This window comes from Budorcas taxicolor, chromosome 17, assembly GCF_023091745.1.
Source record: "Budorcas taxicolor isolate Tak-1 chromosome 17, Takin1.1, whole genome shotgun sequence".
NCBI lineage: Eukaryota > Metazoa > Chordata > Mammalia > Artiodactyla > Bovidae > Budorcas > Budorcas taxicolor.
The window spans coordinates 24,676,545-24,820,723 of NC_068926.1; the positions used below are offsets into that span (position 1 = coordinate 24,676,545).

A 144,179-nucleotide genomic window follows, 5' to 3' on the forward strand; every position below is an offset into this window, starting at 1 on the left:
GTTTACCATATCCATGTTTTTACATTTTATGAATTAATCATATTATTTATTCATTATATTTTTACTTTAAATTTGGAAAATTAACAAGTAATGAAATTTTTCTGCCCAACAATTCTCTAGTATTTTCTCAAAAATGAACATTATAAGAAGAGAATGCAGTTCATAACATTAAAACACTTGTATAGGTTCACTAAGGAAAGAACTTTACACAGGAAAAAGTTTAATTTACATATAATTTGGTTTGGCCAAAGAAAAGCTTACATAAAAATCACAACTTTAAAACCTCTTTATATCATATCATTTTATTTTGGAATTATGTATCATGTATGACATACTAGCTTTGAAATAATATATTTTATTATTCAAGTTCTTATACAACAAGTTACTGTTTGCAACTGTCCTTTATGTTAGAATCAATTTGTCTTAATGTTTTCAAAATCAAACAATTCTTAATATCTTTTATTGGGAAAGTAATGCTAAACTACAGGCTTCAACTGTAGAGAATGAGATTTTTTTTTAAATTTTTTATTTTTACTTTATTTTACTTTACAGTACTGTATTGGTTTTGCCATACATTGACATGAATCCACCACGGGTGTACATGCGTTCCCAAACATGAACTCCCCTCCCACCTCCCTCCCCATAACATTTCTCTGGGTCATCCCCGTGCACCAGCCCTAAGCATCCTGTATCCTGCATTGTACATAGACTGGCGATTCGTTTCTTACATGATAGTATACATGTTTCAGTGTCATTCTCCCAAATCATCCCACCCTCTCCCTCTCCCTCTGAGTCCAAAAGTCCACTCTACACATCTGTGTCTCTTTTGCTGTCTTGCATAGATTTAAACTCACGCTGTTCCTTAGATACTTATTATTAAAATCAGATGCCTATAAGAAAAAAAAAATCTCTCTTTTAATATGTGAAAACTCTTATAAATTGACTTCTATATTAAAATTTTTAATAATTTTTAATTGTTAAAATTATTTATCAAATATGTATAATGATTCAAATAGGCAAAGCAGTTTTATTCTTTCAGAATAGTATTTATGTGAAAAATTGAGAATAACATTTCATTTTCATTAACAAACACATAGTTTTTTTTAAAAATTCACTTTGACAGTCTTAATAAAAGTACAAACAATAATTACACTGAGATCTCTGAATTATCAATGACCAGGGCCCCAAACCCCATCGTCAACCTTGGTTGAGGAGGCCTTCAGGGTCTGTAACTACCAAGATGATGGAGGAGGCCAATAAGAATAAGAGACTAATAAAGAAAATGCAACTCTTGGCTGTTCTGATTCAGCCACCACCTCGAGGGGACCTTAAAGGACTGAGAAAGCTGGACAGACCCCCAAGAAGCCTCCTGGGCCCGAACCAATATGCTTTTGTCAGAAAGGGAGACACTGGAAGGGGGAATGTCCTGAGCGCCTTCCCAGGGGATGCACAAAGACAACCATGACCAGCTTCAGTTCTTTGTGAATAAGCTGGATGAAAGAGCCCACACACTGACTGATGGGGCCCAAGTGCCTGCCTAGATCTAGATCCCACTTGATCCATTTTCATTACCCTAGTGGAGCCTTAGGTCACCCTTGATGTAGCAGGTAAAACGGAATTTCTTGTAGACACTGGAGCTGCCTGTTCTGCTTTGACTTGGCCAGCTGGTCCCCTCTCCATTTATGGTCTATACTGTGACAGGAGTTGGTGGACAGCCAAATGGAGGGCGACTTAATCTCTCCTTGCCTTCCCAGGTGGCACAGTGGTAAAGAATCTGCCTGCAATGCAGGAGACTCGGGTTCAAACCCTGGGTCAGGAAGATCCCCTGGAGAAAGAAATGACAACCCACTCCAGTATTCTTGCCTGGAAAACCTTGGACAGAGGAACCTGGTGGACTACAGTCCATTGGGTAGCAAAGAGTCAGCCACGATGGAGCACATCAGCACAATCCCAGCAAAAAGAAAGTCTAAAAATTTTAAGGGGAAAAACGCACTGCAATTTGGAATTCTCATATGAAAGTAAACAGAGGTATCATTGGTATGATCAGAAATTCAGTAAAACATCTAAATGCATCTGCCTTGAAATCTGTTTAATCTGACAGAAAACAGTATTAAATTTTGAGAAGGACAGCAATTTTTAGTGTCATATAGAGATACAGACCATTAATCTGGTAGTAAAGAATCATGACATATTCAAAAGGACTGTGATTCGTGAGACTGTCAACTCTACCAGCTGAAGTGAAGAGCTAAAATCCATACTTTGCAGAACCTGACATTAGTACTTAGGCTGTGAGACCCACTGGTCATAGGTAGGAAATAGATGTGGAGGCTCAAGTTGGAGTCTTATTTGAGGCCTGGGATCTTACCTGAATTTAACGCCCAAACCAACTTCATTTTAGGAAAATTATTTTAGTATTTACTTTGAATAACTTGTTATCCATGGGAAAAGGTTGTGCTTGCATGATATGGGGCTGAAAATTTGTGATTGTCATATTGTTTTGTCTTTCTCTCCCTCTCTATTCTGTCTCTGTGTGTGATTTAATGTTATAATTAAACATTTTTTAGATGAATGATTTCATCATTTGTCTGTTAATTTTAAATTCTATGATTTTTTATTTTGGGGAAGCAATATCCAAGATTGACTTATTAAAGTATATTTTAAAAACATATTTTGGACATGACTAGCAGAAGTTAGCAATGATATTATATGTATATATATATGTACTAATTTTCAAAATGGCATCTATATTTGAATTTTAATAAAAACATTTTGGTTGCTGATATATCAACATCATTCTTGAATTTTTTTTTTTTTTACTTCACATAATAATGACCTCTTATTTTTCATTCTTTATGCTGCATGACATATGGAATCCCTAACCAGGGATCAAACCTATGTCCCCTGTAGTGGAAGCACAGAATCTTAACCACTAAAATGATAGGGAAATCCCTAATAACAGCCTCTTAAATTGTTCAACCATAGCCACAAATTACCATAGCCATGTATAGTAACTGAAGTCAGGCCACCAGTTTATAACAATAATGCACATCCAATAATTTTGGATATAAATGTCAATAAAAAATATAATTCACGCTTCCCTTTATGAGGAAGATAATGTTAATTTTCAAAGGAAAAATATGTAGCAGGCTAACAGCCACACAAAATCAGAGTGAGTAACCAGGTTCAAATATAAAACTGTATTTTTCTATCAAGGTTTTATTTTTATTAACTGTTCTCCATTTTTGCAGAGAAAACATGCATTCCGACTCTATCTGTGAATATATTATGATTGTGCAATATTTTTTTCAAAACCCTTGTTTCTATGCTCAGGAATATACTTTAACACTTTAGGGTTAATGGGTCATGTTCTTTCATCTTTATACTACCATTTCCTATATGCACAAAAAAGAAATGACTTGTCTGATTTTCAACAACAAAAATTAGATTAAAACAGAGGTGATACAATATGGGTTATTTGAAATGTTTTAATACTTTGTGCCCCTGGGAAAAATAAAAGTAGCCCTTCACCTTCAGCAGCTACTGTAGCACAATCAGTTAGATGTTGGTGTTGTGAGGAGACAGTTAGGTCTCATGGGTAGGTCTTGCTATTCACTTCAGATAAGTGAATTATACAAAATAACAGGATCATGCAAGGCCATTCTGTGAATATGCTGGATTGAGGCACAGTAAGATCACTCTGTAACTATGACTGAATTTAGACAAAAGAACATTGTCTAAACTTCAAATATAACCAAAAATCTCTTTTTCTTGGATGAGTGACTGCTGCCTCTGCACTTATTACAGCTTCAGCTTCACTACATGCCTTACATTCGATAAGGTTTATTAAAATAGGCTCCTGTAGAATTCCCTTTGCTCCCTGACTGCATGAAATCCAGGGCAAAGCATCACCTCTTTGAAATATCTCCCCAAATCACCTAATGTAAGGTTGAATCATTCACTTCTTTTTAAATACTTTCATACTGAGACATTACATGATTCTCATCTGTGCACTCTCTTCTGCATTGCAACAAGTCAAAAAGCTCAACATTTGTCAATTACAGGTGTGTTTATGGTAGTGTAGCTGGAGGCCACTGACACCTCTTCTGGAATTTTTTTTTTTAAGAACTATCAAATATCAAGTATGGTTACATCTGATATTTTTTCAATGTCTTTCTCTTAAGCTTTCTAGAAAATTGAAATTTTGTATTTCAACTAAATTAAACATTTACATCGTTTTGGTCAGGCCTTCTCCATAAGTCAAAAGATATCAGTATAAATTCTCTTTCTCTCTGGGCAGTGTGTGGCTTTTTAATACAGACATATATAACAGGAATTTGTATACCGCTTTTCTTCATTACTCATGAATTCCATATTTTTTAATTTGTCTACTATAAATTTTTTTTTCAATTCTCAGACCATACTTGTGGCATTCTATGGACATATGTGGACAGGTGCAGAGTGGTAAAACATTTGAGTTGCTTCACAGGCATGTACCCACTTTAGAACAAATTATTATTGTTTCAACTGTACTGTAAAGAAATGTCTTTTTGGTGGACTATTTTGTGCCATATTTTGTGTGTGTGTGTGTGTTTTGTTTGTGACTTTGCTATTTGTAATGATATCCAAGCATATTGTTGAAGTACTGTATTCTGTTCTTAAGTCAAAGATGACTATGATGCACCTTATGGAAAAAATATGTGTGTTGGATAATCTTTGTTCAGGCATGAATTACAGTGCTGTGAACTCTACAGTTTAATGACAGTATATCAACAATCTGTATTAAATAAGATATTTTTACAAAGAAACGTTAACTGGAGAAAATATATGAAAAGGAGTATAAGGCCTATCCTGGAGAATAGGTCCTGAAAGCAACTCAGACATTTAATTAAAACCCTTTAGAAACTATGTCTGAAGAAAATCATAACTGTAAATAGACCAATATTTACACAGTTTTAAACTTAGCTTTGAATGATCTCAGTCTCTGGATCAATATGATCTCCTACTGTAAGTACAGATATGGAAAAAAAATTTTACTATGGAGAAAGATAAAATGATTCAGTTTCTGAAGTTCATCATTAAAATGTTTGGACTCTATGCGAGAGGGAGAGGGTGGAATGATTTGGGAGAATGACATTGAAACAGGTATAATATCATATATGAAACGACTCGCCAGTCCAGGTTCGAGGCATGATACTGGATGCTCGGGGCTGGTGCACTGGGATGACCCAGAGGGATGGTACGGGGAGGGAGGAAGGAGGGGGGTTCAGAATGGGGAACACATGTATACTTGTGGCGGATTCATGTTGATGTATGGCAAAACCAATATAATATTGTAAAGTAATTAACCTCCAATTAAAATAAATAAATTTATATTAAAAATAAAATTAAAATTAAAAATGGAAAAAAATAAAAAAATAAAATGTTCATCATTCAATAAAAAAATTACAAATAATGACAAAGGTATGAATTGAGGGAAAAAGGAAGTTGAGGGAAAAATAAAATCAGATAGTACAAACAGTGTCGCAGGTGATCCAGATATTAGTTATCAGACACGGACTGACTAATGATACAGAGTACATATTAATTATGAATAACTTCAAGAAACCAATGATACAAGTGAGAATTAATTAAAGAATTGAAGTTTATAAAGAATTGTCATATAGGATGCTAGAAATTATTGAGATAAAATGGTTGGAAGCAGGGCTATAGAAAATATAAAGAATAAAACACAGAGAAAAGTCATTGGAATAAAGTGCAAAAAAAGAATATGAAACATCAGAATTGATTAAAAAAAAAACGAACTTCAAAATAAATGTAAGTGGGGTCCTTGAAGGAGAGAGGAGACAAATATTTTGAACAAAATCTTCCCAAAATTAAAATGATGAAATGTATCTATGCCCAGATTCTTGAAGCCCTACTGATTATAAAAAGAATAAATACAAAGAGATCACACCTAAGCACATTACTGTAAAGCAGTTCAAAAGCAATGTTAGAGAGAAACATTCAGAGTAGCCCAAAGGAAATAAAAAAGACATATGACTTCAAAGATACAAACACTAGACTGATAACTGATTTGACTATAGAAATGATAGAGGAAAGAAAACAATAAAAGGACATGTTTAACATTCTGGAAGAAAATATGTGCCAACATAGAAGTCTATCACTGTAAAAGCATCCTTGAAAAATGAAAAAGATACTTTCAAACAAACAAAAAGCAACAACAACAAAAATTTCTCACCAGTAGCCCTGAATTAAATCATTTACTTTGTAAGGCATGAATAAAATGATTTCTGATGAACACACTACAAAAGGAAATAATAAAGACCACTAGAAAGAATAAATAAACTATTAAATCCAAATGAATATTAACTGTTTATAATATTAATAATAACTTAAACATAGTATTAAGATAGATACAAAAAATCATGGATGTTGGATACAAATTCAAATTAAAGCCATAATGAAATACCACCGCAGCTCATTACAATGGCTGAAATGAAAGAAGAAAGAAAGAGAGAGAGAGGTGAAGGAAGAAAAGAAAAAAGGAAGGAAAGAAAAAAGCAATAGTAAGTGTCACCAAGAATGTGGTGAAGTGGATTTGGCACATAATGTTGCTTGAATATAAACTGATAATTGGCTATCATGCTTGTACTCAGTCACTAAGTCATGTTTTACTCTTTTGCTACCCCATGGACTGTAGTCCACTAGGCTCCTCTTCCATGGGATTTCATCAGAAAGAATACTGGCGTGGGTTGTCGTTTCCTTCTCCTGGGCATATTCCTGACCCAGGGGTTGAATCTGTGTTTCCTGTTCTCCTGCATTGGCAGGCAGGTTCTTTACCACTGAGTCACTTTGGAAGCCCCAGTTGGTGATACTACTTTGGAAAAATGTTTGTCAGTATTAATTGATATTGGAGCTTACAAATACCCTATGTTGTAGGAATCCTATTCCAAGATATAATAATGAGAGAAATGCATAAGCAACAATGAACACTTACTTACATAATACTTCTTTAAAACTAGATTAATGTACCTCCCAAATATAATGAATATTGAAAGAATTGAACCACAAGAGTATGCTGTATGACATTCTTTAAATGATATTTTAAAGTACATAAAAGGAAATCTAATCTCTGGTGATATTAATTAGAATAGTGTATATATTTGGGGGTGCATAATGAGAGGGAGCAAACATATGGGTAGTTTCTAGTATATAGCGATGTCTGTTATTTTGATTGGGATGATGCTTCCTGGGTGTTTTTACAAGATATAAGTCACTGATCTATAAATGCAAGATTTGTTTTGTAATGTCTTTTCTTCATTATACTTTGACATAAAAATGTTTGATATAATTAAACTAGTGTAATATTTTGAGTAAATCACCTATCCTGTATACCTGTTAAATCTTCTATTAAAAATAAACATTATTATCTTTTCCTTCTTGTAACCTTCCTTCCCATAGTCCAAAGGCCGTTATTCTTTTGCTGGGAGAGAAATAACCAGGAATAATTATACAAAGCCACTGTAAAAAGAATGCAGGAAAAATAACATATCTTTCTATTAATACTAAAAAATCATTAAAAATTATATTAATTTGTTTTCAGGAAACTCATGTTTTAAATGTATTCTTCCTTAAACAATAGGATTTACTGTATAGCACAGGGAACTATATTCACTATCTTAATGACAAACTATAATGGAAAAGAATAAGCAAAGAATATAGATACATACAATATACATACAACTGAGTCACTTTGCTGTATACCTGAAACTATCACAATATTGCAAATCAACTATACTTCAATAAAAAATAAAACAAAATTTGTCTTTAATTTGCTGTATAATATTGAGAAAATAATCAGTGTCACTTAAATTTAATTTGTAAAATACACTATGGTATTATAAAATTGAGCTTCCCTGGTAACTCAGCTGGTAAAGAATCTGCCTGCAATGCAGGAGACCCAGGTTCGATTCCTGGATTAGAAAGATCCCCTGGAGAATGAATGGATAGGCTACCTATTCCAGTATTCTTTCTTGGGCTTCCCTGGTGGCTCAGACAGTAAAGAATCTGCCTGCAATGTGGGAAACCTGGGTTCAGTCCCTGGGTTGGGAAGATCCCCTGGCGGGGAGGGCATGGCAACCCACTCCAGTATTCTTGCCTGGAGAATCCCATGGCAGAGGAGCCTCGTGGGCTATAGTCCATGGAGTTGCAAAGAGTCAAACATGACTGAGTGACTAAGCAGAGCAGAGCATTATAAAATGACTCAGTTCTCCTGTTTTGGAATACATCAATATCTTGCATGTGATTACATGATAATATTTATTTATGAAAATATGTCAAATGTTGTAACTATATATTTGAAAATCTGAGCATTTACTTCAAAGAAAAAAATTAGTCATCACATAGATTAATAATAGGATTTTCCTGGTGACTCAAGTGGTTAACAATCTGCCTGCAACACAGGAGACCCAGGTTTGATCCCTGGATCAGGAAGATCCCCTGGAGAAGGAAAGGGAAAGTGAAAATTGTTAAGTCATGTCCAACTCTTTGCAAACCCATGGACTATACAGTCAATGGAATTCTCCAGGCCAGAATACTGGAGTGGGTTGCCATTTTCTACTCCAGGAGATCTTCCCAGCCCAGGGATCAAACCCAGGTCTCCTGCATTGCAGGTGGATTCTTTACCAGCTGAGCCACAAGGGAAGCCCAAGAATACTGGAGTGGTAGCCTATCCTTCTCCAGCAGATCTTCCTGACCCAGGAATCAAACTGGGATCTCCTGCATTGCATGTGGATTCTTTACCAACTGAGCTATGAGGGAATGGCAACCCAAATCATTATTCTTACCTGGAGAATGCCATGGACAGAGGGGCCTAGTAGACTACAGTCCATGAGGTCATGAAGAGTCAGACATGACTGAGCAACTAACCCTTTCACCCCTTCTTTCACATAGATTAATAATGTTAAGACTCATTATTGATAATGGTAGATGCATTTATATCTAGTACCTCAATGGGAGGAATTTATAACATTTTAGAAAAAGATGCTGTAAAACAAGTTACTATTTTAATATTATTCTTGAGATACAAGCAGTTTTATGTTTTTTAATTTTTTTAATTGAAAGATAATTGCTTTACAGAATTTTGTTGTTTTTTGTCAAATCTCAACATGAATCAGCCATAGGTATACATATATCCCCTCCCTTTTGAATCTCTCTCCCATCTCCCTCCCCATCTCACCCCTCTAGGTTGATACAGAGCCCCTGTTTGAGTTTCCTGAGCCATACAGCAAATTCCTGTTGTCTATCTAATTTACATATGGTAATGTAAGTTTCCATATTGCTCTTTCCATACATCTCACCCTCTGCTCCTCTCTCCCCAAGTCCATAAGTCTATTTTTTATGTCTGTTTCTCCATTGCTGCCCTGTAAATAAATTTTTCAGTACCATTTTCCTAGATTCCTTATATGTGCATTAGAATACAATATTTATCTTTCTCTTTCTGACTCACTTTGCTCTGTATAATAGGTTCTAGGTTTATCCATCTCATTAGAACTGACTCAAATGTGTTCCTGTTTATGGCTGAGAAATATTCCCTTGTGTATATGTATAGAACTGTCTTTAACCATTTTGCCCCAGTCTACATTTAAACTGATGAATTATAGTATGACACACAAAAGACAGTCACATTTTTTAAAAAGCAGATGAAATGAAATGAAATGTTAGTCTATCAGTCTTTTCCAACTTTGTGCGACCCCTTGGACTGTAACCCACCAGTATCCTCTGTCCATGGGATTTTCCAGCAAGAATACTGGAGTGGGTTGCTGTTTCCTTCTCTGGGGGATCTTCCCGACTCAGGTCTCCCATATTGCAGGCAGATTCTTTGCTGTCTGAGCTACCAGATGGTAATTGTCAATTACTAATTGAAAACTTGTCACTCTGTTGATGCAAACTAGGGAATACACTTTTCAAATGGAAGGTAGAAATGAAGGAAATAAAGAACAAAGAGAAAGCCCTCTGTGAATTCTTAACACCTACAGATGGTATCAAGCTGCAGATAAACAAAATTTTGAAAGTATCAGCAACGAGGGAAAGTTGATTTTTTCGCATGCTTGTTTGAAACTCTTGTTCAACGAAATAAAGTCAAAATTTTATCTGGCAATCAAAGTTTTCTCCTCAGTTCAGTTCAGTTCAGTTCAGTCACTCAGTCGTGTCTGACTCTTTACGACCCCATGAATCGCGGCATGCCAGGCCTCCCTGTCCATCACCATCTCCTGGAGTTCACTCAGACTCACGTCCATTGAGTCAGTGATGTCATCCAGCCATCTCATCCTCTACCATCCCCTTCTCCCCCTGCCCTCAATCCCTCCCAACATCAGAATCTTTAACAATGAGTCAACTCTTCACATGAGATGGCCAAACTCCTGGAATTTCAGCTTTAGCATCATTCCTTGCAAAGAAAACCCAGGGCTGATCTCCTTTAGAATGGACTGGTTGGATCTCCTTGAAGTCCAAAGGACTCTCAAGAGTATTCTCCAACACCACAGTTCAAAAGCATCAATTATTCGACACTCAGCTTTCTTCACAGTCCAAATCTCATATACATACATGACCACAGGAAAAACCATAGCCTTGACTAGACGGACCTTAGTCGGCAAAGTAATGTCTCTGCTTTTGAATACGCTATCTAGGTAGGTTGGTCATAACTTTTCTTCCAAGGAGTAAGCATCTTTTAATTTCAGGCTGCAGTCACCATCTGCAGTGATTTTGGAGCCCCCCAAAATAAAAGTCTGACACTGTTTCCACTGTTTCCCCATCTATTTGCCATGAAGTGATGGGACCAGATGCCATGATCTTCGTTTTCTGAATGTAGAGCTTTAAGCCAACTTTTTCACTCTCCTCTTTCACTCTCATCAAGAGGCTTTTTAGTTCCTCTTCACTTTCTGCCATAAGGGTGGTATCATCTGCATATCTGAGGTTATTGATATTTCTTCCGGCAATCTTGTTTCCAGCTGTGCTTCTTCCAGCCCAGCGTTTCTCATGATTTACTCTGCATAGAAGTTAAATAAGCTGGGTGACAATATACAGCCTAAATGCACTCCTTTTCCTATTTGGAACCAGTGTGTTGTTCCACGTCCAGTTCTAACTGTTGCTTCCTGGCCTGCATACAGGTTTATCAAGAGGCAGGTGATGTGGTCTGGTATTTCCATCTCTTTCAGAATTTTCCACAGTTTATTGTGATCTACACAGTCAAAGGCTTTGGCATAGTCAATAAAGCAGAAATAGGTGTTTTTCTGGAACTTTCTTGCTTTTTCCATGATCCAGAGGATGTTGGCAATTTGATCTCTGGTTCTTCTGCCTTTTCTAAAACCAGCTTGAACATCAGGAATTTCACGGTTCATGTATTGCTGAAGCCTGGCTTGGAGAATTTTGAGCATTACTTTACCAGCGTGTGAGATGAGTGCAATTGTGTGGTAGTTTGAGCATTGTTTGGCATTGCCTTTCTTTGAGGTTGGAATGAAAACTGACGTTTACCAGTCCTGTGGCCACTGCTGAGTTTTCCAAATTTGCTGTCATATTGAGTGCAGCACTTTCACAGCATCATCTTTCAGGATGTGAAATAGCTCAACTGGAATTCCATCACCTCCACTAGCTTTGTTTATAGTGATGCTTTCTAAGGCCCACTTGACTTCACATTCCAAGATGTCTGGCTCTAGGTGAGTGATCATACCATCATGATTATCTTGATCATGAAGATCTTTTTTGTACAGTTCATCTGTGTATTCTTGCCAACTCTTAATATCTTCTCCTTCTGTTAGGTCCATACAATTTCTGTTCTTTTTCGAGCCCATCTTTGCATGAAATGTTCCCTTGGTAGCTATAATTTTCTTGAAGAGATCTCTAGTCTTTCCCATTCTGTGGTTTTCCTGTTTCTTTGCATTGATCCTTGAGGAAGGCTTTCTTATCTCTTCTTTCTATTCTTTGGAATTCTGCATTCAGATGCTTATACCTTTCCTTTTCTCCCTTGCTTTCACTTCTCTTGTTTTCACAGCTATTTGTAAGGCTTCCCCAGACAGCCATTTTGCTTTTTTGCACTTCTTTTCCATGGGGATGGTCTTAATCCCTGTCTCCTGTACAATGTCATGAACCTCCATCCATAGTTCATCAGGCACTCTATCTATCAGATCTAGTCCCTTAAATCTATTTCTCATTTCCACTGTATAATCATCAGGGATTTGATTTAGGTCATACCTGAATGGTCTAGTGGTTTTCCCTAGTTTCTTCAGTTTCAGTCTGAAGGAGCTCATGATCTGAGCCACAATCGGCTCCCAGTCTTGTTTTTGCTGACTGTATAGAGCTTGTCCATCTTTGGCTGCAAAGAATATAATCAATCTGATTTCGGTGTTGACCATCTGGTGATGTCCACGTGTAGAGTCTTCTCTTGTGTTGGAAGAGAGTGTTTGTTATGACCAGTGCGTTTTCTTGGCAAAATTCTATTAGCATTTGCCCTGCTTCATTCCGTATTCTAAGGCCAAATTTGCTTGTTACTCCAGGTGTTCTTGACTTTCTACTTTTGCATTCCAGTCCCCTATAATGAAAAGGACATCTTTTTTGGGTGTTAGTTCTAGAAGGTCTTGTAGGTCTTCATAGAGCTGTTCAACTTCAGCTTCTTAAGCATTGCTGGTTGGAGCATAGACTTGGATTACTGTGATATTGAATGGTTTGCCTTGGAAACGAACAGAGATCATTCTGTCCTTTTTGAAACTGCATCCAAGTACTGCATTTCAGACTCTTTTGTTGACCCTGATGGCTACTCTATTTCTTCTAAGGGATTCCTGCCCGCAGTTTTAGATATAACAGTCATCTGAGTTAAATTTCCCCATTCCAGTCCATTTTCATTCGCTGATACCTAGAATGTCGACTTTCACTCTTGCTATCTCCTGTTTGACTACGTTTGACTACTTCCAATATTGCTTGATTCATGGACCTAACATTTGAGGTTCTTATGCAATAAGTTTTGTCCTAGACTGTTTCTAATTCCAGTCATGGTTTTTCAGTCTCATTGAAAATATCACGTAGGGAATTGTATTTTAAGGCAGTTAAGTTTTAATTTCTCCTTAGTCAAATAGATAGCCTATACAATCATGAAAATAGAGTGTGCTATCCTACATGGGTCCCAGAAGATATGAAAAGTTCAACTGTGATTACTGACAAATTGTTCTTTAATCTGCTTACAAACTAATGAGCCTGACTGTCACCGTTTGATGGTTACTGGCAGAAGACAGGACACTATGACACTACTGATATAGAGACAGAGAACTTTATCACTCATGACACAGTAAGCAGCAATCACATCATGTTGGTGCTACAAACACAACCCTGGAACAGGTATTCCTGCTGTACCCTGGAAAGAATGTTCAGGAATGCTCAGAGGCCATAGCCTCCCAACAGTCCTCTGAAATTCCTAAACGTCATACATTTAACTCTGTGGTTGTACTGTTTGCAATGTATTCTTATTTTAAATATTTTCTTTCTACTAGACTGTGAAAACAAGAGAACAGTGCACTCCTTTTGTGACCTTAGCATCTATAGACATCAACATAAACTTAGTGTTTCCTCCGCTTCTCTACTGCTGCAAAATGAATCACCTCAGATAGCTTAAAACAGCAATAATTTCATTTACTCCCATGGTTTCTGCTTGTCTTGGGGTTTCTGACTTGGGACCATCACAAGGTTTCAAACAGATGGCTGTTACAGCTGGAGCTCTGGGAGCTGGAAGAAGATTGGGGGTTATCTGAGTTGCTTTTGTTTTGTTTTTTATTGCATGGGGCATTGGGGTTTTTTCCTGTGGCTTCTCCTCAGGTGATTTTGAGGTTTTTCAGAGCATGGTTGTTTCGAGGTAGGCAAACTCAGTGCTTCCAAAGGGGAATTTTCCTGAAAGTAATGCAGAGATATCTTTTCTCTCTGTTACAAGTCTTTTCCTCCAAGGTCAGCTGCCTACTAAGATATGTGGTGGAGAACATAGGATCCCCACCAATGGCTGAAGATTACATTTTCAGAAGACAAAATTAGATGAGAGAGTATTGTGGTCATCCTTGACATATACAAATGACCCTATTGTTTTACACATAATTGTTTAAGGAAGGAAAAGTAGAACATAGGAAAGGTGTCATATTGTGATTTATATTTGGTCTTTGTCACTATTTGGGGGATAAGATCCCTAAAACCCTTGGAATTTAAGTGAAAAAAGTGACAAAAGTGCCTAAATATTCATAAAAATCTTTCTCAGCTGCACCCGAGTATATATTAATCAGGTGACTTGGAAAACACCTAAGGATGGCTGGTTGCCAGGGGAACCAGACTTGTGATTAAAAGGTCAGAGCTTTCATTACTACCCCCTGGAGGTTGAATTGACCACCAATATCCAATGATTTAATCAATGGTACCTATGTAATAAAGCCTCCTTATAAATCCTAAAGGATAGAGTTTGAAGAACTTTCAGTTTTGTGAACCAGAACACTTCCACATGCTACCATGCTGGGCTAAAATTCCACAGGGACAGAAGTTCCTTTGTTTGGAAACTCACCCTATGGATCTCTTCATCTGACTGCAGGTTTGTAACTTTTAATATCCTATACAAACCAGTAATCTAGTGAGAAAATGGCATTTCTGAGTTTTGAGCCACACTGGCCACCTCATGCGAAGAGTTGACTCATTGGAAAAGACTCTCATGCTGGAAGGGGTTGGGGGCAGGAGGCGAAGGGGACGACAGAGGATGAGATGGCTGGATGGCATCACTGACTCGATGGACGTGAGTCTGAGTGAACTCCGGGAGTTGGTGATGGACAAGGAGGCCTGGTGTGCTGCAATTCATGGGGTGGCAAAGAGTCAGACACGATTGAGTGACAGAACTGAAAAGCAAGTTAACAGAACTCAAGGAGGAGGTTGTGAAAACCTGGTGCTTAAATCCCTTTTGTCAAGGCACAAGTGACAACTGAACTTGCAACTGATAAGTGGAGGGTAGTCTTATAGGACTGAGCCCTCACCCTTGGAATCTGATGCTATCCCTGGGTTGATAGTGTCAGAACAGAGTTGAATTGTAGGACACCCAGCAGGTGTTGGAGAACCGGTTTGCCCCACCTGTGCACATTGGAATAATCTGGTATAGAATCTTTAGAAAGAAAGGAGAGACAACAGAGAGAGGGAAGAAAACTCCACTTAGAACAATAGCAGCAATCTAAAGATTACAGAAATATAATTACAGTAACAATGTGAAATTATAAAACACAGATTTTTTTTTAGATGCACATACTTATTCATATTAAAAGTGCAATTGTCAGTTAAGTTTATATCAAATGAAAGAACTACTAGAAGAATTAAAGACACAAAATAATATTGAAATCTGGATGATTTAAATACAGGAGAAAAGGTGAATCTTCTAATTCTAAAATAAGTTCATACATCTTAACACCATTTTATGTTTTCTTTTAACCATTAGTAGCATAGTATTATTCTGTTCTGATTGAACTCTAATTGACATAATCTAGTAGTTTGAATAACTTAAAACAGCTGTTTCATAATGAGTACAGATATAATGATTGAAAGAAAATGAATACATAAATGAATAATTTAGATGGGTCCACACAATCTTGAATTTTGGTTGGTCAACAGAGATTTTTCTCCTTCACTAGAATGGATTTTAGTGATTCCAATTGCCTATTTCTGGAAGAAGAAGTTTGTGAATTTTCTAATATAGTTTTTGAGTCCTTGAAAAACATCAAAGTATTATAACTTAAAATAGGCACTGTCTATGTCTTATAGCATTGTTGATCAGGAGCTTTTTATTACTTTCCTTTTGACCTTTGCATCGTTTCTTGAAAAGTTGCTACTGTGGCAGGCTGATAGGCAATTTACTTACATGTAATGCAACTCTTCCACTTGGCCCTCTAATCCTGAACTTCTTTGAATGCTACCAGGAACTTCCCCAGTGGGTGTGAGTGACAGGTCTGCTGATAATGGAGGTCATGCCATGTAGAGATGATGTGTTTCTTTCTGCTTTGCAGTCCTTGGTGCAGCTTCTGCTTATTGATTGTTCTTTCTGTCTTTATTTCTGAGTGGGGGACCCTCTGCAAATGAGGAGATAATAGTATCTTAGAGGTTTTTATGGCATTAAATTATGCTACAATTATGTCTGTTTTCGAAGTATATTTATTTTCTTGTGCAAGCAATTTCAAATCATTTAATCAGTTTCCCAAATGTACATTACATTTAAAAATCTAATCAGAGGATGGTATGATTTTATAGAAATATTTATTTACTTCTATAAAATATCAGTTTTCTCCTTTATCTTCAAGTCAATTTCATAGTCCCTGTATTCCCTGATGTGATAATACTTAGAAATATTCTGATTCAGATGTTCTTTCTTAGATGGAGTTTTGCTTTAAAGTACATCTTGGTATCACTATGTGATTCTTAAGGCAGCACTCTTCATGTAGTCACATGATATTCATCCTGACATTCTTGATAGTATTGACTCTTTGATATATCTATCTTCACCACCTGTTTTCCAGGCCAACTGAATATCCTTGTTTCTGAAAGTTATAGTGCTATCCTCTGCATCAGGGAATTCAAGGAGGTCCTTCCCTTGTTCCGGGAGAATTCTTTTTTTTTTTTTTTTAAGGGAGTTAATTATTTTTTCCTATTTTATTTTTTGGGTGTGGTGGGCCTTTGTTGCTGCATGTGGGTTTCTTCTAGTTGCGGTGAGCAGGAGCTACACCTCTGTTGTGGTGTGCGAGATTCTCATTGTACTGGCTTCTCTAGTCACATGAGCTTCAGTAGCTGCAGCACCGGGCTCAGTAGTTGCAGCTTGCAGGCTCTAGAGCTCAGGCTCAGTAGTCGTATCACAGGAGCTTAGCTGCTCCGAGGCATGTGAGACCTTCCCGAACCAGGGTCAAACCTATGTCCCCTGTATTGCAAGGCAGATTCTCAACCACCAGGCCACTAGGAACAGTTCTTATTCATATGATGCCCAGCAGCACCCAAATAACCTTTCTTCACATGCTAGTTCTCCTCCTAAACATTATTTCTCCTGTGAAGACTGATATTTTTAGCTGTATATTAGGTTCCTGCTCTATAACTCCACAGAACCTCAAAGCCTTTCACTCTTGCTCTCTCTACAAACACCCAGACCCGCCCCCCATCCCACACACACACCCCTTAACATTTCTTCAGTTGACAATCTTTCCTGGTAGACTATATGCTTAGTGAGGACAGTGACCAATTCTTCTTCATCACCAGTTCCAGGCCCATAATACATGATATACTTGAACTCAGTGTCAATCCCTATTCCTTGCTTATATTAATATTTTGAAAAAGTGCTCTCTGTGAAACAAGAGAAAGAAAGGAGTTGAGGAAATACAAAGAGACAATGAAAAAAGAAAGGAGATGAGACAAGTGGAAGAGAGAGTAGAAAAGAAAAATGATCTGAAGATGAAAGTTAGGATGAGTGTACAATGGTCATTTTCATATGTAAAAGCCATCAGCTATAACTGGAGGGACCAAAAGGGTTGTTTAGTTTCTAATAATACATCTGAGCATAATAAGACTAATGATAAAAATATGTGTGTATATATATATATATATATTAAATTTTGCAAGGTTTTCTATATCTTGTCTAATTTGTCCTCACATAGTGTGACTGAGATTCACATTTTTATCTGAGTGATAAGTGAGAAAAGAGCTTCTGACTGTGTCCTCAACCTGTGCTCATGGAAGACCACTCTTAGTTATTTCCTGGGTCCTTCCTCTCCAACATTTTACCATTTTCCTCTGCCTAACTCAACTACTTACCTTATTTCAAATATGTTTTGAATAGTTTCTACATATCTCTTCCCTTCCTTTCTTGGCCACTCTATACCTTCCAAAGTTCTTCCAGAGTGTTCTTCTAAAATTGAAAATTTATCATTTCACCCAGCTTTAAATCTTTCTGTGGCTTCCCATCACACTCAGGAAAAGGTTGAGTGTAATTTGTTGCCTGTCTTATTTATATTCCTTTTCCATTATGCCTCCCTCTTCTCCTTACACTTTTGGTTATTTATAGATGCTTGAAAATGACCTTCTCTCCTACTCCTCTGGGACTTTATGCAGGTTTCTGCTGTCTAGCATGATTTTCTCCTTATATTTTGCACTTGGTTAAATGCCACTTATGCTCAAACACGCTGTTTAAGTGACAGCTCAGTAGTATTTCGTAATCCCTTTAACTGAATGAATTACTTCTCTTCTTTAATTTTCAAAAATATGTCCTCTATATCCTGCATTATAATATTTTTGATTCTTATTATTCCACTCCTACATGCATTTTCTGAGAACAAATACATTTCTCTGACTGTCTACATATTCTAAGTACTTAAATCTGATGTAGTCTATACATTAAAGGATATAGTCTGGATGCTATGGTTTAAACTCAGGGTCTCTAAGTTGCAACTTATAGAAATTCATTACAACTTCGCTTAAGCAAAACACAACTTTTTAAGAAGTGAATTAAAATATCCAATAGAATCCAATTGAAGACTGAATATATAGGAACTGGAATGCCATTTAATTTTTTTTTTCTGTTCCTTTTTCCCTTATGCCATTTTCCTCTTTACTTCTGGGGGTTTTAGTGCTTCTGAGGGCATACAGCCACTGCAGAGCTCCTAGTTTACACACCTTCATTAGTATTGACAGCAATTTATATCCTTTCCTGAGTTTCCAGTTCCAAATATCTATAGAAAGAATTACTATGAAAATTTATAGAGTTTAAACCATGTGTCACATGGCACACTTTGGTTAATCACTGATGTTCACATTAATAAAAATAGTAATCAGATGGAATCATTCCTGTTTGCAACAGCAACAACAAAATTATAACCTGTTGATAACTTCACATGGCCCCTAAATTTCCCTCTAGTACCTAAAATCAGAAAAAAACTTAGTAGAATGAAAACATGTGGAGTACAGAAGTGAAAAAAGAGTCAAGTGATCAGCAAGCTATGTTACTGTTCAATAGAAAGCAAAACTATTATGAGAAAAAAATGCTAGCCAGACTTTAACTAGTATTTCTCTAAAACAAGATTTTTAATCTGTGAATACTTTGCACCTTTATTTCTATGTATTCTATTTATTTTTAGCTTTTATATTTCTATATTTTTAGCTTAGTTACCTTTGAATTTCTTTCTAAACTTTATAACTTGTAAAACTATTTTGTCTTCTTTACCAATGAATATATTTTAATTCTTACATTTTCTTCTAACTACATGTCTGCTGTATTGCCATTTCATATGAATTGGTAATTTTCATTGCTTCCTGAATAATTTGATATTTGATTTTCTTTTCTCCTTTTTCCTAAGTTTCCAAGCTATTAAGATATTTTGTTTACCTTTTCTGAATTATCTAAAATATTATGGAGATTTCTATCGTAAAGTATTTGATTTAAAATTTTTTCAAGATTTTTATTTGTAGCAATGTCTAAGTGTTTTCAAGAGAAACAGATTAATAAGTTGTAAGTACAGAATATATATATACATATACATAAATATATATATAAAGTAATATAATTAACACACTCAAAATAATATACATGTAAATAAAGAAAACCTTATGTCTCATATATAAGCATTTATATACATCTATAAACATCAATTGAACATTTGACTGTGATGGTTAATTTTATGTGTCAGCTTGACATGGTACCCAGTTTTTGGTCGTATGTGGTCTAGATATTGCTGTAAATGTTGATGTTATTGCCATTTAAATATGTAGGTTTTGAGTAAAATAGACTAACCTCTAGAAGGTCTTACCAATCAGTTGAAGGCTTTAAGAAAAAAGACTAAGTTCCACAAGGAAGAAAGAACTCTGACTCCAGACTGCTTTAGAACTAGACATCAACTCTTTCCTAGGTCTCCAGCTTGCCAGCCAGCCCTGGTGATCCTCTCCCATACCCAACAACCAGTTGCACAAGATAATTCCTTAAAATAAATTTCTCTCTCTCAAATTAAATGTCATCTCTCAAATAAAATATTTTTAAATATTTTTATTTAAATAGCCTCTATTGTTTATGACTTTGTACATTTTTTTAAAATAGGCTCTTGTTTACTCTATTTTGTACTTGTATTCTTAAAGTTTACCTTTCTAATATTTGTATTATGCATATGGTACTCATTACTTTGTTTTCTATTTTTCTTTATTACTGACTGGGCTGTATTTCTTATTCCAGTTAGTAAAGCTGAAATCTGTCTTCATGGGATCAATCAATCAATTCATATTTAGAATAAAAAATGGATACATACAGTTTTCTTCTGTTTTTATTATTTAAATTTTACTTTTTTCTTCTTACCCTTATTTTATGTTTTGATCAAGTTACTTTACATTGACTTTATCTTATTAATTTATGAGATTAATTATACTTTTCCATTTCATTAATGGATACTTCTATTTCTCTTTCCTTGCATATGTATATACTATATGTGCATATAGTATAAATTGTATATATAGCATATATACAATATAAATAAATATTTATTTATCCATTTATACTAGGTATGAATACTAGGATACTATGTTCCCTACTGCTTTTCCTTACTAAAATTATAAAGAATCTTTAAAAAAATCTCATTTCCTTAAAACAAACTTTACCCTTTCAAAGTTTCCTACATTTTCTTTAGTTATAGTATCATTTAGTTAACAGCTTTTATTCTTTCTTTAGTAGCAAGAATTTGCTTTTCTAAGAATACTTATTCTGGACTTATAGTTCATACTCTATTAATTTGGACTTAATTTTTTATTGCTCACCACTGTTTTATTTCCTCTGCATTTTCCCCGTTTTTGAAGTTCTGTTTCTGCTTCTTTTATTGGTTTATTAGATTCCTTTTCAGTATTTTCTTCAGATAGTAGAGTAAGTGATATTTTCCTTGTATAAAAAAATCAACTTCTTTCACTTTGTCTAATGAATGACATTTATTGATGTATGTAGGAGTTGCCCTTATATTTCACTAGCTATAAATATTATTTGCTGTTTTTTGGTTCTAGTGTTGGTGAAGAAAAATCTAATTTATTAAGTTGCTTGTTTTTCTGAGTGGGAGTCTTTATGATAGTCTTTTAGTTTTTTAATTTCTCAAAATTTTGTGCCTTTTTGTCATCAGTTGCACCCAGCAAAATGACATCCACATATATATTCAGATCAGTATTCATTTTAGGAATGTTATTTTCCTTTTAATAGAATAATTATTCTCTGACTTTTATTCACTTCTAATTCTCCTCCTGTTGTTTGTATATTACATTCCCTAGGTTCATCTGTCATTTCTTATTTTTTCTCTGAATTTCATATTTTTGATTTTTTTCCCCTCAGAAAACAAGAGTCTATGAACATCAAAAATCATACACAGGAGGCAGGATTAAAATCCCAAGCCATTCATAATCAAGATCTCACAAGAGAAAAGGGCAGATTTACTTAATGCCTCAGTTTGTTTCTTGAAAGGAATTACTAGATATGTTTATAGGAGTCATTTGTGGATTTTCCCTTTTTCATTCCTAAAGTGGTGCAATGCCAGCATTGCTAAGACTAGTGCAATTAATGCTAGACCATTTGTAAAAATAATTTTGTGGGTTGGAAGATAAATTTACATTTTGCATTGAATTAAATTAATGATCATATACATTCCAGTTTTTGACCACCAAGACTGCATTGATGTATTTGCACACATGATTGCTTTCTGATGTCAGGTGTTTATAATTCTGTGTTTTCATTTAACATAATTTGGTTTTATTCAATCTCAGTTTTCAAGCAGTGACTATGACTATAAGTATGATATCAATAGTTGTGTTTCATAATTGAAAATCACCCAAGGAGAATTATAGGTATTTTTGCTTGTGGATATTGAAGTGACTGAAAATGACATTCCCTGATAAAAGAGGGAATACCTATGACCCACAGGTCAAATCTTCCTGACTGCCTATTTTCAATATATACTTCTGGCTAAGATTCTTTCTTTAAAAGCAGAGACATTACTTTGCCAACAAAAGTCCGTCTAGTCAAAGCTATGGCTTTTCTAGTAGTCATGTATGGATGTGAGAATTGGACTATAAAGAAAGCTGACCACTGAATAATTGATGCTTTTGAACTGTGTATTGGAGAAGAGAGCCTCTTGGACTGCAAGGAGATTAAGCCAGTCAATCCTAAAGGAAATCAGTCCTGAATATTCATTAGGAGGACTGCTGCTAAAGCTGAAACTCCGTTACTTTGGCACCTGATGGGAAGAACTGACTCACTGGAAAAGACCCTGATGCTGGGAAACATTGAAATCAGGAGGTCAAGAGGATGACAGAGGATGAGATGATTGGATGGCATCATTGACTCAATGAAAATAAGTTTGAGCAAGCTCTGGGAATTGGTGATGGACAGGGAAGCCTAGTGTGCTGCAGTCCATGGGGTCACAAAGAGTTGACATGACTGAGCAACTGAACTGAAGATATTTTCACAAGTGTAAGTGGTTAAAAATAGTGAAAGGGAGAATATTATTTCATGAAACATGAAAATTTTATAAAATATAAATTTCAGTTTCAAGCAATATGTGAACTGTGAACTTCCAGATTTTCAAGCTGGTTTTAGAAAATGCAGAGGAACCAGAGATCAAATTGCCAACATCTGCTGGATCATGGAAAAAGCAAGGCAGTTCCAGAAAAACATCTATTTCTGCTTTATTGACTATGCCAAAGCCTTTGACTGTGTGAATCACAATAAACTATGCAAAATTCTTAAAGAGATGGGACTATAAGACCACCTGACCTGCCTCTTGAAAAACCTGTATGCAGGTCAGGAAGCAACAATTAGAACTGGACATGGAACAACAGACTGGTTCCAAATACGAAAAGGAGTACATCTAGGCTATATATTGTCACCCTGCTTATTTAACTTATATACAATGTACATCATGAGAAACACTGGGCTGGAAGAGTCACAAGCTGGAATCAAGATTGCCAGCAGAAATATCAATAACCTCAGATATGCAGATGACACCACACTAATGGAAGAAAGTGAAGAACTAAATAGCCTCCTGATGAAAGTGAAAGAGGAGAGTGAAAAAGTTGGCTTAAAGCTCAGCATCCAGAAAATTAAGATCATGGTATCCAGTCCCATTGCTTCATGGCAAATAGATGGGGAAACAATGAAAACAGTGAGAAACTTTATTTTGGGGGGGCTGAAAAATCACTGCAGATGGTGACTACAACCATGAAATTAATAAGTGCTTGCTCCTTGGAAGAAAAGCTATGACCAACCTAAAAAGCACATTGAAAAGCAGAGACATTACTTTACCAACAAAGGTCTGTCTAGTCAAAGCTATGGTTTTTCCAATTGTCATGTATGGATGTGAGTTAGATTATAAAGAAAGCTGAGCATCTAAGAATTGATGCTTTTGAACTGTGTGTTGGAGAAGACTTGATAGCCTCTTGGACTGAAAGGAGATTAAGCCAGTCAGTCCTAAAGGAAATCAATCCTGAATATTCATTGGAAGGACTGCTGCTGAAGCTGAAACTCCAATACTTTGGCTACCTGATGTGAAGAGAAGACCCTGATGCTGGGAAAGATTGAAGGCGGGAGAAGAAGGGGATGACAGAGGATGAGATGATTGGATAGCATCACTGACTCGAATGGACATAAGTTTGAGCAAGCTCCAGGAGTTGATGATGGACAGGGAAGCCTGGTATGCTGCAGTCCATAGGGTCTCAAAGAGTCGGACATGACGGAGCGACTGAACTGAAATGAAAGTGATATCAAAGTCATGAGACTAGGTCCATATACATTTTTGTTAGTCTGCATGTGTATATGCATGTTTTTTCTGGTGTTTTATAGTTAAGAGATATAAAAAGTATGGACAGGGATAACATCATTTGCCTATATTCCTAATTAAAAATAAATTAATATAAATTAATTATCCTTTGCTTTTTTAATGGACTTGAGTAATCTGGAGTATATTTGAAAATATTCTTTATTTTATTTTTTGAAATTTCCAATACAGTCTTTTTGCTTAAGCTTTAACGTAATAAAGCCCTAAATCACATTTCTTCTGTTATAATGTATGGCTTGAAAAATGGGTTGAATAATAGTATACATGTATTTTGGGTTTATAAAGAATTTAGAAAGCATTCGAGGGTTTATTTGGGCTTCCCAGGTGGCACAGTGGTAAAGAATTTGCCTGCCAATGCAGGAGACACAAGAGACCTGCTTTTATATCTGGGTAGTGAAGATTCCGTAGAGGAGGAAATGGCAACCTACTCCAAAATTCTTGCCTGGAGAATTCCATGGACAAAGGATCCTTGTGGGCTACAGTCCATGGGATTGCAGATTCAGACATGCAGAGGGCACACACAGAGGCTATATTTAGACAGAAACCACTTAACATTTTTTAATGTTAAGACTATTTCAACTTTAGGATAAAGTAGCAAATCCTATTAATTGAATATCTGGAATTGAGAATCCATAATAATGTATCAAAAAAGAAGAATTACTTGAATCCAGACCATGCCATTTATAACCTGAATGCTGCTGCTGCTAAGTCGCTTCAGTCGTGTCCGACTCTGTGTGACCCCGTAGACGGCAGCCCACCAGGCTCTGCCGTCCCTGGGATTCTCCAGGCAAGAACACTGGAGTGGGTTGCCGTTTCCTTCTCCAGTGCATGAAAGTGAAAAGTGAAAGTGAATTCTCTCAGTCGTGTCCGACTCTTAGCAACCCCATGGACTGCAGCCCATCAGGCTCCTCTGTCCATGGGATTTTTCAGGCAAGAGTACTGGAGTGGGGTACCATTGCCTTCTCCGTATAACCTGAATACCCATGAGTAAATTGATTAATTAGATTTTACTTCCTAATCCCAGAATATAGGTAGGTGCAATCTTCTAAAGAAGGTTGTTGTTAAGACGATAATATAGAAAAATGCTTGACAAGCAGAAGATACTCAATAAAACTAGTGATTTTGTCTCTGTATCCTATTGCAAATAGTAGCAGTGTCCACAGTTTAGTGTACAACGTTCATCCAGCTTTTACCTGGCATTTTATAGAAATGTTTCTATTATTTCCTTTGATTAAACCAGCTTGAACCAAATTGAGAATTAAAACTTTATTACCTATGAATTAAGATGTTTATTAAACAAATACGGTAAATGTAACAAGGTTCTTATATCAGTGAAGAAAATATTAAAATATTAGTCATAGTACCTAACTTTGGAATGATCCTTAGAGACCATATATCTACCCACTTTATTCTACATATGAAGAAATAATGGGAAAATGATCTTCCAAAAATCATTTTAATAAATCATCCATATATGTTTATGTATTTTGTATTTACTGTAGGCAGATCTTTTCAACTCTGTGAGATAAAAAGGAAATAAAAGAAAAAAGTTAACTTATAAGACTGCAATAGCTCAATAAAGAGTACAATTCTTGCAATGTAGGATGGTTTAAAAAAATTTAAGTCACAAAATGAATATATTATTGTCAAGAAATGATGTTTCCCTATTAGGTAATTTCTCTACTTAGTTTAATAAACTAAGCTCCTCTATTAGACAGGAAAAAAGTAATGCTAAATCATTGCTAGTGTTCTATATGCATGTTATATAAATGGATTAAAGATGGAAACTGTATATTGGTCTTATATTGTTCATTTTTTCGAGACAGGCTGGGACCATTAGCCCAACACCCAATCTCAAAGTTTTACCCATCCTGTTGCTTTAGATATTGCTGAGGTAAGCCAGTGTTTAGAGATTTAAAGCCTTCCTGCTTTGCATACTCCACTAACTACACCCAAGATCTGCTAGCCAGAGATAAGATGAACCTTGAGACCACGGAAGACGCAATGCCACTGTTGCTCTACAGAGTTATACGACTCAGACACTTGCCCTGGTTTCCCTTGTGCTGTTAAGCAACCATCCTCAGGACACCATAAGCTCCCTCTGTGATTCTGCATTCTTGCCCCCACAGAGTTCCTCTGACATTTTCCCCTTCCTGTGGTTGGCTCAAACTGTTCCCTCTGGAAGGCCACAGGCTGTCATGGATTTCCTTTCTCATGGAGCCTATCAGAGTACCATCAAAAATATAGCTCCTTATGTGTTCTTGCCACCTCTTGTCTTACCTTTTACCTTGATCAGCCCCCAAATCCCTTGAACTCACTATAAAACCAAACTTGAAAATGAAGGCCCTATAATTTATTGGGGCTAACAAAATATTTTAAAATATAAATGATACTTCATCTTATTTTTTAACATAGAGGCTGATTAAACCCACATAGAGTCTTAGATCACATTCTTCCCTTGTTCTTCTGAATAAAAACAAAAAAAATTACTCAGATTTATGTTTAAATGAAAGCAAAAGTTCAGTTCTGAAGCAACTGGTTCAAGTAACAAAGTAGCAACAATATACTTTCTCACAAACAGAATTTTAAGAATGCAGAGCAACATTCCATAGCTTCATACACAATCACTATCTCTAACCCTGTCTGTTGCTAATTTATTTGGTACTCGAGGACAATGCAATTGAGAAAACCCATGATGATAGTGTAAGGAAAAGGAGGCAATTTCCTCCCCAAATCCCTAAAGAAAGTCTGCATTTTTCACTATTATAAAGAATTAGATTGAAAAAAAGTCACATAAATGCCTTTAGTTGCAAAAGTCTCATCATGTATGTTGGGCTTTCCTCTTGGCTGAGTGGTAAAGAATCCTCAGTACAGGAGATGAATCCTCAGTGCAGGAGATGCAGCCTCAATCCTAGGGTCAGAAAGATCCCTTGGAGGAAGAAATAGCAAACCATTCCAGTGTTCTTGCGAGGAAAATCCCATGGACAGAAGAGACTGGTGGGCTACAGTCTATAGACTCACAAAGAGTTAGACATGACTGAATGATCTGAGCACACATATATCATATGTGATCTCCCTCAAAAATAATCCTTGATTTGTCACTTTCTCAATCCTTATTCTTAAATGCCTTTCCTATGCTTGCCTTTGATTATAGCAGCTATTAGAATTTTGTAAATTATCTATTTTCTACTTCTACTCCATCTCTAATTATTAAATTCAATAAAATCAATGATTATATTTTTATTCTTATGATCTGTTATTCTGTTTTATTGTTTCTGGTATGAAGTGTGAAGTAACAGTTGTTCAGTTGTGTCTAAATCTTTGGGACCCCATGGACTATACAGTCCATGGAAGTCTCCAAGCCAGAATACTGGAGTGGGTAGCCATTCACTTCTCCAGGATTTTCCCAACTCAGAGATCAAACCCAGGCCTCCCACATTGCAGGCGGATTCTTTACTAACTGAGCCACCAGGGAAATCCAAGAATACTGGAGTGGGTAGCCTATTCCTTCTCCAGCAGATCTTCCTGACCCAGCAATCAAACCGAGGTTTCCTGCATTAAAGGTGGATTCTTTACCAACTGAGCTACCAGGGAAGCCCCCATTTCTAGTATAGAGTACTCTATTTTTCTTTCTTTTTTTTCCTTCCTTTTCTATCTGGATTAATGAATTGATTTTCTTCATTTTTTTCTTTTTTTTTAAATTAAATTTTAAAAAAGAAAAAAAAGGAAGACAAAAAATAAAATGTAAAAAAAAAATTAAATTGAATTTCATTCGTTAGAATAATTCTATACCAATATTCAATTATCTGGCAGTTAGACAAGTGCAGTGCCCATCACAGTGAGAGTGTGTGAGTAGAAATCATATCAGAACATCCTGATTTTTTAAAGAGAATTAAATTTAAATAGAAATTGCAAGGCTTGACCAATCATAGCTTTTAGTAAAGATTTTGATACTGGGCATGAATTACTATTAATCATTTCACAGTAGGAACACTGTGTTATTTAAGAAATGTACCTTAAAAAACAACAAGATAGGAAAAATGTGAGTTTGGAGAAGAATCTAATCATTATCTAGAAAAATATATAACCAGGGAATTATAAAGGACAATAAATTTTTTCCTGGATATTTACAACTCTCTCTTGACAAGTGTTCCTGGGTCTGAAACCTACAAAAATACCATTTTGTTGTTGTTGTTGTTGTCCACAGTTAACTCTCAAAATGTCAGTCACATAATTTCCCTTCTCAGTATTTTCTTATGACAAATCATTTATTATGGAATAAAGTTGACTAAAGACTTTTCATAGCCTACCATTCTGGTTCTAACTCTACATACTTTTACCCACTAGACAAATATTCAATATTGTTATTTCTCTGCACTTTACTAGTGATGAAGTTGAATCATATTTTAGAAGAAAACAACTCACTTATCCTATTTGGTTTTCAAGAGTCTGTGTGTGTGTGTGTGTGTGTGTGTGTGTGGGTGTGTGTGACACAAGTATTTAAATATCCTAAGACTATAAATTCAATTTTTAATATCCAAATCTTTTCCATTTAAAAGTATTAGCATCTGACAAAAGGGAGGCATACTTGGTATCTAGAATATTTGTTGACCTGTTACAATTAATCAATTACATATAGAGAAAAACATAATTATAAATTTTCATATTAGTATACCTCTTACTTTAAAATTTCATTTTAGGATATTTTCACTTGCTTTACAAATTGACATATGTGTTTCAAATGCTTAAAAAAATTAATTTCAGGGTTTCAAAAACTGGACTGTTTTTAAGAAAAAAAAAAAAAAGCTTTACTTGCCATACAGATGCATTATAACATTAAAGTGTGTACATCTCTGCAAATTGGAAATGTCTTTTTTAATGTATAAGGAGAAATGTTCCAGAATCTGATGATATTTGCATTTGGTTTTCACTAATGACTTCATTTTTCACTCCTGCCGGTAAAGTCTAGAGTAAACCCTTCACTGTAATTCATTGATAGAGACCTACTTAATCACATGGCTGTATTAATAATTTTTCATTACATGTTATACCTTAGTGATTTTAAGAGGTCAACATTCATCATTTTGCATCATGTTGGGCAACCCTTCTCGGAGAAAAGCTAAAAATTGAATTGATATCTCAACTTTATTAAGACATGAGCGCACTGATAATACGTACTTGGTCATGCCTAAATCCAATTTGCATTTATCTCTCTGTGTTTTCTTCTGTGCAGTAGGCAGAAAAGAAACCTGCATTTGCTGTACATACTGACAGGTTAGAAATCATCTAATAAATGTTCTAAATGACTGAGGTTTAAAGATGTCTGGAAATGCTTATATGAGATAAATGGTTGGAGGAATCAAAGAAGCTTGAACTGAGAAGAGAATAATTAAAGGATACATGTTCATTTTTCAGATACTTGAGGACCAGGAATTTGGAATGAATGGGTGTAATGTCTTTGGTGTGAGGTTACAGATATACAGTAACCAAATAGGTACCTATGAGTTAATCAACAGGGTTTAGAGAGATACCTCAAGGGGATCTGACCCCGAAAGATGAGAGCTCCCCAAACTTTAAAGTGAGCATCTAAAAAAATTGATTCCACTTTCTTCAACCCCCTCCACACCCCTTTTGTTTATTAAATTAATTATACTACTACTTGCCTTAATATAGGAACAAATCATTAAAGTCATGGAAATAGTAACATTAGGACTAACCTATTGAAAGAAAATAAGAAAGATGATTCAGCTCACTTGTAAGGAACTATTTTCTCAAAGCATAATGAGTGTATCTAAAAACAAAACCAACAAAAAATCATAGTGATGGTCTTATACAATGCAATTTTTGAAAATAGTGGAGCCATTCTACCTTTTATTTAAACAGGGATTCCTGTTTTAGATAAAGTAAGTGCATATAAAATTTATTTCCTAAATTAGTTTTATGATACTAAGATTTTAAGTGAAAATTATGCATTATTAAGGTTCTTATTGGTTTATTGCAACGAATTGACCTCTGCTTATGCACAGAGCCAACAAATTACGTAAAACCTCCTCTAAATTGAGCATACCACCCCCTTATTCTGAAATATTCAGTAGTTCTCTTTCTGATGGTAGCAAGACACAGGTAGAGGAGGAAAAATAATTTTTTCTCTACCCTCCAGGGTGTTGGCTAAGCTGCATTCCCACTATAAATTACGCATTTAAAGTTAAATTGTAAAAATTATTTATGTATGGGACTCTTGCAAAGATATGAGGCTCTAAGTAGTGACCAGAGATAGAACTTGTATACCTTTTAGACAAAAATAAATAAATAAATCTGTGAATTATTGACAAGACAAAGGAATTTAGGCTATTGAAAATAAACAATGAAATACCAATTAGGAAGTTATAGGTTAGTTTAGCTGTTTGTTTATACAGCTGTCTTGGTCCTAAATTCCCTTTCTCTGCCTCCTCCCCTACAGAGGATTTATTTTCTTTCATCTGAGAGGTTTATCTCCTATTTTCTGGGAAGAAGAGTAAGGTGAAAGTGAAGTCGCTCAGTCAGTCTGACTCTTTGCGACCCCATGGAGAGTGTAGCCTACCAGGCTCTTCTATCCATGGGATTTTCCAGGCATGAATACTGGAGTGGGTTGCCATTTCCTTCTCCAGGAGATCTTCCTGACCCAGGGATTGAACCTCGGTCTCCCACATTGTAGGCAGACACTTTACCATCTGAGCCACCAAGGAAGTTCCCCAGGGTGAGGTAGAGGGAGGTCAAAGTGATATTTCTGCTTCTGCCATTTTCTCAGACTCCTTCAGCTTAACGTATTCAATATACCCAAGGTGCCGTATTTTGAGGTATCACATCTAGAACTCCATCACATCTCATGCTGCTGCTGCTGCTGCTGCTGCTGTTGCTAAGTACTCTGAGCGATGCCATAGACGGCAGTCTACCAGGCTCCCCTTTCCCTGGGATTCTTAAGGCAAGAACACTGGAGTGGGTTGCCATTTCCTTCTCCAATGCATGACAGTGAAAAGTGAAAGTGAAGTCACTCAGTTGTGTCCGACTCTTAGCAACCCCATGGACTGCAGCCTACCAGGCTCCTCCATCCATGGGATTTTCCAGGCAAGAGTACTGGAGTGGGTTGCCATTGCCTTCTCCGTGTAGTCTACAATTATTTGTACAAAATAACCCCCCTACTGGTAGTATCCCTAGGTTCCATTATTTTATCTCAATCATCCTTTTAAGGTTTATGTTTCATTATTTCTCTACACTTACTCTTCTCTACAGCTGAACTGTTTGTTCATTGGTCTCTGAACTGATCTGGGGTCTTCTGCATCTTCACTTTACTTATGAAATTATTTTAAGAAATATTGAGTGAGTGTTGTCTGTCTTATATATCAATTGCTTTGTTTATCCTGATTCCATCCCCACCCCTTCCACTGGCCTTTCTGGTTATCTATCTGATTATCTATTTTTTTAATCCATCTCTTATGGACTGAATTGTGTCTTCTCAGAATTCATATATTGTATCATAAGCTTTAGTTCCTCAGTATGTGGAACTACTGTATTTATCTGTATTTAGACTGGGAATTTTTAAAGAATAAGTTAAAATTGAGGTCACTGGCAAAGAGTTTAATTTTCCAATTTGGCTGGTGTCCTTATAAGAGGAGGCTAGAACACATAACCAAAAGCAGAGGGACAGCCCCATGAGGACACAGCAAGAAAGTGGCTTTCTGCAAACTAAGGAGAGGAGCCTCATAGGAAACCAAAGCTGCAGACACATTGACCTTGAATTTCTAGGCTCTAAAACTTTGAGAAAATTAGTTTCTGCGTGTCCGACTGTGTGCGACCCCATAGACGGCAGCCCATCAGGCCTCACCATCCCTGGGATTCTCCAGGCAAGAACAGTGGAGTGGGTTTCCATTTCCTTCTCCATTAAACTACCCAGTTTTGATATTTGGGCATCCCTATCGAAATATATTGCCCATCACTACAAAAAGTATTATAGGAAAATTTGATTTTGAGTGATATGTGTGGTACAGAATACATTATATTGTACTGTAAATCATGATCCATATTTTCAACTTTGCAGTGGAACTTTAAATACCTAAATATTGGCATGGACCTGACTGAATGTCCCAGTTTAGAGGAATGCTGAATATGCAGATCAGCTTCCAAGGGTTATTATTACAAACCTTCCATGTATAATTGTAGAAAGAAACAATGTAAAAATAAAAACCAATGTTTTAGTTTATTTCAAAAATATTTCATATATATTCTTCTATATCTCTTTATTTGTTTACATATATTTCATATATGTGTGTATTCCATATATATGCATTGATAGATCAATATCTAGATATGGATTCATATCAGTCAGTTCAGTTCAGTCACTCAGTCGTGTCCGACTCTTTGTGACCCCATAAATAGCAGCACGTCAGACCTCCCTGTCCATAACCAACTCCCGGAGTTCACCCAATCTCATGTCCATCGAGTCGGTGATGCCATCCAGCCATCTCATTCTCTGGCATCCCTTTCTCCTCCTGCCCCCAATCTCTCCCAGCATCAGAGTCTTTTCCAATGAGTCAATTCGTTGCATGAGGTGGCCAAAGTATTGGAGTTTCAGCTTTAGCATCATTCCTTCCAAAGAACACCCAAGACTGATCTCCTTTAGAATGGAATGGTTGATATCCTTGCAGTCCAAGGGACTCTCAAGTCTTCTCCAACACCACAGTTTAAAAGCATTAATTCTTCAGCACTCAGCTTTCTTCACAGTCCAACTCTCACATCCATACATGACTACTGGAAAAACCATAGCCTTGACTAGATGGACCTTTCCTGGCAAAGTAATGTCTCTGCTTTTCAATATGATATCTAGGTTGCCCATAACTTTTCTTCCAAGGAATGTCTTTTAATTTCATGGCTGCAATCACCATCTGCAGTAATTTTGGAGCCCCCCAAAATAAATTAGCCACTGTTTCCACTGTTTCCCCATCTATTTCCCATGAAGCGATGGGACCAGATGCCATGATCTTCATTTTCTGAATGTTGAGCTTTAAGCCAACTTTTTCACTCTCCTCTTTCACTTTCATCAAGAGGCTTTTTAGTTCCTCTTCACTTTCTGTCATAAGGGTGGTATCATCTGCATACCTGAAGTTATTGATATTTCTCCCGGCAATCTTGATTCCAGCTTGTGCTTCTTCCAGCCCAGAATTTCTCATGATGTACTCTGCCTATAAGTTAAATAAGCAGGGTGAGAATATATAGCCTATGAATATGGATCCATATGCTCATGAACATGTATAGACCTACATTAATACAAATATTAATGTTGAATTCTGCCTTTGGCTTTTTTGAGAACAAAATTTGTTTGCATTTTTATATAATTAATTTTGAAATTCCAAAATATAGGACATATATCACTAACAAGAAAACTTCAATTACCTTCATTTTCTTGACTGATTACTCAAGTTCTTTCATGATTTGTTCCTAAACAAATTACATTTATACAAGTGATGTCTAGACTAGCAAAATAAATCCACTCCACTCCTTTTCCTTGGATGTACTGCTTTTTCAGTCTGGCTGGACATTAGAATTACCTGGAGATCTTTTACTATATATGCAGTGATTTTTATTTAGTTTTTCTGGAGTGCACTGTGGTCATTGGTGATTTCAACAAATGTCTGTGATTCTGAGTCAGCCAAGGGAAATAGTCACTGCTCTATAAACCTTGAGAAACAGTTGGGACTTTCTTTGTTCCACACCTCATTTATGAGCTTCTCAGTTAAGGGAGAAACTTATAACATCAATAACATCATTTTATTTATCTTGAAGATTTTTTTGCTTCATTATATGTAAGTAAAATAGAGGCATACCTTGGACATACAACTCCAGACCATTGCAATTAAATGACTATCACACACACACAAAAAATGAATCACATGATTCTGTTTGGCTTTTCAGTGCATCTAAAAGTTATGTTTACTCTATAATTTCCAAATGTAGAAGGAAGAGTAGAAGGATGTGCTCTCATCTTCTGCAAGAACTCCCAAATTACAACTCGCTGCTGAATAGCCATCAACAGGAGACTGTTGGATTTTCCACCAAAAAAAGATACCCCACATCCAAGAGTAAAGGAGAAGCCCCAGCAAGACAGTAGGAGGGGTGAAATGATGTTTAGAATCAAACCAAATATCCACCAGAGACGCTCAGAGGGCACAAATCTTGTGCGCACCAGGGCCTCGAGACCCCACAGAGATTGAGCCAGTACTGTGTTTGACTGTCTCCTGCGAAGGTGTGGGTCAGCAGTGGCCTGCTGCAAGGCAGGGGCTCTGGGTGCAGCAGACCTGGGTATGACATAAGTCCTGTTCAGTTCAGTTCAGCCGCTCAGTCATGTCCGACTCTTTGCAACCCCATGGACTGTAGCCTGCCAGGCTCCTCCGTCCATGGGATTTTCCAAGCAAGAATACTGGAGTCGATTGCCATTTTCTTCTCCAGGGGATCGTCTCCACCCAGGGATCAAACCCAAGTCTCCCTCATTACAGGCAGACACTTTACCATCTGAGCCACCAGGGAAGCCCGTGGGTATGGCATAAGTTCTCTTGGAGAAGGTTATCCTTCATCCCAAAATAGAGCCATCAGAACTTACACAGGACTGGGGAAACAGACTCTTGGAGGGCACAAATAAAGCCTTGTGTGCACCAGGGCCCAGGATAAAGGAGCAGTGACCCCACAAGAGACTGACCCAGATTGCCCATGAGTGTCCAGGAGTCTCTGACGGAGGCATGTGCATGCATGGGACCTTTTGAAGGAGATCATCATTATCTTCATTCAGTTCAGTTCAGTTCAGTTGCTCAGTTGTGTCCGACTCTTTGCGACCCCGTGAATCACAGCACGCCAGGCCGCCCTGTCCATCACCAACTCCCGGAGTTCCCTCAGAGTTGCGTCCATCGAGTCCGTGATGCCATCCAGCCATCTCATCCTCTGTCATCCCCTTCTCCTCCTGCCCCCAATCCCTCCCAGCATCAAAGTCTTCTCCAATGAGTCAACTCTTCACATGAGGTGGCCAAAGTACTGGAGTTTCAGCTTTAGCTTCATTCCTTCAAAAGAAATCCCCGGGTTGATTACCTTTAGAATGGACTGATTGGATCTCCTTGCAGTCCAAGGGACTCTCAAGAGTCATTTCCAACACCACAGTTCAAAAGCATCAATTCTTCAGCACTCAGCCTTCTTCACAGTCCAACTCTCACATCCATACATGACTAGTGGAAAAATCATAGCCTTGACTAGGTGGACCTTAGTCGGCAAAGAAATGTCTCTGCTTTTGAATATGCTATCTAGGTTGGTCATAACTTTTCTTCCAAGGAGTAAACGTCTTTTAATTTCATGGCTGCAACCACATCTGCAGTGATTATGGAGCCCCAAAACAATAAAGTCTGACACTGTTTCCACTGTTTCCCCATCTATTTCCCATGAAGTGATGGGACCAGATGCCATGATCTTCATTTTCTGAATGTTGAGCTTTAGGCCAACTTTTTCACTCTCCTCTTTTACTTTAATCAAGGGGCTTTTTAGTTCCTCTTCACTTTCTGCCATAAGGGTGGTGTCATCTGCATATGTGAGGTTATTGATATTTCTCCCAGCAATCTTGATTTCAGCTTGTGTTTCTTCCAGCACAGCGTTTCTCATGATGTACTCTGCATAGAAGTTAAATAAGCAGGATGACAATATACAGCCTTGACGTTCTCCTTTTCCTATTTGGAACCAGTCTGCTGTTCCATGTCCAGTTCTAACCGTTGCTTCCTCGCCTGCATACAGATTTCTCAAGAGGCAGGTTCGGTGGTCTGGTATTCCCATCTCTTTCAGAATTTTCCAGTTTATTGTGATCCACACAGTCAAAGGCTTTGGCATAGTCAATAAAGCAGAAATAGGTGTTTTTCTGGAACTCTCTTGCTTTTTCCATGATCCAGCGGATGTTGGCAATTTGATCTCTGGTTCCTCTGCCTTTTCTAAACATCAGGAAGTTCACGGTTCACGTATTGCTGAAGCCTGGCTTGAAGAATTTTGAGCATTACTTTACTAGCATGTGATATGAGTGCAATTGTGTGGTAGTTTGAGCATTCTTTGGCATTGTCTTTCTTTGGGATTGGAATGAAAACTGACATTTTCCAGTCCTGTGGCCACTGCTGAGTTTTCCCAATTTGCTGGCATATTGAGTGCAGCACTTTCACAGCATCATCTTTCAGGATTTGAAACAGCTTAACTGGAATTCCATCACCTCCACTAGCTTTGTTCATAGGGATGCTTTCTAAGGCCCACTTGACTTCACATTCCAGGATGTCTGGCTCTAGATTAGTGATCACACCATCGGGAATATCCGGGTCGTGAAGATCCTTTTTGTACAGTTCTTCTGTGTATTCTTGCCATCTCTTCTTAATATCTTCTGTTTCTGTTAAGTCCATACCGTTTCTGTCCTTTATTGTGGCAATCTTTGCATGAAATGTTCCCTTGGTAGCTCTAATTTTCTTGAAGAGATCTCTTTCCCATTCTGTTGTTTTCCTCTGTTTCTTTGGATTGATCACTGAAGAAGGCTTTCTTATCTCTTCTTACTATTCTTTGGAACTCTGCATTGAGATGCTTATATCTTTCCTTTTCTCCTTGGCTTTTTGCCTCTCTTCTTTTCACAGCTACTTGTAAGGCCTCCCCAGACAGCCATTTTGCTTTTTTGCATTTCTTTTCCATGGAGATGGTCTTCATCCCTGTCTCTTGTACAATGTCATGAACCTCATTCCATAGTTCATCAGGCACTCTATCTATCATATCTAGGCCCTTAAATCTATTTCTCACTTCCACTGTATAATCATAAGAGATTTGATTGAGGTCATACCTGAATGGTCTAGTGGTTTTCCCTGTTTTCTTCAATTCCAGTCTGAATATGGTAATTAGGAGTTCATGATCTGAGCCACAGTCAGCTCCTGGTCTTGTTTTTGTTGACTGTATAGAGCTTCTCCATCTTTTGCTGCAGAGAATATAATCAATCTGATTTCAGTGTTGACCATCTGGTGATGTCCATGTGTAGAGTCTTCTCTTGTGTTGTTGGAAGAGGGTGTTTGCTATGACCAGTGCATTTTCTTGGCAAAACTCTATTAATCTTTACCCTGCTTCATTCTGTATTCCAAGGCCAAATTTGCCTGTTACCCAGGTGTTTCTTGACTTCCTACTTTTGCATTCCAGTCCCCTATAATGAAAAAGACATCTTTTTTGGGTGTTAGTTCTAAAAGGTCTTGAAGGTCTTCACAGAACCGTTCAACTTCAGCTTCTTCAGCATTACTGGTTGGGGCATAGACTTGGGTTACTGTGATATTGAATGGTTTGCCTTGGAAACGAACAGAGATCATTCTGTCGTTTTTCAGACTGCATCCAAGTACTGCATTTCAGACTCTTCTGTTGACCATGATGGCTACTCCATTTCTTCTAAGGTATTCTTGCCTGCAGTAGTAGACATAATGGTCATCTGAGTTAAATTCACCCATTCCAGTCCATTTTAGTTCACTGATTCCTAGAATGTCGACATTCACTCTTGCAATCTCCTGTTTGACCACTTCCAATTTGCCTTGATTCATGGACCTGACATTCCAGCTTCCTATGCAATATTGCTCTTTACAGCATCAGACCTTGCTTCTATCACCAGTAACATCCACAGCTGGGTATTATTTTTGCTTTGGCTCCATCCCTTCATTCTCTCTGGAGTTATTTCTCCACTGACCTCCAGTAGCATATTGGGCACCTACTGACCTGAGGAGTACCTCTTTCATTATCCTATCATTTTGTCTTTTCATACTGTTCATGGGGTCCTCAAGGCAAGAATACTGAAGAATTATCTTCCATTACCTCCACCATAGTTTCCCCTCAAGTCAAACAACGGGGAGGGAACAGAAAGACCATCAACAGAAAATTGGATTAAATATTACTGGGCATGGCTCCACCCGTTAGAATAAGACCCAGTTTCCCACTGTGTAAGTTTCTCATCAGCAAGCTTCTTTAATCCTCTCATCCTTATGCATCAGAGAGCAGACATAATGAAAACCACAATTACTGAAAACTAACCAAACTGATCACATGAACCACAACCTTGCCTAACTCAATGAAATGATGAGACATGCCATATAGGGCCACCTAAGCAGATGGGTCATGTGGAGAGTTCTGACAAAATATGGTCCACTGGAGAAGGGAATGGCAAACCACTTCAGTATTCTTACCTTGAGAACCCCATGAACAGTATGAAAAGGCAAAAATATAGGATACTGAAAGAGAACCTCCTCAGGTCAGTAGGTGCCCAATATGCTACTGGAGATCAGTGGAGGAATAACTTCAGAAAGAATGAAGAGACAGAGCCAAAGCAAATACAACCCCCAGGTGTGAACGTGACTGGTGATGGAAATAAAGTCTGATGCTATAAAGAGCAATATTGCATAGCAACCTCAAATGTTAGGTCCAAGAATCCAGGCAAATTGGAAGTGGTCAAACAGGAGATGGCAAGAGGGAACATCAATATTTTAGGAATCAGTGAACTAAAACAGACTGGAATGGGTGAATTTAATGCAGATGACCATTATATCTACTACTGTGGGCAAGGATCGGTTAGAAGAAATGAGTAGCCATCATAGTCAAAAAAAGTGTTAAATGCAGTACGTGGAGGCAATCTCAAAATTGACAGTGTGATCCTTGTTCATTTCCAAGGCAAACCATTCAGTATCACAGTAATCAAAGTTTATGTCCCAACCAAGAATTCTGAAGAAGCTGAATGGTTCTATGAAGAGCTACAAAACCTTCTAGAACAGACAGCCAAAAAATATTTTCTTTTTCATTATAGGGGACTGGAATGCAAAAGTAGGAAGTCAAGAGTTACCTGGAGTAACAGGCATATTTGGCTTTGGAGTACAAAACGAAGCACGGCAAAGGATAACAGAGTTTTGCCAAAGGAACACAGTGCTCATAGCAAATACCATTTTCCAACAATACAAGAGAAGATTCTACACATGGACATCACAAAATGGTCAGTACCAAAATCAGATTGATTATATCCTTAGCAGGCAAAGATGGAGAAGCTCTATACAGTCAGCAAAAACAAGACCAGGAGCTGACTGTGGCTTGGATCATGAACTCCTTACTAACAAATTCAGACTTAAATTGAAGGGAGTAGGGAAAGCCACTAGACCATTCAGGTATGACCTAAATCAAATCCCTTATGGTTAATAGAGTGGAAGTGACAAATAGATCCAAGGGATTAATTTGATAGAGTGCCTGAGGAACTTGGACAGAATTTCATGACATTGCAAAGGAGGCAGTGATCAAGACCGTCCCCAAGAAAAAGAAATACAAAAAGGCAAAATGGTTGTCTGAGGAGGCCTTACAAATACCTGAGAAGAGAAGAGAAGAGAAAGGCAAAGGAGAAAAGGAGATATATCCATCTGAATGCAGAGTTCCAAAGAAGAGCAAGGGAAGATAAGAAAGCCTTCCTTGGTGATCAATGCAAATAACTAGATAAAACATGATATTGGGAAAGACTAGAGATCTCTTCCAGAGAAGGCAGTGGTATCCCACTCCAGTGTTCTTGCCTGGAAAATCACATGGGCGGAGGAGCCTGGTAGGCTGCAGTCCATGGGGTCACTGAGAGTCAGACATGACTGAGCAACTTCACTTTCACTTTTGACTTTCATGCACTGGAGAAAGAAATAGCAACCCATTCCAGTGTTCTTGCCTGGAGAATCCCAGGGATGGGGGAGCTTGGTGGGCTGGTGTCTATGGGGTCGCACAGAGTTGGACACAACTGAAGTGACTTAGCAGCAGTAGCAGAGATCTCTTCAAGAAAATGAGAGATACCAAGGGAACATTTCATGCAAAGATTGCCACAATAAAGGACAGAAATGGTATGGACTTAACAGAAACAGAAGATATTAAGAAGAGGTGGCAAGAATACACAGAAGAACTATACAAAAAAGATCTTTGTGACCCAGATAACCAAAATGCCATGGATCACCCACCAAGAGCGAGACATTCTGGAATGCAAAGTCAAGTGGGCCTTAGGAAGCATTACTGCGAACAAAGCTAGTCAAGGTGATGGAATTCTAGTTGAGCTGTTTCAAATCCTAAAAGATGATGATGCTGTGAAAGTGCTGCACTCAATATGCCAGCAAATTTGGAAACCTCAGCAGTGGCCACAGGACTGGAAAAATTCAGTTTTCATTCCAATCTCAAAGAAAGGCAATGCCAAAGACCATTCAAACTACTGCACTATTGCACTCATCTAACACACTAGCAAAGGAATGCTCAAAATTCTTCAAGCCAGTCTTCAACAGTTTGTAAACCATGAACTTCCAGATGTTCAAGCTGGATTTAGAAAAGAGACAGGAACCAGAGATCAAATTGCCAACATCCATTGGTTTATTGAAAAAGCAAGAAAATTCCCGAAAATCATCTACTTCTGCTTTTTTGACTATGCTAAATACTTTGACTCTGTGTATCACAGCAAACTGTTGAAGACACTTAAAGAGATGGGAATACCAGACCACCTGACCTGCCTCCTGAGAAATCTGTATGCAGGTCAAGAAGCAACAGTTAGAACTGGACATGGAACAACAGACTGGTTCCAAATTGGGAAAGGAGTACATCAAGGCTGTATATTGTCACTCTGGTTATTTAACTTATATGCAGAGTACATCACATAGAATGCTGGGATGGATGAATCACAAGTTGGAATCAGGATTGCCAGGAGAAATATCAATAACCTCTGATATGCAGATGATACCACCCTTATGGCAGAAAGTGAAGAAGAACTAAAGAGCCTCTTGATGAAAGTGAAAGAGGGGAGTGAAAAGTTGGCTTAAAGCTCAACATTGAGAAAACTAAGATCATGGCATCCAGTTCCATCACCTCATGGCAAATAGATGGGGAAACAGTGGAAACAGTGAGAGACATTACTTTCTTGGGCTCCAAAATCACTGCAAATGGTGACTGAAGCCATGAAAGATGCTCAACATCACTCATTATTAGAGAAATGCAAATCAAAACCACAATGAAGTACCACTTCACACCAGTCAGAATGTCTGTGATCCAAAAATCTGCAAGCAATAAATGCTGGAGAGGGTGTGGAGAAAAGGGAACCCTCCTACACTGTTGGTGGGAATGCAAACTAGTACAGCCACTTTGGAGAACAGTGTGGAGATTCCTTAAAGAATTGCAATTAGAACTACCTTATGACCCAGCAATCCCACTGCTGGGCATACACACCAAGGAAACCAGAATCGAAAGAGACACATGTACCCCAATGTTCATCGCAGCACTGTTTATAATAGCCAGGACATGGAAACAACCTAGATGTCCATCAGCAGATGAATGGATAAGAAAGCTGTGGTACATATATGCAATGGAGTATTACTCAGCCATTAACAAGAATACATTTGAATCAGTTCTGATGAGATGGATGAAACTGGAGCCGATTATTCAGAGTGAAGTAAGCCAGAAAGAAAAACACCAATACAGTATACTAACACATATATATGGAATTTAGAAAGATGGCAATGACGACCCTGTATGCAAGACAGCAAAAAAGACACAGCTGTGTATAACGGAGTTTTGGACTCAGAGGGAGAGGGAGAGGGTGGGATGATTTGGGAGAATGGCATTGAAACATGTATACTATCATGAAAGAATCGAATCGCCAGTCTATGTCCAATGCAGGATACAGCATGCTTGGGGCTGGTGCACGGTGATGACCCAGAGAGATGTTATGGGGAGGGAGGTGGGAGGGGGGTTCATGTTTGGGAACACATGTACACCCGTGGTGGATTCATGTCAATGTATGGCAAAACCAATACAGTATTGTAAAGTAAAATAAAGTAAAAAAAAAAGACGTTTACTCCTTGGAAGGAAAGCTATGACCAACCTAGAGAGCATATTCAAAAGCAGACTGATTACTTTGCCAACAAAGGTCTGTCTAGTCAAAGCTATGGTTTGTCCAGTCCTCATGTATTGATGTGAGACTTGGACTACAAAGAAAGCTGAGCACCAAAGAATTAATGCTTTTGGACTGTGGTGTTGGAGAAGATTTTAGAGTCCCTTGGACTGCAAGGAGATCCAACCAGTCCATCCTAAAGGAAATAAGTTCTAAATATTCATTGGAAGGACTGATGAAGCTGAAACTCTAATACTTTGGCCACTGATGCAAAGAACTGACTCATTTGAAAAGACCCTGATGCTAGGAGAGATTGAAGGCAGGAGGAGAAGGGGATGACAGGGGATGAGAGGGTTGGATGGCATCACTGATTCAATGGACATGAATTTGAGTAAGCTCTGGGAACTGGTGATGGACAGGGAAGCCTGGTGTGCTGCAGTCCATGGGGTTGCAAGGAGTTGCACATGACTGAGTGACTGCAGTGAACTGATCTGAACACTATAATAGTCTATTAAGCATGCAATAGTATTGTTTCTAGAAAAGAGATGTACATACCTTAATTTGAAAATACATTATTATTAAATATTGCTAACCATCATCTGAAAACTAGAGTTGCCGCAAACCTTCACTTTGTAAAAACTGCAATATCTGCAATGTAAAATAAAGTGCAGCACAATGAAAGAAGGTATGCCTGTAAAACATATTTTTCAAAACATCATGTAGCAGATTTGGGGATTATTGATTCCTCTAGAAAATATTTTATTTAACTACTTAGATAAAGATAGTGTTTAATAAATTAAGTGCAAAGTCTGAATACCTAGGGATATTTTAGGTAGAGAGGGATGGAATTACTAATTTTTTGCAGGAACATTAAAATAGTTAAAGTGAAATTAGGTTTGTGTGGGCTGGATCTTTTAAAAACAATTTAAACTCAGCTTTGGAGAAGTGGAATGTTTTTAATTTTATAAAATGAAAATATATATATAGTTTGGATACTAAATTGATATTCTAAGTTAAAGCATGGATTAAATTGTGGTGGTGTTGTGTTGTGGTCAGTTGTGTCCAACTCCTTGTGGCCCCATGGACTGTAGCCTGCCAGGCTCTTCTGCCCATGGAATTTACCAGTCAAGAATACTGGCGTGAGTTGCCATTTCCAACTCTAGAGGATCTTCCCAACCCAGGGATTGAACCAGTGTCTCTTATGTTTTGTCTTCTGCATTTGCAGGCTGATTCTTTTACCTAGATAACATATTCAAAAGCAGAGACATTATTTTGGCGACTAAGGTCCATCTAGTCAAGGCTATGGTTTTTCCTGTGGTCATGTATGGATGTGAGAGTTGGATTGTGAACAAGGCAGAACTCTGAAGAATTGATGCTTTTGAACTGTGGTGTTGGAGAAGACTCTTGAGAGTCCCTTGGACTGCAAGGAGATCCAACCAGTCCATTCTGAAGGAGATAAACCCTGGGATTTCTTTGGAAGGAATGATGCTAAAGCTGAAACTCCAGTACTTTGGCCACCTCATGCAAAGAGTTGACTCATTGGAAAAGAGTCTGATGCTGGGAGGGATTGGGGACAGGAGGAGAAGGAGACGACAGAGGATGAGATGGCTGGATGGCATCACTGACTCGATGGGCGTGAGTCTGAGTGAACTCCGGGAGTCGGTGATGGACAGGGAGTCCTAGCGTGTTGCAATTCATAGGGTTGCAAAGAGTCGGACACGACTGAGCGGCTGAACTGAACTGAACTCCTTACCCCTAGCACCACTTGGGAAGCTCATGGACTGAATGAAACAAACAGATTTTTGTATATACCCTAAAGTCATATGTGAATTGAATGGATGATCTGTTTTTTCCTAGGGTAGAAGCCTTACCATGTATTTATTTGGGATAGGGTTTATTGACCTTGCTTCATACTCTTCTCACACATATACTGAGTAAATGACAGACACTATTGCATTCCACCAGTCAAACACTCAAATAACTGAAAGCTTCCACAAAAGAAGCTACTGTTGCTTTTCCTTTTTCTTATTTATTTGGTTGTTAATTTCCTGAGGTTTTTATAAAAAGAAAAAATTGCCTATCTTCTGAAATGAACAGTTTAGTTCTTCATGAGAGGTTTTTCTTGTCTTTGTTTTGTTGTTGTTTTTGGAGAAAGATAAATTCCTTTCCTCTCTATAGTTTTTCAACATTTTCTGTTCAAATTAAATACTAGCAACAACTTTAAATAAATTCAAAGAAAAAGTTTCTTAAAAAATAAACATCTTTCATCAATCAGAATTTGTGATGTTTTGGAAGCAGAATGTTAGGCAAGTTTATCTTATGAAAAAGAAAACCTTCTGGTCTGAAATTAAATTTCTGTGTTAATTACCAAAATTAAAAATTTCAGTTGGAACAACTCTGAGTTGTCTTTGTGCTGAAGTTTACTATATTGCGGCATTTCAAAATGTAAATAAAGATTCAACATATCTGAGGAACAGTATTTTACCTTTGAATTAAATGACATCTACTCATACCCAGATGCCCCAATTTTGGATTCCATAAATATATCAACAAGTAAATAGTAATATTAAAATCTAGTTAGCAACTTAACTAATCATGATATACAGTATAATACAAAGTTATTTATTTAGGTCTTTCCATTTGTAAATTACAGAGATTCTACAGCTGATTCATGTATTACTACCATTAGTTTTCTAACATTTTCCTTCAGACAAATTTGTGTTTGATAGGAAACACATATTTCCTTAAGAAGACAAAAAGCAGAAAAAAAGGAAATGTATCACTAAAAGTTATATTTTATGTTTTCATTATAGTTACAAATAAGCTCCCAATGAAGGCTCTGTGCATGTTTATTCTTTCTTTATGTGAATGCTAGTTAGAATAAAGATAGCCTTCAGAGTAAGTCTTTTCCTAAGATGGTAAAAGAATTTCCCTCAGTGAACACTTTGAACTATAATTTACCAATCTGACATTATAATAAGTGTCATATTTGGCTTTTTTTTTTTTCTTTTTGTAGAAGTGGTTCATAATTGGTCAACCAAATGAGATGAGATCTTTCAGCAAAGTGCCTAAAACTGTATAACCTGGGATAAAATTTGATATATGCTTGAAGATATATTTTGAAATAGTAAAAAAAAGGCTCTTTTTTAGCTCTTTTACAAAAACAGACACAATAAGTACATCTGCATTTAGGCTGCATTATCATATTCATGCATTCAGTACATATGTTGAATTTTCTTCCAAATATGACACTTCTAGTGGTGGTTACTGACTGAATCATTCTATCTTTTTAATACAGGGATCCAAACAAAATACAAGGGATCCAAACAAAATGCAAGGGTTTCAGTTAATCCAATTTCAAATTATATAGAGTATATAAAAAGCATGCTATTTAGTTTCTGAATTTTAGTAAGTGTGCAGTGGGCACTTAAAAGTTTTTATGTTCATAAAAATTACATTTTCAGAGACTGAACTGCTTCCATCTTCATTCAATCAGAATGGATTTATATTTAAAAGGAAAAGATGGACTATAATTATAAAGTTGTTTGACGTTCCTAAATCAATTCATGTTCTGATGCTTGGAGTTCCAGCTGCATGATCAAAATGTAGTGTCTGGCTCTTGAATTTTCCAAAGCAATAAGAGAGATCTCTGAAGGACAACAAAGGAATGGGAAAGTAGCGGGTATGCTGCGGCAGAAATGAATGCAAATGGCATCGCTGTTCGTTTCATTCACAGCAATCTGTCACCTTTTAGTTTCTCTTTCCAGATAGAAATAGGGGATAATGCTGGAAATAGTAATGCATAAGTGGACAGGGTCTGACCATTAAAATGTTTACCATTTCCAGAATGATGCCTGCAGATGTTACAAAATTGAAACTGGAAAGGTGTTAGAATTGCTGCCGGTTTCTATTCATTTGAATGGCAGCAACCCAGAACTCTGTTTTACGGTTTCATGTGGAGGGGCAATCCATTATCTTTTTTCCCCCTTCTGGGATCAAATAGTGTTTTTGTGAGGATTATATCCCTGTCGTAAGCAGCAGTGGAACCAATATGATGAGGTCTGAATGTCAAACTTATTTCCAAATTCAACTCCTTTACAATTGCAGGGTTGACTTAGAAATTGAAAATCCGAGTTATGTAATTGATTTTTAAAAGTTTTGAATAGGCGATTCTTCCTTCAAAATAAGCATTAAAAAGACTCACAGGAATTAAAAAGTAGCAGGTGAGGGAAAAATAGGTATTTTTGTATCATTTAGAATTCTTAAAGGATTGTATGGGTGCCAAATAACCGATATTTACATACTAGTTTTAAGCAACTAATTTTGTCAGCAGGTTTTTGTAAATGAGAAAAATATAGCATAGAAAGGTTAAGTATGTTTTTCCCTTCCCAAGATTCATGTATTTGGTTAGCCTGAAGTTTTAACAAGGTTTTTTGTGTTTTTTTTTTTTTTCTTTTGAGACTAGAGTCTACCTGGCTTTCAATGCTGTACTTAACATAAATCCCAAATGAAATAGTCATACTTGTTTTAGAAAAAAAAATTGTATTAAAAGATAATGAGTTCTGTGGTAAAATGTAGCACATTACTCCTAGAAATATTTTAAAATATTATGGAATATTATGCCTGGGAACCAACTCATTGATTTTTATTTACAGAGAGAAAACATATTGTGTGCAAATGACTAACCTGTTTCTCCCCAAACCCCATAGTGCAAAATTCTGCATTGCTTGTCTAATAATTGCTGGGTTTTTTTTCTTCTTTTTGAACTCACTTGAGGCAAGCTTTTATTCATAGACATATATAAATATTCTTGGCGAGGTTATCCAAAAGCTCCACATTTCAAACTCCAGTGATCAGTTCTCAGTTCTCATCTTACTTGATTTAGCAGTATTTGACACAGTGAATCACACTTTCCTTCTTTAAACAGTTCTTCACTTGGTGTTTTAGAATGTCACAACCTCCTGGTTTTCCTCCTATCAGAGTAATCACTTGTCTCCTTCTCCTTCTGCTAGTTTCTCTTCAGTTCCCCACCCTCTAAATAGTTGAATGGTCTGAAACCTGAGTATATCCCATTAATTTCTGATTTGTATATGTAAGTACCTACTTGACAATTCTATTTGGAATTCCAAATAGGTAAGTCAAACTTAATATAGTTAAAATCCAAGTCAAAAAATGTAATCTCTCGCTCCTTCTCTCCAATCTTGATGCTGTCTTCCCCAAAACAGTTAACGGCAACTCCAGCCTTTAAGACTTCCATCATCTTAACCTAAAATCATCCTCTCCTACCTTGCTCTCAGTAATCCATCAGCAAATTATGCTAGGTTTATTGTTGTTCATTCACTAAGTCATGTCCAGCTCTGCAGCTCCACGGACCGCGGCATTTCTGTCCTGCACGATCTCCTGAAGTTTGCTCAGATTCATGTCCTGAGTCAGTGGTGCTATCTAACTGTATCAACCTCTCTTGCCCCCTATACCTCCTGCTGTAAATCTTTCCTAGCATCAGGGTCTTTTCCAATGAGTCAGCTCTTTGTATCAGGTGGCCAAAGTACTGGAGATTCAGCTTCAGCATCAGTCCTTCCAATGAATATTCAGGGTTGATTTCCTTCTGGATTGACTGGTTGATCTCCACACAGTCCAGGGGATTCCCAACAGTCTTCTCCAGCACTGCAATTCAAAAGCATCAGTTCTTCGGTGCTCAGCCTTCTTTATGGTCCAACTCTCACATCCATACATGACTGCTGGAAAACTCATAAATTAGATTATATGGATTTTTGTCAGCAAAGTGGGATGTCTTTGCTTTTTAATATGTTGTCTAGGTTTGTCATAGCCCTTCTTCTAAGGAGCAAGAGTCTTTTAATTTCATGGCTGAAGTTACCATCTGCAGTGATTTCAGAGTCCAGGAAAATAACATCTGTCAACGCTTCCACTTTTTTCCCCATCTATTTGTCATGAAGGAATGGGACTGGATGCCATGATCTTAGTTTTTAAAAGCTGAGTTTTAAGCCAGTCTTTTTGTATTCCTCTTTCACCCTTATCAAGAGACTCTAGTTCCTATTCACTTTCTGCATTAGAGTGGTGCTTGCCTATAAATTCTGTAATAAATGTTACATTTATATAAAATATTTCTAGTACATTTATCTGTGCACATTTACTTGATAGGAGGCAAATGCAGTTAAAGGCAAATCCCCTAGCTTCCCCTTCCAAACACACTGCTGTTCTTAAGGCTTTATTTTATTTAGTATGGAGAACATAAGACTGCTGTAAGTGTTAAGAGCCTCATAATTTAATTAATTTAAATTCATTATAAATTTAAAATATATTAAAAATAAATTCAAAAATTATAATTTTCCAGAGCTAAAAAAATAAGAAAGTAATAACACCATTCACAATAATCAAATGCATTTCTGAACTTTTCCCTATGAAACAGAAGCATTATAAAAAGTTGATCTAGTCATAATTTTCATCAAGATTGCTGATGACAAAATAAAGATATTAAGTCCAAAGTGGTTTCTCGGTTAGGAACAATGATGTAAAAAGAAACAATGGGATGAAATGGAAATAAGAGAAATCATAAAGTTGGGAAAATAAGAGGAAAGAGTAAGATGAAGTACCCAAACACATTAGGATATAAGCTTTGTAAGAGTTTTTTGCTGTACCTGCAGGCCTAAGAAGGATGCTAGGCACTAGATAGGCATCCAAGTAGTTGCTGAATGACTTGAGAATTCATTTTCACCATCATTCTAGATTCTTTTAGGGGAGCTGAGACAGACAGCAGAATCCAAAGCTGCAATATGAACATGTATCCTCAAAAGGGGACACACTTTCAGAAAGTAGGATTTCTTTTTTCTTTCCTTCCTTCCATCCTCCCTCCCTTCTATCTTTCCTTTCTTTTTCTTCCTTTCTGACTATACTGATGTATTTGATTTGTCTGCAAAGAGTAAAATATTGCAGAAACTATTTCCATTTGGTGTTTGTAAGTTTTTCAAAGATATAGCAGCTTGAGAATAAAAATTCCTTTTTTCCCCTTTCTTTCGCAAGTTTGATGTTCAGCTGTTTAGTGGAGGCAACATGAATTTCTTTTGAGTCTTCTTTCATGTAATCTTTGAATCTTAAAATGTATGTCAACAATCTCCAAGATTCTAAATTTAAATTGTGTCAAACATCATATAGAAACTGAATGTAAGCACTTCCGTGACTAACAGACAGCATTTGCCAAGGTTTATTTTTTTTTCGTTGATAACCGCCAATATAGGCTTGAGCAAGTAATCAAATTCTGACAAGCATTTTCTCCTCAACTAAATATAATAAAACAATTAGAGTACACACTGCATGCCTCCAGATTGCTCCCATTGAACAGGATGAGGTGATTTTTTTCCACCATCTGATGTTTTAAACATCCATGGATAATTGCTCCATAGTCTTATATTTAAATGATCTTTAGAAGATAACACTTTCTAAATCTCCTTCCCAGAATGTTATGCAAGTAGCATTTTTACATAATCTGCATAAGAATATAGAGCTTCACTAAAATTGCTGGATACCAAATGTGATTTAAAATGTTATTAAAAATGTAAGCTCAATTGGACAAAAATGCATTTCATATATTTTATATTGACTTGGCATTTATTTCTTTAATTTCTTAAAGCCTTAAGGCCAGCAGGGTCGCTACTTAGAGATTCAACGATGTATATGAGATGTTCGTGCTTCCCTGGTGGCTTAGTGGTAAAGAATCCACCTGCAATGCAGGAGACGTGTGCAGGAGACGTGGGCTGATCCATGGGTCTGGAAGATCCCCTGGAGTACGGAATGGCAACCCACTCCTGTATTTTTGCCTGGGAAATCCCATGGACAGAAGAGCCTGGGGGGCTATAGTCCATAGGGTCTCAAAGAGTCTGACACAACTTAATGACTAAACAACAACATGAGATGTTTACAAAAAGGAGTCCTAATGATCTTAAGGAAACATTGCAAATATCTTTGCAGAGTTGATAGAAGTACTGCTTTAGAAGACAGTGGCTATTTACCCCTCATTCTCTGATTTAATAATAAACCGTTTAAAATGTATAATACCAAGAATAAGTGTTATCATCTGAAAGCGATGTTAGATATACATTGTGTAAAAGTAACGTGAAGGCTTCCATGCATTTTTGTGAATGATTTGCTGCTATAGTTTAACCTTTGATTTTGCTTATTTTTACTTAATTGAAAGTTGAAAATTTTAAGCCAGAGTTGTCCTTATGGTATAAAAGCTTTACTACTATATACCAAAGTAAAAACCTTTTATATTAACACTTTTCTACTTCCAAGAAAACCTATATCATCTTCTCTGTCCTCATATCTATGTGTTTAATCCTTCAATCCAATTTGATCTTTTTACTTACTCTGACGATACCCAATTTTGTTTCAAACTATTTTATTGTATTTGATACCAAAAACGTCATTCAAATAAATAAGTAATGAATAACTCAGTAGTTTATTCAGAAAGTATATTGAGTATATTAATATTTTATGAAGAAAGGTGTTAGACCATGGGGACATGATAATAAAATTGACAAAATCCTTGGCTTCCAAGAGCTTACATTCTCCCAGGGTTGACTACTAATATATACTGGGAACTAATGCCAAATAATAATAAATGCACTGAAGAAAAATAAATAAAGTGAAAGGATAAGGAGCGAGGAGGAGTGCTGTCTTAGGGTGATCTGAATGGAGGTGTCTGTGAGGAGAGGCAAAGTTTAAGCAGAATATTGAGTAAAACTTGGGCACTGGTCAGTTATGCTGGGGAAGAAGATTTCCCCTAGGAGAAATAGCAAATGCAAACACCTTGATATGGGTTTATACTTGAGTGTTAAAGAGCAAGCAAGGAAACCAGGGTGGCTGAAAGAGGTGATGAAGATGATTTACTGAAAATCTCACATAATGAGGTTAAGACAATTAAGAGAAAATTAATATTGAAGGGATAAGTCTTAAAAATTGAAAATCTCTCAAGATGTTAACAAACTACTGCCATGTTTAGAAGCTGGTAATTTGGACATCACTGTTATAGTCAGTCAAGGATGCAGCATGTGACCATTAATGGGAGATATAGAGAATCTACAGATTGAAGGTTTTAGACATAAACTGAGGCATATTGAACGTTTTGAGTTTGAGAAATATCTAATGTAATCAGGTAGCACCATGTTGAAGTGTCTGGGAATCCCCCACTAATAAAAGCTCAGGAGAGACTTTTATGGAGAAAAGACTAAAGCAAAGTAAGTAAAGAATTGATTGGCTATAGCTTAAATCCCAGTTGGCTCCTTGTGACTAGTGGTCCTTAGGTTTCAACCTCATAACTTTGAGTCACTCACAGATTTTTATTTTTTCATGGGGCTGTCACAGCATTAGAGCCACCTCAGTCTAACTGCCTCCATGTTTAATTAATTTAACATGTTTATGATCTATTTAATGTTCTATTTATTATCAGATGATTATTTACCTTTACATTTCTCAGATAAGAGTTTTACATGACCATCAGTTCAGTTCAGTTTAGTTCAGTCGCTCAGTCGTGTGCGATTCTTCGCGACCCCGTGAATCGCAGCACGCCAGGCCTCCCTGTCCATCACCAACTCCTGGAGTTCACTCAGACTCGCGTCCATCGAGTCAGTGATGCCATTCATAGAAACAAATAAATAGGTATAAATATTTGTTTGCATGTGGATAATATGTTATTATCAATACTTTAAGTTCCTTCCAGCCTATGGCTATTGTATAATACCAGAGGGAGTAGTACTGGACTTTATGAAACTGCTCTTTGAGATGTAACAACTCTGTTAAGTCTGTTATACATTCAGAACAATATCATCAGATGGAAGACATCTGGAGTATATTATCAAGTTCTATATTACAGATCTCTCTTAAAATCTGAAGGTAATTAGGCAAAGACAATAAAGAAGTAGAAACATGTTTATTGAAATAAGTTTACCAAGAATAAGGACAAAATTGAAAGAACAATCTGTTCTGGAAAAAAAAAAAAAGTGTTACCTTGAGATAAACTTTAATGATGTGAACTTTAATGGACTTTTCTTAAATAATGATGATATTAATGCAAAATGCTTAGTTTTTATATATAGGTTTACCTTCTTTGCTAGACACAAAAATGCTAACCTTTAAAAAATATTACCAGGTAAAAGAATTGGGGGAATTATATATAACTATTTACAATATTGTTGCTTACTTCACTTACCTATATTGTACATAGTTATATATAATTCCTCAAGTTCTTTTACCTAGTAATATTTTTAAGAGGTTAGCATTTTTGTGTCTAGGAAAGATGAGAGCATACAGAAGAAAAATTAAAATACTCTATTTTCTCATAAGGAATATATATTTCATATTTTTCCTGTGATTGACAGAATTATTTACCTTCTTGGCTATTACTTCAGGATCTGCTACTTTAATTTTCAGGTGAAATTTTAAAAAATACTGCCTTTAATATCATTTTATTGATAACAATTTATATGTTGAAATATCTTCTAGGTATTTTTCAGTGATCCAACCATCTTTTTTGTAACTGATGCTTGATGGAAAAATCTGTTATTATAGGCATAAGGTAGACATATATTTCATCTAAGGAAACTATGATGATATGTTTCTATAGCTGAGTAAAATTTAATCAATAAGTTTAAACCAATTTAAAATCACCACTTCAATGGAAGTGTCTTGTACCTCCAACTGATATATTATACTGCTTTGCATCGTAAGTGAATTTATTGTTGAAGAGAACGGTACAGAATGGATGTTTATACCTATAGTATCTTCACAGACCAAGGTAAAAAAGCAAAGAAAATATTCAACAGATGCATAATTTTTATATCAGATCTTGCTTTACACTTTGTGGGTTTGAGTCTACCTATTTTATATTATCAATTATAATAAGTAACAATTGGAAAAAATCAAGTTAAAATGTAAATGGATTCTATGAAAAAGTCTTAGATAAAAGAAAAAAACACAACTGATATATAAATTAATAAATTATATGAAAACAATAGAATTGATAGGATTCTAAACAATGAACAGGGGGTGTTTATACCTCTATATGTTTTTGTTATTAAAAATCAAAGATTAAATTTAGTGAGTTAAATTCTCAGCTCAGAAAACCAGAAATAGAACAGCAAAGTACATTGAAAGAGTTCACAAGAAAGGAAATAATTAAGCAAAAAAGAGAAATTAATGTTAGACAAAGAAAAAAAACCCCAAATCTATGTAATAAAATCCTCATCTTTTTTTAAAACAATTTACTATTTAATTTGATCAGGAAAAGAAAGAAAGACAGAGGCAGAGAGACAGAATAAAGAGATGGTAAAGGGAAAATGATTATTTAAATAGATAGTATATTTTGAAAATGATAAGAGGCTTATTTGCAGATTTATGTAAGTAGTGTTGAAAACCTAGATGAAATTAATAATTCCTTACAGAAATAGTTTATCAAAACTATCCCATAAAAAGATTGTGCAGTCAAATCTGCATAGGAAAAAAGAATAGAAAAGAGAATAATGAAATTTCCCGACAAAAAGGGATAAGGCCAAAATGCTTTCATAGGGGAAATTGGTAAAACTTCAAAAAGCAGACATTTCTATAGGTTCTATGACATCAGTCACATTGTCTTGAGAAAAACAAATTTAGGTTGATTTTTATATTTTTAATGTTAATATTAGTTTCAGTAGGATCTTATCTAATAACTTATAAATTCTGTGGATTGATGGAAAATAATAGGCTCACACTGGAATGTTGAGGCAAAAATACTGCAGTACAGATGAGAAAGATCAACACAATAAAAACAAAAAATAATGGGAAGATGTCCCTTGATTTCAGCAAGGATCATCACCGCACTTGAGACTACCAATGATGTTTATTTTGTTTTTTGTTTTTTTTTTTTTAATTTTAAAATCTTTAATTCTTACATGTGTTCCCAAACATGTCCCCCTCCCACCTCCCTCCCCATAACATCTCTGTGGGTCATCCCCATGCACCAGCCCCAAGCATGCTGTATCCTGCATCAGACATAGACTGGCGATTCAATTCTTACATGATAGTATACATGATAGAATGACATTCTCCCAAATCATCCCACCCTCTCCCTCTCCCTCTGAGTCCAAAAGTCTGTTATACACAGCTGTGTCTTTTTTGCTGTCTTGCATACAGGGTCGTCATTGCCATCTTTCTAAATTCCATATATATGTGTTAGTATACTGTATTGGTGTTTTTCTTTCTGGCTTACTTCACTCTGTATAATCGGCTCCAGTTTCATCCATCTCATCAGAACTGAATCAAATGAATTCTTTTTAACGACTGAGTAATACTCCATTGTGTATATGTACCACAGCTTTCTTATCCATTCATCTGCTGATGGACATCTAGGTTGTTTCCATGTCCTGGCTATTATAAACAGTGCTGCGATGAACATTGGGGTACATGTGTCTCTTTCAATTCTGGTTTCTCTTCTGTATTTACAAAATTATCTATAAAGGACATGTATCAATTATAACTGTGCAGCAAAATTTTAAGATTTTCACTTCTTAATTGTGAAAGAATCATAATGTGATATCTTTCAACCTTGTTGTAGAATCTCAAAACAATTCAGTTGTTAGAACAGAGAATATGAATAAATTATCCCTATGGAATAGCTGAACTTTACTAACCTTCTGATTTCTCTGGACCTAAGACTAATACTGACCACATGTCTGAATCCTGTCTCAAAAGTCAAGATCCTATTAAAAAAATACAAATCACCTATTTTTTTTTTCACAAAAGAAAAGAACCAGACACCTGTACACACAGAGACTCAAAACTACAAACAAAGCTGACTTCTAAAAGAGATTAGAAAATGATCAAGAATTTAGGACTATTAAAACTTGCTTTATAATAACCTCCTTAAAATGAAAAGTAATCTAATAAAAATTCCCCATATTCCTTTTAAAATTTTTGTTGGAAAGGTTTTTACTCTGTCTTTATGACTATTTACTGAAGTAAGTGATGTAACAATGTTTTTAGAGCACTTTATTTTTATTTCCTCTTTCAGAAGTGTCATTTCATTTTTCTTGGAGCTGATCAACATCCATTGCACATCTCCTTTCAAGTTGAAAATATACAGATAGTTTTGAATTTTGTGAACTCTTCTATTATTAAGTTTTGTCAATTGTCAGCATCCATATTCCATTCTGATGATGAATAGCGGCATTATATTTCAGCATTAAAATGCAGTTAGGGTTGTAATGAGCATTGTTAAGGACTCTAATGGGAATCAGAATTGGATGTCATTTTATTCAGGTTTTTTTTTTGTTTTAGTTTATTTGTGCTTTACAAAATTTTTAAAACATTTCTATCAAGCAGGTGGGAATTGCTTTGTGATTTTAGAAGTACACATATAAACATCATTTTAACACATCTATTTCAAAACATTTTAATCCTGTCTGTTTTCTAAATCTTCCTCTTAGCAGCCTGTAAGAGTAGAATAATAGTTCTTCCTTGTATCTATTTTTGCTTCCAAGTTTCTTCCTATAAATCTAGTCTAAACCTTTATGGAATATACGTTTTAAGTGGACATCTGTACACTTAAATCAGAATAAATTAAATGATCTATAATAGAAATGAAAAAGACTTGCTTTAAAGTCTGAGTCACAAAATGAGTGGTTCCTTGATTTTACCTTAGAAATTAGTATACATGTCTTTTTGCAAAAGTTATGGAGACATGCTCTAGCATTTCTCAATCTCCTGTGTGATACATTGTGTGTGAAGACCACTGACACCTCTATGGAAATTTACTGAGCTTGCTTTCATAATATATGTAGTAATATACAGATTAAATATGGACAAATACTTATTTTCTCAAGCTCATTTTCAATGTAATATTAGACTTTCTACTAACTCTTACAAATTAATAAAACTATTCTTAAAAAGAAAAATGAATTTTCAGGACTTAGGCTTTGCCCCTTTATTCTGTAGCTTTCTGGTTTTATGTGAATATAATTTTTGAAGCTTCTGTGAAGTAGGATGTTGATGTTTCATTAATCAGAAAGATTGGGTGACCCTTTCCCATTCCATAAGCGAAGTTAACTGTCACAGTACCTTCTATTTCTAAACGAAAGCATCAAATAACTTAGACTTACTCTGAAGAATTAACTCTAGTCCTCTGAAAAATAGATTTCAGTGGCAATGAAAGAATAGAACTCCCAAATGAAATATCAAACAACTTAGACATTCCAAGTCTTGGTGCTGTATCAGGAACAGAAGTGAAAATCAATGCCTGATAGAAGGCCAAATGCAAATTACCAATGAAAGAGAGACATTGCTCTGGGTATAATGGCAAAACTGTATAAGGTGACATCTGAGAGGTGACAGACTCTTGAAGGACACCTCTTAGATACTCCTCTGAAGTATGCCATCTGATAAAAGCTGTTAAGGTAAAAAAATAAGAGTTCAAATCTTGATTTTTAACTCACACAGCATAATTCAAAGTAAATGCAAATTTAAGGACAAAGAATATTTTCTAATGTATTCTGAAACACCATAGTGAACCACATATATGTTTCCTCATTGTTGGAAGGTATTATTTCCAGCAATGTTCGGTTGAAAATAATCTCATTATAATATGTGAAGCATAACAAGTCTGCAGAATAAAAACAAATTTAATGTAAAAAAAAAACTGAAAAAGTAAAACTAACACAAGGTTTTATATTCATTTGATTAATTATATCTTCATAGTCATTTCACTGATATAAAATCTGTTTGACAATTTAACTTCGTTGAAAACCTGTCACTGGAATGGCTATCTCACATATATATTATTTTATAAAACCTGTGTAACATTAAATTTTAGAATTACTGTGGTTTTCTATGAATCTTAGCTATTTTCACATCTAGTAACTCAATAGGGTGATATTTTATGTCTATCTCTATGAATTAGGAGAAAACGGTAACATACACACATATTCAAGCATTGTTACTGTCACTTTTTGAAGATGCAAATTTTTAAAAAATAAATGCTACAAAGGCTATCTCTATGTAGAAAATTCAGCCTACCTATTTGTGCACTACAATGGATACTTTTCTGTCACTGGAGTCTGTTCTACTAGAATATAACAACTATGAATAATTCTACTTTCCAGGAGATTGATGGACATTAGTCCATCCACCATGGCATTCTTGCAAATATTTTCTCTTTTCCTTTCTTTTCTTTTTATTTTAGCACTGAGTGATAGAGCAGGCTCACAAAATATTGGCTATATTCCCTGTGTTTTACAATGTATCTTTGAGCCTATCTTACCTATGGTAGTTTGTACATTCCACTCCCCCACCCCTTGTTGCTCCTCCCTGCTGCTCCTAACCACTGGTTTGTTCTCTGTATCTATGTCTGCTTCTTTTTATTGCATTCACTAGTTTGTTATATTTTTTCAGATTCTACGTATAAGTAATATCATATAGTATTTGTCTTTCTCTGTCTGACTTACTTCACTTAGCGTAATGCCCTCTAGGTGCATCCATGTTGCTGCAAATGGAAAAATTTCATTCTTTTTTATGATTGAGTAGTATTTCATTGTATATTTTTACCACTTCTTTATTCATCTATTGATGGACACTTAGGTTGCTTCCGTATATGGGCAATTGCAAATAAAGCTATTATGAACATTGGGGTATGTGTAACCTTTTTAAGTAGTGATTTTGTGTAGTTTTGACTATATAGCCAGAAATACAATTGGTGTGTCTTATGGTAGTTCTCAGAGAATGCGACAGCACCCCGCTCCAGTACTCTTGCCTGGAAAATCCCATGGACGGAGGAGCCTGGTAGGCTGCAGTCTATGGGGTTGTGAAGAGTCGGACACGACTGCTCGACTTCCCTTTCACTTTTCACTTTCATGCATTGGAGAAGGAAATGGCAACCCACTCCAGTGTTCTTGCCTGGAGAATCCCAGGGACGGGGGAGCCTGGTAGGCTGCCGTCTCTGGGGTCACACAGACTCGGACACGACTGAAGTGACTTAGCAGCAGCAGCAGCATGGTAGTTCTATGTTTAGTTCTTTGAGAAACCTCCATTTTCCACAGTGGCTGCACCAGTGGCTGCACCAGTTTACATTGCTATGGCTGTACCTGTTTACATTGCTACCAATTGTGTATCAGGGCTCTGTTTATCCCACAGCCTCTCAAACATTTGTTTTTTGTTTTCTTTTTGATGGTAGCCACTCTGACAGGTATAAGATGACACCTCATTGTGGTTTTAATGTACATTTGCCTCATAATTAGCAATGTTGAGCATCTTTTTGTGTACCTATTGGACACCTGCATTTTCTTGGGGGGAAAAATGTCTATTCGGTTCTTCTATTCATTTTTTAGTTGGTTTGAGTTGTATGAGTTATTTATATATGTTGAATATTAATCCTTTCTTGGTCATGTTGTTTGCAAATATCTTCTCCCATTCACTATTTACTTTTATTTCTTTAAGAGACTGATCCAAAAAATTGGTGCTGCAATTTATGTTAAAGAGTGCCCTGCCTATGTTTTCCTCTAGTAGTTTTATAATATTCAGCATTATATTTAGGTATTTAACCCAGTTTTAATTTATTTTTGTATATGGTATTCAGTTCAGTTCAGTTGCTCAGTTGTGTCCGACTCTTTGTGACCCCATGAATCGCAGCACGCCAGGCCTCCCTGCCCATCACCAACTCCCAGAGTTCACTTAAATTCACGTCCATCGAGTTGGTGATGCCATCCAGCCATCTCATCCTCTGTCGTCCCCTTCTCCTCCTGTCTCCAATCCCTCCCAGCATCAGAGTCTTTTCCAATGAGTCAATTCTTCGCATGAGGTGGCCAAAGTACTGGAGTTTCAGCTTTAGCATCATTCCTTCCAATGAACACTCAGGAGAAGCCCATGTCTTAGTAACAGTAGTTTCCTTTCCTTTTCAAATAACCAGTTTCTTTTTAAATCCTTTTGAATGCATAGTGTATGACACATCCATAGGTGATGCTAACCAGAAAAGAAAGCTACCCACATCCTTTACTTTAACGCACATGCTTTTTGGTGCTTATTATTCTATTTATGGAAAAGTTTGGAGAATATGCTATGCCTTAATTTGGAAAGTAGGATACATGAACATGGCTGAACTAATTCAAGTAATTCCTGTGCTCGGTGTGAGCATAGAGATATTTGCGTGCTTTTATTTTAATGTTACTTATTTTAAGTGGGAGGGGTTGTTCTAAATTGCTTATCATCTATGCTAAATCATTGCATTTCTAATGATTTTTAGATAAATAGATTCATGGTCACAGTTTGTTAAATTTTTGGTCTTAAAAACGTGAACTTTTTTTTATTTTTTCTCTTTTCACTTCTCTTGTTCTTTTCATTCATTTTCCCTCCTAAACGTTTGCCTAGATAATGATATTCTGTGTAATTTAAAGATGAAGATTTACTTGATTACAAAGGGATGATCAAATTCTACATGTCACATAGTTACAAACCTGATGAAAGCAAATTGAAGAATACTTGAAAATAAACTATTTTATATTAAAACAGCCTACCAAGGGAATAAACAGGAATGAGAAAATAAGAGAAATTAATTGAATGATGATGGATGAGGGTGGAAATCAAGGAGGTTGAATGTTGACCAAAAAACCCAGAAAGGTTATAAGACTTTTCTTGGCGTTGGGATAGACCTTTTAGGTAGGAAATGGAAACATGAGCATATAACTCAGAAAGAAACCATTTACAGCTTCTGTTTTACTGCTAATCTCTTTACTCCAAAATATATATCTTTATCTCACTGTACCCTAGGCCTTAGCTCCTCATATCAGAGGCCCGTTATCCTACCTAGGGTTTTTTGACTTGCACAATTTAGTTAAGCCTCCTGTTCCTCTTCTGTAACTCTAAAACATCAATGGAACAATGTTTTTTTGTTTTTTTGTTTGTTTGTTTTAAAGTAGTAAAGATTAAAAATTATTCTTTTTCGGATTTCACCAAAAATCTTACTATTGGGAAGAAAAAATAGTGTGTCCAGATTGTCCACATTTGTTGCTACATTGAATAAATTAATATAAAGAAAGCAATGTTCAACAAATATAGCATAAAAGATGTATAGCAGAAGGGTTGAAGACTAAAAAGTTCTGGAAACTTACTTCAATCATGTATAGCATAGCAAACAGACACAGGATTTAAGCAATATATAAGACTTAGCAAAGAATAACACATTCAGCTTTCCCCAAAGAAGTCTGTTACCACATGAGATAACAAATATGTATACAATAAACTCTACATAAGGTAAACTATTGGGCTTTCCCCGTGACACAGCAGTAAAGAATTCGCCTGCAATTCAGGAGTCATGGGAGATGCAGGTTTGATCCCTGGGTCAGGAAGATCCCCTGGAAGAGGGCATGGCAACCCACTCTGGTATTCTTGCCTGGAGAATCCCACAGACATAGGAACCTGACAGGCTATAGTCCATAGGGTTGCAAAGAGTCGGACATGACTGAAGCGACCAAGCATGCATGAATATGCATGTATACATATGTGCATTGCTATCTGGTTCTATGTCCTTAGCTATATTTAGATTTATATCCATATTCATATACCATGTCTATATCTATATCCAGAGTTCCCTCTGAACTCCAGACCCTCAATTGCTCACATGAGACATTTTCCTGGCTATCTCACAGACATCTCAGATTTAGCAGTTCCAAAGCTAAGCCTTTGATTTACTATGGCTGCAACAATCTTATTTTTCTCACTGACTAGCACTACTAGTTATTTAGCTGCTCAAGTCACAACCTGCATATTTTTGATTCTGTCTTGCTCCTAACCTACTCCACTTAAGACAACAGCAAGCACCGTTGATGGGCTTTTCATACTGTGTGGCTGTTCTCTCCACAGTGAAGACTCCATGTTTCATTGCTACTGCTGGCCTTAAGCCTTCTATATATCTATCAATCCACTCTGCACTCTCTAGGGAAAGTGAGCAGAAGAGTTAAAATTGGATCATGTCACTTTTAAAACACTTTCAGTTTAGTTCAGTTCAGTTACTCAGTAATGTCCGACTCTTTGCAACCCCATGAATTGCAGCACGCCAGGCCTCCCTGTCCATCAACAACTCCTGGAATTCACTCAGACTCATGTCCATCAAGTCGGTGATGCCATCCAGCCATCTCATCCTCTGTCGTCCCCTTCTCCTCCTGCCCCCAATCCCCCCCAGCATCAGAGTCTTTTCCAATGAGTCAACTCTTCACATTAAGTGGCCAAAGTACTGGAGTTTCAGCACTTTACATACTTCCTATTTTATTTTCAATAAAATCCAGCTCCCTTATCTTAACCCAGCCTATCTCTGAGCTTACCTGTTGCAGTCAGATCTTCAGAGACTTTTTAGATTTTCCTTCCCATTCAGAGCTTCTTTGGCTTTTCACAACTTGGATTTTCACTCTAAATATCCTTAACTTCATATTTTAGCCAAATCGCCTTCTGTAAGAAATTGTTCCTAATTTCTACCAAAATTATATTAGGTCACTACCTAAAAAAAAAAAAAAAACAAAAAACAAAAAAAAAGTAGAAATAGCATGTGTAATGTTTCTTTAAAAAAAAAAAGAAAAACTAGGTGTATCATAGTTACTGATTTTATGTTCGTTTATTTATTTATGTACTTCTTGGGGAATGTTTATCTTGTTAATATACTTGTATTTATTGTTGAGAACTTGAATGTCACAATCAATATTAATTTTTGAATGAGTGGATGGATGCATGTAGAGGGATGTTCCACGAATACTGGGAGAACAAAAAAAAAATGGTTGCAGTAAAATACATAAAATATTATGTGGTCCACTGAGAAAAGAGAACAAGTAATGAATGTTTAATAGAGATATGACAGGGAGACTACAATAATGGAAAATCAAAGTGGAACTAGATAGTGAAAGCTTTCATGTTTCATGTTTTGAAAGCAGGAAGTCATCTTGTAAGAAAGCACATAATTGATGCCAGCTTGGGGAATATGTTGGAATGAGGTAAAAGTCTGCACTCAGACCATTTAGGAGGCTATTAGAATTGTTTATATAATTAATTATTCTTGTTACTCGGTAAAAAATAGAAAGCCCGAGTTTAAATTTCAGAATATGTCTCTGTTATTCATTCACTTAATGAGGATTTTGGCTTTGATAATTTTCTTCTTAAGAAATGCCATCAGTCTAGATAAGTTTAAAACAAGGATGGCTCATTTAAACCTTGGTTTCTCAGCTTTTGGACCTCCATATCATCAGTGAACTTTCCTTTTTCAGTATCTACTATCAACTCCCACATTCACATCCTCTAAGTTGTAACCACTTTAAAATGTACCAGCTCTAACATCAAATGTTCCCAGGTCCCAGTAGACTATTTGCTCCAAAACCTCAACAATTCCTGTTACTGATTTCTTGCAAACATCTTGTATTAACCATGGTGTGTTTTCCTAACTATTAGACAATTTTTGTCCTTAGTTCTGTCAGTGAATACCCTTAAACAAACTCTCACATGGAGTTTACTATCATTTGACATAAATATGTTATGTTTTTGTCTGTCATTCAAAAAAGTTAACTGACTGTGATTATTGTCAATGATTTTTAACAATGTTAACTAAGGTGTATGAATTTCTTTGCTGAGAAAATCTCTGGGAAATATCAGTTCTTTAAATCTCAGTGACTAAATTCTTGCTTGTACAAATTTTTGTGCTTCTTCACTTTTCAAGTTGCTATAAAATATAGGGAAAATATACCTTCGGGTTCAAAGGAAATAAAAACTCCACAACATTTGACAGCATATCACCATGGAGCCACATTTTATACCCTGAGGGAAACTATAAAATGGATGTGAACACTCAGGTTGCTCTTGGCTCAGGCAAATAGCTGACACAGAATTAGCTGAAAGACTTAGGAAGAGAGCTGCTGTGTCACCAAGCAGTGGATGGACTCACAACAATTCTGGGGCCTAGAAACATTGAAAATGGAGAATCTCATTTTTATAGGAAGTGCTGGAACCAGTGGGAATAATACCTTGGTATTACACAACCATGTGAGCAAAGGAAGACTGAAGACATTTGTATTATTTGTGTAATTCATTGCTCTAATTACTTACTCATTTCAGGCAGAAAGAAGTCAAATGCAATTTTTCCAGAGAGAAACAATGTCTGACTTTTTAGGTCCTATGACAATGTTCTATAGAATTAAGCTTATATTAAGTTGACCATAGAAGGGGTCCCCAAATTTCAGGATCTAATGCTTGATGATCTGAGGTGAAGCTGATGTAATAATAATAGAAATAAAGTGCACAATAGTGTAATGCACTTGAATCATCCCAAACCATCTCCTCCCTCCTCAGTCCATGGAAAAAAAATTGGCATGAAACTGGTCCCTGTTGCCAAAAAGGTTAGGGACCACTTGTCCATACGTTCATTATTTGGTCAATCTATTTGTCACATTCTGGTATTCATTAGTCCATTTGTCATTCCAGTATGGCTAAGAGCTTAATTCTAGAGCACTCCTTAATTCTACTTTCCCTATACTTGTGTACGGCCTGATGAGTATTATTAAAGATCATCACTTAATCAGGGAACTAAAAGATTATCCTCATTATACTTAACAGGACCCACTAAACTGCTCAGAAACTCCACAAGATTTCTCAAAATGGGCTTCTTCTGTGCTTCTCTAAGTGACTATTTTACAGTATTTACTCTTTTCAAATATCTGACCCAATCACCTGTCTTTATTCTTTCCAAATTATAGTACTTCCTAATTTACACAGAAAATGAAAAGCCACCACTTTAAACTACCTTAATGTCTGCCAAATATGCACAGTAGAGAATGCACCTGCAATGCAGGACATGCAGGAGACATGGGTTGGGAAGATCCCCTGGAGAAGGAAATGGCAACCCACTCCAATATTCTTGCCTGGAAAATCCCATGGACAGAGGAACCTGGGGGACTACAGTTGATGAAGTTTCAAAGAGTCAGATATGACTGAAGTAACCACATACACACATATACACACATATATGTGTGTATATGTGTGTGTGTGTGTGTAATTTTCCTGCTGTACTCTCTGAATTGGATGTTTTAAAAAAATGAAACTGCATAAAAGGAAGGACTTGATTATTTCTGATAGTCGTTATAGTAAAGACTACACTGATTCAGCAGGTATTTTTTTGCAGTTTACCTTAGAAGTCACTTGCTGGCAAACCTATACATACATATATACAGACTGAGCACACACACACACACACACACACACATACATATACATATATGTGTGTGTGTAGATATCTATCCATCCATTCAGTTGCTACAGCCAGAGAGAGGAGGTCACATAATAGAATATATGCTTCCTATGTGGTTTTATGAGGAGTTTAGGTGGCTGAGTTGTGGAAATGGATAAGAATATTTAAATGTCATTTTCCACAGTAACTGTAATGTTGAGCAATTGACCTACTCACTACAAGTTTCAGGTTTTGTAAATTAAGGTTGTAGCCACTACCTCAGTTTTGTCATGAGGATATTCTTAATTAATGTAAAGCGATTTATAGATGTATGACAGAGTTGGTCCTCTGTTATACATTTCTATATTATAGAAGTCATCTTAAATATTGTTATCCATGTGCATTTAGACTCCCTACAGCTCAGTTCTAGGCCAAACATTCTCTTCCAGAAGGCACAGGGAGCTGTGAGAGGCAAAGGAGGAATCAGAAAAATCTAGTTAGTAGAATAATTACAAAGACTAAAAGATTTTAATAATAACTGAGATGTATGTGTATGAAGGGGGGTGATCAAAACTGTTGAACTGCTGCATGACCAATTAGCACAACTCATCCAAATAAACATTTTTCCATGATCATGAATGATTGTCATATAAATGAGAAAAGTGAGAGAGGTAGCTTGAAGGGTTCACATTTACATGATGTATATTCTTCTTCCCCAAGCAGGTCTAACCCATTATGTTAGTTACATCTCTATTTAGCAATTAACATCGATGAAGTGGTCATTTTAATTTCTTGCATTCCCTCCTTAATATAATATGTGAATATGTTTAACTACATTTTAGAAATTAAGACTTTAATACTCAAGTATCCTGAGACTCTTTGTAAACACTAATCTCAAATTTCATAAATCCTGTTTTTGGAATTTGACTGCCCTAATTTAATTTTGGCATTCTGCTTGACTGGTTTTCCCCAAGTCTTTGATGGGAAACAAGGCCAACTTCTAATTTGGACAAGCTAATACTCTTTGGATTTGGATAATATCCCTCCCAAAATTTGTACTACAAATTCTAAATGTATATAAAATATCTAATTATCATAGAGAATAAGTTTGCTTGCTAATTGTTATTTTTTTTTCCTGAGTGTGGTTTGTTTTCTAATCAGATAAAAAACAGGAGAATTGGTGCTTCAAATTACTAATTGCTACCATAAATATTTTTAAGGATAATTTTCAGATTTTTCCCTTGATATGGATTTATTATATCCTAATTAATTTCTCCAGCATCAAGAAGATATTACATGCTTGTTTATAAACTGACTGAAGCATAAGGAAAATATTATAAGAGAAACCTTTATTCATAATATTTCTTTATTAGGAATAAAAATAAATTTCCTTCCTTTTTTGTTTTCCATGTTATAATATTTATGTTTACTGAGTAGAATGAAATGATTTTATACTCACTTTGTATCTGAAAAATTTAATGTAAGGAATTTGAAAATAAGCACACAATTTACTCAGTTTAAAAATGTATGAGGTACATTTTTACTATAATTTGCAACTTTGGCATTTGTTGAGATTTGGTTTGTGATCCAACATATGGTCACAAGTGTTGGCAAGTGTTTTGTACTATTGTTGGCGGGTACTTTAAATCTTTCTCTTAACATTCATCATATTGTTATTTCTTTATAGAGTACATATTAATTTAGATGTACCCATGTATTTACTTTTCCCATTTCTCTTAGCACATGGTGTCCTGGCTTGCCCTTTTTGCTGCTCTCTTTTGTGTTGATAGCACTGTATTAAAAAATTAAAAAGAGAACTAGGAGTTCAAGAGGAGATGATTCAAGAGTGTACTGTTAATAATGGACCTTTTCCTTGTCAGACTCCAGAATCTAAATTTTGTTCCATCAATCCAGGGAGGATATTAAAACTTTGCTTAGCTTCTAAGACATTCTTGTACAGCTTTCCTTTCACTATGGCAACAGATAAGTGTTTCTGGTTGAAAGTCACCCCTAAAGCTAAGCTTATCTCTCTGGACTTTTCTTCTTCCCTGAAACTCAGAGTCGTAAATCCTCACAGCCTTAGTTGCTCTCCAAAGCCTTCAAACTAAGTCTTCAAGAGGATACTTCAGAGTATTTTGCCCCATTTGTCTAGTTGTTAAATAAGAGAAGATTGGTTTGAACCACCTACTGAATCATTACCACAAATAGAAACATAATAGATAAATTCTAAGCATGAACCAATTAACATTGTGTTGGAATGCTTTCTTTCTTTTAATTAGGTTACACATCATCTGTGGATACATAATACTTTTGGTAGAGTAATTTGGCTTTAATTTTAGTCTTATCTTTATTTTTTGATGAACGTTTTAACTATTTTCACATATCAAATTAGGTAATATTGATTAGACTTTTATTACAATGATATCATTCAATTATTTTTATAACAGAGTTTTATGGTAAAAATAGCATAGCAAAAATTTACCATTTATCACCTTAATGAAATTTTAACCAATTTTGTCAAAATTTTTTCTTGAATTATAATAGAATTTGTTACCCTGCCTTGAATTTTTACAATTCTAGTATCTTCAGCATTTGTAATGATTTTTAGTATCTTGAGGATTTTCATACCTTAGCACAGTGCTAAATTTAGGATGAATAAGGGGTTTGCTTTTCTTTTAGAAAGAGTGGTAGAAAGACTGCATCAGGGCAAATGAGAAAGTACAGGTAATACTGTAAGCTTTTAGTAAGGTCTATTTAGGAAAGAATAAATACAAAAACTGAGCATCTGGAACTGAATTTCTGAAAAGTATCCATGTCTGATATTCCATGGAAAATGGTCATGGACTCCCCTGAGTAATGGTCATCTGATTTTGATAAAAGCTGACAAAGCTCAACATCCTGGACATGATCAGCTCCAATGCATGCTAGGCACTTTGTGCCTAAAGATATAAAAAATAGTCTTGTTAGGGCTAAATCTTCTTTGAAGCAGACAGAATTTCTAAGGCTTTCCTTTTTCATTCACTCTCTATTTTAAGCCACACAATTTATAAAGATATTCATACGATATCCCATTAGATATAAGATTACTGTTATGGTTTTTGTGACTTGCATTCACATCATATTTTTTTCTTTAATTGGAGGATAATCGCTTTACAATGTTGTATTGGTTTCTGCCATACAGTGTGAGTCAGCCATAAGTGTATATATCCGCCCCCTCTTGAGTCTCCCTCCTATACCTGACCCATCCCAACCCTCTAGGTTGTCCCAGAGCACCAGTTCGAGCTCCCTGTGTTATACAGCAAATTCCTACCAGCTTCCTATTTCACACATGGTAACATATTTGTGCCAGTGCTATTCTCTCAATTTGTCCCCACCCCCCATTTGTCCACAGTCTGTTCTCTTATGTCTGTGTCTCCACTGTTGTGGTTGTTGTTCAATCACCCAGTCATGTCTGACTCTTGGCGACCCCATGAACTACATCACGCCAGGCCTCCCCATCACATTTTAGTCACATTTTGTCAGAACTGTCTGCTATGACCCATCCATCTTAGCTGGCCCTGCGCTGCATGGCTCATAGCTTCAGTGAGGTACACAAGCCCCTTCGCAATGATAAGGCATTGACCCTTGAAGGGGTGTCTTCATTGCTGCCCTGCAAATAGATTTATCAGTAACATTTTTCTAGATTTCATATATATGTGTTAAGATACAATATATGTTTTTCTCTTTCTGACTTACTTCACCCTGTATTAAAGGCTCTAGGTTCATCCATCTCACTAGAACTGACTCAAATTTGGTCCTTTTTATGACTGAGTAATATGTGCCACAACTTCTTTATCCATTCATCTGTTGATGAACATTGGGTTGTTTCTATATCCTAGCTATTGTAAATAGTGCTGCAATGAACATTGGGATACATGTGTCATTTTGAATTATGGTTTTTCTGTATATTTAAGTATGTTTTTTAAAAGGTGTACCTTGAGCTTTAAAGATGGTAGAGAGAGGAAATACAAACACACATATATATTAGACTGGAAGTTTTTGCCAATGAAATAATGCAAGAAAGAGAAACTAAAAGTCATAAAGATAAGAAAGGAAAGAACAAAACTATCCCTATTGCAGATGACATGATTGTTCGAGTAGGAGACATCAAGAAATCTATTTAAAAACTCCTAGAACTTACAAGCAAGTTCAGCAACTTTGCAAAATAAAAGTTCAAAAATCTTATGTATTTCTATTTACTATCAATGAGCACATTGATTTCAAAACTTAAAATGTAACATTGTCATTGTCATTTTTGTTAGGTATAAGTCTAACACAAATTTGTAAGATTTTTGTGCTGAAAATAATAAAACACTGGTGAAAAAAATCATCAACATACACACCATGTTCATGGATTGCAAGACTGAACATCCCAATACAAAATGTCAGCTCTCCTCAATTGATTTGCAAGTGTGATATAATAAGAAATAAATATGTAGTCTCTGTCCCTAGTTTCTGGTATGGAGCTTTTAAATCCCTGGAATCCCCTAAGTGGTAGGGGTTTGAGGAGCATCTTCTGTTATTCATAATAAGCCCCCTTTCAACCACACCTGACTTTCTGTTAATGAGGTGACTTTTGGAGGATGGGGCCTGGTTGTCTCAGAAGCCAACCATGTAATTAGAGGGTTGGAAATTTTATCCCTATACTTCTGACCTTGGAAGAGTGGTGGGACTAGAGATTAAGTTTAATCACCAATGGTCAAAGATTTACTCAATCTTGCCTATGTAATGAAATTTTCATTAAAATCTTACCAAAAAAGGTGGGGGGTGGTGTTTAAGAGGACTTCTGGTTTGGTGACCTTATGGATGGGCTGGGAGGGTGGTGCATTTAGAGAGTGCATAGACACTCTGCTTACCTTTCCACATATTTGCCCTATTCATCTTTTTAATGTGGCTGATCCTGAATGATATCCTTCATAATAAACCATTAATAATAGTAAATAAAGTGCTTTCCTAAGTTCTGTGAGTCCTAGCAACTTATCAAAACCAAGAAGAGGATCATGGAAACATCTGATTTATAGTCAGAAGTACCAGAAGCCTGAACTTGTAATTGGCATCTGAAGTGGGATTCAGGCTTGTGAGACTGAACTCTTAACCTGTGGCATCTGTACTAATTCTTGCAAATGTGTGAAAAATACCTAAAAATGGACCACAGACTTACATATGAAACGCAGAGTTAAAACTTATAGGAAAAATGTGGGGAAAATATTCAGAACTAGGACTTAGGCAAAGAGCACTTAGACATGATCCATAGGAGGAAAACTTGATAAATTAGATTTAAAGTGTAGAACACCAGTCAATTTCCATCAAGAAGACAACGGCTTTGTACAGAAAATCACATATCTGGTGTCAGAAGTAGGATGAATATTAAAAAGACATAGGCTTGGCAATTTTCCTACCAAAGTCACCAAAATATTTTTGTAGATCCAGACAAGATTACTCTGTATTTAGATAGAAAGGGTCACAAAGAGTCAGACATGACTGAACAACTGAACTGAACTGAACTGAAAGGATCTTCAATAACTAAAACAATTTTTTAAAAAGAATAAAAATAACTGGGGAGCAAAGACTATAATATTGATATAGATACTGTTTCTAGTATTGGACAGATAAACACATAGGTCAATGAAACAACAAAGAACCCATAAAAGGCCCAAAAAATATGCCCAAGGGATTTTTGACAAAGGGAATTCAGTGGGCATAAGATAGCCTTTTCAACAAGTGGTGCTAGAAAAGAATTGGACATCTATAGGTAAAATGAGGAAACTCAACCTAGTCTAATGTGTGAAAAGTAACTAAAAAGGATCACAGGCTTACACATCAAATGCAAAGTTAAAACTTATAGGATAAACATGGGGAAAATATTCAGAACTAGGGCTTAGGCAAAGAGCACTTAGACATGGTCCACAGGAGGAAAACTTGATAAATTAGATTACATTAATATTAAACTTTTTTCTGCAAAGCACTCTGTTAAGAGGATGAAAAGACAAGCTACAAACTGGGGGGTATGTGACAAAGCACTAGTATCTAGATTATATAAAAACTCTCAAATTTTATATATATGGAATCTAGAAAAATGGAACTGATGAACCTATTTGTAGGGCAGGAATAGAGATAAAGACATAGAGAGCAGACTTGTGGATACAGCAGGGGAAAGAGAGGTTGGAAAAAATTGAAAGAGTATATTTGAAATATGTGCATTACCATGTGTAAAATAGATAGCTAAAGGGAAGTTTCTTTATAACATGGGAGCTCAGCCTGGTGCTCTGTGATGATCTAGACAGTTTAGATAAGGCAGTGCAGGGAGCTGGTGGGAAGCTTAAGAAGAAGGGGGGCATATGTATGTTTATGGCTGATTCACGTTTTTGTATGGCAGAAAACAACTCTTTAATGTAAAGCAATTATCCTCCAATTAAAAAAAAATTTTAAATACCGTAAAAAATACCAACAATCCAAAAATGGACAGAACACATGAAGAAACATTTTACTGGAAGGCTGCAGTCCATGGGGTTGCAAAAAGTTGGACACAACTGAGCGATTTCACTTTCACTTTTCACTTTCCTGCATTGGAGAAGGAAATGGCAACCCACTCCAGTGTTCTTGCCTGGAGAATCCCAGGGATGGGGGAGCCTGGTGGGCTGCCATTGGTCGCACAGAGTCAGACACAACTGAAGCGACTTAGCAGCAGCATAAAAAACCTTAATTATTACTTATCTAAATATTTTACATAAAATGAAAGGGTAAACTAACCCCACTTAATTTATATCTAATCCTGAAACCCATTTTTATTAGCTCAGATTATGGATACATACATTTGAAAGTGAAAGTGAAGTCTCTCAGTCATGTCCAACTCTTTGTGACCCCATGGACTGTAGCCTACCAGGCTCCTCTGTCCATGGGATTTTCCAGGCAATAGTCCTGGAGTGGATTGCCATTTCCTTCTCCAGGGGATCTTCCCAACCGAGGGATCGAACCCGGGTCTCCTGCATTGTAGACAGATGCTTTACTGTCTGAGCCAGCAGGGAAGTGGAAGTCCACATACATTTGAAGACATATATAAACATTAAGCATTTTCCTGGGTTCATTAAAAGTCAGCAAAGAAAATTTGCTAAGAAAATTAAATTATGACTTCACATTAAAAGGTGATATTTCCTTTGTTCCAGAGAGGCCATAAAATTCTATACTATAGTGACAATCAATCTAAACTTCAGACATAGAATTTTGCTGCTTCAGTTCTTTTCAGGCTGTCATTAGTTGAAATAACTCCCCAAGGCTTATTTACACTTTAAAGTTTTTTTTTTTCAGTGCTTAAAAAGAACATTTTCTATTAAAATTCCTTACCCTGAAAGCTAAAGTAATCAGTGTATCTAAATTTGTTTTGACTACATCCATTATTTAAAGCACTTTTACCCAGAATTCCTGACTGGCAGTGGGAACTCTCTGCATTGCAAACTGATTCTGTCTTGGATTTAAAACCTCCTGAGAAGGGCATGGAAACCTACTCCAGGATTCTTGTCTGGAGAATCTCATGGACAGAAGAACCTGGTGGACTAAGTCCATGGGGTCGCAAAGAGTCAGACATGACTGAAATGACTTAGCATGCATGTGGCATCACTTTTATTGTGGTTACAGTTTTAGCTAAAGTATTCTGAAACCTGTCAGCAATATCCTTTGCCAGAATCTCTTCCTATATATTGTGATCAAAATAATTATAGCCTAAGTTTAAATGGACAGGAGTAGTCTTAATGGGCAAATATAATATTAGGGCTTTCAATTATTTTCATTTTATTGACATTTTGATGTAATATTTGCCCTTCTTTTCACCTTGTTACTGACTCTCCTTCCTATTTCACTTATAAAAGAGATAGCTCCATCTAGAAAATTGGATATAGCATTTTTAAATTTGAGTTTTATAATATATTGATACTTCATGTATAATTTATTATTTTGTGAAATTTATTTTGAGAGTAGGATTTAGCAAAAACATGAAAGCATGGATTTGTCATACATAATTATTTTTCATAATACTGCATTGGTAATCTTTAACAATTATATTAGCTTTTATTATATGTTAACCAGAGAAGCAAAATGGTTTTGAATATGAAATAAAACAATTAATCAAAATATATTAAAAAATACTATATCTAGGACTGGATAAAAAGCCATTATTACTTTCCTATAAATTGTTTTCCAAATATGAGCACATAGAGGGAAAACTAGGCTAGTAGAGATGTTCTAAGGTAATTAATGGCCCATATATGTAATTTTTCTACAAATAGGTTATAATTCAATAAAACTTTGGTATCTGAGCTTTTTTACAATATGTTATGAAACTGTTATACTATGTATGTTCATATACTCTGTCTTCCTCTTCTTTTGTAAATTTTGTAGCATTCTTCAATGCTCTAAATATTGCAAGAATTTATTTATGTCATGATATTATTTCATTTTTATCCATAAAAAAGATATGGGACAATTTCAGATAAAACCTGTGATCATGTCAAGTTGTTCAACATTTAAATTAAGAAATAACTGAGCATTCCTGAGATCTCTTAATTAAATGACCTTCCAACTTGTCCCTAACTTTCTCTATTTAGATATCAAACCTATGATGTTGAAAAAAGTTTTAGAACATAATGTGACTTAATTTCTTACCTTTTTCTTAATCTTCTCCTCTACTTATTAAGTAATTTTAGCACTAAACTTCATTTAATCTTAAGAGTGCACATCACTTAATCACAACATATCAAACTCGTCAATTAAATTTATCTACAAGACATATGAGCTTGATCTCACTGGTGAGCAGAGATAAAAACTCTGACATCTTACAACTACACTGATTTTTAGACTACTAGGATGACTTCTTTGTGTTGTGAAATGAGGCTCATGGTATTTTATAGTTTAGTCAGATTGTCATAGGTAGGAACTGAGATTCATATACCAGTTTCACTTTGAATAACTGAATATCAGATAATCCTGGTAATGGTATAGTATGTTGGTTAAATACTTTGCAAGTTGACAAAATCTTTTTAAAAATCAATGTCAAATATTCTTAAGGGAAAACACAGTTCTTATCTGTCAATAGTGTGTGCATGCTAAGTCCCTTCAGGTGTGTCCCACTCTTTACAACATTATATGGACTGTAGCCCTCCCAGGCTTTTCTGTTGATGGGATTCTCCAGTCAAGAATACTAGAGTGGGTTGCCATGCACTCGTCTAGAGGATCTTCCTGACCCAGAGATTGAACCTGTGTCTCCTGAGTTTCCTGCATTGCAGGCAGATTCTTTACCACTGAGCCATTGTGGAAGCCCATCTGACAATAAGATGTAAGGTAAACTGTGACAAATACATAGATAGTAACAAGCAGCAACTCTTGTTATAGGTGGAATTTTGTGTTCCCCCAAAATCCATATGTTGAAACCTAAACCCCAACATGACTGTGTTAGGAGGTAAAGACTTGAAAGGGTAATTAAGTCATAAAAACCCTGTGAATGGCTTAGTACCTCAGAGAGCTCCCTCACCTTTTCTGCCAAATGAGAAGTCATGAAAAGATGGCCATCTATGAACCAGGAAGTAGGCTTCCACCAAACTGCCCGCATTTTGATCTTGGACTTCCTAGATACCAGAATTTGTTGTTTGAATCTATGGTATTTTTGTTGTGGCAGATGGAATAAATTAAGACAACTGCACTGTAGCTATTTTAACAGGTACATGTTGAAGTGCCAGTTACTGTGGAGACTGGTCTTCAAGTGTAAAACTGACAAAGTTGTCTATGAAATCACTGCTTAAATCCTTATTGTATTAGTATACTTTTCACAGTAATAAGATAATTCAGCACAAACAAAATGGGAGATACTCAGTTACTATGTTTGCCCAGACTTTTACTTGGTTGTATTCTTTATAAGAAAAAGAAAACAAAACAAAACTGTTTTTTGCTGACATGGTAATATCCATTTAACTGACTCTAAAAAAAAGAAAGAAAGAAAAAAGGCATCTGTATTTATGAAACTTGTTTATTTTGTCATTCACGAAGTTACTGTGAACAGTGTCACTTTTATAAATGATTTGCATAAACTCTCATTGTCATTTCCTCAAAATAATGACCTTGGTTCAGTGTAGAGTTGATGCTAATTTTTTGTTTTCATCCAAAAGAATTAGTTGTTCAGATCTTAAAGTATTAATTAGCATCTTGTCAGGTGGGTAACTGGAGTTCAAGACCACATACTAGAGGCTGCTGCTGCTGCTAAGTCGCTTCAGTCATGTCCAATTCTGTGTGACCCCATAGACAGCAGCCCACCAGGCTCCCCCATCCCTGGGATTCTCCAGGTAAGAACACCGGAGTGGGTTGCCATTTCCTTCTACAATGCATTAAAGTGAAAAGTGAAAGTGAAGTCACTCAGTCGTGTCCAACTCTTTGCAGTCCCATGGACTGCAGCCTACCAGGCTCCTCCGCCCATGTGATTTTCCAGGCAAGAGTACTGGAGTGGGGTGCCATTGCCTTCTCTGCATACTAGTGGCTACTTAGTTATAATTTCTTCATGTAGACTTGGATTGTGTCTTAAATCTTTGCTATTGCAATGGAAATATTTGATTATGGGATTATGACCTGGAAACCCTAAATGCTATATGTTATACTTGAATCTAGAATTAACCCATATTTTTACATAATTGTTCACACACAGGGGAGAAATAGAATCAAGAAAAATTTCAACACTTAGAAATTTGAGAGATATAGGAAGTATATTTATTTTCTCAAATTACATATTCTCCTTCCCTAGTACAATGGTTGGAGAAGGAAATGGCAACCCACTCCAGTGTTCTTGCCTGGAGAATCCCAGGGACAAGGGAGCCTGGTGGGCTGCCGTCTATGGGGTCGCACAGAGTCAGACATGACTGGAGCGACTTAGCAGCAGCAGCAGCAGTACAATGGTTAACATTCTTATCCCAGCATTAAATAATTCAGATGTTGTCTCATATAATTAAAGGTTTGTGATAATAATATTAGTATATATATACTTTGTTGATTTATTTTATTTAGTCATTTAGTTATTTAGTCATACTGTAATTGATTCAGGATCAAAAGAAAATGAAAAAAGGAAAATATGATTTGAGCCATAGCCCCAGCATTATTATTGTATCTCTAACCAAGAAAGAGAAAGCAAAGATAGGAAATAAATAGATAAACTAAAGAACCTCATGTATAAAAATTATGCTTTAATAGTGTTGTATAATTGACATCCAGTGTAATTAGGGAAATATGATATAATGTAATGTTTTTTCGACTGTCACCTGTGAAGAATGACCTCAAAGGCCCAAGCTCAGTAATTACTCTAATTACCAGAGATTCTCTAGTTCAGGTAGGTTAAAATGAAAAACATAAATCCATCCCTCATGAAACCACACTGCTCTTAAACACATTCAAATAGTCTGGGTATATTACTGCATTGCATATTGAAACAAAATTTCAACTAGGATATATGTTTGTGATGGTTTTGATTTTACTGGGCTTCCCTGTGACTCAGCTGGTAAAGAATCTGCCTGCAATGTGGGAGATCTGGTTGGATCCCTGGGTTGGGAAGATCTGCTGGAGAAAGGAAAGGCTACTGACTCCCCTGAGAAATGTCTGAACTATGCTTCAACTTTAACCTCAGATTTAGGTTATTGCCAAGAAATCTTATCATATACTGCTGCTGCTGCTAAGTCGCCTCAGTCGTGTTCGACTCTGTGCGACCCCATAAATGGCAGCCCACTAGGCTCCTCTGTCCCTGGGATTCTCTAGGCAAGAGTACTGGAGTGGGTTGCCATTGTGTTCTCTGTTTCATCATATATTCATAGTTGATTTGATATTATATATGTACATATATTAAAAGATAGAATATATGTGTATATCTTCAAGTTTACAAAATCTAATGAAATCATTTTAAAGAGAAAAAATCTTGAAAGTTCATTAATCTTATCTCTTGCCTTCAGAAAGACCTATAAATAGAGTCATTGTTTCTGGTTTTTTTAATAAAAGGAAACTTTTGGGGGAAAGACTATTTTATAATGTTTTCTGAAAGCTTATTTCAATATTTAAGCATCTATGCTGCAGAAAATTTCAAAATTAATGTAGCAATTTCACAGCATAGTAAAGTCTGTAGATCTAATCTCCTCCCTCAACCCTCTGAAAATACAGAAGGAATCATTTTACATATCCTGGCATATCCGAAGTATCACTGTATCAGAAACAACCCCAGGTGAAACTGCAGGGAATTGCTTTTAGATTCACTGCTGTCTGCCTACCGCAGGTACCTTGTTTCCTTAAGCTTCAGTCACAACCCTCAGGAGGTCAGCCTTCACCATGGACTCCTTTGTAGACCTTCCCTGTCCATGCAGCCCCATGTTTGGGATATTTTCAATTTCCTCAAGGAAAGCTGACATTCTTTTATTTGCAGAACCCTGAGAGCACCTTTTTTTTTTTTTTAATTTGATAAACTGTGACAATGTGTTAATTAGAGTTGAACCACTTGTATATTTTAATAGTAATATCCTAGAAATAATTATTTCATCTCGATTCGGAGTGCCTCTAGTGATGGGAATTTCATTCCAGATGTAAACAGAGCAGGGCCCCATGGTAACCCCATGGAACTCTCACTTTTCTGTCATCTCTGTGTTATTTGCAATCTGTGTTTTTAGTCCAGAGTTGGAGACAGTAGGCTTGAGGATTGGAGGGGGATCTGACATTACCCAAAGCACTTCTAACTCTGTAGGGAAGATGCTTACCTTGAACTGGGAACTCCAGCAGTGACTTTTTTTCTTGAGCTACAGTTACAATATACAAGAAACTCAAAAATAAAGCATAATCTCACTTTTCAATCACTTAATAGTCTCCTTTGTCTCTCAAGAGGATGCATAGCCATGCTATTGGTCAGACTTTGATTCCAAACAGCAAATGATGGTAGAACAAAGGAAGACATGCTTGTAGGCAAAGACTACTTTTAATTCTGCCCCAGATTATCACATAATTAGAAGCTAGTCAATGTTGTTTTTCTAAGAGTCAAAAATAATAAAGATTTATGAATTTGGTGAAAATGGTCATGGGGGAGTTTGGATGTTCATTTAGGTCTCCAATACACACGATTTTAGGTTTTATTGAGAAGATAGCATGAAACTTACATGCCAGGCAGATTAGTCTCAGAAAAGACTAATATTCTACATAATAACAATGCCAGCTACACAGCATGCTTGTGTTGAAGAAGAGAAGTATCAGGGAAGGGAGTGGGGTTAAGTTCAAAAAGAGAAAGCAGAATTGTAATTAGGATAGCAGAGGTAACATCACAGGATCATGGACACTTTACAAAAACACATCGTTTCTAGAAACCTAACTGGCAGAAGGGATTGGGGGCAGGAGGAGAACGGGATGACCGAGGATGAGATGGCTGGATGGCATCACGGACTCGATGGACGTGAGTCTGAGTGAACTCTGGGAGATGGTGATGGACAGGGAGGCCTGGCGTGCTGTGATTCATGGGGTCGCAAAGAGTCAGACACGACTGAGCAACTGAACTGAACTGGCAGAAATGGGAGTATGTTAGAAGACAAGCAGAGACTATTTAATGCTTGTCTGTTCTGGAGCTCTATGCCCTTCCCCCCATGATTTCAAATACTTGTGTTACTTGAACATTTCCAATTTTCACATTTATATTCCACTAAGTCAAAAGAAAAGAAAGCATTGGCATTACAATTTTCCCAGCAAAAGACTGAAAGATCCTTGAGTTATCCCGTATACAATCCCAAACCAATCTCCAGAGCCAAGAGACATTGCTAGTCCCACTTTGTAGTAACTGTTCAGTCACCAAGTCACGTCTGACTCTTTGTGACCCCATGGACTGCAGCCACTAGACTTCCCTGTCTCACCATCTCTCAGAGTTTGCCCAAGTTCATGTCCATTCAATCAATCGGTGATGCCATCCAACCATCTCATCTTCTGTTATCCTCTTCTCCTTCTGCCTAAACTCCAACTTTACAAATGCAAAAGCTAGTTATGAAAAAGTATTCAGTAAAGGATTTACATTTGTAAACAATTAGGAGGGTTATTTTGCATGAAGAAGGGAAATCTTTCCTCAGGAATAGTATTCAGAAATATTTCTCTGATACATTTAAAATCATTCACTTTTATGTAGATTTTCAACTTTAGCTTTAATATTCAGAATATAACAATAACAAAAATGCATAATGTTGCTAACAAAATGTAAACTTCATGGGTGCTATTCCTTTACATCTTTTTTCAATGCAGATTCAGCTTTTAAAAATGATTTATTTTTTACTGAAGTAGATATACAATATTATGTAAATTAAAGATATATAATATACTGATTAACATATTTAAAGATTATACTCCATTTATAAGTATTATAAACTATTTACTATTTTCTCCATGTTGTACAATGTATCTTTTAAGCTTATCTTAAATAGTTTGCATCTCTTACTTCTTTACCTCTGCATTGCCCATTTCCCATTCCCTCTGCCCACTGGTAGGTAACCACTAGTTTTTTCTGTATATCTTTGTTTTTCTCTATATCTTCTCTATGTCTTTGTGAGTCAGCTTTGTTTTATTACATTCACTTGTTTTTTGTATGTTTAGATTCCAGATATCAGTGATATCATGCAGTATTTGTCTTTCTCTGTCTGAATAATTTCACTTAGAGTAATGCCCTCTAAGTCCATCCACGTGGCTGCAAATATAAAATTTCATTCTTTTTTAGGGTTGAATATCATATATATACTACATCTTCATCTATCTGTTGATGGACACTTGGTTGCTTCAATATTCTGGGCAATTGTAAACTTGAAACCTAGGGTGCATATGGCCTTTCAGAATTAGAGTTTTTGTTTTTTCTTCATATTTATACACAGGAGTGAAACTGCTATGTAATATGGTAGTTCTGTTTTAGTTTTTGAGAAAACTCCATACTCTTTTCCACAGTGGCTTCACCAATTTACCTTCCCACCAGCAGTGTACAAGGGTTCCCCTTTCTCCATAATTTCACCGGCATTTGTTATTTGTGTTCTTTTTGATAGCAGTCATTCTGGCAGGTGTGAGGTGATATCTCATTGTGGTTTTTATTTGCATTTCCCTCGTGATTAGCAATGTTGAGTATCTTTTTATGTGCCTATTGGCCATCTGCACTTCCTATTTAGAAAAATGTCTATTCAGTTCTGCCCATCTTTTCAGCAGTGTGTTCGTTTGTTTGCTCCTGAGTTATATTAGCTGTTTATATATGCTGGATGTTAACCTCTTATCAGTCATATCATTTGCAAATATTTTCTCCCATTCAGTAAGTTGTCTTTTCATTTTGTCGATGGTCTCCTTTGCAGTGCAAAAGCTTTTAAGTTTAATTAGGTTCCTTTGTTTATTTTTGCTTTCATTTCCTTTGTTTTTAGGAGATGGATCCAAAAATATTGCTATGATTCATGTCAAAGAGTGTTCCATTTATGTTTTCCTCTAGGAGTTTTATAGTATCTGGTATTACATTTAGGTCTTTAATCAATTTTGAGTTTATTTTTGTATATGGTGTTATGTATTCTTTTATAATTTCTTTTTGTTTTTATTTTCCCCTTGTGATCAATAAATAAAACCATTTTTGGAAGATAGACAAAGTTATACATATCAACTTTAAACTCACCATGAAGAAATTAAATATCAATATTAGACAATATTTTATTTGAACCATAGATTGCTTTGCTCATGATGGCTTGTGTGAGGAATCATCAATTTAGTTAATTCTGTCAAAATAAATTAAGAAATGGCATGATATTATGTGAGAATCATACTGTACAAATAATAAGGCATGAAAAAATGAGAGATTATATATTATTAAAAGAAATTCATAATTCTAATACTGAGGCATAAATGTACAATATCAATGTATGTTGAGAATCCCTGCTATCATTCAGTGTTCACATTAATAAGCAGTATTCATCTCCATGTTCTTTTGCTCTGACTTCCTAGAATTTACTTGTATTTCATATGTAACCTATGACATGCATGACTGGAAGACATGTTGTACGTTTAAAATTAGTGATGGTGAAAGTAATCTCTATATTTCTAAAATAAATTAAATGAGACATACATATATAGCATACTTGGGATCTGTTGAAAAATAAAGCAAGAGATTTCCAAAGAAAATGTATTTCTGCTTCATTGACTGTGTTAAAATCTTTTGTGTGGATCACAACAAACAGTGGAAAAATCTTAAAGAGATGGGACTACCAGACCACCTGACCTGTCTCCTGAGAAACCTGTAAGCAGGTCAAGAAGCAACAGTTAGAACCAGAAATTGAACCAATGGACTGGTTCAAAATTAAGACAGGAGTACGTCAAGGCTGTATATTGTCACCTTGCTTATTTAACTTATATGCAGACTACATCATGTGAAAGGCCAGACTGGGTGAATCACAATCTGGAATCAAGATTGCTAGGAGAAATATCAACAGCCTGATATAGAAATATCAACAGATGATAGAGATGATACCACCTCAATGGCAGAAAGTGAAGAGGAACTAAACAGCCTCTTGATGAGGGTGAAAGAGGAGAGTGAAAAAGTTGGCTTAAAACTCAACATTCAAAAAAAGGAAGATCTTGTCATCCAGTCCCATCACTTCATGGCAAATAGATGGGGAAAACAGTAGAAACAGTGATAGATTTTATTTCCTTGGGCTCCAGAATCACTGTGGATGGTGACTATAGCCATGAAATTAAGGGACACTTGCTCCTTGGAAGGAAAGCTATGACAAACCTAGCAACATACTAAAAAGCCGAGACATCGCTTTCCCAACAAAGGTCCTCATAGTCAAAGCTGTGTTTTTTTCAGTAGTCATGTATGGATGTGAGAGTTGGCCCATAAAGAAGGCTGAGCACCAAAGAACTGATGTTTTTAAATTGTGATGCTGGAGAAAACTCTTGACAGTCCCTTGGACAGGAAGGAGATTGACTCTGAATATTCATTGGAAGGATTGATGCTTAAGCTGAAGCTCCAATCATTTGGCCACCTGATGCAAAGAGCTGACTGATTGGGAAAGACCCTGATACTGCAAAAGGTTAAGGGCAGAAGGAGGGTGGAATGACAGAATGAGATGGTTGGATGGCATCATGGACACAATAGGCATGAATGTGAGCAAACTCTAGAAGATAGTGAAGGACACAAAAGACTGGCATACTGTACTCTATGGGGGACATGACTTAGCAACTGAATAAGAATCTATCATTAAACTTTAAATGTAATAATGTTTGTCATGTATGTAAATTAAGACTTGCATTTAATTTCCTTTGTTCTCATTAAAAAATCAATGTCATATATATGTACTATTTTCAGATTTTCACAAACAGCAAGCATGGTTTATTAAAATTGTTTAATAATTATTAAAATTCTCTGATTCCCATGTGTCTGTTTTATTTCACTTTTTTTCTTTAAAAAATACATTACTGGCCAGTTTTAATGCTCCCATATTTTCTAGCTGTAACACATTTGCTTGGTAAAAGCTTTTTTACCTCCCGCTCCCTACCTATATTCTGATCAAAATCTTTATTTTACAAAAAGTTTAAAACCCAGCAGAGTTGATGAATATTTCCATACTGTTTCATTTTAGAACAAAGATTTTATTAAACCTACACATACTGATTGAGTACCTATTATTCCAGGCATTCTCCTAGTTAATAGGGACAAAGTAATGATGGGTAAAATGCTGGCCCTCACATAGCTTACATCTTAGAGAAACAAAATAGTAAATAAACATAGATTAAATCAAATGAATATTATCAATTAATCTACTGGTTAGTATCAAGGGGAAAACATATTATAACTTCAGAAAATAAAATGGAGATTTTACTGTGATGTTGGATAGGATGTGGAAGAAGCCATTTCATGCTAGGTGAGGAGGAAAAATATAAATATTTTCACTGAATTAATACCAAGAAATTTGAACATTTTACAGAAATTCCAGCAGCTAGAGATTTCCAAATAATCTATGCAAAAGAAAAAGGAGCAACCTTCATTTTCTGATGAATTGTTGATGACTGAAAGGGGTCCATGAGTCAGATAAATCCACACTTTTGATTTTATAGACAGCAAAGATAAGAAGTGGGCAGGGGCACATGGAATCCTCCAGGAACAGACATGACTGCATTCCTTCTAGTTGCTCTAAAATGGCTTTTACTCTGTGTCTCTCCTCACTTGACTTACTTCAAAAGGAACAGCTACATAATTTTGTCTTTGCTGTTGTTTATAATATGTCTCTCTGGTTGGCAGAATGTATTACATTGGTGAGAATCAGACAAAGCTGATTGAAAAATCTCTATTCCAACTCTGAAAATACTTACCAGGATAAAAGTAGAGATTTGCCTTAGCAGACCTATTCAAGCCTCAGTTCAGTTCAGTTCAGTTGAGCAGACATGCCCGACACTTTGCAATGCCATGGAAGGCAGCACACCAGGCCTCCCTGTCCATCACCAACTCCCAGAGTTTACTCCAACTCATGTCCATTGAGTCGATGATGCCATCCAGCCATCTCATCCTCTGTTGTCCTCTTCTCCTCCTGCCTTTCTTCGCATCAGGTGGCCAAAATATTGGAGTTTCAGTTTCAACATCAGTCCTTCCAAGGAATATTCAGGACTGATTTCCTCTGGATGGACTAGTTGGATCTCCTTGCAGTCCAAGGGACTCTCAGAGTTTCTCCAATATCACAGTTCAAAAGCATCAATTCTTTGGCGCTCAGCTTTCTTGCTGATCCAACTCTCACATCCATACGTGACCACTGGAAAAACCATAGCCTTGACTAGACGGAAATTTGTTGACAAAGTAATGTCTCTGCTTTTTAATATTGCTGTCTAGGTTGGTCATAACTTTCCTTTCAAAGAGTAAGCATCTTTTAATATCATGGCTGCAATCACCATCTGCAGTGATTTTGGAGCCCCCCCAAATAAAGTCTGTCACTATTTCCACTGTTTCCCCATATATTTCCCATGAAGTGATGGCCCAGATGCCATGATCTTCGTTTTCTCAATGTTGAGCTTTAAGCCAACTTTTTCACTCTCCTCTTTCACTTTCATCAAGAGGCTCTTTAGTTCTTCTTCACTTTCTGCCATAAGGGTGGTGTCATCTGCATATCTGAGCTTATTGATATTTCTCCCAGCTATCTTGAGTCCAGCTTGTGCTTCTTCCGGCCCAGCATTTCTCATGATGTACTCTGCATATAAGTTAAATAAGCAGGTGACAATACACAGCCTTGATGTACTCCTTTTCCTATTTGGAACCAGTCCATTGTTTCATGTCCAGTTCTAACTGTTGCTTCCTGACCTGCATACAGATTTCTCAAGAGGGAAATCAGGTGGTCTGGTATTCCCATCTCTTTCAGAATTTTCCACAGTTTGTGGTGATCCACACAATTGAAGACTTTGGCATAGTCGATAAAGCATAAATAGATGTTTTTCTGAAACTCTCTTTCTTTTTCAATCATCCAACAAATGTCGGCAATTTGACATCTGGTTCCTCTGCCTTTTCCAAATCCAGCTTGAACATCTGGAAGTTCATGGTTCACATATGTTGAAGCCTGGCTTGAAAAATTTTGAGCGTTACTTTACTAGCATGTGAGATGAGTGCAATTGAGCAATAGTTTGAGCATTCTTTGGCATTGGTTTTCTTTGGGATGGGAATGAAAACTGACCTTTTCCAGTCCTGTGGCCACTGCTGAGTTTTCCAAATTTGCTTGCATATTGAGTACAGCACTTACACAGCATCATCTTTAGGATTTGAAATAGCTCAATTGGAATTCCATCACCTCCACTAGCTTTGTTTGTAGTGATGCTTCCTAAGGCCCACTTGACTTTGCATTCCAGGATGTCTGGCTCTAGGAGAGTGATCATACCTTCGTGATTATCTGTGTCATGAAGATCTTTTTTATATAGTTCTGTGTATTCTTGCCACCACTTCTTAATATCTTCTGCTTCTGTTAGGTCCATACCATTTCTGTCCTTTATCGAGCCTATCTTTGCATGAAATGTTCCCTTGGTATCTCTAATTTTCTTGAAGATATCTCTAGTCTTTCCCATTCTATTTTTTCCTTCTATTTGCACTGGTCACTGAGGAAGGCTTTCTTATCTCTCCTTGCTATTCTTTGGAACTCTGCATTCACATGGGAATATCTTTCCTTTTCTCCTTTGCTTTTTGCTTCTCTTGTTTTCTCAGCTATTGGTAAAACCTCCTCAGACAGCCATTTTGCCATTTTGCATTTCTTTTTCTTGAGGATGGTCTTGATCCCTGTCTCCTTTAGAATGTCACAAATATCCATCCAGAGTTAATCAGGCACTCTATCAGATCTAATCTGTTGAACCTATTTCTCACTTCCACAGAATAATCATTAAGAATTTGATTTAGGTCATACCTGAATGGTGTAGTGGTTTTCTCCACTTTCTTCAATTTCAGCCTGAATTTGGCAATAAGGAGTTCATGATCCAAACAACAATCAGCTCCCGGTCTTGTTTTTGCTGACTGTATAGAGCTTCTCCATCTTTGTCTGCAAAGATTATAATGGATTCTGATTTCAGTGTTGACCATCTGGTGATGTCCATGTGTTGAGTCTTCTCTTGTGTTGTTGGAAGAGGGTGTTTGCTATCATCAGTGTGTTCTCTTGGCAAACTTTATTAGCCTTTGCCCTGCTACATTCTGTACACCAAGGCCAAATTTGTCTGTTACTCCAGGTGTTTCTTGACTTCCTACTTTCTCATTCCAGTCCCCCAGATGAAAAGTACATCCTGGGGTGTTAATTCTAGAAGGTCTTGTAGGTCTTCAAAGAACCATTCAACTTCAGCTTCTTCAGCATTACTGGGCAGGGTATAGACCTGGATTACTGTGATATTGAATGGTTTGCCATGGAAATGAACAGAGTTCATTCTGTCATTTTTGAGATTGCATCCAAGTACTGCATTTCAGACTCTTTTGTTGACTGTGATAGCTATTCCATTTTTTCTAAGGAATTCTTGCCCACAATAGTAGATATAATGGTCATCTGAGTTAAATAAACCCATTCTAGTCTATTTTAATTTGCTTATTCCTAAAATGTCAACATTCACTCTTGGCATCTCCTTTTTGACCACTTCCAATTTGCCTTGATTCATCAACCTAATATTCCTGGTTGCTATGCAATATTGCTCTTTACAGCATCGAAACTTTTTTCCATCCCCAGTCACATCCACAACTGGATGTTGTTTTTGCTTTGGCTCCATCCCTTCATTCTTTCTGGAGTTATTTCTCCACTGATCTCCAGTAGCATATTGGGCACCTACCAGCCTGAGAAGCTCATCTCTCAGTGTCCTATCTTTTTGCCTCTTCATACTGTTCATGGGGTTCTCAAGGCAAGAATACTGAAGTGGGTTGCCATTCCCTTCTCCAGTGGACCACATCTTGTCAGAACTCTCCACCATGACCCGCCCATGTTGGATGGCTCTACACAGCTTGGCTCATAGCTTCATTGAGTTAGACAAGGCTGGGGTCCATGTGATCAGATTGGTTAGTTTTCTGTGATTGCAGTTTTCAATCTGTCCGCCCTCTGATGGAGAAGGATAAGAGGCTTATGGAAGCTTCCTGATGGGAGAGACTGACTGAAGGGGAAACTGGGTCTTGTTCTTTGGGGCAGGGCCATGCTCAGTAAATCTTTAATACAATTTTCTGTTGATGGTTGGAGCTGTGTTCCCTCTCTGCTGTTTACCTGGGGCCAAACTATGGCGGAGGTAATGAAGATAATGGAAGTCTCTTTCAAAAGATCCCATGGATATACTGCTACAGTCACTGCCCCCAACCATACAGCAGGCCACTGCTGACCCATGCCTCCACTGGAGACTCCTGGACACTCCTGGGCAAGTCTGGTTTATTCTGTTTGTGGGGTCACTGCTCCTTTCTCCTAGGTCCGGGTGCACACAAGCTTCTGTTTGTGTCCTCCAAGAGTCTATTTCCCAGTCCTGTGTAAGTTCTGGCAGCTCTATGGTGGGGTTAATGGCTACCTCCTCCAAGAGGGCTTATGCCATACCCACGACGGCTGCACCCAGAACCCTTGTCCCCGTGGCAGTCCACTGCTGACCTGTACCTCAACAGGAGATGCTCAAACACAGTTGTGTCTCAGTCTCTGTGGGGTCCATGGGTCCTGGTGTGCACAAGGTTTGTTTGAGCCCTCTGGCAGTTATGCAGTGCTGGAGCGGCCATGAGGAGATGCTCCACATCCAAGGTCAGGAGCAGTGGCTGGCTTCACTGGAACGGCAACGAGGAGATATCTCATGTCGAAGGAGAGAAACCTCAGGAAGATGGTAAGAGTGGCAGCTGCATGGCACTGGAGCAGCTGTGAGGAGATACCCCATGCCCAAGGGCAAAGGAGAAGCCCCGACAAGACGGTAGGAGAGGCAAATTCCATTCATGCCTACTTTTGGCAAAAGTATTAATAGTGTTCTTTTCATTATCAAATATCACTCCTTTAAGGGCTTCCCAGGTGGCCCCAGTAGTGAAGGACCTGCTTCCCAATGCAGGAGACATAAGAGGTGAGGGTTTGACCCCTGGGTCAGGGAGGTCCCCTGGAGGAAGGCTAGGTAACCCTCTCTGGTATTCTTGCCTGGAGAGTCCCATGGACATGGTAGCCTGGAGGGCTATGGTCCATTGGATCACACACATGCACACAACAATAAATTCAAGTGGTCACCCCAGCTATACTAGTTTTCCTCATTATTTTGTTGGTATTATCGATAGAATATGAATACCCTTCATCTGAATTTATGAAGTTAAGAAAATGGAAAAATTTAAAATAAAGAACAGTTAGAAAGAAACATAAAAGTATTTGCCGTATTAGACTCTTCAAGAATGCAATGATATAAAATTATGATTTCACTGTTTAAAAGTTCCCTGAAGTAACTTTTATTTTAAATTCAAAGCCTATTTTTAGTTATCAGAGCACTTAACATGGTTTTGACAGGTGATTGCTGTCAATAAATCTTGAGTGAATAAATAAATATAGAAGAGGTCATTTCTTGAGGAACTTAAATTAACTTTAAGATATTAGCCTTTGTAAATTGTATATAAATGTATTAGCTTACAGACTAACATCTAAAAATTAAAGACATAATGACAGAAGACAAAATGCTACATGGGCAAGGTCTTTCTTGTTCTGTATGATTTTCTTCATCCTGGATAGACAAAGAACTTACATTCTGTGAAATAAGCAGTTGTTCCTAGGTACAGTTTTAACTTACTTAATGAATAGACTTTTAATAGCCAAACTTCATATACACAAGCAAGTTGACTGAGAGTTTTTTTTTTTTAATTTTTATTTTACTTTACAATACTGTATTGGTTTTGCCATACATTGACATGAATCCACCATGGGTGTACATGAGTTCCCAACCCTGAACCCTCCTCCCACCTCTCTCCCCATATCATCTCTCTGGGTCATCCCAGTGCACCAGCCCCAAGCATCCTGTATCCTGTATCAAACCGAGACTGGCGATTGTTTCTTACATGATAGTATACATGTTTCAATGACATTCTCCCAAATCATCCCACCCTCTCCCTCTCCCTCAGAGTCCAGAAGTCTGTTCTATACATCTGTGTCTCTTTTGCTATCTCGCATACAGGGTCGTCATTACCATCTTTCTAAATTCCATATATATGTGTTAGTATACTGTATTGGTGTTTTGTTTTGTTTTGTTTTGTTTTTCTGGCTTACCTCACTTGTATAATCGGCTCCAGTTTCATCCACCTCATTAGAACTGATTCAAATGTATTCTTTTTAATGGCTGAGTAATACTCCATTGTGTATATGTACCACAGATTTCTTATCCATTCGTCTGCTGATGGACATCTAGGTTGCTTCCATGTCCTGGCTATTATAAACAGTGCTGTGATGAACATTGGGGTACACGTGTCTCTTTCAATTCTGGTTTCCTCGGTGTGTATGCTCAGCAGTGAGATTGCTGGGTCATAAGGCAGTTCAATTTCCAGTTTTTTAAGGAATCGCCACACTGTTCTCCATAGTGGCTGTACTAGTTTGCATTCCCACCAACAGTGTAAGAGGGTTCCCTTTTCTCCACACCCTCTCCAGCATTTATTGCTTGTAGACTTTTGGATCACAGCCATTCTGACTGGTGTGAAATGGTATCTTATTGTGGTCTTGATTTGCATTTCTCTGATAATGAGTGATGTTGAGCATCTTCTCATGTGTTTGTTAGCCATCTGTATGTCTTCTTTGGAGAAATGTCTATTTAGTTCTTTGGCCCATTTTTTGATTGGGTCGTTTATTTTTCTGGAATTGAGCTGCAGGAGTTGCTTGTATGTTTTTGAGATTAGTTGTTTGTCAGTTGCTTCATTTGCTATTATTTTCTCCCATTCTGAAGGCTATTTTTTCACCTTGCTTATAGTTTCCTTTGTTGTGCAGAAGCTAATGAAGATAATGATAATATTATGTATTATGGAGGGCAGTATAATTCAAACAAGACCTCTTTTTTGGAAATGAGTAAAAAAACATCAGCAAAAAACTGGGAAATATATCAGAGAGGAAAAATAAAATCAAGTAGATGAATGGAAGTACATTAAGAACTTGATATGGATTATGCTGATGTCTTTGACTATTTCAACCATAGTATAATAATGAACTCAACTTAGTAATTAGTCCTTTATCCCTGAAGTATCATATCCAGAAAATAACTAAGTACTGATGACTCTTCTTTGTATTCCTTATGACTCTAATAATAACATTCTGGGAAATTAGAAATGTTTCTAGTTTATTGAGGCCAGTGACTAAGGGCACATTTGATTAAACAGCCTTTCCTGGAACATCATATACTGTAGATTATCATAGAACTTCAAGCATAAAGCACACCTATTTTGAAACATGAATTTAAAGCAATACAAGATTTTTATGAGTATTATAATTTGATGAAAGTAAATACTTTATTTCAGTTTAATAATCAAAAAGTATCACTAAATAATGTGTTTACCAAATATCAAAGATGAACATATCCATTTAGACATGATATTTAATTAGAAATTAATGGAGTTAATTTCTTTCTCAACAGTTATTGTTAGTTCATTTATTTATTCATTAAAGAAAAATTCACAGCTAGTAATGGACAACATCTTACAGCATAACATCTTACAGCATCGAATCTTATGATAAAAATAACATTACCTTCATCTAAGTATCAAGACTGGTTACTATTTTCTAGCAAAATTATGGGAATTTTTTTCTTATAGTTTAATTCTCTTTGTCATGTTGGATGTTAGGTAGCTCTTTATTCACTTTGTGACCCATGGTTATAAACTACAGATCACCGTGTATTATGTAACTTATATATCAAACATTCTAGACTTTTTCTTCTTTTCTTAAAATTGTTTTCTTTTGCTTTCTTCTTCTAACTACATTTGCACACTGCTATAGTGTGTACATAACTGTAAGTTACCTTTCATTACTTTAAAACAAGTCTCAAAGCAATGTTTTTCCAGTAAATAAAAGATATTATACATATGACTATAGGAAGCAAAAAAAAAAAAAAAAAAAAATCGATGAAGTGTCTTTCTAAATCAGATTCTTTTCCCCCAAATTCTTCCCCAAATGCTCAAACTAAACCTGTTTTAAAGGGAACACACATTATGTGGTTGAGTCTTTTTAAACTATCAAAACATGTGAGCAGAGTGGTTCATCTGAAGAAATTGTGCTTTTACTATAGTACCAAACAGAGATGCTTTGTGTAATAGTGTTATCAACATATACCCTTTCCTCCCTTCATCTTCTATGTCTGCATATTTTCTTATGAGGAAGACACTGCTGTCTTATATTTATTCATATGGTCAATAGAGACCAAATGGTGTTAAGTAAACTAAAGTGCAGAATAGTAAGAAAAAACATGTGATTAGAAAAAATAGGTTAGTATTTTTAAAACTTTCCTTAAAAATGCGTTTATTAATATAAAAAATTAGTTTCCAAGCAGATATACATTTCTTACTAGAAAGATTTCTCCCCACAATGTCTGGAATTTCAATATATGTCTTAGAATATTTTGTATTCATTCATTAAACAAATATTTCATGAATATCTATATTGTAAACCGATTTTAGGAATGACTGTTATATGCCCACATACTGTCTCTAGTTTTCCCGGGAGAGGCTGCACAACTAAAGCCTTCATCTTCCAGCCTCCTAAGGAGTGTGTGGCTGATGAATTAACCTTTTTCCATAGCAGGAAATGTGTACTAAAGTTCACAGAACCAGGCTAAAGGGCTACCAGTAACAAGGGTGAACACATATTGTCACTGTTCTGAGCTCAACCTTCTGAAGACTCCATTCCAGCAGGTCACTGTGGCTCCTCCCTAGATCACTGCAGACCACCCTGAAGCTGCAACCTGGGAAGGAGAAGGTCCATGCTACTCCTCTTGGACTTACTGGGGTATGATAACAGGTGTCCATTCAGATTACTTGTTGTCCATAGTATTTTTATTGTTGTTTACTCAAGGCTATGGTTTTTCCAGTATGGATGTGAGAGTTGGACTGTGAAGCAGACTGAGTGCCGTAGAACTGATGCTTTTGAACTGCGGTGTTAGAGAAGACTCTTGAGAAGAATCCTGGACTGCAAGAAGATCCAACCAGTCCATCCTAAGGGGAGATCAGTCCTTGGTGTTCATCGGAAGGACTGATGTTGAAGCTGAAACTCCAGTACTTTGGCTACCACATGCGAAGTGTTGACTCATTGGAAAAGACCCTGATGCTGGGAGGCATTGCTGGCAGGAGGAGAAGGGAACATCAGAGGATGAGATGGCTGGATGACATCATCGACTTGATGGACATGAGTTTGTGTAAACTCCAGGAGTTGGTGATGGACAGGGAGGCCTGGCGTGCTGCGATTCATGGGGTCGCAAAGAATTGGACACGACTAAGCGACTGAACTGACTGACTGAGTTGCTAAATAGTGTCCAACTATTTGTGACCCCATGGACTATAGCCCACCAGGATCCTCTGTCTCTGAGATTTTTGATGCAAAAATACTGGAGTGGGCTGCCATTTCCCTCTCCAGGGGATCTTCTCAACCCAGGGATTGAACCCCCCCACCCACATCTTCTACATTGACAGACAGATTCTTTACTGCTGAGCCACCAGGGAGGCCTAGTTTATAGTATGTGTGTGTGTGTGTGTGTGTGTGCTTAGTCACTCATTTATGTCTGATTCTTTGCAACCTCATGGACTGTAGTCCCCAAATGACCATGCCAGGCTCTTTTGTCCATGGCATTCTCCAGGCAAGAATACTGGAGTGGGTTGCCATGCCCTCCTCCAGGAGATTGTTAAAAAGTTGAAAGCAAACCCTGAAAATAAATATATGTTTTCATACACATAAATATGTGTATGAAAATAAATATTATATTATTATATCTTGATATAATTAAAACCTTATTTATGAAGCATGTGAACAGTTATTATTAAATAAAAATCCTTCTCAAATATTTTTAATCCATTAATAAGAAATTGATTTAATAAATTTATGGTGTAGTGCAAGGCAGCAACTAAAAAGAATGAGAAGAGATATATCTATATGGGTCAATATGGGTAAATCTCTACAATTTTTATTTCCTTGTCTTCCATATACATATATTTAAATTTTATTTTATATTGAAATATAGTTGATTTAAAATATTGTGTTAATTTCAGGTGTGCAGCAAAGTGATTCAGTTGTGTGTGTGTACGTATGTGTATATATATATATATATATATATATATATATATATGTTTTTTCTCAGATTCTTTTCCCATGTAGATTATTGAGTAGAGTTCCCTGTGCTGTACATTAGGTCCTTGTTGATTACCCAATTTATATACAGTTGTGTGTATATGTTAATCCAAACCTCTTAATTTCCACCCCCCACCTTTTCCTTTGATAGTCATATTTGTTGTCTAAAACTGTAAGTCTGTTTGTAAATAATTCATTTGTATCACTTTTTAGATTACACATCAGTTCAGTTCAGTCGTTCAGTCATGTCTGATTCTTTGCGACTCCATGAATCGCAGCATGCCAGGCCGCCCTGTCCACCAACTCCTGGAGTCCACCCAAACTCATGTCCATTGAGTTGGTGATGCCATCCAACCCTCTCATCCTCTGTCGTTCCCTTCTCCTGCCCTCAATCTTTCCCAGCATCAGGGTCTTTTCCAATGAGTCAGCTCTTTGCATTAGGTAGCCAAAGTACTGGAGTTTAAGCTTCAACATCAGTCCTACCAATGAACACCCAGGACTGATCTCCTTTATGATGGACTGGTTGGATCTCCTTGCAGTCCAAGGGACTCTCAAGAGTCTTCTCCAACACCACAGTTCAAAAGCATCAATTCGTTGGCACTCAGCTTTCTTTATAGTCCAGATCTCACATCCATATGTGACCACTGGAAAAACCATAGCCTAGGCTAGACGGACTGTCTTTGCTTTTGAATATACTATTTAGGTTGGTCATAACTTTCCTTCCAAGGAGTAAGCATCTTTTAAATTCATGGGTGCAATCACCATCTGCAGTGATTTTGGAGCCCAGAAAAATAAAGTCAGCCACTTTTTCCATTGTTTCCCCATCTATTTACACATAGGTGATATCATATATTTTTCTTCCTCTGATTTATTTCACTGTATTATGATCTCTAGGTCCATCCATGTCACTGAAAATGGCATTATTTCATTCTCTTTTCAGTTCAGTTCAGTTCAGTTGGTCAGTTGTGTCCACTGTTTGTGACCCTATGAATTGCAGCACGCCCAGACTCCCTGTCCATCACCAACTCCCTGAGTTCACTCAGACTCATGTCCATCGAGTTGGTGATGCCATCCAGCCATCTCATCCTCTGTCATCCCCTTCTCCTCTTGCCCTCAATCCCTTCCAGCATCAGAGTCTTTTCCAATGAGGCAACTCTTCGCATGAGGTGGCCAAAGTATTGGAGTTTCAGCTTTAGCATCATTCCTTCCGAAGAACACCCAGAACTGATCTCCTTTAGAATAGACTAGTTGGATCTCCTTGCAGTCCAAGGGATTCTCAAGAGTCTTCTCCAACACCACAGTTCAAAAGCACCAGTTCTTCAGTGCTCAGCTTTCTTCACAGTCCAGTTCTAACATCCATATATGACCACTGGAAAAACCATATCCTTGACTAGACAGACCTTTGTTCGCAAAGTAATGTCTCTGCTTTTGAATACGCTATCTAGTTTGGTCATAACTTTCCTTCCAAGGAGTAAGCATCTTTTAATTCCACGCCTGCAATCACCATCTGCAGTGATTTTGGAGCCCAGAAAAATAAAGTCAGCCACTGTTTCCATTGTTTCCCCATCTATTTACACATAGATGATATCATATATTTTTCTTCCTCTGATTTATTTCACTGTATTATAATCTCTAGGTCCATCCATGTCACTGCAAATGGCATTATTTCATTCTCTTTTTAGTTAAATTCAGTTCAGTCGGTCAGTTGTGTCCACTCTTTGCGACCCCATGAATTGCAGCACGCCCAGCCTCCCTGTCCATCACCAACTCCCAGAGTTCACTCAGACTCATGTCCATCAAGTTGGTGATGCCATCCAGCCATCTCATCCTCTGTCGTCCCCTTCTCCTCTTGCCCTCAATCCCTCCCAGCATCAAAGTCTTTTCCAATGAGTCAACTCTTTGCATGAGGTGGCCAAAGTATTGAAGTTTCAGATTTAGCATTATTACTTCCAAAGAACACCTAGAACTGATCTCCTTTATTATTATTATTTTTTTTTTTACTTTTTTTCCTTTTGTGAATTTCTGAAATTTTTATTAAGTAGTAGGTGGATATCATTTTAAAAAGTCAAATGGTAGCATAAGAATTACCACACTAATAAAGAGAGTTCTCTACTCAACACAGACTCCAGACTCCTGCTTTCTGGAGGCAAACATTTTTAATTTCTTTAGGCTTTTTGATGATATTTACTCATTTTATAAATAATATTCTTATAATACCATTACATCTTGATTTTCTCTTTTGTACATACTGTTATATTTAAAATGAATAGCCAACAAGTATCCGACTGTATAGCACAGGGAACTCTGTTCAATTAGATGAATAAATAGTGATATAGAAAATTAAGCACACTAAATAATAATTTTACAAATAGTCATTTACTTTAGGGAAAATAGCTTTACCACCAAGAATGTAAAATTGTAGTCAATAAGTGGCCCAGTATTTAACTTATTCAAACACTTATGATTTATGAAAAGTTTCTATTAAAACTACATAGGAAGTCATGTATGTGCATATGTGTATATTTTAAGAAAGCTAAATCACTCTCTCTGTATTAGGAAGTTAAAATTTATTTATTTTAAACTTTTTATTTTTTAGTGAGATATAGCCGGTTAACAATGTTTTTGATAGTTTCAGGTGGACAGCAAAGGGACTCAGACATACAAATACATATACCCATTCTTTGCCAAGCTTCTCTCCAACCAAGCTGCCACCTAACATTGAACGGAGTTTCCCTGATCTCCTTTAGAATGGACTGATTGGATCTCCTTGCAGTCCAAGGGACTCTCAAGAGTCGTCTCCAACACCACAGTTCAAAAGCACCAATTCTTCAGTGCTCAGCTTTCTTCACAGTCCAGCTCTAACATCCACATATGACCACTGGAAAAACCATATCCTTGACTAGACAGACCTTTGTTGGCAAAGTAATGTCTCTGCTTTTGAATATGCTATCTAGGTTGGTCATAACTTTCCTTCCAAGGCATAAGCATCTTTTAATTCCATGGCTGAAATCACCATCTGCAGTGATTTTGGAGCCCCCAAAAATAAAGTCTGAGACTGATTCCATTGTTCACCTGTCTACTTCCCATGAAGTGATGGGACCAGATGCGATGATCTTAGTTTTCTGAATGTTGAGCTTTAAGCCAACTTGTTCACTCTCCTCTTTCACTTTCATCAAGAGGCTTTTGAGTTCCACTTCACTTTCTTCCATAAGGGTGGTGTCATCTGCATATCTGAGGTTATTGATATTTATCCCAGAAATCTTGATTCCAGCTTGTCTACTTCCAGCCCAGTGTTTCTCATGATGTACTCTGCATATAAGTTAAATAAGCAGGGTGACAATATACAGCCTTGATGTACTCCTTTTCCTATTTGGAACCACTTTGTTGTTCCATGTCCAGTTCTAACTGTTGCTTCCTGACCTGCATATAGGTTTCTCAAGAGACAGGTCAGGTGGTCTGGTATTCCCATCTCTTTCAGAATTTTCCACAGTTTATTGTGATCCACACAGTCAGTGGCTTTGACATAGCCAATAAAGGAGAAATAGATATTTTTCTGAAACTTTTGCTTTTTTGATGATCCAGTAGTTGTTGGCCATTTCATTGTGCTTCCTCTGCCTTTTCTAAAACCAGCTTGAACATCTGGAAGGTCATGGTTCACATATTGCTGAAGCCTGGCCTGGAGAATTTGGAGCATTACTTTACTAGTGTGTGAGGTGAGTGCAACTGTGCAGTAGTTTGAGCATTCTTTGACATAGCCTTTCTTTGGGATTGAAATGAAAACTGACCTTTTCCAGTCCTGTGGCCACTGATGAGTTTTCCAGATTTACTGGCATATTGATGCAGCACTTTCACAGCATCATCTTTCAGGATTTGAAATAGCTCACCTCCACTAGCTTTGTTCATAGTGATGCTTTCTAAGGCCCACTTCACTTCACATCCAGGATGTCTGGCTCTAGGTGAATGATCACACCATCGTCATTATCTGAGTCATGAAGATCTTTTTTGTACAGTTCTTCTCAGTATTCTTGCTACCTCTTCTTAACATATTCTACTTCTCTTAGGTCCATACCATTTCTGTCCTTTTTCAAGCCCATCTTTGCCTGAAATGTTCCCTTGGTATCTCTAATTTTCTTGAAGAGATCCCTAGTCTTTCCCATTGTGTTATTTTCCTCTATTTCTTTGCATTGATCATTGAGGAAGGCTTTCTTATCTCTTCTTGCTATTCTTTGGAACTCTGCATTCACATGCTTATATCTTTCCTTTTCTCCTTTGCTTTTTGCTTCTCTTCTTTTCACAGCTATTTGTAAGGCCTCCTCAGGCAGCCATTTTGCTTGTTTTCATTTTTCCATGGGGAAGCTCTTGATCCCTGTCTCCTGTACAATGTCACGAACCTCATTCCATAGTTCATCAGGCACTCTATCTATTAGATATAGTCCCTTAAATCTATTTCTCACTTCCAGTGTATAATCATAAGGGATTTGATTTAGGTCATACCTGAATGGTCTAGTGGTTTTCCCTACTTTCTTCAATTTAAGTCTGAATTTGGCAATAAGGAGTTCATGATCTGAGCCACAGTCATCTCCTGGTCTTGTTTCTGCTGACTGTATAGAGCTTCTCCATCTTTGGCTGCAAAGAATATAATCAATCTCATTTTGGTGTTGACCATCTGGTGATGTCCTTGTGTAGAATCTTCTCTTATGTTGTTGGAAGAGGGTGTTTGCTATGACCAGTGTGTTCTCTTGGCAAAAGTCTATTATCCTTTGCCCTGCTTCACTCTGTATTCCAAGGCCAAATTTGCCTGTTACCTCAGGTGTTTCTTGACTTCCTACTTTTGCATTCCAGTCCCCTATAATGAAAAGGACACCTTTTGGGGGTATTAATTCTAAAAGGTCTTGTAGTTCTTCATAGAACTGTTCAACTTCAGCTTTCTCAGCATTACTGGTTGGGGCATAGACTTGGATTACTGTGATATTGAATGGTTTGCCTTGGAAACGAAGAGAGATCATTCTGTCATTTTTGAGACTGCATCCAAGTACTGCATTTCAGACTCTTTTGTTGACCATGATGGTTACTCCATTTCTTCTAAGGGATTCCTGCCCACAGTAGTAGACATAATGGTCATCTGAGTTAAATTCACCCATTCCAGTCCATTTTAGTTCGCTGATTTCTAGAATGTCGCATTCACTCTTGCCATCTCCTGTTTGACCACTTCCAATTTGCCTTGATTCATGGACTTGACATTCCAGGTTCCTATGCAATATTGCTCTTTACAGCATCAGACCTTGCTTCTATCACCAGTCACATCCACAACTGGGTACTGTTTTTGCTTTGGCTCCATCCCTTCATTCTCTCTGGAGTTATTTCTCCACTGATCTCCAGTAGCATATTGGGCACCTACCAACCTGGGGAGTTCCTCTTTCAGTATCCTATCATTTTGCCTTTTCATACTGTTCATGGGGTTCTCAAGGCAAGAATACTGAAGTGGTTTGCCATTCCCTTCTCCAATGGACCACATTCTGTCAGACCTCTCCACCATGACCCTCTCGTCTGGGTAGCCCCATACGGCATGGCTTAATTTCATTGAGTTAGACAAGGCTGTGGTTCTAGTGTGGTAGATTGACTAGTTTTCTGTGATTATGGTTTGTGTGTCTGCCCTCTGATGCCTCTCGCAACACCTATCGTCTTACTTGGGTTTCTCTTACCTTGGATGTGGGGTATCTCTTCACGGCTTCTCTAGCAAAATGCAGCACTGCTCCTTACCTTGGATAAGGGGTATGTCCTCACAGCTGCCCCTCCTGACCTTGAATGTAGAGTAGCTCCTCTTGGCCCTCCTTAACCTGCACAGCCCCCTCTCCTTGGACGTGGGGTCCATTCTTGGATGTGGGGTCCATTCAAGGGGTCCATTCTCTTTTATGGCTATGTAATATTCTTTTATGTATCGGTACCATTTCTTCCTCTGTTTATCTGTCAGTGGATATTTGGTTGCTTGCATGTCATGGCTATTGTAATTATTGTTGCAGCGAACCTTGGGCTACATGTATCTCTTTTATTTATAGTTTACTCTGAATATATGCTCAGAGATTGCTGGATTATATGGTAGTTCTATTCTTAGTTTCTTTAGGAAACTCCATACTGTTCTCTATAGTGACTGTACCAACCTACATTCCCACCAAAAGCATAGACAGATACCCTATTCTCCATACTGTCTCCAGTATTTATTGTTTGCAGACTTTTTGATGACAGCCATTTTGACTGGTATAAGGTGAAAACATTTTGTCAGTAGTTTTTATTTGCATTTCTCTAACAATTAGTTATATTGAGCATATTTTCAAGTGCTTTTTAGCATCTGTACATCTTCTTTGAAGAAATGTCTATTTGGATCTTCTGCCCATTTTTTGATTGTATTTTTGTTTTTTTTTTTATATTGAGCTGTATGAACTGTTTGTGTGTTTTAGAGATTAATTCCTTGTCAGTTGCATCACTCACAAATATTTTCTTCCATTCTGAAGGTTGTAAACTGTCTTAGTTTACAGTTTCCTTTGCTGTTCAAAAGATTTTAATTTTAATTGATCTCATTTGTTTGTTTTTATTTTTATTACTCCAGAAGATATATTCAGAAAGATACTGCTATGATTTATGGCAAGCTACAGATTGAATGCAATGCCTGTCAAATTGTCAATGGCATCTTTTTGCAGATCTACAACAAAAATCTTAAAATTTGTATGGAAACAGGAAAGACCCCAAGTAGCAAAATCTGGAGAAAGAAAAACAGTAGAGGAATCAGGCCCCTTAAACTATACTCTAAACTATACTCTAAAGCCACAGTAACCAAAGCCATTTGGTATTGGCACAAAGACAGAATTATAGATTAATGGAACAATAAAAAAAGAACCCCCCCCCAAAAAAAAAAACCCCACACACTGGGTTTAATTAATCTATAACAAAGAAAACAAGAATATATGATGGAAAAAAGATAGACTCTTCAGTATGTGGTTCTGGGAAATCTAGACAGCCACATGTAAAGAATGTGTCTAGAACATTCTCTTACATCATACACAAAAATAGCCTCAAAATGGATTAAAGACCTAAATGTAAGACTAGCTACTACAAGACTTTTAGAGGAAAACATAGGGAGAAGCTTATTGGAAAAAAAAAAAAAATTAAAGCACTCTTCTTATAAAATATTGTTATAAGGTAATCAGAAAAATTTCACCTTTAAGGTTCAAAAAACATTCCATGTTTGGACAGTTTTCATTGCTTTTAGAAAAAGTGTGGTAAGTATAAAATAAAAACAAAAATAAACTTAACTTTAAAACTTTCAGATTAACTTTATTACTCCAAAACTGTATTAAATGAGATACTTGGCTAAATATATATGCCTGTACAAAGAGTGCTAGCAAGAGTTTACACAAATATTATTGCTATTCTATTGAAAAATCAGTTTCCTGATCTTCATTTTGCTCACTATTACACTAATAACTATATTTAACTTACACTCTTTCGTGGGGTAAGACATAATGCTAAATGATTGCACAAGAATATGTATAATTTTAACTGTGATATGTGATACAAAACAGGTACATATTACACTGAAGTCCTATTAATAGTAAGGTTGGTTTAGTCAAGAAACTCACCAAAGGGGCTGGGGAGGAGGTGAAATTTAGCTGAGATTTATATGTAACCTTTACAGGTTAACAGGAACAACCGAAAAGAAAAATGAGAAACAATTCAAGGGAGGCCATAGCTTTTGAATAGACCTGTGGAGAGCAGAACTTGTAGGAAATGGGCTGAAGGAAGCCCAAGCCTGGAGCATTTGGCTAATGGCAAGATTTTGCAGGAAAAGAAGCCGAAAGGCAGATATTGGTTCAGTTCATTTCAGTTCACTTCAGTGGCTCAGTCATGTCCGACTCTTAGCAACCCCATGAATTGCAGCACGCCAGGCCTCCCTGTCCATCACCAACTCCCGGAGTTCACTCAGACTCATGTCCATTAGTCAGTGATGTCATCCAGCTATCTCATCCTCCGTCATCCCCTGCTTCTCCTTCCCCCAATCCCTCCCAGCATCAGAGTCTTTTCCAATGAGTCAACTCTTCACATGAGGTGGCCAAAGTACTGGAGTTTCAGCTTTAGCATCATTCCTTCCAATGAACACCCAGGACAGATCTCCTTTAGGATGGACTGGTTGGATCTCCTTGCAGTCCAAGGGACTCTCAAGAGTCTTCTCCAACACCACAGTTCAAAAGCATCAATTAATTCTGTGCTCAGCTTTCTTCACAGTCTAACACTCACATCCATACATGAATACTAGAAAAACCATAGCCTTGAGTAGACGGATCTTTGTTGGCAAAGTAATGTCTCTGCTTTTGAATATGCTATCTAGGTTGGTCATAAGTTTCCTTCCAAGGAGTAAGTGTCTTTTAATTTCATGGCTGCAATCACCATCTGCAGTGATTTTGGAGCCCCCCAAAATAAAGTCTGACACTGTTTCCACTGTTTCCCCATCTATTTCCCATGAAGTGATGGGACCGGATGCCATGATCTTAGTTTTCTGAATGTTGAGCTTTAAGTCAACTTTTCACTCTCCTTTCTCACTTTCAACAAGAGGCTTTTTAGTTCCTCTTCACTTTCTGCCATAAGGGTGGTGTCATCTGCATATCTGAGGTTATTGATATTTCTCCCGCCAATCTTGATTACAGCTTGTGCTTCTTCCAGCCCAGCATTTCTCATGATGTACTCTGCATAGAAGTTAAATAAGCAGGGTGACAATATACAGCCTTGATGTACTCCTTTTCCTATTTGGAACCAGTCCATTGTTCCATGTTCAGTTCTAATTGTTGCTTCCTGACCTGCATATAGGTTTCTCAAGAGGCAGGTCAGATAATGGTAAATGAGACAAATGTTCATAGGCTTGTTAAAATCTATCTTTTTGCCTGTATTTTGTCTCCATGAAGCTAAAAGTGTAGAGAATTTAATGAGAAAGCATTTAAAATGCTTTTCAAATTGGTGTGTGCATCAGAATCACCTTGGACTGTTTAAATACCAACCGTAGAATCTTACCCCTGGAGTTTTTGACTCAGAACTGAGAACTTACATTTAAAAAAAATTCCTGGTGATGTCCATGCTGCTGGTCTGATGAGAATCACTAACACTCAAAATAACTGAAGAACTATAGTATCCCACTTATCTATTTCTACATAGCTAAACCTTTCAGAAACTTAATGATTAAAACAATTTTTTAATAAGATCTCATGACTCAGTGGGTTGATTAAGCTGGGCTGGGTTGCCTCCCTTTGATGGCTGTGGGAGGAATCTGTTCTGTGCTTCTGGTGGTTTTTGGCAATATTTGGAGTCCCTTGGCTTGTATATCTCTGTTTTCATCTTCACATGACATTCTCCCTGCTTTTGTCTTCCTTCAAATTTCCCTGTTTTAAAAGGACACTAGTCTTAGGGGATTAGAACTCACCCTAATGACCACATTTTAAGTCAGTTATCTCTATGAATATCTTATCTCCATATAAAGGCACATTCTGAGATACTGGGTGTTAGAATACTAACTTTTGAATTGGAGAGGAGAGCATAATTCAACCCCTAACATCAGCCTTGATTTAAAGGGAGAGACTATAGGGGGATGTGAATCTTAGCTGGTTCATTGATTGGGCTGGTTTTGTGTATCAACTACCACATTTCCTTATGTTGAAATATCAGGTGACAGGTAAGTATGGAAGGATCTGCCTTTTTTTCTTTTAAATATGATAGGTAATGCTTCCACTATTCCCATATTAATCTCACTCATTCATTCATTCTTCTATGTATAGTCAAGTAATATTTACTGCCAAGAAGAGTTAAATGCCAGGATGACTAACACACACACACAAATACTTGTTTCTACTTTGAAAGGAAAAAAAAAGTGAACTTTAATCTTTAAAAAATTCACCCACTGGCATTATCAACTATTAAAATTGAAATAAAACAGCACAAAATTTATTGCTTTTGATTGTATTTAATTATGGTTAAAGTATCTTCTTACCAATTGGTTCTCAAATAGCATGGCCTTCTTTAGTTTTACTTCAGATGCAGATAGAAAATAACTGTTAGAATGATAAATGAATTCCGAAAAATGTCCTCTCTTATTCCTTACAAGACTTCAGTGTCACAGTTTTCATGATATAATAAAATTCAGGAATATATTACTACCTTAAATTTTTATTCCCAATCTCTTCAAAATTTTTAAAAATGAGACATTTCAACTAAAAAGTAAAAGCTTTTACTTGTACAAATGATGTTTCAAAATGTATATTTATTTTGGCTGTGGTACATATGATTCAGTGAGAATTTAATAATTTTCTCAAAGGAAACAAGAAGTTAAAAAAAATCATCCTCAACTTCATATTTCTGAAAATAGTTTAATTTTTGCTCTTATTTGTGTTAAAATGATTTAATTCAATGTATTAGAGAAACTTCTCTGATGACTTACAATATACAATTCTTGGGCTAGAAACTGGTCCTGTAATAGTGAACAAAATAGGCATATCCTTCCTTCTTGGAGTGGATTTTCTATTGGGAAGGCAAACATCATAAAGCTGCTGCTGCTGCTGCTGCTGCTGTTGCTGCTGCTGCTAAATCACTTCAGTCGTGTCCAACTCTGTGCGACCCCGTAGATGGTAGCCCACCAGGCTCCCACATCCCTGGGATTCTCTAGGCAAGAATACTGGAGTGGGTTGTCATTTCCTTCTCCAGTGCAGGAAAGTGAAAAGTCAAAGTGAAGTCACTCGGACGTGTCCGACTCTCAGCGACCCCATGGACTGCAGCCTACCAGGCTCCTCCGTCCATGGGATTTTTCCAGGCAAGAGTACTGGAGTGGGGTGCCATTGCCTTCTCCAGTCATAAAGCTAGTCTCTAACAAATACGATAATTTATTTAAAACAAATCTTCCTGCAATACGGGAGACCTGGGTTCGATCCCTGGGCTGGGAAGATCCTCTGGAGAAGGGAAAGGCTACCAACTCCAGTATTCTGGCCTAGAGAATGGGGTCACAAAGAGTCAGACATGACTGAGCAACTTAAAAAATAAAATCAAAGTTTCAAAAAAATGATAATTTAATCTGAAAACAAAAATAAAAATGATATAAATGGAAAAATATAGTTACATTGTGGTGTTTAAGGAGGATTTTCTAGAGAGAGTTGATAGTATATGCAAACATTTAGAGATGACATGATCTTTAATATGATATATCTTTATTATGGGTTATGATTGTGTTGAAAAAAATCAATAGATTTTTTAACGCATGAGAATTTTTATATTTATGAATCACTTTTATTTTTATGAGTTATTTTTAGTATCTCTCAAATCTACATCAAAGTTCCTTCTGCTACTTAATTTTCAAGTGAAATATAAATTTGAAAAAAATGTTTATTTATTCATAAGGCACAAAGTTCTTAGTAATATCTATGAATTCTCACTATTTTTCTTAAAGAAATATATGTATTTTACAACACTTTTTAGCTTGGGTAAGGATGAAACAAATCAGTGCATCCTTCAGTATATCTAAAAGCAAAATAAATCAAAATTCTAAACCAAGCTGTCTCTTATATTTTTTAATTTCCATGGTTTTGTGTGTGTACTTTTAAAAATGCAGTTAGTAATACTGGCTTTTTAAAAAGCCTAAACAAAATAAGCAGACATGCAATTGCAATGGAGAATGGATCAAGAAATATAAAAAATCATAAGTATCTTATTTTAAGAGCATATATGAAATAACCAGGCTTCCCTGGTGGTTCAGATGGTAAAGAATCTGCCTGTAATGAAGGAAACCCAGGTTTGAACCCTGCATCGGGAAGATCTCCTGGAGAAGGGAATGGCAACCCATTCCAGTTTTGTTGCCTAGAGAATTCCGTGGACAGAGGAGCCTGCTGGGCTACAGTCCAAGGAGTCACAAAGAGTCGGACATGACTGAGCAACTAACACATACCAGGAATAACTAGAGGAAATCTACCTTTGGAATTACTTAATCTAGAGAAGAGTAAGAGAAAATGTTATGCCCTTATATAAAAGTAAGTGATAGCACCTGCTTAAAATTGGAAACAAAATTGGATTAGACTATATTGTAAAAATTGTAGATGATATGTGAGGCAGAAATTCATTTTTGTGGAAAATATAGACTGTTTCATGGCTTTTTTCAATTTGACTGTTTTAGTAACACTATTGTTCTGTTATTACATTTGCTAAAAAAATGTATTCTATTTTTCTATATGTTCTTCAATCATCTGTTTTATAAGCATAATACCATTTAATAAAATGACTTGACTATCTTCTTAGCATTAAAACTGGTGTAGAAGGGAATCCTCCTACCAAGAGCAGCATCTAGTTATTGAAGCTGGTATTATTTGCAATGTTATATGAAAGCCTCAACACAATAATTTAAGTTCTGTTTTAAGTAAGTAATAGAAACCATTATTTTTAGCTTATGCCAAACAAGGGAAAGGACTGGCAAGATATTGTAGGAAATGACGGAGTTTAAGGACCAGATGAGCAGAGCTCCAGACAAGAACCTCAGCAACAGAAATTTTTAGATTTTTTTGATATCAACTCCAGAGAAATTAAACATCATTTTTTAAGATTAAAATATGAGTTATTCAACTTAGCAACAGCAGCAGCAGCATGAGTTATTCTTACATGTTTCTTGTATTTTTCTGAGACTCTTGGAAAATCACAAAACTCTGCTTTAGTTTCCTCTTTTAAAAAAATTACCTCTTCCAGCCACAGGTACATCATGAATGATTTTCCACAGTATAAATAATACTTAATATAAAATAAATATTAAAAAAAATCTTGACCATATTTAAGGATTAAGAGATATACAATATATGAAGGAGTTATTTGTTACATACTATACATATATATTTATTCAGTGAATGCTGTCATTTTATGAATTAATATCATAGGTATGTTTGCTATGCTGTTTTATGCCTATTAGTAGGAAATTCAAGCAATAAAAACAAAAAACATAGCCCACCACTCAGTAAGAGTGTTAAGATTTAGTTAATAGGCTTGCAGACATCTATGCATTGATAAGTAAATATATACAAACATATATTTTACATAAATATTCCACATAGCTTTATAAAAATACTTATTTAAAGATAAACAATTTTATTTTATTTTAATTTAACAGAAGGAGAAACATTCTTGTGAAATTGAAAAAAACTCCTATGTTTTCAATGACTATGCCTTCAACATGATATACTAGTGACTAAAACATCATTTTAAGTATAATAATAAAATTTATTAAAAATCATCACATAGTTGTAGTTGTTATTTTATAAGTCACGTGTTAGACAATTAGGAATAAGAGATGATTTGCACTTTCCTTCTCCTACCTCTGAATTTTCATTGCTTGTCTTCATTAGGTTAGTATTTTTATATAGAGTTCTTTAACCATAAGTCTTCTCATGCTTTTGTCTCTAGTTTTGTAATAAATAGACTCATTGCTCCAAACCGGTCCTTTTACTATTCCTTCTGTAACTTAAAATTATTCTTTCAATTAATCTTTTTCAGCCTTAATCTTTTATTTTTTTTTAAAGAAATTCTTATAGAAGGCACACTTTGCATTTCCTTTAGAAAATGTTCTTGTCCAACGTGAATTTTTCATCTGCCTTTTACAAGCTATTTATCATCTTTTGGTGGTTTTCCTATTGCATTTGTACAATAGAACAATTCTCAGTCCATTTATTTCATTTTAATTTAACCTAATGTGAACAAATTTGTTTAGATATTGTACTTAACTTTTGGAAGAAGTGACAAAATTTATTCTGAACTTTTCCTACCCTATCTGGAATTACTTTGTATTTACTTAGGCAATTTGAGTGGGCTTCGGGGGTCCAAGTTGGCTTCACTCACATGACAGTGCCTTGACTGGGGAGAGTAGAATGACATGGAACTGGTTTGGCTTCTCATCTCCTCTCTTGTCTCTTATTTTCCAAAGCCTCTCTGTATCCATCTGGCATCTTTTTCCAACAGAAGACTGCTTTGTTTTTGTTTCAGTGGCAGGTGACTTTCAAGGGAAAACAAATCATAAGCTTCCACAGTCTGGAACCACCTAGTACCACCTTGATTTTATTCTACTTGGCTCAATAAGTCATAAGGCCAACACAGTCATGGGTAGTGAATGTAGAGGCCACTTTGTGATGGGGGAGAAACACATTTATTCAGATATAAAAATAATTGCTTTTCATTGTAACATACTCTCCGGGATCTAAAACAGTGCTAACTGGCATAGATCTATTGGATGGATGTGTGAATATCAACATCACCATTGCATTTGGTTTAAGAATATATTTTAAAACCGAAATGGTTGTCTCCATCATTCCCTCCTCCTTTTCCTCCTTATCGTCTTCCTCCTCTTCCTCTTCTTCTTCTCCTTCCTTTTCTTTCTTTACCACAAGCCATCTATTATAAAGACAGAAAATCTTATAATTCATTGTGGAAAATGTGACTGAGAATCATTCTTCTGAAATATATTGGCTTTCAAATAATGATACATAATGACACCACCCTTATGGCAGAAAGTGAAGAAGAACTAAAAAGCCTCTTGATAAAACTGAAAAAGGAGAGTGAAAAAGTTGGCTTTAAGCTCAACATTCAGAAAATGAAGATCATGGGATCTGGTCCCATCACTTCATGGGAAATAGATGGAGAAACAGTGGAAACAGTGGCTGACTTTATTTTGGGGGGCTCCAAAATCACTGCAGATGGTGATTGCATCCATGAAATTAAAAGACACTTACTTCTTGGAAGTAAAGTTATGACCAACCTAGACAACATATTCAAAACAGAGACATTACTTTGCCAACAAAGGTAGGTCTAGTCAAAACTATGGTTTTTCCAATAGTCATGTATGGATGTGAGAGTCAGACTATCAAGAAAGTTGAGCAGAGAAAAGTTGATGCTTTTGAACTGTGGTGTTGGAAAAGACTCTTGAGAGTCCCTGGACTGCAAAGAGATCCAGAAGTCCATCCTAAAGGAGATCAGTCCTGGGTGTCCATTGGAAGGACTGATTTTGAAGCTGACACTCCAATACTTTGGCCACCTGATGCAAAGAGCTGACTCATTTGAAAAGACCCTGATGCTGGGAAAGATTGAGGGCAGAAGAAGAAGGGGATGACAAAGGATGAGATGGTTGGATGGCATCACCGACTCAATGGACATGAGTTTGGGTAAACTCCAAGAGTCATGATTAATGGGGAGGCCTGGCATGCTGCAGTTCATAGGGTCACAAAGAGTCAGACATGACTGAGTGACTGAACTGAACTAAACTGAACACAGCATTGAAAATTGAGGTCAGTAGCAGGAAACTAAGAAAATGTCTTGATTTGTGTTCTTGTATGTGGATAAATATTTTATCAATACAAGGCTTGTAGATTCAGAAAATGTTTAATTGGGAAAGTCAAGGAGCCTGATTTTCCCCCCTCTGCCTTTGAGAGCCTCTTGAGAAATCTCAAGGTTTTCCCTACTTTTCTTCAATCCCTTTTCATACTGTTCATGGGGTTCTCAAGGCAAGAATACTGAAGTGGTTTGCCATTCCCTTCTCCAGTGGACCAGATTCTACCAGACCTCTCCACCATGACCCATCTGTCTTGGGGGGCCCCACATGGCATGGCTTGGTTTCATTGAGTTAGACGAGGCTGTGATACGTGTGATCAGATTGGCTAGTTTTCTGTGATTATGAGTTCAGTGTGTCTGCCCTCTGATGCCCTCTCGCAACACCTACCATCTTACTTGGGTTTCTCTTACCTTGGACCTGGGGTTTCTCTTCACGGCTGCTCCAGCAAAGCCCACCACTGCTCCTTACCTTGGATGAAGGGTATCTCCTCAAGGCCACCCCTCCTGACCTTGAACGTGGATTAGCTCCTCATGGCCCTCTTTTGCCCATGCAGCCACAGCTCCTTGGACATGGGGAAAGAGATGGGAATACCAGACCACCTGATCTGCCTCTTGAGAAACCTATATGCAGGTCAGGAAGCAACAGTTAGAACTGGACATGGAAAAAGAGACTGGTTCCAAATAGGAAAAGGAGTACATCAAGGCTGTATATTGTCACCCTGCTTATTTATCTTATATGTAGAGTACCTCATGAGAAACGCTGGGCTGGAAGAAGCACAAGCTGGAATCAAGATTACCAGGAGAAATATCAATAACTTCAGATATGCAGATGACACCACCCTTATGGCAGAAAGTGAAGAGGAACTCAAAAGCCTCTTGATGAAAGTGAAAGTGGAGAGTGAAAAAGTTGGCTTAAAGCTCAACATTCAGAAAACTAAGAACATGGCATCTGGTCCCATCACTTCATGGCAAATAGATGGGGAAACAGTGTCAGACTTTATTTTGGGGGGCTCCAAAATCACTGCAGATGGTGATTGCAGCCATGAAATTAAAAGACACTTACTCCTTGGAAGGAAAGTTATGACCAATCTAGATAGCATATTAAAAAGCAGAGATATTACTTTGCCAACAAAGGTCCATCTAGTCAAGGTTATCATTCTTCCAGTGGTCATGTGTAGATGTGAGAGTTGGACTGTAAGAAAGCTGAGTGCTGAAGAATTGATGCTTTTGAACTGTGGTGTAGGAGAAGACTCTTGAGAATCCCTTGGACTGCAAGGAGATCCAACCAGTCCATTCTAAAGGTGATCAGTCCTGGATGTTCATTGGAAAGACTGATGCTGAAGCTGAAAATCCAATACTTTGACCACCTCATGCGAAGAGTTGACTCATTGGAAAAGACCTTGATGCTGGGAGGGATTGGGGGCAGGAAGAGAAGGGGATGACAGAGGATGAGATGGCTGGATGGCATCACTGAGTTGATGGACATGAATTTGAGTGAACTTCAGGAATTGGTGATGGACAGGGAGGCCTGGCGTACTGTGATTCATGGGGTCACAAAGAGTCAGACACGACTGAGCGACTGAACTGTACTGAACTGAACTTCAATCCCTTATTGCACATTTAATCAATAGCACTGTACCATAGCTTTTGCACGTGATCTGATTTTCTCTATAAAATTTGTTTCCTGAGATTTGTTATTTCTTCAGATGAACCTGGATACAGTAATGAGCTTATTTGTTGCTTTTGTAGAGAAGTTGGCCCCACTGTGTTTCTTTACCTTTTGTCTCCTGTCTTTGGACTATCCTTATATCATAAAATGAAGAAGTAAAAAACAACTTGGATGCTATCTCTTTCTTCCACTGGATATTTCATCCACTATTTCTTTCATTTGCTTTTTACTGACAGGTGAAACAGACCTGTGATGCTGCCATTTGGTTGTTCCCACCCTCCATCCACCGCTGGTGTTTCTTTCATCAATTCTCCATTCAAACTGTTTTATCTCACAGATAGTGAAGCAATATATAGACAGCTCTGGCTCTTCTCATTTCATGCCAAGGCCTTCCTCTGAGAAATTTACTCATAATATCTTGCTTTGGCATTGTGGAAAATAACAGTATTCTGCATAACTTGTTTATGCTTTCTACCAAAGTAACAAAATACAAATGCTTAAGTATCAGATATTCCTTTTGGAGTTCCTGAGAGGGATTATGGATGAAATGAATCTTAACATTAAATAGGTCTTAACATAGGCCCATTAGTGATAGGTGGAAACATTATTGACTCCATGTGTTTAAGGGCAATCTCAACTGGCAACTATGCTCTGCAGGTGCAGAGGTGACACCTAGGAAGCCAGGATTAATTTGAATAAAAGCATTCATGGAAAAAAGTCAGTAATATAGAGGCAGAAACAAATAAGTAGCCTGGAGTTGTGACAGACATAGGAATTCCTGTTTTTTGCATTCCCCTAAATTCATACATTGAAATTCTAATGTACAGGAAGTGGTATTAGGAGGTAGGGCCTCTAAGATATGCTTAGATCATGAGGGTAGAGCCCTCCTGAATGAGATTCTTATTCTCATAAAAGAGACCCCACAGGGCTCCCTAGCCCCTTCCACCCTGTGAGATGAGAGTGAAAAGGTGACCATTTAAGAAATAAACTCCTATAAGACACCAAATATGTCTGTACATTGATCTTAGGTTTCCTAGCCTCCAGAATTCTGAGAAATAAATGTTTGTTGTTTTTAAGCCACCCAGTATATTATTATCATAGCAGCCCAAATGGACTAAGACAAAATTGACCACAAAGTTCTAAAACTAGATAGTGCTGAAGGTTGCAACTCTGTAAATTTACTAAAAATGCTGAATTTTACTTAAATGGATGGATTTTATTGTATGTAATTTGTACCTCAGTATAGTTTCTTTGGGGCTTTCTAGATGGCGCTATTGGTAAAGAATCCATCTGCCAATGCAGGAGACACGGGAGACAAGGGTTGGATCTCTGAGTCAGAAAGATTCCCTGGAGGAGGGCATGGCAACCCACTCCAGTATTCTTCCCTGGAGAATCCCATGGACAGCCTAGTGGGCTACAGTCCATAGGGTTGCAAAGAGACATGACTGAAGTGACTTAGCACGCACTCATAGTTTCTGTAAAAAGGTTATGAATGGCCCTCACCTTTAATAGTTATTTGAACTTTAACCCTCCCACACACATGCACACACATATAAAAATTTTGCCAGAAGTATAATACTCTACCAGAACTAAAATAAATATTGTCTTTAATATTTAGAATTAATAAAGGGTCAAGGTATCTGAGATTAAGCCACTTAGAAATCACAGAATGAAATCAAGTTAGCAAAAAAAAAAAAAAAAAGGAAAAATGATCAGTTGTATAACTAATCTGTGATGTGCCAAAGAAATGATATAGATCATCAAGGTGAACAGAGAAAAGTGAACATTTCAGAGTAAACCATAAGCAATAGAAAACAGAAATAGGAAAGGCAAAGCAAATGCATCAGTTTTGCAATTTTCATAAAATTTTTGAGACCCACAAATTAGTTTGCTTTTTTCTATTTTATGATTCAAAGGTGCATTTCCCTAGGGGAGAGTGATATGTTATTTGGCAACATTACAGTTAGTTATGTCACATGCTGGATAATAAATTATGGATCCTTATGCTTAGATAATTTTGAGAGGAAAGAAACATGTTATCATGTAGTTAAAATCCTAAGGAATTTAGAATTATCTATATCTATGGCAAGAGAAGTCTCATAAGGTTCCTAATTCACGGTTTTTTCTACTAAAATAAAGGGTCATCTGTGCATTCCTAAAAATATCATATTTAAAAAGAATCACAAATAAAACATATCCTCCAAGAGACCCCTCCCTGAGCCCTGCTAAGGACCAAGAACATTAATGTCAGTAGAATAAATGATGTGGTACACAACATTTACATGTAACTTGTTTCATGGGACAAGTTTGACCAATAATTCTACAGTATCTTGATCAACTAAATTCTAGTTTTTTTTTAATATATCCTTCTGATAGCTTACTGTGAGTGATGTTGAATTTGTGATCTCTGAAGATTTAGCTTCAGACGATGTTGGATTTGTGATCTCTGAAGATTTAGCTTCAGGACCAGGCACCAGGCTTGATCATTCAAGAGCTTTTGTGTAGCAGAGTTTTATTAAAGTATGAAAAGGGGCAGAGAAAGCTTCTGACATAGACATCAGAAGGGGGAAAGAGAGTGCCCCACTCACTAGTCTTAGCAAGGGAACTAAACACTTTTGTGTCCAGCTCTTTGCAACCCCATGGATTGCAGCATGGCAACTCCAGAGTTTACTCAAACTTGTGTCCATTGAGTTGGTGATGCCATCCAGCCATCTCATCCTCTGTCCCCTCATCCCCTTCTCTTCCTACCCTCAACCTTTCCCAACATCAGGGTCTTTTCAAATGAGTCAACTCTTCGCATCAGGTGGCCAAAGTATTGGCGTTTCAGCTTCAACATCAGTCCTTCCAATGAATATTCAGGATTGATTTCCTTTAGGATGGACTGGTTGGATCTCCTTGCAGTCCAAGGAACTCTCAAGAGTCTTCTCCAACACCACAGTTCAAAAGCATCAGTTCTTTGGCACTCAGCTTTCTCTATAGTCCAACTCTCACATCCATACATGACTACTGGAGAAACCAGAGCCTTGACTAGATGGACCTTTGTTGACAAAATAATGTCTCTGCTTTTTAATATGCTGTCTAGGTTGGTCATAACAGTAAATCAAAAGAATGTTTCAAGGTTGTAAGGGTCTTACCAGATCCACTCCCACATTTACATTTTAAGATGCCAGGATTAGTCAGAAGATTCTCAAGAAGGAGAAACAAGTCCTCAAGAAGAATACATTGTTGTTATATAATCATTGGTATAGAGTTTAAGGAAAATCATATCCTCAAGCAAGATGAGTTGTTTTGTTGTGTAATCATTAGCTCTGGGCTTAAAGAAAAAAGTTTGTCCTTTTCTCATTCTTGAGAAACCCAGACCCCTTTCTCTTCCTCAGGGATCCCAGACTTCTTATCAACCTACCTAAGAATTAATTATCTCACTATGTTTCCCTGGTGGATCAAATGGTAAAGAATCCACCTGCAATGTAGGAAATATGGGTTTGATCCCTGGGAAGATCTCCTGGAGAAGGGAATGGCTACCCATTCCAGTTTCTTGCCTGGAAAACCCATGGACAGAGAAGCCTGGTGGACTACAGTCCACGGGATCACGAAGAGTTGGACACAACTGAGTGACTAACATGTTTAAAATTATGTGCTCAAATTCATCTAACTCTATATATTACTATTTCAGTTAAGTAGAAGATTTTTTGAGTACTAAAATTTCAAACTATACTATTTTATGTAGTGTACCAATAATGATAGTAATGACAATACTTATTACTAAATAAATATTTATTCAGTGCTTACAAATGCCAGACAGAAAGAAGAAAACCCTTATGCTAAGGGAAATTACACTGTAGTGGTAGAAAACATGTTTTAAGTCAAACCGTTGAATGATAATAATAACAATATATGAGTAATAAGTGGCATGAAGAAAATAAGAGAAAGTAATGCTATTGAGGAAGGGGAATAGAGAAGAACAGTTTTAGCTTAGTGTCTAGGGCAGGGCTCCCTGAAGACTAACATTTGAGCTAATGAAAACTCTTCGAGGGAGAAGACATCCAAATATCTAGAGCAAATACTTTGAATGCAGGACAGCAAGCAATTTCAAATACTCTGAGGTGACACAAGCCAGAGCTGAAGACTCAGAAAGTTCACTGAATTGGATGAGTGCTGAGTTAGGAGAGCCAGAACCAGAGGATGTTGGAAATGTGAACAAGCATTCCAATGGAGGGCATTTTAGTTCCCATGCTGAGTTTTTATGCATTCTAAATGTAGTAATATATTATTAACAATGAACAATAATATATTTGTTAATAGTTATTAAAGTATTTAACTGAAAAATATGATACAACTAGAAAAAAATTATTTCCTTTACTAATTTTAGCAGACTAAGGAACCTCAGTAAGAATTTGTTAAAATGTTTCCTGGAAATAAGATTTATCTTTGTAGAGCTGAGAAGAGGTTATTATATTTTACCTACAATGATAATCTTTTAGATCCTTTAGAGCAGACCAACAGGTATATAATTTGAAAATAGGCAATGAAGGAAAGAATAAGCAAAATTAATAATTGAAAAAAGAACTCATCAATAAAAGAAGAACCCTGTAAATTATAACGCAGAAGGAAAATATTTATCTTCTATGAATTTTGATTATATGTTCTTACAAAAACCTCAATGCTCTTGTGTGAGTGTGTGCGTGTATCTGCACGCTTCTTCTAGTTAAGGAATCTTCAAGGACCTCAAACTTGGAGATTCATACCTCCTAAATATAGTTTATGTGTCAGTGTCTGTCAGTGAAGGTCTTTGGGATATTATTCAAGGTGAATGAGTAAAATTTAGGGAAATTTGCTAAGTATATTTGTGCACTGAGCATATGAAAATTGTATGTGTTACAAAATTGGACCTTGGGGCAATATCAGTATCTCCTGGGGTAGGTGGAAATTTGAGAAACAGTGATTAGAATGAGAATTTTGAAAAAACAGTCTTAGGTTAAGGAAGCCTGATTAGCACCCTTGGTAACCTGGCAATGTTGTTGTTTAGTCACTAAGTTATGTTGGACTCTTTTGAGACCCTATGGACTGTAGCCCACAAGGCTCTTCTGTCCATAGGATTTCCTAGGCAAGAATACTGGAGTGAGTTGCCATGTCCTTCTCCAGGGGCTCTTCCTGACCGAGGGATCAAACCCAGGTTCCCTGCTTGGCAGGCAGGTTTTTACCACGAAGTCACCTGGATAGTCAGACCTGTTAAAGTATGTGGAGCTTTTTTCGCTTGATTTGGAAAGTGGTATACTTAGCACAGGGCTTCCCTGGTAGTTCAAATGGTAAAGCTTCTGCCTGCAATTCAGGAGACCCAGGTTCGAACCCTGGGTTGGGAAAATCCTCTGGAGCAGATCCTCTTGCCTGGAAAATTCCATGGACGGAAGAGCCTGGTAGGCTACAGTATATGGGGTCATAAAGAGTTGGACATGACTGAGCGACTTCATTTCCTTTACTTTACTATACTTAGCACATAGATGTAATATTTCTACCCCTATATAGCTACTGTTTTTCCTTGTCTGTTTGTTTTAATTATCCTCAATCTCTCAGATAAATTTGATGCAATTTTCTCTTAGTATTGTGCAGAATAAAGACAGAAGGTAAGGAAAGTCCAGCTTGTTATACTTCAGCCTCTTCAATTGCACTGAAAGAGTAGCATCTAAAGGGGAGGTGGTGTCCAGGAATTCCAAGAAGAGCATTAATTAAAGAAAAGGCTTAAAAAATAATGTCTAGAAAAGGGCACTATAAAAAAGAGAAGTGGCATCTAAATGGATGATTCAAAATAAATGTGATATGGCGCCACATTTTAAACATAGATTGGGCTTCCCAGATGGTGCTAGTGGTAAAGAATCTGCCTGCCAATACAGGAGACATAAGAGATGCATGTTTGATCCATGAGATGGGAAGATCCCCTGGAGGAGGGCATGACAACCCGCTCCAGTATTTTTGCCTGGAAAGTCCCCATGGACAGAGGAGCCTGGTGCACTACAGTCCATAGGGTTGCAAAGAGTCGGACAGAATTGAAGCAATTTATCACTCACGCACAGAGGAAATTCACGTTTGAGAAATTGAAGGATCAGTGAAAGAGCTGAATATCTGGCATGCAGGAGCTAACACAAATAATGGTCCTTAACTGTAAACATCACATATCCTGCCTCAGATCATTTCAGATCACCTTCTACACAAATCACTTTTGAAAATACCAGCTTGGAACATGTGTAATTTGACTGAAGATAACTTCAAAAATATTGCTTTATGTTTGACCTTCTGACCAGGATTTCTCTGACAGACAGTCTTTGGGAACCTGTTTCGACACCCATGAGAGGGCAAACTTGAAAGTGTATGGTGGTAACACATTTAGGGCAACTGTTGACCAATGGAGGATAGGAGGATTGTTGGGTTAATTTCCCCTCGACTCATTCCTCAGAAGTTAACTCTGTAACACATTCTAAAATGGAACATATATGCCATGTGGTTGTTGTTGTGTTAGTTGCTCAGCCATGTCTGAATCTTTGTGACCTCATGGGCTATAGTCCACCAGGCTCCTGTGTCCATGGGATTCTCCAGACAAGAATGCTGGAGTAGATTGCCATTCCCTTCTCCATATATAAGTCGTAGACTGCCACAATTGCTGCTTTGCCAGTTCAACTCACCAGGAAGAAAAAGCTTATGACTTTTTTTAAGAAAATGTAGATTCTTATGTATTGAAATCAATTGTTTAAAAAGGACTGGTAAAACAGTGATATTCTAAGTAGTTCTCAAATATGTATACCTATATTTACTAATGTGTACATTTATCCAAGCTTTTTTCTTTGGTCTGCCTTTATATTCTACTACTAGATTCTCAGTATGGTTATTTGACCTCGTAGATAATTTCGGGATGCTGAATTGCATCTCTACCTTTGTATCACATTATAATATAGGAGTGAGTTGATATTATAGACTACCTAGTTTAGAGTATGTTGTGATGGTAGCTAATACTGATTCAAAAAATATTTCAGCTTTTAAGCTCAAGGACATGGTAGATTTATACATTCGGGCTACTTGGAGGGATAGGAGGAGGACACGAAATTAGTTTCAGTTATTTTTTAACATGTGAGTCAAATATTTGCAAGTGTGAGAACTTTCAGCCATACTTCCCCAGTTTAGTAATTGACAACCACAGTGCCTCTTTCATCAGCCTTGACTTCTGAGTGATTATGCTAACCAGAAATTACCTTACAATCTGTAAAATCTGTGATAGATATGTAGACTAGTTGAGAAATTACTTGCTGTTTATAATTATGAAGATACTGGTGCTATTACCATAGGATAACCAAGACTGATACGCTGATGCAATTGTTCTGATAAACTCTCAATTTTTTTGTGATAAACTCAGTTTGCATGCTTTCATATGATCAGTAATTATTAGTAGGTTCTTATAATTAAAACTATAAAACTCAGATTTATTTTCTGTTTTATCTGTTTTGACTTATAAATACCTGATGTCATTTAAATGATATTTAGTGACTTTTTTTTTTAATCCCTATAGTGCTCTGCTATATTGTTGCTAATTCAGTTATCCAATTAAATAGGTACTAAATACCTCATTTCTTATTTATGGGAAATCAGTTCACTGTTCTATTCAAATAAACAAGAAGGCAGTCATGGAGAGGCATTCTCACATTTTCTAACATTCGAATGAACCCCTAAAGAGGCATCAAAATATTTTCTGCAATTTAGTTATTCATTTCATGTTTTTATTGTGTGTTGCCACTTTACTGTTATTGTTTTCCAAAATGTAAATCCTTTCAATTCATCTCTGATTATTTAGCAACTCAAGTCCAATGAATGCTAATGCCCAGTATTAAAATTATGAGTTAGGCTGACAAAGAGATTCCTTCTCTTGTTCTTTATTCAGTTTCATTCATATGGCAATAATTATCCCACAAGTCATATTTCTCTAATTTTTATTTAAATGTTGTTTCAATGAAAGGCTACTTGCATTTAAATCATTTATACCTACTATTCAAATCAAATCATTTTCAAAGATTATATTTCTTTACAAAGACCAGCAACAAATTACATTTGGAAGAGAAATAGCACAAGAAGATGTCAGGATTAATTCAAATATTTTATAAAATATTGAAAGAAAGATTATGCCCTTCATTTAGTCATTTCATCAAAATGCACTAAGAAACCAAACCAGAGGTACTTTAAGAATAAATTTAAAGTCATCTGTTTCATTCACAGCTTTTCATTTTTTATTCAAAAAAATCAATTGGTAGGTAAATATATTTTAAAATATGTGGAAATATTTTCTGGAAATTGAAAATTATACAATCACCAATGAAAAATGTTTTAAAATTAAAGTTCAAGATGATAAATTTGTTTGGAATAAATCTAATAGAATTACCTAGCAAAAGTGAAAAAAAAAAAACATCAAAAGTATCTATATATACAAGTATTTATCAATGTATATAAACATTTAAAATAAGATAGTAAAATATTTGTAGTAATAATAATGGAAAATATGTTAAATATTATCTCTATATTTAGAAACTATCACATATTCTGATTGTTACCCATATATTAAATAAACATGAAACTTGGGAAGATAAAATATTAAGGTCATTTTTCTCTACAAATGATTTGTTATTCTTTTTCTGCATTTAGCTTGAAAATGATTGGTATGTACAAAATGTTCCAGTAATGTATTCCTGGAATTTTTCTGCATAATATAACAATATAACACCAGCATGCTCATTATTTTCCTTTCTATGATTTTCAAAATGAAAATTAGAATACATTGTTTTCTAATTTCCTGATAGTATCCATCAATAAAAATTAGCATTATGTCTCTGGGAGGTTGATGCTACTTATTTTGGGAAGCAGTATAAAGGATTTGGGGAATTTCTAGTATGAATTGTTGGTGCCTTTTATATGCATCTCATTAGAGACATAAAGTGAGTTGAAATTTAAATCAAGGGTAAATAACACATTAGAACAAAATATAGAAAGCTCATTAAAATTTAAAGTTTGAAAACTATTCAAAGGAATACATTATTTTGTATCTGAAAGAGTAAATTTTTGTTACAATTTTAAGTTCCAATGAATAGAAAAATAGAAGTTTAAGTTTAATTGGTTTATACAATAAGAAACATATTATTTTTCAAGTTTAAAACCGGGTGATGTATATATTTTAATTTCCTCATGACTACTAGCGTAGGGCTGCAAATCACATATCTAATAAAGGGTTAATATCTGAAGTATATAGAGAACTCATATAACTCAATAGCCAAGAAAACAATTTGATTAAAAAATGGGCAGTGGAACTGAATAAACATCTTTCCAAAGAAGACATACAAATAGCCAATAGGAACAGGAGAAGGTGCTCATCATCACTAATCATCAGGAAAACACAAATAAAACCCATAATGAGAAATCAGCTCACAACTGTTAGGCTGGCCATCATCAAAAATACAAGAGAGAATAGTTCTTGGTGATGATATGGAGAAAAGGGCAGCCTCATATACTATTGGTGAAAATGTAAATTGGTGTAGCCACTGTGGAACAAAGGAGTTTCCTCAAAAAAAATAAAAAATATAACTAATTTATGATTCAACAATTCCATTTCTGAATAAATATGCAAAAGAAATGAGAAAAAAATCAGGTATCTACACTCCTATGTTCATGACAGCTTTACTCACAATAGCCAAGGTACAGAACAACTTAAGTGTCTGTTAATGAATGAATGGATAAAGAAAATGTCACATAAACACACAAACTCATACACGGCCATAATAAAGAAGGGCATCCTGCCATTTTTCTTTTTTTTTTTTGGATTCATCTGTTTAATACAGGGATATGACATTTGTCAGTACTAGGCACCATAAAATGTAAATACAATCACTGTCATAAACCTGGATATACCTTCAAGGACTGAGTGGCTTGTTTAGTTACTCTGTTTGTGTCTAGTGTGGAAAACGGGCTCTTGCTGGCCCTATGTATACATAGGAAAATATCCCAGTTCCAAGGAAGGCAGGTAAAATCTGACTTCTTCAAACATGTGTCAAACTAAGTTGTGTTGTAACATCCAGGTTTATCTTCCTTTTACTAACCACGTTCCCTGTTAAGCACATCATAACAATAGCACAGTGAGGTAAATGTGACATAAAAGAGTCTGGATACACTAGAAAACAGTGCTCGGTGATACAATGACATTCTATTTATATAATTAAACATTTGATCATACTGTACCTTCCTACAGGATTACTGGCTAATCAGGGAGCGGGGCTCATACTGTTAGAGGCATTACTAACATCCTGCCATTTTTCAACCACATGAATGGACCTCAAGGCATTATGCTAAGTGAAGTCAGACAGAGAGATATAAATGCTGTATGATATCATTTATGTGTGGAATCTAAAAAAGCCAAACCCACAGAAATGGAGAGGAAAATGGTGGTACCAGTGGCTGGGGGATTGGGGAAAAGGGCAAGTGACGATTAAAGGGTGTGTGTGTGAAAGTCTCTCAGTCGTGTATGACTCTTTGTGACCCCATGGATTGTAGCCCACGAGGCTTCTCTCTCCATGAATTCTCCAGGCAAGAATACTGGAGTGGGTTGCCATGCCCTTCTCCAGGGGATCTTCCCAACCCAGGGATCGAACCCAGGTCTCCCGCATTGCACACGGATTCTTTACTGTCTGAGCCACCAGGGACATTTATCAAAGGGTATACTGCTGCTGCTACTGCTGCTGCTGCTGCTGCTGCTGCTACTGCTAAGTTGCTTCAGTCATGTCCAACTCTGTGCGACGCCATAGACGGCAGCCCACCAGGCTCCCCCATCCCTGGGATTCTCCAGGCAAGAACACTGGAGTGGGTTGCCATTTCCTTCTCCAATGCATGAAAGTGAAAAGTCAAAGTGAAGTCGCTCAGTCCTGTCCAACTCTTAGCGACCCCATGGACTGCAGCCCACCAGGCTCCTCAGTCCATGGGATTTTCCAGGCAAGAGTACTGGAGTGGATTACCATTGCCTTTTCCTTCATCAAAGGGTATAAACTTAGAATTATGAACAAATTCTTATAGTCCATAATATTGTGTTCTATACTTCAAAGTTCCTATGAAAGTACATCTTAAATGTTGTCACAACAAAATGAAATAGTAATTAGGCGAGGTGATGTAAGTGTTAGCTAACACTGTTAATAACAATTTTGAAGTATAAAGTGTTTTAAATCCATGCATTGTACACCTTAAACTTCGTGCACTGTTGTGGATCAGTTATATTAACAAAATGGGAAAAATCCACATGTAGTGTGACATTTTAAAATATAAGAGTTAGAAACGTCTTTAACACCATAAAAGTATGTACATATTTGTTTTATATGTAATTATGTAGCCTAAATTTTGGGAAGAGGCTGATAGGATATTCCTCCTCAACTAAGATAAAAAAATGGCTTTTCACATGTGCAGTGTGGGATTGCATAGTTTAAAAGTTTAATATGGCCCTCTCCTTGATAGCTGTATAGTGTTATTTATTGTATTATTAAAAAAAAAAAACATTTAATGAGGCCATTCCATTACCAAAAAATTAATGCCAATTTAAAATTTATCTGTATTATGATAAGGGCTTCCCAGGTGCTGCTAGTGGTAAAGAATCTGCCTGCCAACACAGGAGACGTGGGTTCGATCCCTGGGTCAGGAAGATCCCAGGGAAGAGGAAATGACAACCCACTTCAGTATTTTTGCCTGGAAAATCCAATGGACAGAGGAGCCTGGAGGGCTACAGTCCATGGGGTTACAAAGAGTTGGACATGACTGAGCACACACACATAGTATGATAAACAAATATTCTATAAAAATATTATCAGGACAAAAGAAATTTTAAAAAATCTATGTCAGGTAGAAAGATCATTTATTTTCCTTTGATATCCAAAGCAAAGACTAGCTAACATTATACAACTACAGTATGGTCAAAGTCCCTGAAATCCAGGACTCCAAGATCCTACTCTATTTAGAAAGAAACAAAAACTTCTCTATGGTCTGCAAGACTCTTAAGTGGTCTATTTTTTCCCTGATTTCTCATCCAGATCTCTCGATTCCTTTATCCTTGCTCCTAATGTTTCTGCCATATTGGCCTGTTTTCAGTAACTTACCCACATCAAGATCTTCCTGTTTAGAGGTTTCTGTGCTAATGGTTCTCTCTGCTTGGTATGCTTATCCATGGTTTCCTTTCAACAGCATCAGTTTGTACTTTGCATTTCTGTTGAAAAATATTCTGTTGGAGATTTCTACATCTAAATTACCCCCTAAAGAATCTTGAAAATATTACCCTACACTATTCATTACCTTCAGAGCACTAAAGTGATTGTAGTTACATAACTTTTAATTTGTTCCATATTTGCTGTCTCTCTCCATTAAAATATGGGGGCTTCCCTGGTGGCTCAGACAATAAAGAGTCCACCTGCAGTGCAGGAGATCTGGGTTTGATCCCTGGGTTGGGAAGATCCCCTGGAGAAGGGCATGGCAGCCCACTTCAGTATTCTTTCCAGGAGATTTCCCATGGACAGAGGAGCCTGGTGGGCTACAATCCATGGGGTCACAAAGAGTCGGACACACTGAGTGACTAAGCACAAGCACTCCACTAAAATATAATGTCATGAGGGCAACAAGAGACCTTTTTGACATTATTCAGTTGCATCCCCTTAGTACGTAGCACGTATTGTACCTACCTAGCATGTGGGCTTCCCTTGTAGCTTAGTCAGTAAAGAATCTGCCTGCAATGCAGGAGACCCAGGTCGATCCCTGGGTTGGGAAGATCCCCTGGAGAAGGAAATGGCAACCCACTCCAGGACTATTGCCTGGAAAATCTCATGGACAGAGGAGCCTGGTGGACTGCAATCCATGGGGTCGCAAAGAGTCGGGCACGACTGAGCGACTAACACTAACTAACACTAGTACCTAGCACATATTGCTAGGAATTGTGTTTTCTTGCCATATTTATGATATTCTTTGAGTGAATGAATAAGCTTGAATCTAGTTTTTCTGGTTAAAAGGTGAAGAAATTAAAAGAAAGTGGAAGTGTTAGTCGCTCAGTTATGATTGACTCTTTCGACTCCATGGACTGTAGCCCTCCAGGTGTCTCTGTCCATGGAATTTTCCAGGAAAGAATACTGGAGTGGGTAGCCATTCCCTTCTCCAGGGCATCTTCCCAACCCAGAAATCGAACCTGGGTCTCCTCCATTGCAAGCAGGTTCTTTACCATCTGAGCTGCCAGGGAAGACCCAGGTGAGCTAAATAGTTATGTGTAATGGAGATTGAGCAATTTCTCACTAATTCCTTTCTTCATTTTGAGTATGTGAGAAACAATACTGACCATAGTTGCAGTCCTTCTGTGGTTTCTTTCTTGCTTCAATACGTCAGCAAATTTGGAAAACTCAGCAGTGGCCACAGGACTGGAAAAGGTCAGTTTTCATTCCAATCACAAAGAAAGACAATGCCAAAGAATGCTCAAACTACCACACAATTGCACTCATCTCACATGCAGTAAAGTAATACTAACAATTTTCCAAGCCAGGCTTCAGCAATACGTGAACTATGAAATTCCAGATGTTCAAGCTGGTTTTAGAAAAGGCAGAGGAACCAGAGATCAAATTGCCAACATCTGCTGGATCATCAAAAAAGCAAGAGAGTTCCAGAAAAATATCTATTTCTCCTTTATTGACTATGCCAAAGCCTTTGACTGTGTGAATCACAATAAACTGGAAAATTCTGAAAGAGATGGGAATACTAGACCACCTGGCCTGCCTCTTGAGAAATCTGTATGCAGATCAGGAAGCAACTGGACAAACAGACTGGTTCCAAATAGGAAAAGGAGTACATCAAGGCTGTATACTGTTACCCTGCTTATTCAATTTATATGCAGAGTATATCATGAGAAATGCTGGGCTGGAGGAAGCACAAGCTGGAATCAAGATTGCCAGGAGAAATCTCAATAACCTCAGATATGCAGATGACACCACCCTTATGGCAGAAAGTGAAAAAGAACTAAAGAGCCTCTTGATTAAAGTGAAAGAGGAGAGTGAAAAAGTTGGCTTAAAGCTCAACATTCAGAAAACGAATATCATGGCATCCGGTCCCATTACTTCATGGCAACTAGATGGGGAAACAGTGGAAACAGTGCCTGACTTTACTTTTGGGGGGCTCCAAAATCACTGCAGATGGTGGTTGCAGCCATGAAATTAAAAGATGCTTACTCCTTGGAAGGAAAGTTATGACCAACCTAGACAGAACGTTTAAAAAACAGAGACTGCTTTGCCAACAAAAGTCTGTCTAGTCAAGGCTATGGTTTTTCCAGTAGTGATGTATGGATGTGAGAGTTGGACTATAAAGAAAGCTGAGTGCCAAAGAATTGATGCTTTTGAACTGTGGTGTTGGAGAAGACTCTTGAGAGTCCTTTGGACTGCAAAGAGATCCAACCCATTCATCCTGAAGGCTTTCAGTCCTGGGTGTTCATTGGTGGGACTGATGTTGAAGATGAAACTCCAATACTTTGGCCACCTGATGCGAAGAGTTGACTCTTTTGAAAAGACCCTGATTCTGGGAAGGGTTGAGGGCAGGAGAATAAGGGGATGACAGAGGATGAGATGGTTGGATGCCATCACTGACTCAATGAACATGGGTTTGAGTGGGCTCTGGGAGTTAGTGATGGACAGGAAGGCCTGGCATGTGGCAGTTCATGAGGTCACAAGGAGTCAGACATGACTGAGCTACTGAACTGAACTGATAAGGCTTGGTGAAACAACTGTAGGTAGAAGGGTTTTAGCACATAGACGTGGCCATCATACATGCTTTAGTTTGTGTTGTCATTACTCACTGGATAACTGTACACAGATTATCCAGTGGAAAATTCTGAGACAGACGTAGAGGATGATGGAGCATCCTGGTACAGGTAGCCTGGACCTCTGGATCCTTCTTGAAGAAAAGCAGCACTGTAGACACATCTTAAGTGAATTGAACAAAGATGTAAAAACAAAATACTTTTATCGTGTTAATTAACTAAGATTTTGTGGCTGTTTTTAAGATAAAGTAGGAATTATTATCTTGACTAAGATAATATCCAACGATATAGTGAGATTTTTCTGGTTATGAATGTTCATAAATAACAGTGCTCAGTGTTTAATAATATTATATTTATTCTATTTTGATTGATCAACTTCTAATAAAAGAGGTGCTTATATGTTTTGTCTCTTAGATTGCAAATTATTAAGGCAGTTTCTAAAAGCAATAAGAATGTAAATTTTAGATAGTTTTAAAGTTGGTTGTCAATTACAAATAATATAAAATAGAAGTATAAAATTTAACAATTATACTTTTAATATTTTGACTTATATGCCATTACTTTCTTGGCACCCACTTGCCTGTGTTAGATGAGGCTTAATAACACACAAACAGGACCATCATTAATGTAATTCAGAGACCCATGCAGCATGATTAAAGCAACCCAAATCTTGCTTGATCATATTTCTGACCACTTATCAGAAGTGTCTTTTTACTGTCATTAGCTGAGCTTCTCCTTTATGATTTTCTGTGACCTTGTCACGTAATTACTTCAGAACCAGATCAATGAGAATCTATAAAAAGAATTAAAATCAAACTTTGCTCAAATATTCCTTTCAGTGTGGAGCTGTCCTCTTTGACATTAGCATAGAACAATTAATATGCATATATGTTCAGTGTTGCCTCCTTTCCCCCACCCAATCCAGTTCCCTCTACTGGGCAAAAGAATTGCAAAGTATAGGGATTCTTTACAGAATTCAACATAACCTCCAGATAAGGATAGAACATGCTGTTACAGCATCCCAAACTCTACCAGTTCAATGCCTTTCCTCAGAAAGATTATGAGTGTTTTATGGTTGATATGCCTGAAGAAAATGTTGGAAATAAAGTAATTAAACCGAGTGGCAATTTCTTTCATGAGCTGCCAAGGTGAAAGACTAGAACTTACAGAACACTAAATAAGTGCTGATCAAATAGCTGTTGAAATTCATTCAGAATTAGTAGCCAATACATTCAATTATATTTTTCAATGTAACAGTTGCTGAGAATACAGTGTGAGCACATAGATGGTGGAGGCTATGCTCTCACTGTGCTAAACATATTTATGATCTGGCATGTATAGTGTACAAACAAGTAAATTATAAGAACAATGTGTATGTGTTATAAAAGATTTCAGATATGCACTATGACCAACCAAAGAATGTCAGTAACTTATTAAAAAAATTGTCTGAGTTTTTAAATTTATTTGCTTCTGGATTTTTCTAGTTAAAAATATGTGTATTTGTATAGATTAAAATAATCATTTATTTTCACATTTCACATTCAGAGTTATTTTATTTTTCTTTATGCACACATCACTACCTAGTACTTTTTGTTCCCTGTTATTTGCTTGGATAGAGTCACCTGATTTTTTTCTGAGTGCCAATAAAATGTCACCTTCCCTGAGAAGCCAACGCTCACAGACCACGTGAAAGCAGGTCCTTCTGTTTATAGTCTCTTAACAACCAGTGTTTCAAAATGTTTGTTTTCCCTAATAAACTATAAGACCCATGTGGGTGTTGTTTACCTCTGCTCAGTGCCTAGAGTGCATGGAAAAAAAGCAAGTGCTCAAAAGTCAACTTTTTGAATGAATTAATTAATGTGCTCAGTCCTGTGCTGAAAACCAACAATATAGCCAAGCCCTCTGTATCCTGGGACTGCTAAAATAGCCTAAAGCTTTCTTTGCATCTACTTGTTTTGGTACTACTGCATTTTTCATTTCCATTTCACTACAAAGAAAAATCTTATAAAGTGTAAATCTGATCTAATGCATCTCTTCCTTAATATTCCCCCATTGTTTTCCATTGTGCTTAATATAAAGCTAATATGTATTTCATTACAATTCCATTTTAACAAATATGGGCTTCCCTGGTGGCTCAGAGGTTAAAGCGTCTGCCTCCAACGCGGGAGACCTGGGTTCGATCCCTGGTTTGGGAAGATCCCCTGGAGAAGGAAATGGCAATCCACTCGAGTATTCTTGCCTAGAGAATCCCATGGACAGAGAAACCTAGTAGGTTACCGTCCACGGGGTCACAAAGATTCGGATACGACTGAGCGACTTCACCTTCACCTTCACCTTAACAAATATACCTATCATGACATTTAAGGTTCTATAGGACAGACTGGTCCTCAGTTCAAGACATAGCTCTCTGTACTTGTTTCCATGTCAGTAGGCTAGAGTCACACAAAACTTATTATATTCCTGATCAAACCTAGCTTATTTCTGCTTTGAGACCTTCACACAGGTTGTTGCCTATGCCTGAACCACAACTTCAACCTTTACCATTAACAATCCTTTTAACGTTTATAATCCTTGAAGTCGGAAGCCCCCAGAGAAAATAAAATGTGCCATTTCATTATACGGACATTGATATGTTAAAAATACAGTAATTAATTATTTTCCTATTAAGATTATAAGCTCCTTGAAGACAGGTCATGGCTCATTACACCCAGTAGGCACGTACTAGGTGATCAGTACATAGTTTTGATGTTAATAAGTTATTAAACAAAAATAAATATCCATGCTATTGGGTGAGACTTTAAAATGTTAATTGATTAAATAATTAATCATTTATTTAATAAATATTTAAGAACAAATGTTTATGAATAAATATTTATAATATTAACCATAAAATAATAGTTAGACATAATATAATACCATAATAAATAAATATTTATTAATACTATGCATCAGGCACTGTTCTATGCAACCAGGTAAAAAAGTAATAGATGAAAATCTTAACTCTTGGAGATCTTATATTTGTATAGGGATAATAACCAATGAAATGTACAGTATGTTAGAAGATAAGTGCTAAATAAAAGAATAAAAGGAAGAGAAGGCAACAAGTATTAGATTGCATTTGCCATGAGTTGAAAAAAGGCACAGTGATTTCTAACAGGAATAAGAACAGACATAACTGGGAGGTGTTATATGCATATAGTTTGGTCCTTGAGGAAAATAGTTCTTTCTTTCATTCACTGAGGACACTGGGGGCTTTGCTGAGCCTCATTAGAAACTATGTGGCATCTTTCCAATATTAATGAAGCTTTATAGTTTCCCTCTGACTTTAACCTTGAGGACTTTGCCATGAACAGTGAAACACCACGGAAGGGTGTCTGAAGCCTTCATGCAAAAAATAGCCCAGGCAGGAGTAACAGTTATTTAAGATAACTTTGCTAAACTTCCATAACATCCTTTTCTGGTTTTTATATGATTCTACAAGTTTGATAGGGACGCATGAAAAACAATAGACTTCTCTCATTTTCCACAGACGGTGTGATTAGTCAAGCTGTACCTGAAAGAAAATACAATGTCTGGAGAAAAAGGAATTAGATAAAGAATTGGAGAATCCATCCGGCATTTCTGCTCAACTTCTTGCATGTCTCAAACTCTCCGAGTCATGATTTCTCCTTCTGTTTAATTGCAGTAAGGATTTGTGCCTGCCTGCACGCAGCTATTGTGAGTATCTACAAAGGTTATGTGTTTTAAACTCATTAACCAATTTTGAAGTAATAAATAAATGTAAAGTAACACATCATTCTTATTAAATCCTTTAAAGGCACATAACTGAACTATATTTATGGCAGGTAAGTAATAGAAAATTTCTAGTTCTTAAATCATACCTATATGTCTAAATTTTTTTCCTCTGAAGATTTGGCTTATTTGTGTTGTTAGGATTAATAACTTGAATTCTATGTATAGGTACCCAATCCTTTTGATCTTGTATTAGCATTCATTTTTACATTGCAAATGTGCACCTAATAGTTTCATTATACTGACATATTTGACAATAAAAACAATCTCTTGTTTCTCTACCTTCACACAGTTTTGCATTCATATTCTAAAAAGAATCTAATTGATTAATTAACATTTTGTATTAAATTTAATTTACAAATACCTTGACTATTTCCCCAGAAAACAGTGAAAGAATACATCAGTTTGTTATCTTTGAGTGTGTTTCAGTTTTATAAGATTCAAGTTATTCCTTGGAGCTTTCCAATGATTAGGTAATACATATTTTTTAAAATATCATTATAATCCCTAGAAGTTGCACTTTAGAGGATAGAGCTATTCTTTGAAGATTTACTGGAATACCAATAGTTTATTATCTTGAATCTGAAATTCAGTTTCCAACCCAGTGCATATATTTAATCAATATCTCATTGCCATTGTATTTTTCAAGAATCTGTGAAATTTCATACCTATTCACTTGATCCTGAAATCATTAGCTTGACTCTAAAACCATGGAAACTACTGAGTTTCTATAATCCCTTCTTTTTGATCCGTTAATATAGAACTCTGTTAAGCATAGATTGTGAAAGCACACTGGTTACTATACATATGATTTATCATCTTTTGCTTTCTTATTTAAATATAAGAATTAAGTGACACAATTTGTTTTAAAAGAATCATCTTGTAAAAAGTATATATGTATACTTTATATGCTATTATAATTTTCTTCACTTATGAGAAATATGCCATTGTTTGCACTTTGTGCCAGGGATTTTCTTTTCCTTTGTTAACAGGAGGTTCACATTGACCTAAACTTATCCTAATCACAAGAGTATCAATCCTAACTCCTCCCACTCTCACCATAGAGGAAAGAGAAGTCAATACTTTTCCAGAAAAGGTTGTTTCAGTTCTTTCAGGTGATTTCTAGTACAGAGTTTTCTTACAGAAATAAATACAATATTTGCAGATAAACTTAAAATGAATATATGTATATGATTGTTTAAAGAATTCATGTTAAGTGAATAATTTGAAATTCAACATAAACTTTATTTTACTGCTTAATTGATGAATAATTATGAAAGTACCTATCTATAGAAGTCCTGATCAAGACTGAAAATAAGAAAATGTTTCTCAAAGCAACAGAGGTTGAGATGAGTACTTTCTGACTGACCACAGGAAAATGAAGTGGTTCAGTTCAGTTCAGTTGCTCAGTCGTGTCCGACTCTTTGCAACCCCATGAATCGCAGCACGCCAGGCCTCCCTGTTCATCACCATCTCCTGGAGTTCACTCAAACTCACGTCCATCGAGTCCATGATGCCATCCAGCCATCTCATCCTCTGTCGTCCCCTTCTCCTCCTACCCTCAATCCCTCCCAGTATCAGAGTCTTTTCCAATGAGTCAACTCTTCGCATGAGGTGGCCAAAGTACTGGAGCTTCAGCTTTAGCATCATTCTTTCCAAAGAAATCCCAGGGCTGATCTCCTTCAGAATGGACTGGTTGGATCTCCTTGCAGTCCAAGGGACCCTCAAGAGTCTTCTCCAACACCACAGTTCAAAAGCATCAATTCTTCGGCACTCAGCCTTCTTCACAGTCCAACTCTCACATCCATACTTGATCACTGGGAAAACCATAGCCTTGACTAGAGGGACCTTAGTCGGCAAAGTAATGTCTCTGCTTTTGAATATGCTATCTAGTTTGGTCATTTATATGTCTAATTAGCTCTTCCTTTGTGTGAACATGGTGGGAATGTATTAAATACATGCCTGCCCTTCCACCCTGTGCTCAGTTCACTAGAGTTACTAAAATAGGTGTCCCTCCCTGTGCTCTGCTTCCCTGGTGGCTCAGACAGTAAAGCATCTGTCTACAATGTGGTAGACCCGGGTTCGAGCCCTGGGTTGGGAAGATCCCCTGGAGAAGGAAATGGCAACCCACTCCAGTATTCTTGCCTGGAGAATCTCATGGACAGAGGAGCCTGGTAGGCCCCAGTTGATGGGGTCTCGAAGAGTCAGACACGACTGAGTGACTTCACTTTGCTAATGTTGTTCTCGTTGGGTGAAATCCTTCCTCCCATTTTTCAAATTATTAAGCTGTTAACATGCTCAAAGGTGACAATATATATCAAAGGTTAAGCACTTGGGTGGCAGTCAGAGACTGTTTGAGCTTGAATCCCTGCTCTGCTATTTATTTGGCATATGCTGTTAGAAAGTCACCTGACCTCTGGAAGGCTTAGTTTACTCCAATGTTAAAAGGCCAAAATTAAAACTTTTTAGGCAAAATTATATCTGACTTCCTGTTTTGTGAGAATTAAGCTACTCCACAAATGCAATACTTCTAAAATGTTGTCATGGTGCCATGTTACAGTTTGCTATAAATTTGAAAATCTGGCTCTTGTCACCTTTCCTCCCCTTAGCTTTTCATTTAAGTACCAGTTCAGATAGTGTCTTTTCTATTTATCACTTTGTAACACTTTTCAATGGAGAAGGCAATGGCACCCCACTCCAGTACTCTTGCCTGGAAAATCCCATGGATGGAGGAGCCTGGTGGGCTGCAGTGGATGGAGGAGCCTGGTGGGCTGCAGTCCATGGAGTCACTAAGAGTTGGACATGACTGAGCGACTTCACTTTCACTTTTCATTTTCATGCACTGGAGAAGGAAATGGCAACCCACTCCAGTGTTCTTGCCTGGAGAATCCCAGGGATGGGGGAGCCTGGTGGGCTGCCGTCTATGGGTCACACAGAGTCGGACACGACTGAAGCGACTTAGCAGCAGCAGCAGCAGCAGCAACACTTCGCAAAACATTATTACTTTCTCATCTGTTTTTCCATTGCACTTATGGTGTGCACTTATGACATTTAATAGGATGGGTCAAAGTCTTACATGTTTATTTTCACTAATCTGTGAGCTCATTGAGGGAATTAAGTAATTCATTTCCATTTTCACTGAGTTTAGTACAGCATTTTCTTACAGTAGCAAATACAATATTTGTAGATAAACAAAATGAATATATATGTATGACTGTTTAAAGAATTCATGTTAAGTGAATAATTTAGTTAACTTCAATATAAAGTTTCTTTGCTCAGTTAATGAATAATTAACTGTAATGTATACTAAACACTGCATTAAGTATCTGAAACTACAAAGAAACTTAATTTTCACTGCTATCTGTTCTCAAAACATATTTCAAATTTGTATCTTTATTCATTTAATTCTTTACAACTTAGGTAATTTACATGCATTTCCTCATTCAGTTCAATTCAGTTCAGTCGCTCAGTTGTGTCTGACTCTTTGCAACCCCATGGACTGCAGTATGCCAGGCTTCCCTGTTTATCACCAGCTCCCAGAGCTTACTCAAACTCATGTCCATTGAGTAAGTGATGCCATCCAACCATCTCATCCTCTGTCATCCGCTTCTTCTCCCACCTTCAATCATTCCCAGCATCAGGGTCTTTTCCAGTGAGTCATTTCTTCGCATCAGGTGGCCAAACTATTGGAGTTTCAGCTTCAGCATCAGTCTTTCCCATGAATATTCAGGACTAATTTTCATTAGGATGGACTGGTCAGATCTCCTTGCAAGAGTCTTCTCCAACACCACAGTTCAAAAGCATCAATTCTTCAGCACTCAGCCTTCTTTATAGTCCAACTCTCACAGCCATACATGACTACTGGAAAAACCATAGCTTTGACTAGAATTACCTTTCCTCATTAGAGTCTCATAAACACTGTGTGTTTGTCAGAACAGATATTGTTGGTCCTAATTTATAAAATAAAATGATGATTTAGAGAGGTTAAATGGCACATTTAATTTTTTAAAATGGGTAAGATAAGTGTCAGCCAAGAGCCTATGCATTTTGTTTCTTCATTAAAGGCTTTTCTACCAATCGCCGACTCTTCTATTTGAACTAAATTCAAACAATTTAGATACCCCTTTTATAATTTCAACCTAGAAGATTTCATGCTTTTCATGATGAGTACTGCCTTAAATGTTGACTCTTCTAAATAAAGTTGGAAAAACCCCAAAGAACTGGGGTATTGAACTCCAAGTTCAAAGTTGTGAGTTTGACAGTGACTCTTCTTGTGACTTATTTTATTATTTTTAAGGTGCCCTCAAATATTTTCATGTAAATTTCATTAATTCCTCAGGGAAGTGAGAACAATTTTCAGCTTCATCATTGATCTGTGCTTTTATCAAATAACTTTGGCTTTCTTTGAGGTTCCTATTTTAAAACTTTTATATTGCCTGCAAATATTTCCGTGTAAAGACACAAGAATCTTCATGGAGACAAGCAAAAATATCAGATGCGTCATTGATCCATGCTTCTTTCAGATAACTTTTAAACCAATCTAGGTTTTTCACTGCATTCAAACTTCAAAGTCCATGTATATATATTACCTTGTATTAAAGGAAACATTAAAACCAGTATTTTTTGAAATTCATCCAAACTTTTTTGCCTTTTTATCCATATAATATATTTTCTTCATCTCTGAGCATATCTGTAACTGGAAAATATAATTTTTCTCAACAAAGAAGCTGAAAATTGAATTTTCTTTCCTCAAACAACCAAGTATACTTATAATTTTGATGAAACACAATGAGAACTAACCTTTGTTTCCTGTATTGCTATGGATTTTTTTTTTTTTTTTTTTTTTTTTTTTTGCTGCAGAGCATTAAAAATATGCTGATGGAAAATAAGGGCTATAAGTAAATTAGCTATATTGGGGGAAAAAGCATAGCCATGCTAACATGGATTTTAAAAGATGCTTTCTCTTCCTTAGTATAATAATAGACAAGGCATTTGTGAAATCAACTGACAAATTTATCTCTATACAGGAAATATTATAAAGTATCTATATTATGTTATTGATGAGTTTGCAAAATCTAGAAAACCAACAAGGCCAAAATACAAACAAACAAAAACAAAAATGAAAATGATTAAACCTAAAGTAAGGGCTGAATTACAGTCAATACAAATACTAGCATTAAGCTTAATGACAGTAGAATTTGTTTCTGGCATGGCTATGTAAGTTCCTATTGGATAGATTTTCCTATTGATAGCAACTATAAATTCAGGGCAAACAACTGAAAACAATAAAATCCAAATCCCTGAAAATATTAGAAAGCAGCCCAAAGCAGGTACTTATACAAAGGAAATACCTTGGAGTAAATTTTCATAGTTGCTTGCTGTGGTCATCATCATGGGACTGGGGAGATATCTGATAACTTGCTATCTTTGTGACCTAAAGAACCATACTCCAATTGTGTGTTTAATATCCAAAGTTATTCGATAGTGTGGGGAGCCCAGAAGTAAGAGTCACAGAAGGGAAATCCCATATTCTGAGAATAAGCTCTACTGACCACCAAATCTCTTACTGACCACCAAATTATAGAGATTAGATTCCAAGTAATACAGCTAGGAATTAAATAATTAAACTCAGAGTTGACTTGTTGCTCTAAATATAGAGACTACAGTCTAAGACAATCATATTAATTGCCTCATAGAATAAAATAAATGATTTAATAAAAATCCAGTATTTTCTGGAGGAATAAAACACAGTCTAGATTGTCTATATATAACTTCCACCTGCCCCAAATGTAACTAGAAACTAGAAAATTTGAACGATTCTCAAGCCCCCAAAATGAAATTTATGAATACTAATCCTGAGATAACCTTGTGATTGGCATCAGTATATATTGTAATCATACTCAATATAAAAACAGAGTTTGCTAGTAATCAATATTTAGACAACATCAACAGAGACATAGTAACTATAAAAATAAAAAGAACTGATGGAGGGAAATCAGAGGGGAATGTTTATACAAACAATTTTGGGGAGAACAGAGCTTGAAACACCTAACTAAAGCTAGAATGTTCGCATGCATCTCATGCTCAGTTATAGAGTGAGATAAAAAAGAAAATCTAGTTATGGAAACAGTGATCTAAAACTAAAGTGTCCAACTGTATACAAACATTACATAGAAAAATATAACTATAATTGTCTTCCCTGAACATTTGAACCATAGGTGAAAGATTATTTGGGTATGATTTTCAAAATTAGGTATGATATTCAAAATTATAGTACCTGTGTGGTTAAAAATTTCAATAACAATTGTCAATAAAAAATAATATTTTGAAAGAAACCTGTTTTGTTTCTTGTTCTGAGAAGTAGATCACAACAGTGGACCAGTGGACCTAAAATATTCAGTAAACCAGGTCATATTCAGGTATCCTGTCAGATAGTCCATCATTTGGGCCTTGTTGTTTCACTAATAGAGCACTGGTAGAGTAGATTCGGTATAGTTCTAAAGGGTCCTAGAATTTTCAAGATGGTAATAAGCATCATGCTTCCCTTGTGGCTCAGCAGTAAAGACTTTGCCTACCAATGTAGAAGACATGGGTTCAGACCCTGGGTTGGGAAGATCCCTTGGAGAAGGAAGTGGTAATCCACTCCAGTATTCTTACCAGGGAAATCCCATGGGCAGAGGAGCCTGGAAGTTTCATGGGATCACAAAGAGTGGGACATGACTTAGCAACTAAACGACAACAAATAAGCATTGGCTTCAACATAGTCATCAACTTCAGCCTATTCTTTGAAGCTTTGAAGCCAACATGAACTTCTATCTAGCTAGACCTCCTACATAGCATCTTTGAATAGAAGGCTGTTTCGTGTGCATTGAAAATCGGTTATTTAGTGTAGCCACCTTCATTTATTGCCTTAGCTAGATCTTCTGGATAACTTGCTGCCTTTTCTATATTGGCACTGGCTGCTTACCTTGCACTTTCGTGTTGTGAAGATGATTTCTTTCCTTAAACGTCATGCAAAAACCTCTGCAAGTTTCAGACTTTTTGTCTATGGTTTCCTCACCTTTCTTAGTCTTCATAGGACTAAAGAGAGTTAGACCCTTGCTCTGGATTAGTCTTTGGCTTAAGGTAATGTAACTGTTTTGATCTCTTCAGACCACCGAAACTTTTTTCATATCAGCAACAAGCATGTTTCATTTTCTTATTATTCATGTGTTAACTGGAGCAGCACTTTTAATTTCCTTGAAGAACTTCTTTGCAATTTTACATTGTCTAATTAGTGCAAAAGGCCTAACGTTTAGACTACAGGCTTTGGGAGTGCCTTCCTTACTGACTAGCCATTTCTAACTTCTGACTTGCAACTCTTCCAAATAATTGAACACTTAGAGCCTATTGCAGTGGTATTAATCAGCACAATTTTAATGTTCTTGTGTCTCAGGGAATAGGGAGACCTGAGGAGAAGGAGAGGAGAGAGATAGGGAAACAGCCAGTTGATGAAGCAGTCACAACATAAACAAAAAGTATTGATTATGCTTGCCATGTTGTATTCATGGTTTGTGTCACTTCCCCTACAAAAAAAAAAAAAAAGCTACTATATTAACATCAAAGAGTACATATCACCATAACAAACAGAATAAATAAGAAATTTTTGAAATATTTCAAGAATTACCAAAATGTAACAGAGAGACACAAAGTGAGCAAATGCTGTTTGGAAAATGGTCTTACTCGAACCAGTCTTACCACAAACCTTCGATTTGTAAGAAACTGAAATATTCTGCAAACCTCAGTAAAGCAAAGAGCTGTAAAAGAATGCATGCCTGTACTATGCATATGTAAGCTCCTTGTCCTCAGTTTTGGTAATGTTTTTTGAATTTGACACTAAAAGGAGCAATGCCCCCCCCACCCCCGCCTGCCCTGCAGAAAAAAAAAAAAAAAAAGAAGTGAGACTACATCAAACTAAAAAGTTTCTGCTTGGCAAAGGAAATCATCAACAAATGATAAGGTAATTCATGAAATGAGAGAAAAGATTTGCAAATTACATACCTGATATATAAAAAACTCATAGAACTCAATAGCAGAAAAGAAAGAAAAAAAGAAAACAGTTCAATTAAAAATGGGCAGAGGATCTAAAAAGACATCGTTATAGATGGGCAAGGGTACCTGAAAAGATGCTCAATGTAGGAATCATCAACCTGAAACCACAGTGAAATATCACCTCCCACCTGTTAAAATGATACCTGTTCAAAGGATAACAATGAGTTATTCTGCACTTCCATTTTTATGGCAGCATTATTCACAATAGCCAAGATTTGCAAACAACCTAAGACTCTACTGGGGAGAAAGCAATGGCACCTCACTCCAGTACTCTTGCCTGGAAAACCCCGTGGACAGAGGAGCCTGGTAGGCTGCAGTCCATGGGGTCGCTAAGAGTTGGACAGGACTGAGCGACTTCACTTTGACTTTTCACTTTCATGCATTGGAGAAGGAAATGGCAACCCACTCCAGTATTCTTGCCTGGAGAATCCCAGGGATGGGGGAACCTGACGGGCTGCTGTCTATGGGGTCGCGCAAAGTTGGACATGACTGAAGTGACTTAGCAGCAAGGCTCTATCAGAGAAGGCAATGGCACCCCACTCCAGCACTCTTGCCTGGAGAATCCCAAGGATGGAGGAGCCTGGTGGGCCACGGTCCATGGCGTCGCTAAGAGTCAGACACAACTGAGTGACTTCACTTTCACTTTTCACTTTCACTTTTCACTTGCATGCATTGGAGAAGGAAATGGCAACCCACTCTTGTGTTTTTGCCTGGAGAATCCCAGGGATGGGGGAGTATCGTGGGCTGCCGTCTATGGGGTCACAGAGAGTCAGATACGACTGAAGTGATTTAGCAGCAGTAGCAGCAGCAGCATACATAAATAAATGGTATGTATAATGTCATAGAATACTATTCAGCCACAAAAAGGAAATGTCAATGTCTGTGACAACATGGTTGGACCCTAAGGATATTATACTAAGTGAAATAAGACAGAGAAAGACAAATAATACCACACGGTATCACTTCTATGTAAAACTGAAGCAGTTAAATTCATACAAACAGAATACAAAAGTGATTGCCAGGACCTGAGGGTTGTAGGGAATAAGGTCGATAAGAGTGTAAAGGTTTTTAGCTATAAGATAAATAAGGTCTAAGGAACTAATGTATAATATGGTGACTATAGCTGACAACACTGTAGTGTATAAGTAAATTTGCAAACAGAGTAGAATTTAAATGTTCTCATAAAAAAAAACAAACAGGTAAATATGTGAGGTACTGGATGTGTTAAATAACTTCATAGATGAAGGAGTTCTTTCACAATGTATGTGTGTTTCAAATCATCATGATGTACACTTTAAATACCTAAAATTTTTATTTTTTCAATTATGCTTCAGTAAAGCTGAGAAAATATTATGAAGGAATATCAAACAGATAGTCTTGAGAATTTCATTATGCTTTTTGTTTCCCCTAGTTATTTTTCTCTCATTCTCATTGAGCATTTATCGTGGCTAAGAAGGAAAACACCCAAACATATAATTTCTATTTTAGATGTTAAAATAGCTTTCTTTCATAATGTTAAGCCATCAGTGGGTTTTATTCTACTTTATGTATATGCTAAAATATACTTTATATTTTGCTATGTCAATGACAAAGCAACATTTTAAAAGCATTCAGTTAGTTAATTTGAAAGGAAAGATATAAAATAATGTGGCTTAGATTTTAAGTAGGAAAATTGAATGCTGAGAAGTAAGCTTTCATTACTAGATAAGCACCATAATGCCTGCTACCTTGAGCTGGAAAAATATTGACATACAAAGTTTTAATTATCAAAACTTAAAGATGTTTGTGCTGGGAAATAGGTGTTTCTTTGCTGCAATACAATAAATGAGATTTTGAGCTGTGACTAATAAACATTTAATAATAACTATATTAGACTTTATTTTCCTTAGAGTGTTCTCTTGATGTGTACAATATAAAACAGGTGCCAGATTGTTCTACAGATACCAGAGTTTAATAATTCTTACTGAGCTTGATATTATTCATCTAGAATCAGGCCACTTGCATTGTTATTGCTTTGGAAAACTTAATTAGGAGTTAGGGAATTTGAAGCAAAAGTAATATAATATAGTTCACTCATGATGAGAAATTATTTTGATGTATTATGTTGAAATATGAATATTATACATTCAATGTTTTATGGTTTAAAAATAATTTATTAGAACAGAGAAAGGCAAATGTGACCAAACAAAATAACTCGAAAGACTTCTGCCTCTGGCAGTTTCACTAACTTGACGAGTCAATCTTCTGTCTCTTCTATTAAAATAGTTATGGCAACTATAACTTCCATTATCAAGAAAACCGTAAAACCACAGAAACTGGAGCTCCTGCTGCAATTTCCTCTGCTTTTCCTTTAGTCTTGAATAAAATGTTCTTTCTTTAAAAAATAATTCCCTTATAAATATGAGATATATCTATATTTTAATCCTCAAAATTTCCTGTCTAAGCACAGGTATGTTTGGATTGTAACTGGAGAAATTTCTTTCACTGAAATCATATATCTACCCATTTGCAGTCCAATCTCCTTATTACTCCCAAACTAAACCTCTGACAGTGTGAAGCAAGCTTGCTAATGAAATAGGCACTTCCCAAAGAAGCCTGCCTGATCTCTTACCCTGTGATTTGAGTGCTCTGTTACAAACTTGCTATTTCTCTACCTTTGAGGTGCATGTGGAAGGGATAACCATTGATGATCTCTGCAAAGCATTTCTCTCAGCCATTTCCGGGCTTCTCTTAGATATGAATGAATAACCTCATCTTCGGATACGCCATGTCCATTAGGATACGAGTCAGTGTATTTAAACTTTTTTTGGTTTGTTCACTTGTTTGGGTTTTTAAATTAATAACTGTAGCAATAAACATTTCCTCTTCTGAAGGTCAGTTCTGTTCAATTCAGTTCAGTCACTCAGTCGTGTCCGACTCTGAGACCCCATAAATCACAGCACGCCAGGCCTCCCTGTCCATGACCATCCCGCGGAGTTCACTGACTCACGCCCATTGAGTCGGTGATCCCATAGAGCCATCTCATCCTCTGTCGTCCCCTTCTTCTCCTGCCCCCAATCCCTCCCAGCATCAGACTCTTTTCCAATGAGTCAACTCTTCGCATGAGGTGGCCAAAGTACTGGAGTTTCAGCTTTAGCATCATTCCTTAGTGGTAAATAATTTAATCCATTCTAGTAAAAGTGACCATTATTTTCTTTCCTTAGCCCTTCTTTACTTGTCAGAGCAGCATATTCTGCTCTATTAAGTCCTCTATTCCTTGGTTAGTTCTACTAATCCTTTTAAACAATTTGACTCCTTGAACTCCATTTTTCAATTATGAGTGCTTGCAATTGCTGTTGCAAGAAGGAGGAATTCAAGTGTGTGTCTCTAACCTTTCTGGGTTTTTTTTTTACAAACTTTTTAATATCCACAGAGGTATTAAATACAAGATCTATGTAAAATGTTAAAATTCTAAAGGCATCCACAAGAATAGATCATTGGCATGATCCTACTCACCTCCTAGAAATGAAAGGAAATCTCAAATCATGCCTTCTAGGCCCTCTGAAAAGCTCCTCTGAAAACAATATTTCAATGAATCATTAATATTTTGACATTCATAAATTGCAGAGAGAATATAAATCTATCTATGCTCTAATTATAATCTATTCTACCTATATAAGTAATAATACACAATTACATTAGATCATAAAAAATGCCTAGGTATTAATGAGCATTTATTTATACTAGAAGTGCAAAATGCTTTTTTAAAAAATTAATTTGCATCACTTCTCTAAATCATCACCTCTAACAAGATTTTATTTCATGAAAAGTAAACAATTAAATTTCAGGCTGCATTTAAAAAAAGAATAAGCATCTCATCCTAATCCCAATACTCTCTCTCTTCCCACCCTGTTAGATACTTACCCTGAGCTTGTTTTATTAAACAAATCTTTATGTATTATTTTTAAACTTAGTATTTATCTTTCCTATGTTGCTTACAAATATACAAATTATTTGTTATATATATATAGAGAGAGAGATTATAAGTATATTGGTATAATTAATAATGTGATGTGTTGAGCCACATTTTTAAAACAATACCATGTGATATCTCTACTTACTATTTCACTTTCAGCAGGTTAGAGTTTCATGTAATGGTTTATATCCATCATTAGTATTTCAGAAATATTTACATGTCAAAAGATTCCTAAATTCTTCAAATATTACAAATATATTAATTTTTAGGAGAATTCATAAGATGCATCATTATTAATTTAATCATTTGTCAGTGTTTCAGGAATTGTACTTTTTGAGGGAGATTTTGTTGTTGTTTCAGTTCAGAAAGGGCAAGTAATGTCTGACTCTGCAACCCCATGAATTTTAGCCTTCTCTCCATGGCATTTCTCAGACAAGAATACCGGAATAGGTGACCATTTCCTCCTCCCGGGGATCTTCCAGAGTCAAGGACTGAACCAGTGTTTCCTGCATTGAAGGTGGATTTTTTTTTTTTTTTTTTTTTTTACTGCTGAGTCACCAGAGAAGCCCTTTTGAGGGAGGTAATGTTCCAGTAATCAAAACAATATGTTTTGATTTTTTCTATTTTAATTGTAGTTGCAAAATTTTCCAAGTGTATCAGTTTATATTCACTTAGCAACCTGAAAGAATTATATTTTAAAAATCTAGTACCCTAGGTTTCAACAGTATGTGAACTAAGTACTTCCAGATGTACAAGCTGGATTTTAAATGGCAGAGGAATCAGAGATCAAATTGCCAACATCTGTTGGATTGTAGAAAAAATAAGCAAATTCCTTAAAACATCTACTTCTGCTTCATTCAATTAATTCATTGACTACACTAAAGACTTTGACTGTGTGGATCACAACAAACTGTGGAAAATACTTAAAGAGATGGAATTACCAGACCACCTCACCTGCCTCCTGTGAAACCTGCATTCAGGTCAAAAAGCAACAGTTAGAAATGGACATAGAAAAATGGATGGATTCAAAATTGGAGAAGGAGCATGTCAAGGCTGTGTATTGTCACCCTGCTTATTTAACTTATATGCAGAGTATATTATGAAAAATGCTGGACTGGATGAAGCACAAGCTGGAATCAAGATTGCTGGGTGAAATATCAATAATTTCAGATATGCAGATTGGGTGAAATATCAATAATTTCAGATATGCAGATTGGGTGAAATATCAATAATTTCAGATATGCAGATTACAACACCCTGATGGAAGAAAGAGAAGAGGAACTAAAGAGCTTTTTGATGAAGGTGAAATAGAGCAAAAAAGTTGTCTTCAAACTCAGCATTCCAAACACTGAGATCATGGCATCCAATCCCATCACTTCCTGGCAAATAGATGGGGGGAAAAATGGAATCATTGAGAGACTTTATTTTCTTTGGCTACCAATTCACTGTAGACAGTGACAGCAGCCATGAAATTAAAAGATGCTTGCTCCTTGGAAGAAAAGTTATGACCAACCTAGACAGCATATTAAAAAGCAGAGACATCACTTTGCTGACAAAGGTCTCTATTGTCAAAGCTATGGTTTTCCCAGTAGTCCTGTATAGATGTGAAAGTTGTACAATAGAGGAGGCTGAGCACTGAAAAATTGATGCTTTAGAACTGCAGTACTGGAGAAGACTCTTGAGAGTCCCCTGGACAGCAAGGAGATCAAACCAGTCAATCATAAAGGAAATCAACCAAGAATATTCATCGGAAGGACTGATGCTGAAGTTGAAGCTCCAATACTTTGGCCACTTGATGCAAAGTGCTGACTAAAAGGAAAGGACTCTGATGCTGGGAAGGATTGAAGGCAGGAAGAGAAGGAGGAAAAAGAGGATGAGATGGTTGGATGACATCACTGAGTCAATGGACATGAGTTTGAGAAACCTCCGCGAGATGGTTTTGGACAGGGAAGACTGGCATCCTGCAGTCCATGGGGTCACAATGAGTCGGACACGACTGAGCAACTGAACAACAATCAATTTCAATAAACCAAGCAAAAATTACAGACTAGTTATATTTAATACTATATGATACCCACCTGTAATGCGGGACCTGGGTTTGATCCCTGGGTTGGGATGATTGCCTGGAGAAGGAAACGGCTACCCACTCCAATATTCTTGCCTAGAAAATTCCATGGACAAACAGCCTGGAAGACTATAGTCCAAGGGGTCGCAAAGAGTTGGACATGACTGAGCAACTTTCACTTCACTTCAATATTAATAATACTGTGTAATACTAATAATAATACTATGTAATAAAAATAATAATAATGCTGTGCTGTGCTTAGTCACTCAGTCATAGATCCCTTAGACTATAGCCTGCCAGGCTCCTCTGCCCATGGGGATTCTCCAGCCAAGAGTACTGGAGTAGGTTGCCATTTCCTCCTCCAGGGGATCTTCCCAAGCCAGGGATTGAACCCAGGTCTCTTGGATTACAGGCAGATTCTTTACCATCTGAGCCAGCAGGGAAGCCCTTAATAATACTATATACTACTGCTACTATAGCTGAGTGCCAAAGAATTGATGCTTTTGAAGTGTGGTGTTGGAGAAGACTCTTGAGAGTCCCTTGGACTGCAAGGAGATCCAACCAGTTCATTCTGAAGGAGATCAGCCATGGGATTTCTTTGGAAGGAATGATGCTAAAGATGAAACTCCAGTACTTTGGCCACCTCATGCGAAGAGTTGACTCATTGGAAAAGACTCTGATGCTGGGAGGGACTGGGGGCAGGAGAAGAAGGGGATGACAGAGGATGAGATGGCTGGATGGCATCACTGACTCGATGGTCGCGAGTCTGAGTGAACTCCGGGAGTTGGTGATGGACAGGGAGGCCTGGTGTGCTGTGATTCATGGGGTCGCAAAGAGTTGGACACGACTGAGCGACTGAACTGAACTGATATAACAGTAATAGTTATATTTAATATTATTAGTTCATTGTTTCTTCCTGCAGTAACATCATTGTTTATGTAATTCAAGGTACATATAAAAATAATTTCAATAAACTAGTCTTTAGCTTTCAGAACTTCAGAGCACTATACTTTGTTCAAAAACTTAATTCACATGCAAGCAACACTTTTTTCAAAGTACAAAATACTTATACACATTGACACAGGTTCATCCTACAGTTATGGGAGTGGACATTTTAAACTATAATCCACTCAATCTGACATGTAAAAGATTTTTTGTGATGCTCCCTAAGCCAACAGATTCACCATCTTGTCCCAAGTTCTATATTCTAGAAGTGCTTTCCTACACCTAGTCACAAATGTTTTCGCCCAGACACTTGAATATAACAGGATTTCCTGGTGGCTCAGACACTAAAGATCTGCTGCAATGTAGGAGACCATGGTTCAAGGTCAGGAAGATCTCCTGGAGAAGGGAATGGCTATGCAGTCCAATATTCTTGCCTGAAGAATTCCATGGACAGAGGAGACTGGTGGGTTGCAGTCTGTGGGGTTGCAGAGTCAGACATGAGTGAGTGACTAACACTTACACTTATTGCATAAAACAGTGATTATTTTGCAATCCTGTGGATTAATGGGGGGGAAATAAACTAAAGTGGATGGGAGCTTATGAATTATGTTTTGTTCTCCAAAATGTTCATAACCAGTCAAGTAAATATTTGAAATATCTTATTATTTTATATTAAACATTGCTATGGACTTGAATGTTTTTGCCTCCTCAAAATGCATATATTGAAATCTTAACCCCAAATATGATGGCAGTAGATGGAGGGATATTTGAGAGATAATTAGGTCTTGAGAGTGGAGGTATATTGAATGAAATTAATGCCTTTATAAGAGGTAGGAGAGGTTCCTTTCTTTCTTCCTGACATGTGAAGATATAGCAGGAAGAGATTCCACACCAGACACTGAATCTGTCTGGGGCTTCCCAGCCTTCAGAATTCTGAGAAATAAATTTTCATTGTTTAAGCTACCAAGTCTTTGGGACTTTGTTATAGCTTCCCAAACTGACTGATACAAACACTTTCTCTAATATGAACATTATAAAGAGTTTAATAATTATGCATATTTAGCCATTGGTGAATAGTAGTTCACCAAAATAGAAGAGGTGACAAGAATACACAGGAGAACTATATGAAAAATAACTAAAACTATACAAAAAAGATCTTCATGACCCAGATAACCACAGTGGTGTGACCACTCACCTAGAGCCAGACATCCTGGAGGTCAGGATGCCTTAGGGACATAGGAAGCATCACTACGAACAAAGCTAGTGGAGGTGATGGAATTCCAGTTGAGCTAATTCAAATCCTAAAAGATGATGCTGTTAAAGTGTTTTAATCAATATGCCAGCAAAGTTGGAAAACTCAGCAGTGGCCACAGGACTGGAAAATATCAGTTTTCATTCCAGTGCCAAAAAACGTTCAAACTACCGCACAATTGCACTCATCTCACATCCTAACAAAGTAATATTCAATATTCTCCACACCAGGCTTCAACAGGACATGAACCACTGTGAGCATCTAGATGTTCAAGCTGGATTTAGAAAAGGCAGAGGAACCAGAGACCAAATTGCCAACATCTGCTGG

At 36.7% G+C, this 144,179-nt stretch overlaps 1 pseudogene; it reads right to left on the minus strand.

Annotated features, from left to right (window-relative positions):
• Positions 1–11,234: 11,234 nt before the first annotated feature.
• On the minus strand, positions 11,235–11,912 carry LOC128062020 (uncharacterized; annotated as a pseudogene).
• Positions 11,913–144,179: the final 132,267 nt, after the last annotated feature.